General features: G+C 40.2%; 1 protein-coding gene and 2 long non-coding RNA genes across 3 annotated transcripts; 1 reads left to right on the top strand and 2 right to left on the bottom strand.

The window, feature by feature from the left end:
* Positions 1–10709: 10709 nt before the first annotated feature.
* On the bottom strand, positions 10710–50415 carry CCDC80 (coiled-coil domain containing 80). Its single transcript, XM_007181929.2, has 8 exons — positions 49593–50415; positions 47281–49181; positions 39211–39367; positions 29167–29303; positions 27438–27586; positions 21693–21796; positions 12309–12389; positions 10710–11219 (listed from the first exon to the last, which is right to left on the bottom strand). The coding sequence occupies exons 2-8, from the start codon at positions 49168–49170 to the stop codon at positions 10873–10875; spliced, it is 2865 nt and encodes a 954-aa protein (XP_007181991.2). The 5' UTR covers positions 49171–49181; positions 49593–50415; the 3' UTR covers positions 10710–10872.
* Positions 50416–50461: 46 nt separating this feature from the next.
* Positions 50462–76343, top strand: LOC130708081 (uncharacterized). Its single transcript, XR_009008086.1, has 3 exons — positions 50462–53694; positions 69035–69077; positions 71407–76343. It is a non-coding gene; the product is annotated as an uncharacterized LOC130708081 (long non-coding RNA).
* LOC130708080 (uncharacterized) lies at positions 54295–58668 on the bottom strand. The gene is made up of 4 exons (XR_009008085.1): positions 58244–58668; positions 56914–57002; positions 56462–56561; positions 54295–56138 (listed from the first exon to the last, which is right to left on the bottom strand). It is a non-coding gene; the product is annotated as an uncharacterized LOC130708080 (long non-coding RNA).
* Positions 76344–101648: the final 25305 nt, after the last annotated feature.

Here is a 101648-nt window from a genome sequence, read left to right as displayed (position 1 = left end):
CCGCAGTGGGTCCTGGAACAAATCCCCTGCAGATACCAAGGGACAACTGTATTTTGTGGGCGCTACTGTTTTAATAGGAGAGTAACTGAAAGGTGAGAGGTCTAGAAACCATATCCTATCATCTTAGGTGCTCTTGGATCAAGTGCATAATCTGGGGAGAACGAGTGTCATGCAGAAAAAGAAGTAGACTTCTTTCCTGTTCTAAAGAACAAGTTATAGGGTGATGGTTATTCTTTCCTTATAAGGAAGACTCTCCTAACAAATGATACTTTCCAGTAATGGAGAAGGCCTTCCTGAAGAGTAGTAGAGAGTAGTAGTAAATTCTTGATCACTGAAGTGTTAAGGAGAGATTGTATCAGCAGTATGTTTTAGAAGAGATTCCATCATTGGTATAGAAGTTGGACTAAGTGATTTCTAAAGTCCCTATTTTTAGATTCTCTTCTAAGCAGTTTTGACCTACAACTAATGTGCTGAATAGCCTTTGGTTGGACCACAAGTATGGCCTGCAGTGACCTGATTCCAGCTCTGCCACTGGTCCTAGGGTCAAACTTCTATCCAGCAATGTGCCTAATCCTGAGGGGAAGCAGGATGTGGCTGTTGGTTATAGAGGGAAAGATGGCTTAGACCCAGATCCCAAATGCTTGGCCAGCTGTGTCCTGCTGCCATAGGTTTTCAAGGTCCATATGCAGAGGAGACTCAGGGCAGAGTTACTTTGTTTATAACTCTAAGGCTTTTTGCATCTGAATCCCCATGTGGAAGCCCTGTTGCTGGTGACCTGGGTTAGACTATGTGGGGCTGCAGGGAAACCTTTTGCTCTTATACAGGCCCAACCTTGACCAGACACAGCCCAGGTCCTCCTTGGCAACTTCTCCTTTTACTTAAGTCCTGATTTTTCCTGCGAACTCTTACCATTCTAGTATGGTGAAGGGGCAGAGAATGTCAAACCCAAAGGAAAGAGAGTGGTTTTCCTTCTCTAAAGCCTAGAGCAGACTTTCTAAAATTGAGTAATATGTATCCCTCCTTTAAAGGAAAAAAAACGTCTCACAGATCAGTGTTGACCTTTTTTTCATTTTACTGTAATTTAAATGCATATGAACATAAAGTATAAACTTCTTATAGTTTTTATATGAAAACCAAAACAAATTTACAATTAAAGTATAAAGCTATAAAAGCAGTAAATTTTCAATTCAAATAGGAGTTTAGTGAGAAGGTGATGTTTTGCTCACATGGAATCACAATAAACTCCCTAACAGATCTGCAGAACTTCTGTCCTCACTTGCTATTTTACTTGCTTCAAGCACCATCCTGTCTCTGCCAAGATAACTGAAACCTGCTGACAATGCTGGTAATGCATTTAATCCTGCTGGGATTTATCAACCCATGTCCCTAACAATCCCATACGGATGTGGTGTGGGTCAAGCTGCCAACTCCCATTGGCCGCGTTGCCCTGGAAAGATTTTAAAAACGTCAGCTTTATGTGTTCCCTGACGCTTTGAAAGAACTCACAAATAAAATTGCCTAGGCTTGGCACTGTTTTGAGGAGTACTTTTTTCCCTACAACATTCTTTGTTTCTTCCTCATATTCTTCTTGATTCACTCTTGATCATTTATATTCAATATTTTGCTAAAAAATTAACCATCCAGATTTTCAAATTTATTTGCACAGGAATTTGTGAATCATGCTCATAATTCTTTTACTTACTTCCTCTTTTACTATAGTTCTGTTTTCTTTCTCATTTTTGATTTTGTGTATGAATGGTGTCTCTTGGTTTTATAGAAAATAGGTTAATGAGCAGTTTCTAATTTTTACTTTATTAAAATTTATTATGTTCTGTTTTTCTAAAGTTTGTTTTGTTATTTTTCCATCTTCTTCAAATGTATTTGTTTTCTTTCTTGCTTGTTAATGAACAAGTTTATAACTAGTAGAAAAATTCCTTGGAGTAAGTAGACTCCAGGCCAATCCTCAAAGACTTTAAAATATAGCATTATCATTGTTATTTTCTCTAATTCTGTTTCGAGTCAAGAGTAGTGTCATTGAGGATTTTATTCATACTTTTGTTAGTTTCTAGTTTTTATACACTTGGTTGGAAAATGAGATCTGTGCTCTTCCTGTTGTTATTTGCATATTTTTATTGAATTTATTATTGTAGTTCGGCTCATCCTTTGTGTAAAAACTTTTTTGAGAAAGTTGATGTTGGTCTGATATTTTGAACCAGTTTGAAAGTTTCTTGTCATATTTTAGATTTATTCAACTTGCATTTCTAGTCTGTTTCACTGCTAGTAGTTACTTCTACATTTTTAAAAGCAAACTTAGAACCTTATTTATAAATGTTTCAACCTCAAAAATTAAAATATGGTCATTGACTCCTTTCATTGAAAGATGAGGAACTTAGGTTATTACATTTCCTCCCAACTCCTAGTTTTTCTTCATAAGCTCTGAGAATTTTATCTAGGTCTGCTACGCTGTATTTCATCTCTTCTAAGACTCATGTTTTCACGTTACCATCTCTGAAATTGGGGTGTGTTAAGCAATGGCATGTTAATATAGCTGCTGCCTCCTGGCAGTAATGAAATTGTCTTTGCTTGCACATGCAGGCATTTGGCACGTGTATACAACTTCTTGATGTTTCAGTCAACAAACCACTTAAAGACCATTTGAGGAGAGGATAAGAGTTCTGGTTGTTGTCTGAAAATCTTTCATTGGTACCTCCTGGTAAGATCAAGAACATGCCAGCATCAAATTTTACAGAATGAGTGTCAATAGCTTGGAAGAAGACCCTGGAGACAGCAGAGAAACTCTCTTAAAATGCTTCATCATCATCACATCTCCCAGTGGTGCAGGGAACTATCTGCCCGGAAAACCTCAGACATCTACGACTCTGCGTCAAAAAGTGATTCAAGAGATTCTGGCTCAAAATGGGAAGATATTCTAGAAATAGCTTAATTTATTTAACTTATAGTTTCCCTTTTTATGTAATCAGAAAATGCTACATGATAAATGCAAAGTCTTTAAAAGCTCTTTAAAAAGAGATATAAAATGAAAATTCTAAATGACAAGAAAGTAATATGTTTAATTGACAGTGTGTTTCTTAGCAGGACATGAAATAGTGGTGTCTCTTAGATTTGATGTTGTCATGGATATGATGAAATTCGGAAGTTCTTTTTAAAATGTTTTATTATGCACCTTTTCCTTCAAGAATTAATAGTTTGCCTTTTAGTTTGTAATCCCAATTATCACAGCTAATTAAACTTTATTCGTTCATGACATAATTTGTTTATTCATAACTTTAAATGCCAGTTCATCTCTCAGCTGGGAGCTGTCTTAAAATAGAATTTTCTCTTCCGAAAGTGTTTTCGACTGATACACTTCCTGAGGTTTTGTTAATTTTTTTTGGTATCTAATAACTACTGACTGCAGGTTTTTTCGAGTCATATTATTGTTCAGAGGTTTTGCATTTTTATTACTTTCTATAGCTATTTAATGTAATATAAATAATGGCTTGTCTGAAAAATAATTCTTAAGTCACCTTTTCTTTTCCATTTAGAAATCTCCTTTTTTATCATTTAGTGTTGCCAAAAAGTTGTTTCCCTGCTATATTACATATGTACGTATGTAGGTGTGTATGTATGTCTAGGTGTGTGTATATGCGTATATGAATATATATATATATTTTTTCCCCCTTTTTGTAGGTGAGCTGATTTCTAAGCCTGGGTGCACGGATGCCTCTGTATAGATCTTTTCTTTAAGATTTCTGTGTACTCATCTTTAAACAAAATTTTAATCAGTCCCAGTATTTCCCACAAAGTGGTGTAGGTGAAATCTTCCTTACCCAATTGCTCTTTACCTGGACCCTGAATGGCATCTTTGAAGTTGTGTTAAAGCTAGAAGCTGTTTTAAGAAGGTGGAAGGGAAGCAGGACCATAGGAAATTGCAACGAGGGAACTTTCAGGGTGTGTACTTTTCCTCTATCTCAGTTGCAATGCCTGCTTTGAGGGCCAGTTCCATAGAGATAGGGGTAGTACTGTCTCCTGTTGTGAGGAGAGGGTATCACTTGACTTTTAGTTTGTTCCTCTGTTTGAGACTGAGCCCCCTGCTTTGATAAGAAGTCAGGCTAAGTGAAGTGCCTTGAAAGCAGCACACACTTTCTCTACAACTGTGAAATTTGCTACTAGAATTTTTGTATTGTATACTTATATATAATTATATAATATTTGTATATATTCTTACATTTAACATGTTACAGACATTTACCATATTGTATAAAATATTTTAACATTTCATATTTTGTTAAGTTTTTATATGTAAAATTTATACACACTGCCCTGCTGCAAAGATTTCCCACGTTCATATATTTGAAAGAACTCACCAGACTCCACAGAGGACACTCACATAAGACTTTTATTTAAGGCGAAGGACATGGTGCCGCAAGAAAAGGAGAGTGTAGACACTGGGGTTCCAAGAGAGCCAAAGCCTAAGCTCCCCAGGGTCCTTATTACACAGAGACCGCACTGTCTCCACTGTCTCCACTGTCTCCAGCTGGAACTACCAAGATCTGTGGGAGGAATCTTGACTTTGGGAGAACTCAAAGTAGAATTTCCCAGGATTTTCATGGCCTTTCTAGCCAACTCATCAGTCAGGTTTACGTAATCTATTAGGCCAGTTGGAAACCATCATTAAAGAAATTAACCCTGGGGATCCCTGGGGTAGTTTCAGACTTTAAACAGCACATCATAAATCCCACTGCCCTTAGTTTGGCCAAGAGTCAAAAAAGATACCACCATGTCCCCAGAGATAGAGCTTTTCCAGTCTAGCTGTAAACCAACTCCATCCTGCATATATATACCCTTATCTCCAAACCTCCTTCCTCCAATTAGGAAGTTAGGGGGAAAGAAGAGCAGGGCATAGCCATGTCACTTAACTTTGGCCTCTCAGCTACAGCTGATCCTTGCCTGAGCAATAGACTACAAGTGTATTTCTTATCTTTCCTAGTGCTCAATTTCCCCAAGTTGGGGATAGTAAGTAGGCACACATTACTCAAAGTTCATGCTTTGAGATTAAAGCTATTCCCTAGTTTCAATCTTGCTGAAGTTTTCTTCTATAAATTCATGCTTATTGTTCATTTTAGTTTATTTCAGGGAGGGGGTAGTGTTTATGAATGAATTAATAATAGTGCCACCATCCTTCCATGGACAGCCAGACAACTTCTTAAATCTGGGAGAGGTAAGAAGTTCCCAGGAGAAGAAGTGCCTACACTGTGAGTATCCAAAAGCCATTGACTATGGTGACAGTGGAGTCAATATGAGGTACTTGCTCAAATCATGTCGAGGCTGACAGGAAGAGCAATGTAATAATTCTAGTCTCCAAAAGATTGAAGAACTATCATCACTTATATCTCCCTGGTCCCTTCTTTATGCCTCTCCCCCAATCATTTATTATATATACTGGCTTATAATTGACTGTGTACATGGCTGCTCTCTACTAATCTGTACTGGAAAATGTCAGTTTTGTATTACTGGTTTCTGGCAAAGTACATAGAAAATAATATAAATACAATAAATGTTGGAATCATCATATAACTTGAGCATAACCTGAAAATGAGTATCTTGGATTAAGACCTGGAATGACTAGATGGTTCTCTTCACACCTCAAGGCTTTCAGCCATTCTTGATCAAGTCTTGCCAGATTTGGGTATATTCCTGCCTCTGCCTACCCTGGTCTAATTTGGCTCTCTAAAGAGTATTCACAAAAAGAAGCAAGCCAAAGATAGAAAAGAGGACAAAAGGAGACAAACAGAATGATGGTGAAATCCACAGGAGGAATTTACTCTTTCTCTAACATTTTTGGGAAGGAAAGTGAGGCTTGCTTCCAGGGATTAGCAATCTTTCAGAAATGGTTTGCCAAGCTGTTCCCTATGGCCCTTCTTCAAGGATCTCCTTTTGCGCTGCAGATGTCCTTAGAAAGGGTGGTACCTTTAGCATGTCAGTTACACCTAATCAGTTGTAGTCATCGGTGAGCCGGAATGGTTCATGAGAGAAGGGCCAGGGAAAGGAGAAAAGGGCCAGGAGAGAGGAAAGGGATGCTTATGGGGGAGGAGGAAAGCCAAAGAAAATGTCGCTCAGGGTCAGTTTTAGCTGTTTAAAATCACCCCACCCCTTCACCCAGCCTCCTTGGCACATGTATCAACCCATGGAGTGGAGGATGGAGGACCGTTCTTTTGCTTTCTAGAAGGAAGTACTGATATTTAAGGTCTCTGAAGTCTGCCCAGGGACTGCCCAGTTTCCAAGCTTCAGGTGATGCATTTGGTCCCCAAATTAGGAAATTTGTGTTGAAGCACAAGCATATGCTACAACACAAATTTCCTAATTTGGGGACCACATTAAGGGACTCCTTAAATGTTCAGGAAGCTCACAGTCCTTGCCAGCCTGAATTCCTTGGAAGCTCCAGCCTGGCTGTTAGGGTGATGATGAGGGTTTCTGTGTGTTAGAGGTGATGACCCCTTTGGATCGCAGCCGCAGCAGCAGTACTGTGCTGGGAAGAATTCAGTGAAGTTGCTTAGTACCTTTCCCAATTCCCGTAACATTGTGGAACTGGATTCTGAACTGTGAAGTCCAGGTTCTCTGAGAATTAACATTGATTGGATCATAGGAAATCTCTGAGCTTCTCTGAGCTTAGCATTCTACTCCGTAAAGACCAAGAAAGATTCATAAACGTCACAGAGTTAGAAGAAACTTAAATGTCTAGTCCCACTCTCTCATTTAGAGATAAGAAGCTGAGTCCCAGAGGTAAAGTGACTCATCTCAGGTCAGGGCAAGGACCAGTAGTTTTCCCAAGTCCAGTGGCCCTTTTAAAACACCCATCGAATTCTGTTACAACTCGCCCTTTGCCCTTCATCACCTTTTGTGTAAGTGCCTGGCAATTAGCTTTTCTGAGGGTAATGTAAATGCTTAACATTAATCTTTTGATTGTTAAGGCATCCATGTCAAAGAATCCATCTCGAATAAACATGTTGCCAGCTACACAACTACCTAAAGATCCAGCAACCCCCATGAAGTTCCCCTATTGGAAAGCCCTGGGTGACCTACATAACTGACCCCTTGAGTGACCCTACTTTTCCCTTCATGTGCCTAAATTGCCACTCTTAGGTTTAAATTCACCAATAAAAAGTAAACCCGTGAAACCCTAGGCACCTCACCCTCAACCCCAATACAGGCAGAACCCCAGGTCTCTGCTCTCTACCTGCAGCCTCACTGTGTGTATCCAACAGGACCTGTGAATAATAAATCTTGTTTTTTACAAAGTTTGCTGATGGTTGATGAAATAAAATTCATATTTTATGGCAAGATGAGAAAAACTTAAACATAAAATTTTTCTTTGCCTGTTTCGGCCTCCTCCCTCCCCTTTAGTGTGTATTATGCATTTGCACTAACCAGACCTCCTTAGGAGATAACCTTCCTCCTTAACCTCGTAAGGGACCACTATGACCCATGACCCATGACCCACTACTCATTTTGTACGTGTTGATCTGTAAACTATCAAATGATGCATAACCATTTGTCTCCAAAAAAAAGTATGTAACCGAGCTTTGACCTCTAATTGGTAGAACAAAGCTCAGAGCTTTCTGAAAGACTGTCTCCCAGGTTATAATCCTCAGGTTGGCTTGAATAAAAATTTCCATTTCTTTCTTAGATCTGCTATTGATTAATTTTTCATCAACAGGGTTGTTGCTGAAGTGCACTTTGCGATCATAATAAGAACCACAAAGGCCAGTCCAGCCACAACATTGGTTCCTATGGGGAAATGTCTGTAACACAGGCCCAGGTGAGTGCCCCCAGGGCATTCCTGGCTGATAGCATCACTATCGACAGATTGAGACCATCAGGAAGCACCACTCCGACCTTGATTCTTGAGTTCTTAATAACTAATAACGTGTACAAAATGAAGAGGAAAGTCTGGCATTGGGGGCTTTGCACCAGCTCTGAGAGGACTGAAGAGAAGTAGTTAGTTAGCATTTTAACTGAGCTTCACTTGAAGTAAAGAGTACTCACCAGAGACCCGCTCTGTCCACACACACCAAACCATCAAGCACAGAGCAACCATGGAGCAGAAAGGATTCCTCAGCAGGGAAAGGGGAATTCGTGGTGGCACAGAAATGGACAGAGGTCCTTTTCAAGAGGCTTCTCCTTTTCTGGAATCTCTCTACAGTGCTGAGCACTGAGATCATCAGTCAGGGTCAGCTGAGGCCATCATTCACCCTGGTCCTGAGCTATTTTTATCCTCAAGGCTCTAGGAGTTGAGAAGGTGTGAGCTTCGCTATTAACTGTAATCCAGAGAATGAGACCAGTGGGCTCCACCGACTCTGCTGCGTCTGGGCCACCAGCCTCTGTAGCAGGCAGGAGAAGGATCTCTCTGCTGAATTAATATTCACCTTAGAGCCCTGGGATTTCTCTAGTGGAAACCAATTCTTGGAAATTCATGGAAGGGAATTATGACAACCAGCAACTTTGGTGAGGCTGTGTCCTTTACAGACTTTTTCCAGATTTTCCTAACTCAACTGGGTGCTTTTCTTTCTAAATACCATAAACTTTCTCAGAAACTATATTTTATTTATTTCTTACCTTTTGTTGTTGCTGTTTTTGGAAGAAAATGCTTTTATAGGAAAAAAACAATACTCAGATTTCAAACAACCTGATCTATACCCCTGGAAGACAGAGATTCAGGTTGCCTAATTCTCCAGTCCTCTCATTTGCTGAGCTTTACTCTGTATTTTTCCAGATTATAGAATTTGAGGACATTTACCAAAAACATCTTCCTCTGAATGTGTCCTTTTGCTGAGCTATGGCTTATACTACAGTCCCCCAAATGATTATACACGACTTCTCCATCGACTCATTAGAGGAAGGAGTCTTCAAATGCATTTGCTAATGATCATCTCAGTGTCACTGAAACCAGAAGAATTCTTGAAAAAGTAATCTCAGGTTATGAAAAAGCGTTGTCTTTCTTTGGGTGTAGGAACTAGAACCTTATTCATATTATTCTATAAGTAAATTTTCTATTATCCCTATCTAGTTTCCTTGGGAGATGAAACTCCCTCATTATTATATTTCCTGAAATTGAGACAATTTGGGCCCCTTAGAAATTGTCCCTATGTAATTTCAGAAACAATCATAAAGAAAACCGTTATTATTGGCAATTTTAAGCTGTGCTTCACCTTGGCAAAAATGTAAGAGCAATGCACATCAACCTGGTTCTTGCACCTTCACCCTTCAGGCAGCTGGTACAGACTGTTCTAGAAGGAGAGAGGAGGAAAGCTCTCCACCATGGGAGAGGCATAGTATGGGAGCATAGTTTATATAATAAGAAAACTGTGTTCTGAAGTCACTTGTACTTTCTGGACCTCAGTTACCTGTAAAACAGGTAAGAATGAATGGTCTTCATGGAGAATAAGGGACAAAACAAGTGATTCCTCAGGTGCATTGAGGTACAAATTCCACTTTTACTATAATTATGACAAAGTTCAGATGATGTAAAGATAAACTTGTACAAATAGGCACAGATAAGTAAATGCTAGTAGTATTCACATGTGGCTTGAATGCAGTTATTAATATCTAGGCTCACTAGAGTTAATAACCAATTTCAAGACTATTTGGAGAATTAGTTGTTAATAACAGTGACAAAAAATAAGCATCCCCATTACTGATAGAGGCGGGCACTGTCCGGATGCGAAACGCTAGGAAATCTGATCACCTTAGGGCAAGCTCATACATATTAGTTAATATTACTTGGTCTTTGCTGAAAAAAAAGAAAAGTAGGAAAGAAGGAAGGAAGGGAAAGAGGGAGGGAGGAAGGGAGAATATTTAGTTTATATGCCATATGTAAAAAATAAATGTTCTATTTCAAAGACAAGGATTATATTCTGCAATCCAGTAAAAAATAAATGCTCTATTTCAAAGACAAGGATTATATTCTGCAATCCAGTAACAATTTTATCCACTGTTAATTTAGTAACATTTTCCTTTGAAAACAAAAAGAACCCCTAAAAATAATCTCCTTTGTAATTTTATTTTACAAGGTGCCAGTATGATAATGGGTCCATTAGGGAGTCAAATGTGAAGAGTCAAGGTTTCCCATGCTGGGAATTCCATGGTACCTGATAGAACTCTGAAAGTAGCACCTCTAGCTGCAAAGCCAGATTCTGGTGGTGATTTAGAAGTTCCTTTTCCCTGAAAAGACACTAAGAGTTAACAGAAACAGGGCAGGAAGTGGCTATGGTAACAAAGCTGAGTTTGGTACTTGCCCTGGCTTTGGTAGCCAATATCACCGGACTCCTATAGTATCAAACTTCAGGAAAGAAATTCAGAGTATAGAGCAGAGCTGTCTTAATCATTTTTAGACTAACATTTCAAAAAGGGTTAAGAAGCTATCTGCTCTGTCTGTCCCATCTGCTCAGATGTTCATCTGAAAATACCTGTGCTGTGATCTTTAATTTTCTTTAACGATCATGGTTTTCACTTACCAATTAATACTAAAAATACTAAAAAGAGAGGTATAAATACTTACGCTATAGAATACTGTATTCCCAATCACGTCCACCATATTAAGAAAAGGAAAATATCCATTTTCAATAACATTATTCAGCACCAGATCCTCTCCAGTTAGACAAACAATTCTTTTAAACATCTTTATGATTTAAGGCTTCAGTAACAACTCATGAGGAGGCAAAAGTTTGCTATTTATTTAATCTTGGAAGAACACTGAAAGAAAAAGGCAGGGAATGTAGGCAGTGTGGAAGAACTCTCCTTTACATAGCTGGCCACATGTGGCTTCAACAGCTGCAGGGGAAACTGGCTGGGGCTAAGGTTACATATTTCTGTTCAGTAAGGGTATCCATGGTGGTAACTCTCATGATGACGGTAGTCATCCTGGTAACCATCCTGGTATCCTTGATGGTAACTATGGTAACCATAGCCTGCATACTCATCTTCTGGGCAGCGCATCCCCAGTGACTGCTGAATAGCCATTTCCTGTCTCCGGAGTTGCATCGAATCAATTAAATCGTACACAATCACCATGGACCACATTGGGGAAGGATACCAGGATTTCACATTTCCATCTTTTCCAACTAGAAGCATGGAGAAGTACTCTGGGCTCACTTGAAAATAGTTACGTATGTCTTTCACCAAATGGGCTGGTACGTCTTCTCGCTCCACAACAGAGCTCCCTAGAATAGGATTAGAAAAGTTGTTAGCGGATTGAAGAGGCAGCACTCAGGAAAGCATCAAAGTGAGAAGAAACCACTGTGAGAATAGAGAGAGGACCCAGGAGTCTCTTCTCTTCAGCTCAAAAATCCAATTTAAAAAGTTTGCTTGTTTTTTCTACTAGCAAAGAAATGTCCCTGCTGTTCTACAACATTATTAGTGTATCAAACTTCGGGGCACATAATGTCTCCTTATAGGAGTGTTACAAAGTATAAAGCCAGTCCCTTCATTGAATCCTGGCAAGATCAACTGCTTTAAAATTTGTCACTAACAAAGATTATATTGTTTATATTTCTAAGTTTATTTCCAATTAGCTTAGTTTCTTCTTTGCAGGTACAGTTTTCCTTTTGATGCTGTTGTCTTTATAAGAAAACTCTTATTTCATTGTCAAAGGTGAAAAATACCAATTATCTAAGAGCTGGGAATATATTTAAACTATTATCATTGGTGAAAAGAAGAAAGGGAAGGGAGAAGGGCACTGACACTTTCTAGGTATCTGCTCTGTCCAGCACTGTGCCAGGGATTTATACACATTATCTCAGGTAAAGTGCTTGATCTTGGATGGAAGGACTGGGTTTACTTTCTGAAACTTTTAGTCACCGTCATTTTCTTTCAGCTTCTCTGAGCCTTTTAGTATATGTCCTCATCTGTTGCAAGGGAATCAGTGAGATACAACCTTTGTGCCTCGTAAAACTATTTCGAGAATTAAATGAGATAACATAGATGAAAATGCTTTGTAAGCCAATAAAGCCCCATGCAGACAGAAAAGAATGACTTATTTCAGTTAAGAAAATGGATATTTTTGCTGTTACTTATGATTTTTTTAGTAAAAACAATATTAGTCCTGTGCTCCCCTTCCCCTTCTTCTACATGCATCCTGTGTACACACACACACACACACACACACACACACACACACGGGCAAACATGAGGAGGGAAGATTTTGTGACCTTTCTTCATCTGAGGAGTACACCCACTGCTTACATATAAATTAACATAATTTAACTGAACTTATCAGTACTTTATACTGTTTTAAAGTAACAACACTTTACCATTAATCGGGAACAGTTCTAAAACTCCCCCTACTTCCTCTCCAACACCTAAAAGCTTCAGAACAGTTATGTGGCGCAGACCTAAGAGAAAACAAAGCGGTAGAATCTGTTAAATCTTCTTTCACTTCCAAAGACTGGATGTCTGAGAATTAAAAATCTCTAAGTTTAAAAAGAATATAAAACATAACCTGATTAGGTAAAATAATTCATTTTTTTTAAAGTTTTTTCATTAAAAAAAGTATTTAAATACTTATAAAATCTTGAAAAAAGACTACTTGCAGATTTTAGGATTAACAACAGGGTCAGATGTGGTCTGGTTTGGTTTTGTTTTTGCAGATTGAAATAGAAGAATTTGCTTTTAAACTGTGATTCTCACTCTACTAAATGACAAACCAAAAATGAAGCCATCGGAACTTTAAAATATCTAAGATGACCTAAGCTGATTAGTGTTCTGGAAGAAAGTCATGCCTAAAGTTATAACAGCTTGCATGGATAATTTAATTTTCTCTCAAAGAAAAGACTACAGACCCTAGCTGTTGTGATCGTTTAAGAAATCATTCTGAGGATTAACCAAGATGGCGGAGTAGAAGGACGTGCTCTCACTCCCTCTTGCGAGAGCACCAGAATCACAACTGGCTGCTGGACAATCATTGACAGGAAGACCCTGGACTTCACCAAGGAGGATACCCCACGTCCAAGGACAGAGGAGAAGCCACAGTGAGATGGTAGGAGGGGCGCAATCAGAGTAAAATCAAATCCCATAACTGCTGGGTGGGTGACTCACAGACTGGAGAACACTTATACCACAGAAGTCCACCCACTGGAGTGAAGGTTTTGAGCCCCACGTCAGGCTTCCCAACCTGGGGGTCCGGCAACGGGAGGAGGAATTCCTAGAGAATCAGACTTTGAAGTCTAGTGGGAATTGATTGCAGGACTGTGACAGGACTGGGGGAAACAGAGACCCCACTCTTGGAGGGCACACACAAAGTAATGTGTGCATCGGGACCCAGGGGAAGGAGCAGTGACCCTGGGGGAGACTGAACCAGACGTACCTGCTGGTGTTGGGGGGTGTCCTGCAGAGGCAAGTGGTGGCTCTGTTTCACCGTGTGGATAAGGACACTGGCAGCAGAGGTCCTGGGAAGTTCTCCTTGGCGTGAGCCCTCCCAGAGTCTGCCATTAACCCCACCAAAGAGCACGGGTAGGCTCCAGTGTCAGGTTGCCTCAGGCAAAACAACGCAACAGGGAGGGAACCCAGCCCCACCCATCAACAGTCCAGTGGATTAAGGTTTTACTGAGCTCTGACCGCCACAGCAACAGTCAGCTCTACCCACCACCAGAGCCTCCCATCAAGCCTCTTAGATAGCCTCAACCACCAGAGGGCAGACAACAGAAGCAAGAAAAACTACAATCCTGCAGCCTGTGGACCAAAAACCACAGTTACAGAAAGACAGAGAAGATGAAAAGGCAGAGGGCTGTGTACCAGATGAAGGAACAAGAAAAAACCCCAGAAAAACAACTAAATGAAGTGGAGATAGGCAACCTTCCAGAAAAAGAATTCAGAATAATGATAATGAAGATGATCCAGGACCTCGGAATAAGAATGGAGGCAAAGATTGAGAAGATGCAAGAAATGATTAACAAAGACCTAGAAGAATTAAAGAACAAACAAACAGAGATGACCAATACAATAACTGAAATGAAAACTACACTAGAAGGAATCAATAGCAGAATAACTGAGGCAGAAGAACGGATAAGTGACCTGGAAGACAGAATGGTGGAATTCACTGCTGCGGAAGAGACTAAAGAAAAAAGAATGAAAAGAAATGAAGACAGCCTAAGAGACCTCTGGGACAACATTAAACGCAACAACATTCGCATTATAGGGGTCCCAGAAGGAGAAGAGAGAGAGAAAGGACCAGAGAAAATATTTGAAGAGATTATAGTCGAAAACTTCCCTAACATGGGAAAGGAAATAGCCACCCAAGTCCAGGAAGCACAGAGAGTCCCATACAGAATAAACCCAAGGAGAAACACGCCGAGACGCATAGTAATCAAAGTGGCAAAAATTAAAGACAAAGAAAAATTACTGAAAGCAGCAAGGGAAAAACGACAAATAACATACAAGGGAACTCCCATAAGGTTAACAGCTGATTTCTCAGCAGAAACTCTGCAAGCCAGAAGGGAGTGGCATGATATACTTAAAGTGAGGAAAGGGAAGAACCTACAACCAAGATTACTCTACCCAGCAAGGATCTCATTTAGATTTGATGGAGAAATCAAAACCTTTACAGACAAGCAAAAGCTAAGAGAATTCAGCACCACCAAACCAGCGCTACAACAAATGCTAAAGGAACTTCTCTAAGTGGGAAACACAAGAGAAGAAGAGGACCTACAAAAACAAACCCAAAACAATTAAGAAAATGGTCATAGGAACATACATATCGATAATTACCTTAAACGTGAATGGATTAAATGCCCCAACCAAAAGACATAGACTGGCTGAATGGATACAAAAACAAGACCCATATATATGCTGTCTACAAGAGACCCACTTCAGACCTAGGGACACATACAGACTGAAAGTGAGGGGATGGAAAAAGATATTCCATGCAAATGGAAATCAAAAGAAAGCTGGAGTAGCTATACTCATATCAGATAAAATAGACTTTAAAATAAAGAATGTTACAAGAGACAAGGAAGGACACTACATAATGATCCAGGGATCAATCCAAGAAGAAGATATAACAATTATAAATATATATGCACCCAACATAGGAGCACCTCAATACATAAGGCAACTGCTAACAGCTATAAAAGAGGAAATCGACAGTAACACAATAATAGTGGGGGACTTTAACACCTCACTTACACCAATGGACAGATCATCCAAAATGAAAATAAATAAGGAAACAGAAGCTTTAAATGACACAATAGACCAGATAGATTTAATTGATATATATAGGACATTCCATCCAAAAACGGCAGATTACACGTTCTTCTCAAGTGCGCACGGAACATTCTCCAGGATAGATCACATCTTGGGTCACAAATCAAGCCTCAGTAAATTTAAGAAAATTGAAATCATATCAAGCATCTTTTCTGACCACAACGCTATGAGATTAGAAATGAATTACAGGGAAAAAAACGTAAAAAAGACAAACACATGGAGGCTAAACAATACATTACTAAATAACCAAGAGATCACTGAAGAAATCAAACAGGAAATAAAAAAATACCTAGAGACAAATGACAATGAAAACACGACGACCCAAAACCTATGGGATGCAGCAAAAGCGGTTCTAAGAGGGAAGTTTATAGCTATACAAGCCTACCTAAAGAAACAAGAAAAATCTCAAGTAAACAATCTAACCTTACACCTAAAGAAACTAGAGAAAGAAGAACAAACAAAACCCAAAGTTAGCAGAAGGAAAGAAATCATAAAGATCAGAGCAGAAATAAATGAAATAGAAACAAAGAAAACAATAGCAAAGATCAATAAAACTAAAAGTTGGTTCTTTGAGAAGATAAACAAAATTGATAAGCCATTAGCCAGACTCATCAAGAAAAAGAGGGAGAGGACTCAAATCAATAAAATCAGAAATGAAAAAGGAGAAGTTACAACAGACACCGCAGAAATACAAAACATCCTAAGAGACTACTACAAGCAACTTTATGCCAATAAAATGGACAACCTGGAAGAAATGGACAAATTCTTAGAAAGGTATAACCTTCCAAGACTGAATCAGGAAGAAACAGAAAATATGAACAGACCAATCACAAGTAATGAAATTGAAACTGTGATTAAAAATCTTCCAACAAACAAAAGTCCAGGACCAGATGGCTTCACAGGTGAATTCTATCAAACATTTAGAGAAGAGCTAACAACCATCCTTCTCAAACTCTTCCAAAAAATTGCAGAGGAAGGAACTCTCCCAAACTCATTCTATGAGGCCACCATCACCCTGATACCAAAACCAGACAAAGACACTACAAAAAAAGAAAATTACAGACCAATATCACTGATGAATATAGATGCAAAAATCCTCAACAAAATACTAGCAAACAGAATCCAACAACACATTAAAAGGATCATACACCACGATCAAGTGGGATTTATCCCAGGGATGCAAGGATTCTTCAATATATGCAAATCAATCAATGTGATACACCATATTAACAAATTGAAGAATAAAAACCATATGATCATCTCAATAGATGCAGAAAAAGCTTTTGACAAAATTCAACACCCATTTCTGATAAAAACTCTCCAGAAAGTGGGCATAGAGGGAACCTACCTCAACATAATAAAGGCCATATATGACAAACCCACAGCAAACATCATTCTCAATGGTGAAAAACTGAAAGCATTTCCTCTAAGATCAGGAACGAGACAAGGATGTCCACTCTCACCACTATTATTCAACATAGTTCTGGAAGTCCTAGCCACGGCAATCAGAGAAGAAAAAGAAATTAAAGGAATACAAATTGGAAAAGAAGAAGTAAAACTGTCACTGTTTGCGGATGACATGATACTATACATAGAGAATCCTAAAACTGCCACCAGAAAACTGCTAGAGCTAATTAATGAATATGGTAAAGTTGCAGGTTACAAAATGAATGCACAGAAATCTCTTGCATTCCTATACACTAATGATGAAAAATCTGAAAGGGAAATTATGGAAACACTCCCATTTACCATTGCAACAAAAAGAATAAAATACCTAGGAATAAACCTACCTAGGGAGACAAAAGACCTGTATGCAGAAAACTATAAGACACTGATGAAAGAAATTAAAGATGATACCAACAGATGGAGAGATATACCATGTTCTTGGATTGGAAGAATCAACATGGTGAAAATGAGTATACTACCCAAAGCAATCTACAGATTCAATGCAATCCCTATCAAATTACCAATGGCATTTTTTACGGAGCTAGAACAAATCATCTTAAAATTTGTATGGAGACACAAAAGACCCCGAATAGCCAAAGCAGTCTTGAGGCAAAAAAATGGAGCTGGAGGAATCAGACTCCCTGACTTCAGACTATACTACAAAGCGACAGTAATCAAGACAATATGGTACTGGCACAAAAACAGAAACATAGATCAATGGAACAAGATAGAAAGCCCAGAGATTAACCCACGCACCTATGGTCAACTAATCTATGACAAAGGAGGCAAAGATATACAATGGAGAAAAGACAGTCTCTTCAATAAGTGGTGCTGGGAAAACTGGACAGCCACATGTAAAAGAATGAAATTAGAATACTCCCTAACACCATACACAAAAATAAACTCAAAATGGATTAGAGACCTAAATATAAGACTGGACACTATAAAACTCTTAGAGGAAAACATAGGAAGAACACTCTTTGACATAAATCACAGCAAGATCTTTTTCGATCCACCTCCTAGAGTAATGGAAATAAAAACAAAAATAAACAAGTGGGACCTAATGAAACTTCAAAGCTTTTGCACAGCAAAGGAAACCATAAACAAGACGAAAAGACAACCCTCAGAATGGGAGAAAATATTTGCAAATGAATCAACGGACAAAGGATTAATCTCCAAAATATATAAACAGCTCATTCAGCTCAATATCAAAGAAACAAACACCCCAATCCAAAAATGGGCAGAAGACCTAAATAGACATTTCTCCAAAGAAGACATACAGACGGCCACGAAGCACATGAAAAGATGCTCAACATCACTAATTATTAGAGAAATGCAAATCAAAACTACAATGAGGTATCACCTCACTCCTGTTAGAATGGGCATCATCAGAAAATCTACAAACAACAAATGCTGGAGAGGGTGTGGAGAAAAGGGAACCCTCTTGCACTGTTGGTGGGAATGTAAATTGATACAGCCACTATGGAGAACAATATGGAGGTTCCTTAAAAAACTAAAAATAGAATTACCATATGACCCAGCAATCCCACTACTGGGCATATACCCAGAGAAAACCGTAATTCAAAAAGACACATGCACCCGAATGTTCATTGCAGCACTATTTACAATAGCCAGGTCATGGAAGCAACCTAAATGCCCATCAACAGACGAATGGATAAAGAAGTTGTGGTACATATATACAATGGAATATTACTCAGCCATAAAAAGGAACGAAATTGAGTCATTTGTTGAGACGTGGATGGATCTAGAGACTGTCATACAGAGTGAAGTAAGTCAGAAAGAGAATAACAAATATCGTATATTAATGCATGTATGTGGAACCTAGAAAAATGGTACAGATGAGCCGGTTTGCAGGGCAGAAGTTGAGACACAGATGTAGAGAATGGACATATGGACACCAAGGGGGGAAAACTGCAGTGAGGTGGGGATGGTGGTGTGCTGAATTGGGCGATTGGGATTGACATGTATACACTGATGTGTATAAAACTGATGCCTAATAAGAACCTGCAGTATAAAAAAACAAACAAAACAACTAATACTAAACTTTCATTGGGTTATTTGTATGGAAATATGTTAATATAAATGTTTCAGACATTACATGAAATTTCTAAAAATCTTATATTTGTATTTGTATGGAAATATGTATGGAAATATGTTAATATAAATGTTTCAGACATTACATGAAATTTCTAAAAATCTTATATTTGTATTTGTATGGAAATATGTATGGAAATATGTTAATATAAATGTTTCAGACATTACAGGAAACTTCTAAAAATCTTATATGTTCTGGTATAATGTTATAAGTAATAATCCTAGTTATTACTTTAAAATGTATATCTCAGAAATAACTAATTTTCTTGTCTACTGCATTATTATGAACTTTCATCAAATCTTTAACAGTGGTCATTTTTAAGTCTTTTGTCATTTACAGACAGTTCTGGGTGTACTCTGATGATTTTGCAAATATGTTCCTATAAAAGGGTTTCATCTTCAAGAAATTCATGGAAAAGACTCTGACAAGTACAGGTTTCTGGTAACTGACTGTACTGCTGAACTGAATGAATAAGCATTTTCAGAATTCTAATGAAAAACTGATGAACTCATAAAAGTGCTAACAAAAGATCAAGATGAAAAAAAAATTAATTACATGGGACTGAGTGAACTGATGAGGATGAGTATAATTTTTGTGACTTTCTGTCTGAATTAAAAAAAAAAAATCCCACAAGGACTCAGAGGCAAAGAATATACAAATCAATTTTCACTGCAAAGTAAAGGAGCTGTTACAGTGGAGGATTACTGGACTGAATGTCAATATTATGACATAGTATGAGTGTGTTTCATGTTTGGTAATTGCAATCATTGTTGCTTTTGTTGTGGTCATCCATGTACAATGCTTGGTGTCAGTCTATTTATCTCTTGTAAAAATAAAATACAGTGTGTGTGAAAAAAAAAAAAAAAAAAAAAAGAAATCATTCTGGCTTCCTCAAAGAAAAGTTTGTCAGTTTAGAGGGCAGGTTCTTAGCACTTCTTTAGAAGACTCAAAGGGGTAGCACAGCAGGCACAGCTTGCTTCCCAGCCTCAGCTAAAGTTTCAGGAAAGGAAAGAAGGTCATGCCTTGGTAGCTTGTTGGAATTCTTTTGAAGATGAAGCGCATATGAAAAGATTCAGGAGAAAGAACACAGGAGGACAAGGAGGCTCTAGATTCATCCTATTCAGATTTCGCGGTTTTAGACAAAATCCGGGCCTAGTCATGGTACTAACTGGGAACTAAATATGAATGTGGACGGTGTTGACTGTCCAGGGGAGAAAACTGAAAGCCACCATGGAGGGCTCTTTTAAGGAAGAGCTGAAATCCAAGCAAAATGCTATTACAAAAAAAATTTTGTGGCCTTTACTCTTCCCCCAGAGAAGTGAAGCATTTCTGTTCTACATGTTGTTGAGTCATGTTTTCAAAAGGGAAGATCATGAATTTAATTATCCCTTAAAAACATGACTTGTTCACATTTCCTGTCTACTGCAAAAGTGTTTGACTTGGGCTCTGTGCAGAGATTCAAAATGAAACATCACCTAAGAGCTGCTGCAAAGACATCTGTAGAAAATTAGCAAACCATGATTTTATTTATATTCTTATTGTGGAGGGTCATTAACTGCTCTAAAAACTTCTGTCTTACCCAGCACTGTTGGTGGCTATACATAATTTAAATTTTGCCTAAGACTGCTGGCACAATCAAATCTCCTTTACATATACTGATATAAGTTCTTAAAACATTAACCTTGTTAATAGGAGTATAAATAAAAATTCACAAATTTTCTCATTGTTTTTACTGTTATGAGCTTGTTTTCTGCCTTCTTTTGAGTTATTATTTTACACCTTAAAATTGAAATGTATTTATAATGTTCAGGTACTGGGTCACAGCAAGGGCCCAGGCTCTGGTAATGTTTTACAAGACTTATACCACCACACCACCTTTTATAAATCAAACACAGGTTTATAACTAATACATGATTCTTCTTCCTAATAGAAGTATCGAAATAATACAGATTCATCTATGTTCCCATTATGAATTTTTAAATCTGTGACCCCCTAGCTACTCTTCCCCCCTCTAATGACTCTCTCAAAATTCTTCCTCTGCAGAGGTGTATCTTACATGAGATTTCAGTTGTGATTTCCACTTTTGAAATTGCCATTATCTCTTTGGTTCAAAACAGAACTTAGTAATAAGTTCTGTGTATTATGCATTTCCTTTCCTTTCTATATGTCCATATTCAAAATCATACTAGCTCTTTCTGACCACTAGGATAATAATGCTTGGTAAAGAAAGCATACATTAGTTTTCAAAACACTGAGCAATTTACTACAAATAATGATAGTAATAATAAACTGCATTTCTCTTTGACCTGCTTGTCTTAAAGCATAAGGTTCTGTTTAACAGATCTTGCTGTCTTCCTGGTGCCCAGTTATAGATCAAAATCCTTTCTCAGGGAACGGCAATATAGTACAGTGTGCTTCAATTCATTCATTAATTCCCAAAGCCATTCCTGTTTTACAAAAGATATTTAATCTATGGAGAAGTACTCAATGTTGGTACCTAATTATTACCTAAGTAAATGATAATACCTGAGTTTTATGATCTTGAGACAAGTTTTTAAAAAGCAAACAAGAAGACAACATAATACAGATCACTTAAAGTAAAGCAGCAGGTATTTTCAAACACTTTAATTAAGAACCTGAGAGGGCAGAATACTGAGAAAAAAGAAAAAAGAAAAACAGACCCCAGTTGACTAAGATTCCGGTCTGAAAGCAACTTTATCCTCAGTATAACTCAGTAAGTGTCTAGGAATCTACAGTCTGGACTGGGGAATATTTGGATGACCTAATGTTCCATTTTAGAACTGACCAGGAAGAGAGTGGTATGGGAAAGCAGTGATGCTTTAAGACAAGCAGGTCAGTGATGCTTCCCACTCACCAAAATTGCATGCCTGACCACTGAGGGCAGAGAGCTGCTGTGAATAGGCCCAGTCTTCATCATTAGGCGCTGAGATCACTAGCAGCCGCCTCCTCCATCGGAACCTGGAAAAGAAGCAGAAGGCCACAATGGCTGCTTCAAACAATAGAGGCCAGTGTGAAAACACAGAGGAACTTCGGCTGTCATTTTTTTCCTGTGCCCAGAATAAAAAACAATGACCCTTAGAAATATTTCATAGCTCCTCAAAGCCTAATATTAAACTGTATTACCACATTTCTTGCACTTTTTCGTTTGTAACTTCACAGTCTGCCTACTGTGACATTTGCGTGATGTGTCAGGCATGAGTCTGGTCATCAGGCATGAGTCTGGTCCCCATGCCTGATGAGGTCACTTAGGGAGAGACGGAGCTCTCAGATACAATGAAAACCAGCTGATATTGTATGTTAAATTGTAGCAACAGAAATAAGGGAATCAGAAAATAACTGAAGAAAACTCAAGTTCTGGTAGAGTTCCCTAGGGTTTTTGGGTGGGGCAGGGAGCAGTGAATATATGGACAGGAAATAGTATAGAAAAAAAGGAACTGAATTTTAAGTAGATGACAGTGACAGGAAGAAGGAAAATAGGAAAGTGTCTTAAAGGGTCAAGGAGGGTTCCTGGAAAAACAAAGCCCTATGTACCTTCCTCAGTAGCCAGTGGCTCTTCCAGGGGCAAATGCTAGTTCTAAAATGTACCCTATCATCATAGTAAGAACCACCACTTACAGAGTACCCCTATGAAGTAGAATGGGGCTAAACCTAGAGCCATAGGATCTTAGATTATATGATAAACTTGTTTCTGCTCTTACAGCGCCAACACGGCAGGGCAGTGGAAAGAGCTTTTGTCTTACAGCCAGGAAGCTTGGTCCACATTTTGTCACTGCCACTTTTTGGGTTCCCTGAGCATGTCACTCTGTTCACCTAAGTCATAGTTTTTCCTTAGCTCTAGAATCCACCTCAGAGAGGTGTTATAAGAATTAAACTCTAAAACCCATCAATGTAAGTTAGGCATTTGATGGCATGGATATAGATCATGTCTTAATCTGCAGGCTTCTAGATTTAGAACTTTGTCCTACAGATGGATAAGGTCCATTTCCCTATTAACAGATCTTGGACATTGTCTATCATGATGTCATACAACAACCGATTTAATCTTTATGCGTGTGTATCATTTTATAGCTCACTTTCACCTACACAATACGTGATCCTCACTAGAGTTCAGTGAGGGCATGACTTGTTTTCCCCATTTTACAGATAACAAAATGAGGCTTAGAGAAGTGAGGTAACTTGCCTGACTAGTAAATCTAAGAGGTGGTACCAAAATACAGATTTCTCTGACTCCTGGTGCAGTGCTTTCCCTAGTCTACCCCCTCAGAGGTGCTGATGCTTGGCTGGCGTGTCAGGGTCCCTAAGAGGATAGGAAGGAGAGAGGTTGTGCATCCAAGGGGCCGCTGCATGCATCTGTCTCAAATTCCACCTTCACTGGAGAAGGGTTTTTTGCTTTCTACCCTCAGCGCTGGTGACTGCGGGGTGTCAATGCACTCATGGAGCCGGAAGCCAGTTGATTTTATTCATGGCTTCTCTCCCTGTGCCCCTTCAAGCCTCACAGTGAACAGGAGAGTTTTCAGTCCCAAAGAAAATGGCCTCTTAGGGGAATAGTGGTTTGGATGAATGAGAGAAAATGATAGTCTGATGAAATACAACCTCTGAATGGGCGCCTGTAGCAAGGCTCGCCAAGAATTGCTTGCTGTGACATTACATTAGCTTCCTCTGCTTGTTTTTCTTCAAAGGGAAAGAAAAACTAAAATCTCCACTGAGGATAGGAAGATGAATGTATTTGCATAAAGGAGGGGAGAGGAGAGTCTGAGACTGTCTGAGGTTTCCTGGGAAACGGAACAGTGACGGCTCTCGGATCACGGAAAGGGTCTCCTGTATCTTCCCTGCTTCCTTAGGAGGCATGCCAGACCAGCACCGGCACCCCAGCCAGCACCCAAAGCAGGCCAGCCTTCCTGGCCTCACACAGAGCTTCAGGGTATCCTGGAGGGAGCTATTTTGGGTGAGGTCTATTTTAGCTTGTTTACCTGTGTGTACCACTGAATGCTGTCAGACTGGAGAAGGATGGGATCTGAGACTCCCTGTCCCAGACAGAATCAAGAGAAGGTCATTTCCCCTAAGTGATCATTCTTTATCCCACAGACCTTTACATTAAGATACAAGGCCCCAGCTCCCAGCACTGAAGGACAAATGTTAATGGAACTAACTTCTGTGGGAAGTAACAAGAGATGTGAATGTGGCCCAGATCCTTATTTTGGATAAATTGTTTTTCTGTCACTTTACTTTGTCAGTAAATAGAAAGTCTACAAGCTATACATGTGTTTGCTTCTTTTAACTGGCATTGCCAAATTAGTGTGCATTTGCCCACTCTTTAGGGCTTCTGTCTCAGAGAAAGGTAATTATAGCCTGAACCATATGAGTGTCACTAAAAACTAGATTGGCTTCAGAGTCTGGTCAGCTGAAACCAGGCTGTATAGACCCACCAACAACTCAGCAAATATGAAGGAAAATTCCCATTTGGATATTCCTTTATTTATAGAGCGGTTAGGTAGAAAAAAAGTTATTTTTTCAGTTCTCTTTGCCTGGGTTTCAATTCTGAAGGTGTTTATTAAATCTCCTTTTAGCTCTCCTTTGATGACAAAGTTCTCTAACTAGGACCTGAATAAATGGCCCTAATACTACTAATAACCACCATTTATTGATTACTTGTTTTGTGCTAGGTTCTAGCTCATTACCTTTAGTATCAAATTTACCTTTCACAACAATCTTAAGAATAGATAAATTTATTATGCTCATTTTGCAAATGAAAAAACTAAAGCCCAAAGAGATTAAGCAATTGGCCCAAGGTCACACAGCTAATAAGTGGAGAAACCAGGAATCAACTTCAGGGCTGTCTTACTCATGCCTTTAAGTAATACACTATTCTACTTTAATTTTTAAGATCAGTGATAATTGTCAGCACGATGATTCCATGACCACAGGTCATAGATAGCCATAGGACATCTAACTTATAATCCTATGCCATTCTGAATATCCATAAAAGATGTATGTTCCTGAAATAGTAGTGAGTATAAGAGCTCACAAGGCTCTAACATTAGAAGGAAAATACATTTACATTATGTAGGGCCCTATCCAGTTCAAAAGACTTTAGATGCAAAATATGTGTAATGTCTTAAGAATCAAAAAAATACAAATTCAAATCAGTGATCAACTTGAATGAGCATTGCAAGCTTTGTGAGTGAACAAAAGTGAGATAATGTCAGTTTTGCCTTTCAGGTTTTGAAACCCATGACACTGTGATTATAAAGAGACCCTCTGCCTGGAAATGGTGAGAATAATCCCTCAGAATGTCTGTAGTTGCAGGTCTCATGGCTGGACTAAATCCTTGGTTATAAATAATGTCAATGAATTGGATGGTTACTGCTCTGGAGATCAGGCTGTGTGAGTTTAATGGGTTGGTTCAGTGGGTGTGCCTCTTTCAGTCCTAGAAGATTTAGAATTAAGAAGAGGAAGTTTGCAAAGAATCAAAATCATAGTAACAATATACATTTCTGATTTTCTTTATATAATTTATGTTCTTGTGAAACTGAAGAGAATTTGGCTTAAAATGACAGCCTTGAAACTCCAAACTAGAATGTGTAATTGAGTTTGGTTTAGATGTATAGTTTTAGGTTGAAATCTTACTAAGCATATACAGTTATTGGAACATCTGAGAAAACTTTAGATTCACTGTATTTACAAGATTAACTTATTAAACTTATGGCTCATTTAAGTACTCAGAAAGGTTTTGTTTATTTCAAGGAATTGAAAGAAATCTATTAAATGTAAAATGGCTGTTTGGCATAATGACATTGTTTAATTACTGAGTTCATAAGTGAGATTAAACATTATTCAAAGCCCCTTAAGAGTGATAGTCAAAATTTGCCAGGTTATAAATAAAATGATAAGATTTAAAAACCTAACTTAAAAGTTTAAGAGAAAACTAAGGTCTTGAATTTATAACTTGGATATATTTAACACTATTGGTTAAAATCAAAAGTAAACTTCTAAAGAATCTTTTCTGCCTAAAAAAGGAGAGAAAGGTAAAAGAAATAAAAAGAAGGGAAGGAAAGGGAAGGGGAGGGGAAGAAAATACCTCAAGGACAACAGCAAGCTCTTATCCTCAATCTCCTAAATCACTGCCATCTAGAAGGATGACCTTGAACTAAAAGTTGATATTTCAGAGCCCCCAGGATTGGACAAGAAGCCATCGGCCCAGTAGAGTCTTAGAGCCCTTTCTCAGCCAGGAGAGTGGCCTGAAGACTGAATGAGCCTTATGTCCTTAGGGAGGCATGCACCTTTCATCTCCACTCCAGGTATTTGCACTGTACTGAAAATTTGGATGAAGGCAGAATCTTGGGTTCCTTTCAGCTCTGAAATCCTGTGGTTTTAGGAGTATTTTTCTTCACTTCAAACTCTGGGCCTCTGGGTTCACACTAAAAATAATTCACATTATATTTTCAAAACGAGTGTTAGATAAGAGCGTGGACTTTGGGAACCAGATTATCCTGGGGCCACTAAGTTCTAGAACTGACACTAGCTCAGTGATGAAAGTTATTTAATCTCCATTAGCCTAAGTTGTCTTGTCTGCAGCAAGACAGTAGTTACAGTATTTAGATCATGGGATTGTTGTGAAGATTAAACTCAGGATGGAAGAAGAAGTGCTTGGCACAAAAGGTGATTACAGCAACCCTGGAGTGGAAGTAGGGCTACTTGCTGTCGTTATTCTCATGGGTGAGAGATTTTTGAGATAGGGTTAATTGGAAGCATAGGGGCAACATACCTAGAAAATTGTAAACTGAAAACTTGGATGAATGGCAAGTCCTATGCTCTTTACACATCATGTTGTTATCTCTTAAAAGACCCAAGCTTCCTGAATCTAGAGGAATTCAGATTATCCATTTCCTAATCACAGAATTCTTGATGCTTAGGTGAAATTTCTGCATCCTTGCACCTCTTAAGGTCCCAAGGATTTGTAGAATTTTCATCCAACATGAGGGAAGGGATGGAGAAGGGAAGAAGTAGAGTGATTTTTTTTACACTCTTTTTTGTGTATGTACTAGAGTTTCCCTATAATGGTTTTCAATAAACCATACTCCCCAAGGAATCAGGGAGCTGGGTCAAGAGGCTTTCTCCTTTTGAGGTCTTAGTGGAGCTTTTGTTCTCTGCAGGGTTGGAAGGAAGCAGAAAATCAAGCAGTGTTCCAAATCCTGTTTGGAACTAGAAAGGGCCCAATAAATATGTAAAATAAAAGTACAGTACACAAAGCCCTCCAAATTGACTGACTGAATAAACTAACACTCACAGAAGTTCAGAATTCTGTATCTGTGCCAAAAAAAAAAAAAAAAAAAAAGACAGAAAAAAAAAGAAAAGACCTATCCAAAGCCACCAAATTAACACTCAAGCTTGGAGCTGACCCCAGCCAGCCTTGCAACCAGAGCAACTTCCAAAAGGACAAGACTAAGCCTGGTGGCTAGAGTGCCGTGAAGAGGACAGACATCTCACAGGGAAGGTCACTCTGCACACACATGTCTGCTCTGTGTTTCTCTGGGGTTTTCATTAGCTCACTCAGAACACTCTGCCGTCTGCCTCCTCGGGGTCTCCAAAGGTGATGTACCTGGATAGGAAGTTCTCCAGTGACTGTTTCTTGTCTTCCTTGCAAACAATGCCCTCCTTCTTCTGCTTTTCCATGTCTTTGATTCGGGACTGGAAGGTATCAATCACATCGAACACAGACTTCATTGCTATAGGCACCTCATAATATTGCTGTTGAAGGAAAAATAAAAAGCATATAATGTATAAAGGTGTTTCTTCCCTACGTCCAGAGGACAGAGAGCTTGAGAGAATTCAGGGTGGCTCCAGGGAAATCAGAGCCTGGAGGGCTCTTTGATTTATAAATTCTCTCCTGCAGTAGTACCTCTGCTGATTTTTTGAGGTTTTGAATCCACAAAACAAAAGCCTTTACCTTCCATGAAGGTCTTAACATCACTCTTTTTATTGGGAAGGGTCCATGCCTTCCTCATCACACATATTCTAGGCTCACTTCCCTACCTCTGGGACTAAGCTGGTTCCTCTTCACTATACAACTGGAGAGAAGGTCAGAAACACTGTACTAAACACAAGAAAACAAACGGAATAACATGTTAGAGTATCTGACCTGAGCAATAAGGGTAATTTTCCACCAGAAGGAGGCCTGCTCTGTGGTCATCAGAAATTTACATAAACTCTTTGTGATTCCCAGAGACTATTTTATTGAGCGAGCATTACTTAAAATTAGGTCATGTTTGCTCAGAAAAAAAGTTGGAATCTAACTTTTTTGGGGATAATGAAATTCAGTTTCCTGCATCAAAGCTGTCTGGACTTAGAACAGCAACCTGAGGTGGATTTGAGGGCTGGCTGATCAGCATAAGTGCCCTCAATGGGAATTTAGTAAATCATGGAATGTGAAAGCTGGCCAAGACCTTGGGGATCATCTAGTCCAACCTCTCACATTAGAGGTGGCACAACACAAATGCAGAATGAATTATTGAAGGGATCTCTCTCCAGATCCAGAAAAATACTGTAGGTTGAATCAGCTATTCTAATAGCCCAGGCAGCTTTTTTTTTTAAAGGATTTTCATGCAAGCATGGGCTCTGGAGTCAACCTGCGTGGGTATGAAGTCCAACACTAACTGGGTGAACTCGGGCAAGTTACTGAACTACTCTGGGTCTCTATTTGTCCTCTGTGAAACAATGATAATACTTGCTATTTATCTTAGAGGTTTGAGACAAGGATTGTAAACATCTGAGGTGAGTGCTTGACATAATGAAAGCACTCAATAAAGTTAGTTATTGTTAATATTATTATGACTACATGGCACAGTTTTTCAGGGTTCAGAATCTTTGTCCTTATCATAGGAAGAAAGTAGGTGTAAAACCCTACTGTCTTGCCCATGTTGGATCAGGAGGTAAACTTCCAGGTCCTTTCAAAGTAGGTCTATGTTAAATCTGGGTTTTCTGAAAACAGAAGCTAAATACTCTTTACTTTTTATCACCAGGGCCTGGCTGGTGATAAACATTATAGCTATTCAACAATTGTCTGGTGAATGCATGACTTTGATGTTACAGAAGAATTTAGTCTGAGTCAAGTAGCTGGGCCATAGGTGGTCATCCAATCCAATATTTTCCATAGACCACATTTCTAGACACAAATTCTACAGGACAATGGGAACTATTTGGACCATTTCAAAACCTTCCCATTTATGAAATAACTTGTGCTTAGTCATATGTCTAATAGACTCATTGACAAAAAATTGAGTTGCTATCTTAAGGAATGTCACTGCATCATCCAAAACAGGAACCCGTACCTTGACTCTCATGTCCACATCAGTGAGCACCATGAAGAAGTCATTGTAGGTCATTCCATACTCCTTCCTCAGCTCGCTGATAAGATGCTGGTCTAGCAAGTCCTCATCATCCACAACACGCATAGGTTTCTCATTATCTTAAGGCAAATGAAATGTGAATAAATATGGATGTGACAAAACAGAAATCAGTGGGAAACCAAAGGGTGGAGGCCCTGAGCCTTCATCCGAAGTTAATTAGAACAGTTTTCATTAGTTGCACACATTTGACTAACATTTTGTTTGAACAAGCGTTTCCAAAGTGAACAAATAAATATAGAAACAAGTGAATAAACTCATTTTGAAAATCACTCTTCCAAAGATGATCAAACCGCCATCTCTGCCCACCCTGGTCATAGTGAATCAGAAGGAGCAACGTGAGAGTGAAGCTGCTGAGTCATCCCTGGAAGAAGATTGCCAACTCACTCTGGGGATGAGTCATCACCCTAACTCACCAGGGAAACAGACCCAGATTCCTTGGTTAAGTTTTATTTCATTTTAAATTTTATTTTAGTTTTAGTTATTTGTTTAAGTCTAAAATCAGTGTCTGTTCCTCCCACTTAGAGAATCACTTTGGGACTCAGTGAACTATGTCATTGCAATAGAGAAAAATAAAAAGCCTATGTTCAAATCTGGTCATTTGGCTCCAAAAAAAGTCAAGCTATTCATAATGTAAATTTTGTAAGTGAATACAATTTTAAGTAAAATGTTTCTGAATTTATGGAAGTTTTTAATGTTAGGTATTTTTTCAAATATCAAGCCCTGAAAACAAATTATTATAATTCAGAATGGTTCCTAAAGGTGCTACTGGGTTAATGGGAAGTATGAACATGGCAAATTACTGTGTCTGGAAAGCATTTTGGAAAGGATAGGACAGCTTTATTTACTTCTTCTCTCCCATACAGGTCACAGTGTTTCCCTCAACCCTATTAAAATTTTTATCTGCAAAATAATCCCCTGTATTTTAAAAAAATGTGCAAAAGTTAAAGTTAGCAAATATGTGATAACAGATCTATTACAGAAGGGAATCTATCAGTTATTATCAATACTGCTACCCAATGAATAGTACTACAGTAGAAAAAAACACAATTTTGCAGATACAGAGGTTATACAGCTGAGTACCACAGACTATTACTCTTTTATTGATATAAAGGGGACAATTACAATTTAAATATTATTTTGGTTTATTTGATTAGGATTGTTGAAAGTATATAAACAAAAAGCTTCATTTTCCCAAGCAGATCATAATGAGAGGGGAGAGAATGCTATCATTAATAAAATATAAATTAATTTAAAAGAATTGTTAGGTTCATGGTGTTGGTTTTTGTTTAGTATAGCTCACTGAATAAAAACAGCAACTTGCAGAATAAAATGCATAGTATGATGTTATTCTTAAAAGGAAATAAAGCAAAAGAAAACAATACATCCATATGGGAATATGCATAGTAAAAAGTCCAGAAGGACATACAGCTGATAAAAATGGTTGCCTCTGGGGAGTGGGAAAAGGTGAGGTAGAAAATTTCACTGTTTACTCCATGTTAAGTCTATATTATTTAAATTTTAACAAGGAGCATATTTTACTTTGTGATTAATAACAACAACAATAATAATAATGATGAAGGAAATCATTAAAAAACTGATTTGTAAATGTCCTCAACAACTAATGTTCTGATTCTAAGACTTTACAAACCAGATTTTATCTTGAACCTAGGAATTGCTATTTTTAATCCATACATACATTCATTTTTGCTTTTGTTCATTGAACAAAATATTTGCTGCCAGTGTCCTAAGCTGATTCTGTGCTGGATGCTGAATTCAGAGATAAGTAACTTGGACAGAGTTCAAGTTCCTAAGTAGAATCAAAATTAGAACATTTACATCTACCTAACAGATAAAGTCACAAAAACCATTGAATGGCTGAGATGAAAGGAAATTGGAGACTGTAGTGGATTTCAAAAATGGTCCCAATTCTCCACCCTTCCCTATACTTACACTTTGCCCAGTAGCTGTAGCTCCCTGTTATGGTGGATGGGTTGAACTGTCCTACCTCTTGATTCTGAGCTCATCTATATAACTTGCTTCGGTCAGGGTTAGCCAGTGTTCACATAAGTGACACAAATGGAGGCTAGAAATGGGCCTGCACATTTGGGATTCCTGCTGCTTCTGCCATTACCATGAGACTACGTCCATACTAGCCTTGTAGAGGATAAGTCAAGCCAAGTTACTCTGGTCTCACCCCAGTCAGGGCTATCCCAGATCAACTGACAGCCAGTTGACCCCTAACATGTGTGCAAGCCCAGCCAAGATCAGCAGAACCACCTAACCAATAGGCAGCTGACTGCAAACACATGGGCAAGCCTAGCCAAGCCAAGCCTAAATCAGCTGAACCTTTCAGGCTTGTGACTCAATGAATGTTTAATGTCGTATGCCACTGAGGTGTGTGGGTCTTTATTACATAGCCTTATTGTGGCAATAGATAACTGCTACAGACATTATCTGGCCCAACACAGTCACATTACTGAAGATGAAACCAAGGACTGCAGTGGACACTCTGCAGTGCTGGCCAGATCCTACCTTCAGGACTAAAGCTGCTGTGAATGTTAGCAGCTGAATCCCTCTCTGAAAACTGCTCTCCTTAGAAAAGTGCTGCCTTTCCCCAAATCACACCCTTACAAAGAGACAGCCCACATTCAGTGGTTGCTTGCTGTGGGGGAGGGAGAAGATATAACAGCTGCCCCCTTGCCTCAAAGTGAACAACGCTGAAGGGCCAATTGCATTCAAATTCTCTCTCTGTCACTTTGTATCCCTCACCCCTCATAGGCATTATTCCTGAGAATACTCCACATTAACCTCTTGCATGCAAATCTCAGAGTCTGTTTCCCAGAGAACCAACCTATCACAGACACCATGAAGGGAGCAATCTGCTCAAGTTCACATTGTTAGTTAATAACAGACTGCAGGTTAGGACTCAGGTAACATGACCTCACTCCCATCCAGTGCTCTCTCTACTTTCACAAAATGCATCCACTCAAGGATAGAGATGACCCAAGACCAAGATTTAAACCAAATTTTATTCTACTAAGATATGGAGGAAAAAAAAAAAAACCAACTTCATGGTCTGGATTCTCCCTTCAACTAGAATATTTTCTGAAATGATTTGATCAAACTAAAAAAGATAAATAAAACGTTTTGCACTCCCAGCCTACAGAAAGGTCTACATCCCTAAGCAGTGTTTGTGCTGAGAGAATCAGCCAAAGAAAAACAATGAAAGGCCTGACGAACACTGGATCCAACTAGGATGGGGACAACTCTAGAGCAAGACAGTCTACCTCTGGCTGAATTCTGAGGAGGATAAGCATGAGGCCAGTTCCCGTCTCCAGCTGCCTAGTCCTGACACAGGTCTCTGTTACGCTCTGCATTCTGTCTAAATCAGGGCTGGGTGAACAAGAGGTTCTCTTCAGTCTGGAAAAGCAACATAGATTTGGCAGCTTCTTATTAAATTTATCCAAGTTCTGCCAGAGATCTCTAGTCCTCCTCAAGGGTGGCAGGGCTTAAAGCAAACATTCTTTAGAACACATCCTATAAATTGCCCATATGGTCCTGATCCACCTAAAATGATGCACAGATCCAAGCCCATTTGGTAGGATTTGGTCATTCCACACAACCTGCCCCTGGACCTAAGATTTTTGAGGAGGGACAGGAGAGAGGATGAACTCTGCTGTGTGCTGATGAGGACTGGCCCTAGAAGAGAAGCACCTGCCTAGTTTCCCACCCTTTAAGAACTCCAACTCCAAAAGTCAGTGGTCTTCATGTAGTAGTAAGTTTCTTCATGTATTTGTTCTTCCATGTCTGACTATAGACATCAATGACACTGCAGAAAAATTCAGCTCCAATTACAACTTATTAAACACCAACTGTGTGCCAGGCATTGTGTCTGAAGCCTCCCTCCGTGACTGCTGCGTCTCTGTGACATCCATGGTTTCTCCTCTTCCTCCTTCTCATCCCTAAGGAAGGCCCTTAGGCCCTGAAGGCCATTCCTCCAATGTCCTGGGACCACTTCAGCTCTCCCATTGCTTCAGAAGTTCCCAATTTCCTCTTGCAGTTTTTCAAAGTATGAGTCACTGTCTGCCTTCATCATGAACCTGGAGTGCATGTTAAAATTACAGTCCTTGAATCCAGATCTATCTGGTTCATGCTCCCCGGGGGCACTATTCCTCTGCCTTAATCAATTGTCTCAATTGTCTAGAAAGACCAATTTGCCAATTTGTCTTGTCTATGAAGAATGTGTCCTGCCAGGTGCTTTTCTGTCCTACAGACTGACTACTAAACCTTAAAAGTTATTTAAAATTTATTTGAAAAATATATTTAGAAATTTTTAGTGACTTCACATGGTTTACCAAATAAAGTTTGAATTCTTTGTCCTGGTATTTGAAATCCTCTAAAATCGGGTGCCAATCTAAATTTCTAGCCCTCTCTTCCCTTCTATCCTACACCCAACCTTCTGCTCTAGACCAAACTTAGCTGCACATCAGAATCACTTGAGCAACATTTTAAAAACAGATTTCTGGACCCCATCCCCAAACTGGGTCAGCATCTTGGAGTGGGGAGAGGACCAGGGAGTCTGAATTTTCATTCTGTTTTATAAAGAATGCCTATAAATTGAGATTAAAAAGACCAACAACACAATAGAAAAATAAGCAAAGGACACTAAAAACAAAGCATAAATGTTCCTGAAACATATGAAAATATCTTCGATCATACTCATAAAAAGAGAAATGCAACCTAACACTATATCACACTAAGATACCATTTTTCACACACCGTATTCCCTAAAAACATTCACAAGTTTGATCGCACAGTCTATTGAAGAGGTTTGGGGAGATAGACATTCTTACACATTTCTGGTGGGACTGCAATATGATACAACTTGTATGGAAAAAATTTGGTGATATCTACCAAAACTAGATACACTTTCTGTTTGGCCCAACAATCTTACTTCTCAGAATCTATTGTAAAGATATACCCACATACATAGAGTGACATGGGTACAGGTTAATTCTGAAATTGTTTATAAAAACAATATACTGAAAGCAATCCAAATGTCCATCAAGGGGAATGGTTAAAGAAACTGTGGTAGAATCTCACAATGGCTTAATAATAAAGAATGAGGAAGATCTCTATATACTCATAAGAAAAGATCTCCAGGAAATATGTTTAAATGAAAGAAGCAAAATGCAAAGTAGTCCATATAGTATACTATAGTTTGTGTAAAAAAGAAGGGGAAAACAAAAAGAAACTACTGTGTAGCACAGGGAACTATATTCAATATCTTGTAATAACATATAATGGAAAAGAATCTGAAAAAGAATATATATATATATATATATTCACTTTGTTGTATACCTGGAACTAACACAACTTTGTAAATCAGCTATACTTCAATTTTTAAAAAAAAAGGGTGTTTCCTAGCCAAGGTAATAAAACAGTTTCCTGTTAGAAAAAAAAAAAAAAAGAGAGAGAGAGAAGAGGAATATAGGTATTTATATTTATTTGTGTTTGCACAAACAAGCATTAAATAAATAAACAAGGAATCATAAATATTCCTATGGGGGCAGAGAGTAATAAGGTAAAGTGTCAGGAACGGGTGTAAGACTTGTCTGTGTATGCCTTTTTATGTAGCTTTGACTTTGGAATCCAAAAAATGTATCATTTGTTTAAAAAAAAGGAATAAAAACAAAAAGTACCTATGACAGAGTCATCATCTATCAAAAAAATCTACTCAGTTTCAAGGCCCCTCCTTTAAATCCACCCCCTTTTCAAAATTCTGTGATATATACAGTATTGTGATGGCTGCAATTGGAAGAGCTTATTCCTCCACCACATTCTTCAAGCACTTGTTTTATACACTTGACTTATCAAGGTGTTTTTCACCCCTTGCTTGCAGGGGTTGATCTTGACACTGATACACTTGATGTTGAATGGGATGACTGGACAAGTTAGGGGGCAGCCTCTCCAGCCTCTAGGGCACGGAGTGATTGATAATCAAAGACTGAATAAACAGAGAGGGAGACCACAGGCAGTGTCTGGAAATCTGATCACTCACCCAGCCTTGTCTCCCGGCACAGGGTGGCAGGGTCTAGAGAAGGCAGCTGCCGGGCATAGTCACCACTGAAGAAAGGAGGAATTGGGGCAAAGGGTCAATTTTTCAGGTGCTCCTGTGGGAAAGCAGCATTTCTGCATTGTTATGGATCCTGATGGTTGTGAGGCTGTCCATAAAGAGCAATTCTCTTCAACAGGATCAAAGATAGAGTATTTTAGGCTGAAATGTATTCTATCAGTCTCACTTAGGAAAGCTGTGTTAGAGATTCACCTAGGAATTCTCGACTCACATGAATAAGGAATCAACACTGTCTCTCCTTGTTGCCACATTACACTTCCATCAACTCTTCCACCTCCCTTTTTTTCTTCTTTCAAAAGAAACTATCAAAAAACTGCCTTTGCCCCATAAAAATGCCCTGTGTTCTAACTCTTAAAATTTGGTGATCAATACCAGTGTCAAAATATTTTTCATCTCTACATTTTGCTAAGCACATAAATATATATATATACATGCCTGCTGTGTTTTCCTCCCACTTCTCTTTTCATTCTGCAATAAAATGCCTTTAGCCAGCAACTCCTTCCCACCTGACAAACTTTGTCTATAATTCATTCTTTTAACATAGACACCAATATTCCTATCTTAGATTGATATTTTAAATATCTCTAACAATTAAGAATGCCTTTATGTGTTAGTTCATTCTATTTTTCGTCTTTTGTTTGGGGTTTTTTTTTTAAATTTTTATTTTCTTTTTGTATTAGGTCATTCTAAACCCTCACGTATAATATACTCTGGGCTGGCAAAACCAGTTGGGCTTATTCTGCATTGGAATTTGCTCGAGAACAAATAATGACTGAAACCTTAAAGTAAGTTTCCTGGTGTTTGTAGGTCCATCATCTATAACTCAAATACATTTAGCAAGACAGGCTAGCTGATGAGTACAGCCCACACTGTAGTTGGATGTGGGCCTCTGCTTTTAAGGACCAGTAAAAGACTGGAAGAGTAGAGAGTGCTTGATTTATTTTGAGGAAAGTAAGGCCATCTGATAGATTTCCAGTTGAAAATCGGTCAAGGCTGGAGATTGGTTCACTGAGACCATGGCGTATGCCAACTCCTGTTTTCCCATGGCTGACTCCCAGTCTTGGCTGAAAGTACCACAGCCTTTCCCATAAGGGTAACCTGGGACATGACACAAGGAGAGAAAGGCCTTCCAGGAATTAGATGAGGAACAAAATAAAAGGCCCCCAAATCATGTCCAAGCTGCCATTCAGTAAGTGGCAAACACCCAAATCATAATACCTGGTTTCCAATAAGGCAGAAAAGAAAATCTCAGTCCTCTACAGTTCATATTCAACCCAGATGTCTAAAAGACAGCAGGATTAATGTTAAAATTTTGCCAAGGCAGCACCAGATGCTTGTAACAGTTAGGACTATGTAGAGGTTGAGGTGGAAGATATAATGATTTTTCCAAACTTCTCTGAAATAAGGAATGACAATTCTTTGTGTGAGTTGGTGGGTAACATATTTGACACTGGGAACACCTGGTGGAGGAAGGCTTTCATCACCAGCCAGCATGTTTCTGTACTGGATTGAATACCTACTTCCTCTCTAGACATCTGGATTATAACCAAGCTCACTGACTCATGCTACTATTTGAAAATCCAGGAAGCCAATGGTTGACTCCCAGTTAACCACTGAATATGTGGCTTTGTAGTATTAGTCTCTTGGGCTTCAGTTTTTCTTTTTTTAATACACCATTAAAAAAAAATTTTTTTAATATATATTTATTTATTTTGGCTGTGCCGGGCCTTAGTTGTGGCACACGGGATCTTTGTTGTGGCATGTGGGAGCATTAGTTGCGGCATACAGAATCTTTAGTTGCGGCATGCATGCGAGATCTAGTTCCCTGACCAGGGATCGAACCCAGGCCCCCTGCATTGGGAGCGAGGAGTCTTAGCCACAGGACCATTAGGGAAGTCCCTCTTGGGCTTCAGTTTTGTCACCAAGAGTAGTAATGCAGCCTGACCCTGAGAAGCAGTTGTGAGGGTTCCCTGTCAACCCTGTGTAATTAGCAGAAAGCAATTTACAAGTATTTTTCAATTATACGTACTCTAGTCCCTGTGACAGCTCATTGATCTCCAGATGCCTGCCAGATCAAACGGTGGTGATGACCACAATAGTAGTACTTATTATGTGACAGGTAATTACATATAATTTCTTATTAAATCCTCACCATCACCTGTGAAATGTATATAACTATGTTCTAAGCTGAGACTTAAGAAGTAACTTGCCCAAAGTCACACAACAAATACATTGTGACCGTGGATTTGAACCTCTGTATTTAACTCTAGAACTTCTTTTGTGTCTTTTGTTTGTATGATTATTGCTATTGTTGGTAAGGACACACTCTCTCTCTCTCACTCTTTTTGTTCTCCCTCCCAGACATACATACAGCACAGAGATAAATGTCCACAAACCTATCACTGACCCACAATGATTTATGAGAGGACATTGGAAAGGATGCTATTTATTTTCCTTTAGAACTATCTCAGGGAAAAGTGAGCTAATAAAAATAGAGAATGCATAACTGAAACTTCAAACCCAAATAAATTTGGGAGACCTGCTGGCCAACACTGTACCTATACTAAACAATACTGTATTGTGCACTTAAAAATTAGTTAAGAGGATAGATCTCATGCTGAGTGTTTTTACCACAATAAAAAATATGATTTAGAAAGCTAGACTATATTAAAATCAAGTTGACATTATCATGACATAATTACGACTAATATGTGTTCAATGATACCAAGATCACATGACAGAAAAATATGTGAGGTAACATGTTACATGTAATGAAGTTAAATGTTAACTAATGGAGGGACTTCCCTCGTGGTCCAGTGGTTAAGACTCCTCACTTCCACTGCAGGGGGCGCGGGTTTGATCCCCGGTCAGGGAACTAAGATCCCACATGCCGCGGTGAGGCCAGAAAAAAAAAAAGTTAACTAATGGAAAAAGTATGTTTTATATGCTTTCAGATGAAATATATTTTATGAAAAATATGCAGGATACGCAAATGGTACAAGAAGAAGGATTTTCATTATAGTTGAAACAACAATAAACAAAAGTAGAGAAATCATGTAAGAAAAAACATTTTTTAAAAAAAAATAAAGCTCTAGAGATGTAACAGTTATAAAAGAAACTGGGTGGGTTAGAGGTGGGGCTTCTGACCATGAGGCATAACTACTCACAGTAAGTCTTGCCATGTTCCCATGAGAACGCAGTGAGTTAGAACTCAGCTGCCCAACGCTGAGCTGTACGCCTCACACGCATCATTAATATGAAAAATTGTGAAGACTCCACATTCAGCCAAATCCCTCTGCTTTCCAAAAGGACGTGGGCGCCATTCAGTCTGTATTTCCAGTGATTTTTCATTTAGCTTCACAGCTTCTCTCAGCCCCGGCTCATTCCCCCCAAGCCTGGCCAGAGTCAAGGACCCCCAGGGGTCTGCAGGAGCCCCATCTGTGAGGGAGTCGCCTGCAGCATAAAGGCTGCAGGAATATCAGATGGCGCTGCTCACAGGCAAGAAGACTCAGGATCCAGAAGAAAGGGTCAGGATACTTCTCTGGCTGCCCCCGACACACTGTATTACTTCTCCCATTTTCCTCCATCTTACTGACTTTCGAACCATAGAGTGCTTGCATATTTTTCATTTTAAAGTGCCCAAAACTTAAACCAGAACCATTCAGAATGGCTACATATCAGTAATTAGGCAGACTGACCTTTGTTACCACAAGAAAAGAGCCCTCTTGAAACCTGAATTTTCCTTTTGATTCCCCACCGACCTCTCCCATAAGGTGTGCCCCACCTTAGCTGAGAGAAGAGCAAGAATATAATAAAGTGTTTCAGAGAACCTAGCTGGAAGTGGTCGATTTTCATGGTGCTGTTGTTGACAGGGCCAAAGATGGTGATCACGGACACTTTCCTGGTGGCCATCTTGCAGAAACTTTCCAGATACTCATCTCGCTGCTGCACATACATATTGTTCTCGGCCTTGGGAGCGGTGATCAGCTGGAGGAGGGTGAAAGCAAGAAAATATTAACTCACGGTGATAGTTTCACACAGAGGCAAAAGCCAAAGGGATGATTTGAAATAGAGGGTTGGTAGTGACTGACAGCTAAACTAAGAAACTAGATTGTTTTGTTGAATAGATAGTATAATTAAGGCCAAAAGAGACCATTTGGAAAGGCCTTTTTTTAATGACTCCAGACAGCTTAGAGTTTTCTATTCATTTCCACTATTGTTTGCCTTCATTATCAGTCTCCATGTGTCTTGGTTTTCTCATTTGTGAACTCTGCACAGGAATGCTTCTTTCGCAAGGCTGATGTAAGCATTACATGATACTTGGCATGCAACAACTGTTCAATAAATGCTATCTCTCTTGTTTTATTTTTTACTTATTTATTTTTTAAATGACTGTATTCTCTCTCTCTCTCTTTTTTTTTTTTTTTTTTTGCTGCACCACGCACGGCATATGGGATCTTAGTTCGCCAACCAGGGATTAAACCTGTGTCCACTGCAGTGGAAGCACAGAGTCCTAACCACTGGACCACCAGGGAATTCCCATTTCTTCCTTTATTTTGATCTTCATTATCTTAATTGGCCGCTCAGACATTCATGAATTCAGTGGTTACCACTATTATTTCATGTCTCACAGGGTTGAGTTTCATAGACAGGCCTTGGGCACTATGGAACATTCGACGGCTTAGAATTTTTATCAGGAAAGCTTGCAGAGAATTTTTAGGACAGCCTTTTGGCCCAGTATTGTCACAGAATATAGTCATTGTCACACTGGGTCTGCATAGAGCTCGTGGTGGATGTCTGATGTTGGAGTCCTCGAACAGGATGGGTTTTACTCTTTCAGTTCAGCCTTCTCTCCAATTCAAAACTGGTATTTTTCACCTAGCCCCTGTGTCTCTCACACTCACTTTGAACCTCTGACTTTTTCTGGGGAAAGAGAAGATAGAGCAATAGAAAGAGATGCTTTAGTCACCAGCTATCTGGGAAAACATATATTTCATTATTTTGGTTAAAATGAGGATACTCTTATTTTTTAGGGCTCCTCTAGAACCCTCTCCCTAAGAATGCCTCAGTGTTGTAATCGAGCCCGAAATAAAAGCCTTTTGACTCTGGTGATGATTTTTGCTGCCTTTTCCCAAGCTTTCTCCAATTTTACCAGGTTCTTCCTGAGCAGAAACCAGAACTGTGTACCACAATCCATGAGTGTGTGGGCATGTGCTGTTCACCCTGGAAGTGGAAGGACGTGAAGTTTTATGCCGATGATGACCAGGTCTTTGTTGACCTCTCTAACCCCAGCAGCTCACTAGGCTGATGTCTGCAGTAAACACTGTCTACTCACCCATTAGCTCAGAGGCCAGGACTGAACTGGCAGCAAAAGCGTGGAGTCCTAACCACTGGACCACCATCTATACGGTTTCTTTCTTTCTTTCTTTTTTTTTTTTTTTTGTCTGTGTTGGGTCTTTATTGTGGTGCGTGGGCTTCTCATTGTGGTGGCTTCTCCTGTTGTGGAGCATGGGCTCTAGGACCGTGGCCTCAGCAGTTGTGGCACACAAGCTCAGCAGCCATGGCTCACGGGCTCCAGAGCGCAGGCTCAGTAGTTGTGGTGCACGGGCTTAGTTGCTCAGCGGCACGTGGGATCCTCCCAGACCAGGGCTTGAACCCATGTCCCCTGCATTGGCAGGCGGATTCTTAAACACCGCGCCACCAGGGAAGTCCCTATACGGTTTCTTTCATTTGACCAATTCAAATTTGTCAACCACTTTTCTACTTACCCATCTAACCTTATAAAATATTTCTGAAGTCTGTGGCTATTAGCTCGGCATATTGCAGAGGGAAAGTCACCATGTTGTTAACCTCTTTATCGAATACTTTATCAAAATGGTAATAAATCTGGTCCCAGCTCATCCTGCTGTTTATTTTGCTCTGTCAGAGACGTGTTTATTGCTGCCTGCAGGCTTTCCCTTCTAAGAATTCTCTGTGCTTGAGAAAACACTATCCCTCATGGAAATCAAAATGAGTTCAATAGCTTTTGAGTGGAACATTAACAAAGTTTTTCCGGAATGAAGTTTTGTTTCGTTTTTCTCAGATTGTTATTTATCTTAAATAGACATGATTTCATTATTTTTGATTTTGTGTTTATATACCTCTTCAGATGGACAGGGCGAGTAGGAAATGCTTGTTTTACAAAAATAATTTCCCAAGAGGAAAATAATAAAATTTCCCTTATTTATTCATTGATTCCTACTTAGCCTTAAAAAAGATTTAAGGTGGCTATAAAAAGATATAGTGATGGTATTTTCACTTTGTTAGTTTTTTAATTAGCTACATGACATTTGAAAATAATTCTTTAGGTTTTCATGGTAGCCCATATCCAGGAGTTTTGTTTTTAGTTGGTGTGTTTTAGGTTTTTCTTTCTGGCTTTTTTTTGTTCACAGATACACTATTTTAAAATAAATAAAATGAATGTTTAAGTGAGAACACAAAAGAGTAAAAAAACAAAGGTAAGATTTACTGGTAATGATTCTGCACTCCCTGTTCTAAAAGAAGGATAGGCCCATATTTAGAATATATGCCAGATGACTGATAATTACCTGCCTCTGTAACTTCAAATCCATACATAGACTCCATTCCATTCATGGACCCTTACAGTACATGGACAGACCATGATATGACAGGATTTTAAGAGTCCTCAAAGCCCCCTTTGGTCTTTTTCTCCCCCTTGTGCATAATTGAGAATTTCAGAGAATATGTAATCAAATAGAACCTCATTCTCCCCTGCCTGGCAGCTTCTCCCATGTATCTCTGAATACAGTAGCCTTAGGCCCTGGATACCCAGTGGGAACTGTACTTAAATAAATAAAGGGCTCTGATGTTTAATTTCACCTCAGGTCCTTTGCCCAAGGAAGCCTTAACCCACCCGTGAGGTGACATTCATTTAGCATGACTCATTTCCTAGCTTCCAGCCCTCCACAACCTGGCCTCGGGCTTTCTCTAGCTAACTTTCCTCCTATTCCTCCCTTACGTGACCTCTTCACGCTGTAGCCAGACCGGCCTAAATTGTGAAATGAGAGGAATCTGTGCAGAGTGGCACAGAGGAAGGGTGATTGTAGTCAAAATTGGAAGGCCTGAATTTTAGCCCTAGTTCAACCCCTGGCTACTCTGTAACCTCAACAAGGCCACTTAACATTCTGAACCTTAGTTTTCTCACCTTTACTATGGAACAACTTCCCTACGAACTCATAAAGTAGTGAGAATCAAGCATATATATTAGTATATATATTATATTAGTATATATATTATATATAATATATACACAGGCTGCGTGCACCAGAGCATCATAGATGTATGTTGCCTCTGAATAACTCACTCACATTCCTTCCTCTGCCTTCACCCATGTCACCCTTCTCACCCAGAAAGTCCTCCCCACCCTTCCACCTTATCAGAATCTGAGTCATTCTTCAAATGCAGCATCCTCCTTAAAGTGTCTTCTAGCCCACAATGCTTTCTCCTTTTAATTACTGTTCTTATTGTCTGCACGGCTCATCTGAAATTTATGTCTTTCCTTTTACCACTTTGTTTTATGTTTATGTCATATCTCCCCAACCAGAGGATCCGTTCTTCAAGGCACTTGAAGCCACAGCCCCACCACTGCCCTGCAGACAGTAGAAGCACAATTCTGGCCCACGTTCCTCAGGCTACACAGATCATTCCAGCCAGAGGAGTGGTTCCCTGGTTATGAAAGTCTAGATGCAGCCCATGAACCGTTGGTAAAGACACTCTCCCTTACGTTCAATCTGCTCCTCGAGTTTGCAGCACAGAAAGTAAAAGAGGCTGATCATCTAAACGTATTTCAGCAACTCTTTCCCTGTGTGTTGACATCTACGTCCCATTCATTTTCTAGCGTGGCAGTACTTCGAACAGTGTTTAAGATGGTATCCAGTCCCCGCTTCCTAAAAAGATCATTCTAGCACTTCTCAGTAAACATTATTGTCTAGCACTTGGCCTCTTTCCAGTTTGGTGGTGATAAATCAGGGCATGTAAAGTGAATTTAGAATTGTGTTGTTCTTTTTTATGTTTCTGTTCCAACTGGTGTGTTGGCACAAGCAGCCTCAGAGTATAATGAAGTCAGGTTGCATAAGTAAAGGGCACAAACAGGAATGTGAAGATGTCAGGGGGAAGATATTTTAAGTCTCAACTTATTCCAAATACTGTGTTAAGCTCAAAATACTAGGACAGGATTCTGAGAAATAGCATCCCAGCTGGTAGTCTGCCTTAGCAAACCGGAGCTTTATATCCTTTTCTAAAATTAAACCAAGTAAGTAGATTGTTGTTCCAATATCCAAATTTCTGAGGTAAGGTTAAAAGTATTAACGTACTTGAATTACGGGAGATTCAGTCTCCAAAGAATGCTTAAACTTGAACTTGAATCTATGTACTGTGGCGTGATGAGCCCTCTTGCTCATTGACCAGTAGGTAGATCTCAGGGCACAACATGATGGCTTTTCAGCTACACTCCAGAGCCCAGTGTTTTAGTGATAAACAACGCATCTATATTCTCACTGTTGTCATCCCCAAACCAACACCAACCAGTCTGAGGGGTTAGGTTAACTGGAATTCAATCTATTGTTCTCCGCTGACTGTGTGGAAAGCCGGTGAGTTGAGGTGCAAAGAACTAGCTGGGTATTAAAGACAGAAACTCTACATTGGTGCTCAACACAAAATGTTGACAATTGGTGTACCTCACCCTGTATATGAGTAATTCAAGGTTGAAAATGAATTTTAAAACATCCGTATTACTAACGAACAGGTTCATTTCTCAGGTTCCCCTTCTCTTTATGGCATATGCCCATGATAAGCTCACACCCATGGGAAGGCAGAACGGGGAAGTGGTTTGACCCTCAGTTTTAAAAATCAAACAGACCCCAGTTCTAATTCTGCCTTCGTCACGTATTAGCTATACGCCTCGGGAAACTTCTCAACTTGTCTAAGTTTCTGTTGCCTCCTCTGTAAATGGAGTTGATTAGTCCTTCCTCATGGGACTGTTGTGAAAATTAATCCACAGTCTCAGCAAAGCACCTTGCAGGATGTGTCCCTTTCAGTTGACAGGCTGAGAGGCAGAGGGTTTGGAGGCTTGACCTCTGGCCTAAGAATAGGACACCTGGCTCTACCTGCAGCTCCTTTGGAAGACCATTAGGATGCTGTTCACCTGACCATAACCTATACCATCTCTGCCAGTGTCTCTCTAAGTAGTTAAGTAGCCGTTATGTGATGTTTTCACATCTAAAGAATGCTACAAATAAATGCAAAGCAGTAGGTTAACTGTAGTTGGGCACCAAGTTACTGAGAATCTGGAAAGGTGAGCTACAAGGCCAGCACAATTTCTTGGAATGCAAACCTCATTTCAGTTTGAGCACACTGGGTTAGGCTGAGGCCAGTTGGAGGGCTATGTTGTCAGCTGTACTTTAACAGCTTGGAGGCTGCTGAGCCTTAATGAATATTAATTGAATCACTGAAACTTCCTGAATAACGTCAGCCATGCTTGACGGGAAAAATGAATGGAAAAAAGATAAATGACACCAGCAAAACCTTTCACCCAGAGACCCTGGTCTCCTCTCTGTCTGGTGAAAAAGACACTTTTCTCTCCATCTTTTGACTTTACGTTGTGTTTATTTCATCAAGTCTTGTCTAATCCATTCTTATTTTAGACATCCTTACTCTTCAGGGAACACAGTTCCGACATGATCATCAGCTGAGCACACGTGGGACTGAAATGTGAGACTGAAATGCCTCCTGTTGGTATTTTCTTTCTAATAACAATCCCGGTTCTCTGTCCAACCCCAAAGAGCAACCCTGCCATGAGCAATCCCAGCTGGTTTCTGTTTTGCCTCACATGACATCAGCAGAACCTGTCGTTTGAGTTTCATTTGCTAGAAATTTATGATCAGGGATACTGTTAAAAGCAGAAAAGACCCAGCTGGGCTTTCAAATCCCTGACTAAGGGAGTGGAGAGAAAGCGAGAGAAATGAAAGGCATGACTAATATCAGGGATATAGTATGAAAACCCCTTTCTTCTGACTCACAAGCTAGGGGCAGTGGAAGTATTTGCCAGATGGGTGCACAATTACAATCCTGACATTTTACCCATGATTATTTCCCCCCTGGTTAAAACCTGACCATGAGGAACACTATGTCTGCCCTGCTGGCCAAATGGCCAGGGTTGGGTGATATGCTTTAGTAGGCTGGACAAAGTCCCAGGTACTCAGGAAGAGAGCAATAGAGCACACTACTAATGCTTTCCCATACCCCAAAGAGAACACTTTGCCCCCGGAGTTTCTGTACTAGGTAGAATTCTACTCTGAAATCAGTGATTCTTCTGGTTCTGACTGGAAACCTGTGTACTCTGGGAATAACCAAGCAGCTGTTAAACTACTCTAACAGTCAGCCTGTCCTCTGCTAACCTAAGTTTATACAGTTACTTTAAGGCTCTGGTGAAAAACGAGGTAACAACATACAAAAAATATATAAAAAGACACACACATCACACACACACACATCACACACACACACATGAACCTGTAGAATCAACCAAAACTTAGGCTTTGTTCTAATACATAGATACACACACTATGGATGAAATAGCTAAGAGAATCTGGGGATATGTCCCACCCATGATAAATATCACAAGGGACTCTGCTCTGAATAACATTTCAAATGCACATTTAACTTTTTGAAACCACTAAAGATACATGGACACCAGAGTCACTTTGCTCAGACCATTAATCCAAATTTAGTTGGAAAAACTAAAAGACCCTCTAAAAGATGCCATCTCTTTCGGTGGCAGGAATGCAGGGCATGGAGTCACCTTGTGTCTTCAGCAGGATAGATGCTGTCCTCAATGGCATGGGACAGCTCCCTTCCACCCAGCTAGCTGAGAGAATTATTCCTGACTCAGGTTACCCAACATCAACTTGCTGATCTTTTTCTCTGAATTAACTGCATTATGCCATTTTCCTCCTAGACAGCCTGGAGTAAAATGTAGCATTAAGAAGCTAGGGGCAAAATCTTGGAAGGGCACTAAAATAGGGGCAAGGAGACATTGAGAGAAGAGGAGCCGTTCTCTACACTGATGAGAATTGTCTGTACGTTTAAGATGGTGCTTATTCCTGTCCAAAGCCCTCTTGGGTCTGACTAGGTTCTGGTATCATTCTTTGGACGGTGGCAAAGCAGTGGGGGAGGCAGCCTTTAGGGGAGAAGATTTTAGCCAGCTGGTTTTAAAAGTATATTCGTGAGGGCAGACCAACAAGGACCCTTCCCCACTCCCGTCATACCCACTCCCCACCCAGGCTGCCCTACTTTCCCCTTTGAGTCTTCCAATTGCTGATATATACCTAATTAGGGGGGAAAGGAGGACACCTGCCATTTACCCATACACATGCTTCTAGTTTTTAAGCTCATGCAGAGAGAAACGCTTTTCCTAAATTGTGACCACAGCCAGTGCATTCCACTTTAGGTAGTCTTTTATTCTTCGCACTTGGCAAAAGGGAGCGGTACCCTCCTGTGTATCTTTCCACTGTCCTGTGGAAGAGAGCAGTAAAGTGGGGATGGGTCTGATGGGTTTGGAAGAAGCTGAGTACAGGTGCTTCCCTGGGCTCATGGCTAAGATCCCCCAGTCACTGATTCTGTACTTAGGGCTGTGGGTCTGTGTGGATAGAGGTTCATAGAATATCTTAACCAAAAGGAACCACTGGCCTGGCTGGCTTTCCTTGACAAACCTCATGATCTTCCTGACATAGCACCTGTTCAGCCACAGGCTACCATCCAACAATGTGATTTTAGAAAACTAACACACCAAGCCCTAACACTGCCTCGGCCCCCAGAACAATGCCAAGGAGAAGATTACTTACAAGGAGCCTTCGTTTGCCTTCCAAGGGCCCCAGCAGGTCGGTCACCGACTTCCTGGGACTCTGAGTGAAGTGTTTTGCGGGTTTCAGGTGCCCGTCCTGCTCCGTTCTCCCCGCCTTCTTCTTCTTGTTCTTCTCTTTCTCCTGCCTGCTCTTTTTCTCAGCCTTGTCCTTCTTCACTTGCTTTTCACTCTTGAGTAACTTGTCTGCTTTCTCACTCTTCACCCTCTTTTTCTTCTCCTTCTCGGGTTTCTCAAGCTTTTCGTGCTTTTTAGACTCCTTCGCTTTTTTGGGGGCAACATTCCCCACCTGCAGCTCCTCCTCCAGCTGAGAGGCGGTCGGCCGGCTGAGGTCATACTTACCCTCGTACTCATTGCTAAGGATTTTGTCCCGGGCTTTCTTTTGGGGAGGTTTCCCCTTCGCTGGCTTGTGAGGACCCGGCCCCACATTTGGGTCCCGGGGGCCGTGCTCCCACCTGTCCGTGCGGTTGTCTTGGAAACGGCCGGCGCCAGCCCTGGTGCGGGGCTCGGAGACGGTGGTGGGAGGGGCAGCCGTGAAGCGCTCGAAGCTGGTGGCCTTGCCGGGCCTCCGGGCGGTCTGCGGCCTCTCCCTGGGCGGCTCCTTCCTGGGTGGAGGGTAGATGTTCTTGGAGGCCACGGACCCCCTGGCAGTGGCCACCTCGGCTGTTGCGGAGGCCCTGTGAGGCTCCGAGGAAGGGTGCACCCGGGGGGTCCAGGGCCTCTGGGTGATCGGAAAGCCCATGGGGGTTGTAGGTCTTGCAGTTACCGTCACCACCCGAGAGGTGGCCCGAGTCACTGCTGTGACTGCAGCAGGAGGCAGGGTGGTGGCCCGTGGGGTTGTGGGCGGTGGAGGAGGGGCCCCCGCAGCCGTGGCCGGTTTTCTCATCACCTTCAGCCGACTCTCTCTGGTGGGCAGCACTTGTGCTCTCCTCTGCTCCCCTTTCCTCTTCTCACTGCTCAGGCCTGGCCTTCCTGCCTCTCCACCATCGTTCCCCTCCTCCACCACCTGGCCCTCTACCCCGGAGGCCTTACATTTTTGCACAAAACCCTTCTGCCTGATCTTCTCTATCCTGCGGATGGGGCCCTGGTCGATGATCTCATACATGGCCTCCAGCCTGACCGGATAAGGGTAGCGCTCCTCCACCTGCAGCGTCTTCTTCAACAGCACCATGCCAAACTTGCCCTTCTCCAGCTTCAAGAAGCTCATGAGCTTTGGGATGAGGCTGGGGTCCAGGCGCTGCTCCAGGACCCGGCCCTCAGCGGTGATCCTCCGCACCTTGCCTCCTTCCTCGCCTGCCTGGTGGAAAAGCACGATCTGCTGGATGTGCCTTTCCGCCAGCTCACAATACACGTCGTCCTTCAGCAAGCTCATCATGAGCCGGTAGTAGCCTTCCGAGGCGTGGGGGGCCGAGATGACCCACACCCTATTCTTCCCTGCAAAGCTGGCAAGGATGTTGGGAGAGCTGGAGCCAGACGGGAAGCGCAACATTCTTGACCGAGCTGAAGACCCCTCGTCTCGGACCATCTCACGGGGAGGGCTCCGGGCTGCCGGTCTCCGCTCAGTTCTCACTGGGGCGCCGTGGATACCCAGGGAGGCTGACGGTGCCGTGGCATGAGCCACTCTCAACACCGGTACGCTCCTCCTTCTTTGGAGAGGCTGGCGGTTTGCTTCTTCCGGAGTGGTTCTCTCAATTCCCTGAGACCTCCCCGTGTGCCTCAGTAACCGAGCTGGCCTTCTGTTGACGGGGGAAACCGGAGGCGCTTTCTGCCCTCCGTGGCTCCCTCTATTCATGGCATGCGCGTGGGGTTCTGATCCGCACACCAGCCACAGTGCCAGTAGCATGGTAAAACTGGGTCCCATTCTCCATGTCATTGTGCAATCCACTTTGGGGAGGCAGCAGGGTCAAAAGACGGAAAGTGGAGGGCAGAGTAAAAAAAGAAAGAAAGAAAATCATTTAATTGCAAACAGAGCTGGGCATTATCTCTTTCCCTATCTTGGCCAAGGGGAGGGGAAGGGGTGGTTAGAGAAGAAGAAGGAGGGAGGTCAGGGAACGGAAAGTCGGATGAGATCCTGTTGCATTTAAGTCCCTGTAATTTGTCAGTGCTTAGCAGAGACAGTTATATTAAGCAGGAAACCCATTCAGCATGCTTGCACTGTTTCAACTGACTGTCTGATGCTCCAGAGAAAATGCACACTGAGCATATTAATTATGACAACATTCCCATTTCATTTCTTCAAATAAGCGACAAAGAAACAAACAAACACAGCAAAGACAGGCAGGATTACACACTTACATGGTGGCTCATGGAGATGGAATGCAGAGGCTTTAAAAAGCAATCTGAAGTGTGCTCCCAGGACAGTTCCTAGATGAAATACTTTTCCTCCCAACTCTCTTTCTCCTTTGCGAGGCTGTCCGATACAAAGGGGTGTACTGCAGCTCCAGCTCCCAAAGCCACACGCAGACCACCGCCTGTCTGGACCTGAGGGCTGAGCTTTCTTCTTTTCTTTCTGGCTGTGCCTTTTTACCTTCTTGACAAGTAGAATGAGGTGAAAGGAGCTGTCCTTTTAAGTCTTTGCATCTCCATTTGTCTGCAGCTTCTTTCTGCTCAGGCTTGTGTGTCTGTGTGTGCCAATGCCCCCGGCCGACAGTACTGGACGCCCCTTAAAGTGGAGCCCCAGCTATTTCTGAATCTCGCTCTTTCTCTTTTTCGAGTTCCAGGATCCTTCTTATCACCCTTTCCCCCACAGTCTGGCTTAGTCCCTTTGTTTCCGAGCGTAAAAGCACTGGGATTAATATAGTTTCCAGGCTGAGGGAAAACACAGGAATGTGATGTTGAAAAAGGACTTTTTTCTTTTCCTTACGCTTCTCTCCTCCCTTTATTTCTTCCCACCTTTTTCTCTCCTCTTTTTCTTCTCCTTTTTCTTCTTCCTCTTGCCTGGATTCAGTCCCAGCAATGCCAGGACAACCTCAGTTTTGATCCAAACCAAACTCAAACAACAGCAGCCACTGGAAATCAAGGAAACTTCACTAAGAATTTAACAGATCAGCAAAACACCGCCTCCTTCCCATTTCAGCATGGTGAGCCTGAGCCTGGACTGGGGGACAGAGAGGGGCTGTACTTTGGGGTCGGGTGGCGGGGCGGTGGGGGGGGGAGTTTTGAAACACTGCACATCATCATAAATCACTTTAAAACAGGATGGCTGAGGACTTAACCCCTTCCCCACTGAGTCATCAGGGCACTATCCCTTCCTGTCTGTACACAGACTGCACTTCGGAAAGCGAAAATTCTCAGATTTCTACATCTGACTGCTTGGTTTTCCTAGAGACAGATATTCATTTGCGTCAGGATGATTGTCTGTACATACACAGACAGTATGTATATTTATAGTTCCATGCGTGTATTTTTATCTCTTTCTCCCTGCTTCATGCATTTCGTTTGAGGTTGGAAAAGCCCATGGAAAACATGGCTGGGTTGTTTTTATTTTATGCTAACTGGGGATCATATTACTATGTTCTTGTTCCTAGTTTCTCCTTGGCATGAAAGGAAGCTGGTAAAAGGTTAGAAATGCAGGCAATGGCTGCTGTTCCCCTGAGATTGTGGGTAGCCATTACACAGGGAAAGGCCATTATGACCTCCAATTCTGGACTCTGGCTAGAGATGGTAGGCTAAGAGCTTCCTCAGAGGGCACGAGTGTATGTGCATGAGTGTGTGTGTGTGTGTGTATGTGTGTTGCACTGTCTTGCTCTCTGGAGGCTTCAGGTGTCCAGAGGGCTTTAGGCAATCCTTTGAAATAGCCATATCGGGTTTCCAAAGGAGATACTGAGGCAGCTCTGTGCATCCACCGCCTGGATCTGCCATGAGGATTCAGCTTTCAGTGGGGAGGGAAGATGCCTTGGGTTATACAGATACTTCTTCCAGCCTCTCCAAGTGCATTCAGTCAGCATCAACTGCCACGGACAGTGGTGAGCCAGGGTTTTCAGGAGGTTCCTTGAAAGCTAGGCCATGTTAATGGCTACCCTCTCTGAATAAAACCTGGTCCCTGGTCGCTCCCTTTGATCAGCCCCATCTCCGACTGATCATTGACTTTTCCTTCACATAAGCTCCCAGCACTGAATTGAAGATCTGTAGAGGGCTGAGTGTCAGGCTCTCAGTCCACAGCGTGAAGACCAAGGGGTGCCAAGAAGGAAGGCCCTCCTGTGGAGCCTTCTCAGATACTTGTGAGTCCAGAACAAAGGTGGGCTTCAGGCAGAGACCTTCTGTCTGTCTCCTGGAGGCAGAGATTTCCCCTTTCATGGGATTCACCTGTTAAGTTGATCAAATGCCTTGTGCTGAGTTGGACAGTCCTAGATGTGATTTCCTTTCTCATACCATAATGTGTTCCACACAATCCCTTACTAGGTCTCCCCGCTTCTTTCTTTTCTCCTCCTTTTGTCTGCTTCCTGCTGATAACAACTCCTATTCATTGAGCATTTTCACATGAGGCTCTGGTCTTGGCACTTTCATATATTCTTTTATCTAACCCTTACAGCCTCCCTAACAGATAGGTGGGATCATCCGCATTTTACGGATGGGCAACCTGAGACTGAGTGAGTTTAAGTAACTGCCTACTGTCACACAAATGCTAAAAAGAGGTGGCCCTGAAATTTGAACCCAGGTATAGAACTGTCTACAAAGCATTATGTTATCCTGCCTCTCCCTTTCACTTTCTTCCCATGCCCTCTCTTTTTTCTCTTCCTTCAATTTCTTTTTGTGTTCCCCATATTCATAGAAGAGTCTCATTTATTTGCTCAGTCAGAGCACTTACACTTTTAGAGTCCTACTTTCTGGAATAATTGTGTAGCAGTACTTTTTGCCTTTCTTAATAGATCCTTAAATTCTTTTATCCTTTTTCTTGGTTGTCCCATGGCTTCCACCAACCTCCCAACGAAGTGCACAACAGTTGTCACCTATGCACTGGTAAAGTTGAAATAAAGTCACTTTAGCGACCTGAATTTGACCCTGAGGGGAAGCCAGCCCAACCCTGAGCTGGGTCTTCTGGGGTACTTAGGCTTTCTTCCCTTCTGTGAGCTTCAGCCACTAGATGGCGCGCTAAACACATACGCGGGAGAGGACCTAATACCTCCATCTCAGTGTCTCCCCAAAGCTCCCACACGCCCCGCAGACACACTGGCAGCGTGCGACTTCTCGTGCCTGCTCAGGATTTTTCAACCTCAACACCCAAAGCCTTCCCTGGGACCTCAGAAAAGCCTCCCAGGGAAGTCCAGGGAGCACATGTCTGATAAGGGCCCAGGAAGCAAGTTAGCATGCACCCCTTTCTGAAAAAGCCCATAATGATGTAGGATTTGCAATGACTCTCAATTTCTAGTCCATGATTTAAGAGCCCTGTTTTTAAACGTCTCCCACCTAGATCTTTCCCTTTTTTCTGTAACCTAAGAAAGAAACATTAACTAATTGCAGAGAAGAGAGAGAAAGAAAGGAGAGAGATTTTAGAGGGGGGGGGGGATTGATGATGAGTGAGAGAAAGGTAAAAAGAATAAAATTCAAAACTAGATTTTAGAAATGCTAATTCAGGGATTCACTGACAAGACACTGCCTTGACATTGGTCACATAGTAATTTGGAGGGAGGGAAGGAAAGAATGTGCAAAACAGATTTGCTTTAGAGACACTGGGATGGGGGTGATTATTTGATGAAAATGAGAGTAAATGTAAGGAGACATCCAGAAGCTGGTGTGCTAACTGATCAGAACCACGCTGACCTAAGGCTGCAGCGACCTGAGACCAAGACTCAGGAAAATATCCTGTCCCAGGCACCCTGGAGGAACTATGGGTTCTGTCATAGTTGGTCCCCTACACAGAGTAACCCTCGGTGGATCTTACCAACTCGATTCAAAACATTGTTCTATTGCCCGAAAAAATCATTTGCTTAAGAGGAAACCAGAAAAAAATTAAAGAGGAAAAAAGTGCAAACTCTTCAGTGTGGTCTTGAAGGGAAACCACCTCTCCCACTCTGTGATAACCTGTACCCCCAGCAGGAAGAATAGCAGAGCCATTTTTTCACATCTTTGTGGCAGAGACACAAACAGTGTTCACATCGGGGATAATGCTACGTGGTTTTCCTTTCCATCTGCAGACTGTAACCAGTGTTCAGTCTTCAGCCACATTTATGTCATTCAGAATGAAAATGAACTCTTCTCTTTCTCAGCATTCACAGTGTAGGACAAACTGAAGAAATGAACAGCAAAGTCAAGGGGAAAGCCCACAGTGACCATGAACTCAGGATTCTGCTGCTGCGGCTACCCAGAGAAATGCTGAGAAAGGGTAATCCCCAAAAAGAAACACTCTGAAATTTTCTCTGAAATGTCAACAAGCTCACAGGTTTAATCTGAAGTTGAGGTATGTGTATACGTTTTTAAAAAAATAAATAAAAATAAAAGTTACCTGATACATAGTGGCCAAAACTATTGGGAAGAACAGTTTTAATATTCTTTTTTTATTCGTTTAGTTTTGATTACTTCAGAGGTTTTTTTTGGGTGGGAGGGACCTTGAAGGCATTTTTTTCCAGATGGAAAGCTGTTTAATTAAGAAAATGTTGAAGTCCTAATTAGAGCAAATTGAAGTTTTTTTGCCATAGCAGAGATTAAGGAACTATGTGAATGACTTAACGGCTCATTTTAAATCTTTAACATTTAAATTTTAAGTCTTTAACCCCTCAATTTGCTGCTTGAAGCGTTAGTTGTGAATTGGGAGGGGCTGACCTGTACTGGGTTCAAAGTCAGCTATTAGCCATTTAATGCATACAAAAGTTTATATCAATCAGGTTTCAAGGGGAAAATTCTGAATATGTTGCTCTCCATGCCCTTAGGTATAACCAAGTAGAGAGCAATGACCCAATTTCTTTCTCCCAAATGTTTGCAAGAATGCAGACTTCATACCAGGAGTGGTAGAGAATGAGGCAGTCTCTTCCCCTCAGAAGCTCACAGCCCACTGGAGAAGATAACAAATATTAGTCAATTATACTCTCTGCAGCAGTACTGACAACTTTCTCTTCATGTAAAAATTCAGTGCATGACTATGGCTCCACTCCTGTTGGAGATTTTGCCTCTTTGATTCCTGGAGCAGGCTTTACCGTGAAAGAGGCTTCCCATGGCAGCTCCTGAGTGGCACCTGGAAAACTTGCTTGGTATATTCCATTGGCTCTAAAGTCCACTAGGGTCCACAAGAGTCCAAGATACTCTGCCTGGCAGGATGTGCTAGATTGCCTGACAGGCCTTTCATCCTCATTTTCCCAGTTCCCATCTTGGCTCTGTATCCTGCATTTGTCCTGCTAGGATTGCCCTGTCTTTGACTTGTTTCTCTGTATTGACCCCGCACTTCAGGTTTTGATCACATCACTCAGGACATCATCTTATTTACATGAGGAGGGGTTAGCCATAAGGATGGTAATTCATTCATTCAACAAATATTTATTCAATGCCAGGCATAGTTCTAGTCACTAGGGATATAACAATGAACACTCCCTGATCTCATGGAGCTTCTGTGCCAGTAATAGGAAACAGACTATAAGAATATGAACAAATAAATAGACCTAGACCTAGACATGTGCTTGGAAGAGATTTTTAAAAGGGAAGGGAGTATAAGGTGATGAAAGGAAGGAGGCCATATTAGACAAGGGTCAAGGATAGTGATTCTAAGTGAAGCTAGGGAAGAAAGTCACTCAAGTGTCGGGGGAGGGAAAGAACAGTCTAAGTAAGAGGGAACAGCAAGCACATACGCATTGAAGCAGGGACTATGTCACAAATGTGTCTCAGAGGAGCGATGTTGAAAGACTTTAAGTGAGGATGTGTCAGAACCTGATACATGGTGAGGGCTTTTTTTCTCCATTTTAAAAATTTATTTATTTATTTATTTATTTATTAGAAGTATAATTGATTAACAACTGGCATGTTAGTTTCAGGTGTACAGCACAGCGATTCAGATTCTTTTTCAGATTCTTTTCCCTTATAGGTTATTACAAAATATTGAGTAGAGTTTCCAAAAACCTGATACATGGTTTGAAATGGGTGCTACATGGAGAACGGAGTATGGGGGCAAGAATGGCAGCAGGAAGACCAGTGAGGAAGCTATTGTACTAGTGTAAGCGAAAGGTCGGGGGGTAGATTGAATTGGGGTGCCAGGGGCCGTGAAGGTGCAGAAAAGTCAGCCTCTTTGGTATATGTTTTGGAGATAGAGCCAACAAGGGTAGTTTGGGGCAGAAACAATCAAAAAAAATTTTTTTTAATTCCCATTTAACACTCTGGTACAAAGGTTGAGTAGGCTGTTGGTACATGAGTCTAAATTTCAAAGAGTACTGAACAGGGATTATACATTTGGAAGGTTATTTAAAGTATGAGGCTGGGAGAAATCACTTGAGGAGCAAGTATAGATGGAGATGAAGAGCTCTGTGGCCTGGCATACAATATTCAGAAGATGAGAAGAGGATAAGGGACAGGGAAGAGGGGCAGCTCGTGGTGGGAGAAAGGCAGGAGCTCATGGTGGTTTATTCTCACTCACAACTTGAACCATATGTTACCTCTGGCCCTTTCTCCACAAGTCCTTCCTACATGTGTCCGCCTTCAGTTCATTCTGTAATGTGCAGGCCCTGTAACTATCTCCTCCACGGGGTTTTTCCAGAAACTCCAATATAAGTCACTTTCCTTTCTCTGAGAAGGTATTCTGTACAGCATCACTCTTCTGATCTTTTTTGTACTTCATATATGGGTTCTTTCCTTCCAAGCAGATCTTTAAGCTCCTGAGAACATGGAATAGCCTTACATTTATTTTGCATCCTTCACAGCGCCCTGCATATAGTTAAGGCACAAAAATTTACAGTTAAAAGGAGCAATGGCAAAACCCCAGAACACAACCCAAATACAACATATCACTTTAAAGAAGGAAAGAAAAGAAAAAAAAAACTACAGTTAATGAACCAGAGGGTCTCTTTATCTCTATTTATTAAATAATAATAGTAGAAACAAAAGACATAGCACTATAAACCATCAAAATTAAACCTTATACTTGCATTGAATTATGGAATTGTGACATTGAGGCAAAACATTTTATGTAAAGTAATATAAATCTTCATTTTATTCATTCATTTATTCAAAAACTATTTATAGAGCACCTTTTATGTGTTGGATATTTTTCCAGTGTTGGGAATACAGCAACAGACAAAAATCGCTCCTTTCATGGAATTCACGTTCTGTTAGTGAGAGATAAGCACTCTAAAGAAAAACAATGAAGGGAAAAGTAATAGTGAATGAAGAAATGTACCATTTAAGATGGGGTGATCAGACATGATCGGGGCTAGCCTCATCAAAGTGGTTATATGCTGCATGTCAAGGAATCTTTGGCATATCTTCAACTTTGTCAACTCTTCAATCTTTGATTTTGGAGTTGAGTATTAGTCATAGTCTGAAGGAGCTAAGTCTATTGAATGAGGTAGATGATCAAACTGTATAATTCTGGTTGGGGTCAAAATAATAAATGACTATAAAGTAATAAGTTTCCTGCATGGTTCATTAACTGGTTTTGGAGGAAAAAGCTCTGAGTGTCTGACATAGATTAAGTACTTACGTGTTTCAATGAATGAATAATTGGACCATCACTATCTACAGTCTCCTAAGATGACTGCTTTGAAGTCAACGATATTAATTTGAACTCTGCTGTTTAAAAAAAAAAAGAGTAACATTCATTTGTAATCACATCTCAAAAATCTCTGTTAAAAAATGATATTGTTCTAACTTAAATGCTTTTAACCAAAGTCTGTTGCAAAAACTCCAGAATGAAGGTCAAATACAATGTGGTCTTCAAAGCAAGTTAAAAAGTTCAAAGTCGAATTTGTTCTGAATATGTTAACAGGTAACATTCCAAAGTTTCAAATAATATTTTTATTTACAAGTTAAGTATGGGAAATAAAATCATGTGGTCCCTTTACAAATAATTTGTGATGGTGGATTTTGGCAGAAACCTTGGCATTAACTATTGGGAAAACTCAGTCAGTACAAATAAATGTTAGTAACTGCATCAAAATGAGAGGAAGAGCTTAGACTGAAAAAAAATTCCTGATTAGAGAACAGTTTCCATGTTTGGAGATTTCGTTCATTCATTGGATAGGATTTGTTTTGCCTCTGAGAAAGCAGCACAAAATTTGCAGCCAAACAAACCTTAGACTGGAATCCCAGTTTCACTGTTTACTAGTTGTGTGACGTGGGCAAAGTGTCAACCTCCCTGAACTTCAGTTTCTTCATGTATAAAAATGTGAATGGTTATTTTTTATATAAATAATAGGATTCAATTTTTTTTCTAAAGATGATTTTATTACAGTGTTTCATGGTTCAAATAACAGCAAATTTGCGGCTAACTGCTGTAAATGACAGGAAATTTGTCAGCTCACACAAATAAAACATCCTGAAGTGTGGCAAGCTTTTGGGTTGATTTGCTTCAAAAGTTCTCAGTCTTGTTTGTTTTTTTATTGTGGTAAAATATACACAACTCTTACCATTTCAATGATTTTTAAGTGTAGAGTTCAGTGGCATTAAGTACACTCACATTGTTGTGCAACCATCACCACTGTCCATCTCCATAACTTTTTCATCTTCCCAAATTGAAATTCTGTGCCTATTAAACAATAAGTGCTTGTTCCCCCCTTTCCTCAGTCCCAGGTAACCACTATTCTACTTTCTGTCTCTATGACTGAGAATGGCTATTTTTAATGTATGAAATGTGCCTAATACTCAGCTTAATGGTGGGGGAAATGGTATCCACACAAGAGCAGTCATAAATTCAGACTTCTAGCCTAAGGCAAAAGGCAAATGAAACAACACGGGAAGGAGCTAAAGGATCAGACAGAGGTGCTAAGCATCAAACACAAAGAGGAATGACTAAGCATTGGAAAGAGACTCACCTATTATGTATTTTGTGCCAATCTGTCATGAAATCAGAAGCCAGAGCAGTGTTTACTCTTTGTGTCTCCTGTTGGCTCTCACTTCTAAGGCTGTAATAGTCTTCCAACTGGTCTTCTGGCCACCAGACTCATCCTTTTCAATCCATCCTCCAAATGATTGTCACTATAATTTTCTTCAAACATCAACGTTTCATTCCTGCTGCAAATTCCTCAACAGTGAGCAGAGAACTTCAGAGAGAAAGCTCAAGGCTCCCCTGGCCTAGAAGTGACATGGGAAAGTAGGCACTGATGCTAGCAGTAATGATGGAAAACTGGTGGTGGTGTGAAGTTGGATCAAGTTGAAAGGAGGAATGAGGCTTTATGCCTGCAATGTAATACCCGAGTGGAGCTTGGCACCCTGAGATTTCCTCCTGCAAAGAAGGTTTTGAACTTTAACCAACAGATGAATATGGTGTAGAAGATGCCTTGAGGAGCAAGAGAAATGCATGGCCTCAAGGCCATGGTCTTCAGGAAAAAACCACTTGCTACTTTGAGTGTGAGTGGTACAGAATTTACTGGAACTATGAAACCCCTTAGAGACACATCACACAGGGTAAATTGAATAGAGAACACCACCATATATGAAGGGAAAGCAGAGCCCCAGAGCCTCTGTTTCCAATTAAAGAGCAGCTCAACTGCATGATTTGGAAATTGAAGAGCACTGATTCCATTAATTATGGGTCTTAACGACTTGGCTATAAGAAAGTTTGCCTGAGTGTAAACCTGGAATAAGATGGAAATAATTTATTTTCACCACGGTAGACCTCAATTAACCTAGTTATATTTAAAACTTCGAAAAAGGCAAGAAGAAGACTGTGATTTTAATTTTATTTTTATAAACAAAATAATTTATGTTATTTTTAAAAGATTGTGACTATTTTTTTAATTTATTTTTTTGACTTTTATTTTTAATTTAATGTCTCAAAATAGATGGACATTATAACATGACATATGTACACTATTCATGGTGAGCTAGTCTGTCTAAATTATCAAGATTTCTGTATAAGTGATTATAAATAGAAATATAGCGTCAAACAATATTTTAAACCCAGACGTTATTTTTAAGAGGTGTTTTTTGAAAAACAAATATTTTATTATGTGTAAATGAGTAATATTCACCCAGTTTATTGAAGTGACACAAGTACTTAGCGAGAGATTTGAAACTATCTGTTTCACAGATATTCAGAGCATGACAATCTGACTGATGCTTAAAAGAACCAATTTCTTTCCTGTGTTTTCAACTGCAGTAGAGCCAGTTAAATGTTCATCCAACTTTTCAAACTCAATTTATCTCAGTGGAAAAAATAACCCAGTTGATTTTTTGTTCCTCCCTTTCCTCACTGTGTTTTTCCAGCATCCTGATAGCTGTACTTTCATATGCCCAAATACTAGATAACATTTCGGCTTGCTAGAAGGAAAATGTTATAAATATCAGAGCTGTTCAAAGATGAAGAGAGATGTATGCAGAAGCAGTAAACTCCCTGTTGGAGGTATTAAAATAGGGGTTCCTTAGCAGATAATTTAAGTATTAGGTGAGTGGCTAACTCAGGTGAAAGTTTAGCCTTAAAGACTGTAGGAGGCTACAGTTACTATGATTACTATGTATGAACTGATGAATTTCCCTGGCTTCTTTCTGAGAGAAATTTACTTGAAATGTTTGTTATCAAAGTTTGCCTCTAAAGGCACAAGGTAGAGAAGCAAGTGTCATCATAACACAGAAATACTTACTAGTGGGCTGTTCACTTACAAAGTTAGTTCCCAAACATTTTTCTCCATATAACAACTTTGCCCATCAATTAGCACCTTTATCTAATGAGAAGTGATAAAGAACTGCTGAAATTACATGCAGAGATATTAACAAATAGATCTGGCAGAAGAGAAAATCAACAAGAATGGGAAAAAAATGGTACCTCAAGGGAAAATTATTTGGATATCAACAGATTAAAATAAGTCTTTTAGAATATCAATAAAGCCATTGAAAAGCTATTGAATAAGCTTAAAAATGTGATCCTCATGGGGACCGTGCTGTAAAAGTCCAACTGTGAAGTGATGGGTACTAGGTCACGTTATGCAGTTTTGTTGGGAAAATCTTACTCTCCCCCAAATCAACAGGTGAGTCACTCTTTCATCATCCTAAGAATTCAGTGCATGGAGTCCCCTGGTGGCCTAGTGGTTAGGATTCTGGGCTTTCACTGCCATGGCCGGGTTCCAACCCTGGTTGGGGAACTGAGATCCTGCAAGCTGCATAGCGCAGCCAAAAAGAAAAGAAATTTAGTGCACATTTGCAATTACAACTCAATTTGTTAAATCTGAAATAAACTTCATATTTTCCTTTCAGATTTCAAGATAAGGTTGCAAACAAACTTTAAATTATTTGCTATGACATTTAGTACCTGTTGAGATGGATTAATTCTAATGACCTTTTTTCAGGGTTAAATTTTTGCTGAGTAACATGGACCTCTTGCACTTTCACAAAGAGCTCCTCCAAATAATATGAAAACAAACGTAAAATGAGATACATTGTACGAATAATTTTTAAGAAATTATTTAAACTTTCCTACCGTACACAAATCTACAGCAGAAATAGCCGATATATGTCAACCTCAAAGGGAAAAATCTAAGCCTGTTAAAAAAAAAAAATCTAATCTGAAGCTTTTTTGGAAATCTAAGATAATTCCATTAATTAATTATACCAAAAACAGTTTGTGCAAGGCAGGAAGCATCCCCTGGGATGTCTGTCCTCGAATGCAAGGACTATGGCTCATATTTTTAGGTGATTCAGCATACCTACAGTCAGGTATTTCTCCTGGACTAGGTCTGTCCCCCCTCTGCCTGTGATCTCTGCTCCATGAACCCTGCCTTGGCCTCTTGACCTACCTCTAGGGTTTCAGGGTCCAGCACATCAGTCTGAGTACCTACTAGAGTCAATTTCTACTCCCACAACCCTCACAGGTATGTTGACCTAAATAAAGAGGTAAACTGAGGCAAACTCATGAGTTTACTCGGGAAGAGCAGAGGAATTGCAATTTGGGACAAGCAAATTACAGCAAGCTACAGGTGAGTCAGCTGAGGGTTTGTAACACGTTGCATTTGTAGGCAGGGGATGTAGAGGGGAGAGTTCAGTTAGAGTCAGTTAAAATCAAAAACAAATGAAGACCAGCCTTGAAAACTTCCTGAGCAGACAAAGTCAGTCTAGTCACACAAACAAAGCTTGATCCAGCCCACTTTGTGAGACTGACACGACCTGGGTCATCTCTCGTTCGTGCCTTTGGCAAAACTTCTCACGGTTGATGTGAGACAACCTCTTATCAACCCCCATCATCTGAGAGAATTCTCACACTATCAGTTTTCTGTAAATCAGGCGTTTATAGGAAATTATTCTCTTAGTCCATAAGTTTTGTCTTCCTGAGGGCATGTGTGTGAGATTCTCTTTATATCCTCCAGTTTCAAGTTAAATTCTTCCACAGGTATTACCTAGGGTTCTTAAAGTAAATCTATCTCTACCCCAAGGCTCCATCTTAACAGTAAATTATCAGGAAAGACTGCTTTGGACAGGCACAACTTCTAGTTTACCAGAAGCCAATTTGGTTCTTCCCTAGTTACAGAGTAACGCCCCAGGAGAGAGTTGGGAGGTCAGGAAATCCTGGTACTGAGGTGAACATTTAGATCTTCTCATAATTGAGCTAGGAAGACTTTGGAGGGAGAGTCAGAAAAGACAGAGCCTCAAACGCAGACAAGAGCCCAAAGATCAGCCCAAACAGCCTTTCAAGACCTTTCTGGCACCTTCCTTGCCCTTTACAGAACTTATGACCTCACATGTTGGCCATAAACACACTGGCTTTTGGGCCAAGGCAGCAAGGTGAAGCTTTTGCAGAAGGACCCTGAGGTAGTCTTCTTCTCTGTGGGAGTTTTTCGCTTATTTGCTCATCACTGGGAGAAAGAGTTTAACCTCTGGCTGCCTTCCTTTATTACATAATCCATTCGTCACTGAGGGCCCAACCTAGTTGCTGGTTGCTTATTTGGATGAAGAGAATTTTAAATCCTGGACTTTGAATTCTTTAAAACTTATCTGGGTGGCTTAGTGTCATTTTCCTCTATGTTGGTAAATTCATGCCAAATGTGTTTATTTAATGTGATGACTTTTACATGAAGTAATAAGACAAAGTCTTCAGCTACCTATCTTGCTCCTACTTAATTAGATCTCCTTGCATTGGGAATGGGAAACCCAGTCCCCTGTTTCCTCCTGGCTCGAAATAAACCCAGAGCAAGCCCTGAAAGCTCCTCTGTGGGACATACCAAGGCAGTGTCTCACACTCTCTGGAGTTCATCATGGAAATGTGACAGAGATGAGAAATATGTAGACCCTTCTCTGTGTCTGTCTTCCAGACACCCTGTGAGGGCTGGCAAAAATGTTCTTATTCTCCAAATATTCACTGGCATGAATTTGTGTAATAAAATTATGTTTGGGGTTTGTAGTTGGTTTTTTTTTTTTAAATGAACATCTGTTATTCTCTTTCAGTCTAAAGGTTCTGAACCCAGCTGGGCAGGGCAGCTTGGCTTCTTCCATTACCTCTGCAGAGTCACAAACGGAGCCTGCCATCTGTCAGCTGCTTGTTGATTGGCTGACAGGCCACCACTCATCTCCCACAGCTGTTTTGGCTCTGAGAGGCTCCAGGGTGGGGAGGGAGAGAGTCAGGGTCAGCTTGTTCTGTGCATGTAGCCCATGGGAGTTCCAGGAGTGGGGATATTTAATTAAGCTGCTCTGATCAGCCATTACTGGGCTTTGTGTGTATGTGAAGCCGGCAGAGGGTCTGGCTATGCCTTTTAGAATGGTGGGTCGTAGCAGCTTAGTGCTTAGAGCAATTGTTTTTACTTCCTGGTGTCTCTCTTCCCTATGTCTATGATATACATTATAGATAATGTGACCTGTGCTAAGGCAAATGAGAGATGTAGTTGCAATGAGTGCTTTATTTTCACCAAGGAAATATGCTCTTTGGATCTACATTATGAGTTCCATGTTATTCATAAAAGGAAGTTTATTTTCTTTATGCCTCAGCACCAGCAAATACACAAATGCTTCAAGTTCCACAGACCACTCCAACTCTGATAGCTTCAGGACCCTGGCTTTCAAGAGGACCAAAGCATAAGACCCTAAAGCTCTTTCCCCGAACCCTTGAGCCAAATCATACCAGTAGTCATAACCATCCATTTGACACACTGTTGTAGGATGATTACTCTTCCTGACTCGCAGCTCCAGTCTTGTTACTGTCTTGTGCAAACTCCTTTAATGACTTGCAGCTGCCAGCAATACAGGTCACACTCTTTAGCTCGATGTTCAAAGTCCTCTATGATCTGATCTTAAACTGCTTGTCCAAATGCTTGTTGCCAACTACTGCCATTAGTGCCTTCTTCAATCTAGCCAAAATACACCACATATGTTTTCTTTGTTGCCCCTTGATGATCACCCCCTTCTGTACTTTTGCTTATTCTGTTGGCTGATCGCAAGTCCAGATGTCCCCTAACTGTCAAGTCCAAATGCACCTGCTGCATAGAGTCTTTCCAGCGGAGCCCACCTCTGCCACCTCCAGATATCCAATGACTCTCCCCACCCTCTCTCAAAGCACGTTTTAGTATTGGGAAGGCCAAAAAGTTCGTTCAGGTTTGTCCATAAGATGTTACAGAAAAATCCGAACGAACTTTTTTTGGCCACCGCATACTTTATGTCTGGACTTGTGGTTCACAGTGCCCAGTTGCCTACTTCCCCCGGCAGAAGCAGGGAGAACCTGCATGTCGTTACTCTTTCTGCCTTCCCTAGGGCCTTGCAATTAGTGCAGAGTTGATAAATTTTTGTTACAAAGATAGCAATAGACATTTGTGGAGAGCTTTGAAGTTTCCGGAGTGGATTCACTTAATTCATTAACTCACTTAATTCTCATAAGTGAAAGTAGAAAGCACACGTGTTCCCTTTATTAAAAATGAGGAGAGAGGAAAGGGAATTAATTTTTAGTCAGAATTAACTTTTACTTATTTATCAAACTATTATTTGTGTCTTTCTTAATGTCTGCCTCTTCTGCCACATTTTTAAGCTCCTTGAGAGCAGAGCCGTGTCTGTTTTGTCAGTGTTGTATTTCCAGTGCCTAGCACAGTGCCGGACATAGTGTAAAAACTCACTGAACATGGCTAAATGAATGAGGCAATATTATGAGACAAGCAGTGGGCTGAATGTTCTATATGAACAATTCTACTCTCACAGCGGGCGTCATCTCTATCACACAGGCAAGGAAATTAAGTCTCCAGGGTACACAGTGCTTATGTGTGTAACTAGAATTGAAACCCAGATCTCATGATTATAGGTGTTATGTGTTTATCATCACACCATCAGTGCCTTTGGTTGTCTTTCTGTTGTTGCTGTTGTTGTTGTTTTCACCCTTAATTGCTTTATAATTCTATTTTTCTAAAAAAAAGAAATTTCAAGAGTTACCTTAACTCTTAAATATTTAACTCTGTTAATTATAAACAGTTGCAAAACACTGGATAGTGTGTTAGTCACTATTGCCAAGTTCAACAGTATCATTGAGGGTAGATGGGAGTTCACTCTTGGAAGGGAGGAAATAATTTTTTACAGATTTTTCTGCCTCTGTAGTTTCCTGCTTTTGATCTAAGAATGAAACATAATTAAATCCCCATCGCAATTTATTTTGTCCTAAGTGATCCAGAGGAATATTCATAGTTACATTTATTTTAATATTTTATTTATTTATTTATTTATTTATTTATTTATTTATTTGGCTGTGTTGGGTCTTCGTTTCTGTGCAAGGGCTTTCTCTAGTTGCGGCGAGCGGGGGCCACTCTTCATCGCAGTGCGCGGGCCTCTCACTATCGCGGCCTCTCTTGTTGCGGAGCACAGGCTCCAGATGCGCAGGCTCAGTAGTTGTGGCTCACGGGCTCAGTTGCTCCGCAGCATGTGGGATCTTCCCAGACCAGGGCTCGAACCCGTGTCCCCTGCATTGGCAGGCAGATTCTCAACCACTGCGCCACCAGGGAAGCCCCATAGTTACATTTTGATCACTGTCACTGAAGAGAGGAAATGAATGTATATTGAGCAATCTCCTCATGCCAGGACTTTATTTAGGTTAATACCTGATGAGTAAGTATTATTATCTCCTCTATTTTACAAGGGAAGACAGTATTGCTTTTATTTCTAAGCACAGTTTATTTTCGTATCTATTAAAATTCAAATAAAAAATTGAATTTATCATGCAATTGTCCAAATACCCTGCTTTCTCTTTATGTGAAATTTAGGCAAAGATTTTCTTCTGATTAAACAACATTTTTCATACCTAAAATCAAAAGGGGAAACTTTAAATTTGTATTTTTTTCAGTCTTCTTTCATAGTGTTTTAATACTGTGGTTAAGTCGTTGGGCTCGAAATTTTGTGTTTGGTTAACACAAGCCTGCAAAAATGGAATTAAGTAACGTCTGATGATGATGATGACAATGATTTAATGTGTTTGTTTTCTTTTTGTCATAAGATCTGCATATTTCTTTAGCTTCTCCTTCTCAACCCAAGTTTGGGAAGTCAAGTCTGAAACTACTTGCTTTGAAAGGTTTCAACATGATTTCTAAGAGAAAGTTCAGTTTATTCATATTTTACAAATCTATGTTAATCTACATTTACTACCCATCATCTAATTTGCATCTTTAATATTTAATATTTAATAAATCTTTAATATTTAATGTGTCTTTAGTCACAGTGTGTTCTGCTTTTTTTGTGCAGACCTCAATTACTAAACTACTGGTAAGCAGTTAGTTTTCACAAAGTGTATTTGATCAAAACAAAAGACCTTAAGGTCAAAGCTTTGTTCTCTAACACCATTCCCCTGAGCCTGCTTGGTTTCCACAGCATGTTCTTATTATTATGATATGGATTTAAAGAAAGCTTTTAAAAACATGGCAGATTAGCAACATCTAATCATTCCTGGATGCAGCCATTACTCTCAAAATGCATCCAAAACTGACATCACAGAGGATCTTTTATAGAAATTTCTGTTCCTGTGGCTATTCTTGCAGTGCAAAATACTTACGTGAACCCAAAGTTTTCAAAGTGACTATTGAAACCATATCATCTCATGTCTTCTTACAATGTCTTCATGGTCTCACCTCAAATTCATTGCCCTTTTATAGCAAGAGAACCTTGAAAGAAACATCTGCAAAGGGAGTTTGGGACATGGAAATGCCAACTGTAAAAAACGAAAAACGTACCTTCTAAATCAGAGTTTTCTAAATAATTGCATCCGTTTAAATAGAAACAGAAGTTCCTTTTCTGAAGAGGGAAATAGTCTTTTCTTTGATGGGCCCCTATATCCACACACATACTCCAGGGCTCCAGGTCAGTTCTGCAGAGTCCCCAGGTCCAGAGAGATCAGCATCCTTCAAGAACCACAAGGCAAGAGAAGGGGTCCTTGCAGATGCCTCTAGAGCTCTGTCCATCACCCCTGCCACCTCTGCCTGCATGTGATGGGCACCATTTTCTTTCCTTACCATAGTCCTTAGTCTTGACCTCTCAGGATTTATAACTATCGTACACCTTGATGTTAACTGTCATTTCTTGGCCATCAAGTTTAACATCATTTCTCTTCAGTTGTCTGGTTCTGGTCTTTGTAGAGCTCTGGCCTACTTCATCCTTACTGCCTATTTTGTAAACTTCTCTAGTCCCCTTTTTCCACTGGAATTTCCCACCATAATAGCTATTTAATGCCTCTTCCCGCTCAAAGCAGATATAACCCCAGCTGACTGACACAGAAGTTCATCCTTCAGATTCTGACAAGACATACCCAGTGAGTGCACATTATAATGAATGGAGATAATGATTTTTGAAGGCAATAGTTGCCTAACTAATGTCATAAGACAGCCTATATTGCCTATAAGCTCTGTCGTTCTCTCTTATTCTCTGTGCGCCTCCAGCCCTTTTTTGTTTTACTCTTCTTTTGATATGGGAGTATGAATCAGAATAAGTGAAAGAGAAGAGATAAAACAAAACCACAAGGCCAATACCAAGGGAAAAATTCTGATACCTTCAACTGATGAGGAATAAGCCAGAAAATCCATGAGGACCAGTTGAAAGGTATAATCAAATTTTATACAAACATTAATTTATGTAAATTAATTTTAACCACTAACTATTTCAAAATCAAAATGTGGGTTTTAGGAAGCATCTTGCAAAGACCATGCACAGAGCCTTGTCACTTTCTTTGATCAGTTGGCCACATCAAAAATGTTGTGTACAAACTACAGATGAGAGAAACACTTGAATACAGCCTAGGATTGGGATTTCCTAGAAATCTTCATGCTCTCTCCGTCTCTTCCTGGTACAAAGATCTTTCTGTGGGGATTGAAACAGGAAATACACATTTATTCATACATATGTGGCCTCCATTATCAGGATTTCTTCTAGAAGTTTTGAGAATTGTTGAGAAGGAGGCCCATGATATTAAGATAATGCTAAAAATACTAAGAGGATAAATTAAGGAGTTAACCACAATAAAGAAGTGGACTTAATATGTGTCAAATTAAAGATGGCTGACATTATAAATAGCTCAAAAAATCATTACAGAACAACCTGAAATACCAAGATGATTTTTCCAAAATTTTGAACTTGACCAGATGAAGTATTATTTTTTTAAAAAATGAGATCAAAACATCCATATAAAGAGATAATTGGTCAATTATCGAGTAACTGGGATCTCACAATGTCTTAATATCTAGAAATTTGGAAATACTGGATAGTTGGTGGTTATAGGCTCTAGAATTTCATTCCTTTAAAAAAAGTAATAATTCACACTTTGAGTAACTGCTTAAAATTCATGCCATCTGAGTACATGTTGTGAATCTGAATATATTTGAGATTAACCAGTTTCTATGGTCATTAATAGCAAACTGGGGGAGTGGAATCATTAATAAACAAAATGGTTGGAAGAATCATTGGTTTTTGGATTGGAGCAAAGATATGAACTGCATTGAGAACAACCCACTCTCATGGAAGTCTAGACTTCGGAAATTTGGTTTCTGGACCCGAAACTCAAAATTCTTTGGGAAATGGAACGAAAGGAATTAGATTCCATAGTACAAAAGGATTCCATTAACATAATTGAGATAGGCTTTTCTGTTTTTATAAAATAAGAAATAATTAAAAGGAGGAATGGGACATATGACAGAGACTGTTAGCTATCTTTTAACATTCATTCTTCCCTACTTTAGTGTTAAGAAACCCATATTTTTGCTTGGAATATAGCAAATATATATATATATATATATATATATATATATATATATACTCAATCTCCCTTTCAGTTAGAGCTAACCATGTGATTAATTTTGGCCCATATAGTATAAATGGAAGTATTGTTTGACATTGTAGGAGTTCTTAAAGATCAAAAAGCCCTTCTCTGCCCTTTCTCTACCTTGCTGATGTGATGGTTGGAGCTCCAGCAGCCATATTGAAACATAAGAACAAGGACCACCCCTTAAGCATCTTGAGCAAAAGCTTGGAGAAAGACTGGTTCTCTGATGACTTCGAAGTTGCCATCATTCTGGGCTTAATATCTGAAATTATTTTACTTGAGAGAGAATGACACTTTCATCTTTTTTAAGATACTTTTTCTGTGTGTGTGTCAGGGGGAGGGGAAGAATTGGTCCATGTTATTCTTAGATAAACCTAATCCTAACTGATATATTTTATTCTCTCCTCCCCAGGATTCTGCTTGGATGTGGTGTTGGATGTCGAGGAAAGTAGGAGGTAAATGAGACATAGAAGATTCGACATTCATGGCAGCTGCAAACTGTAAACTGCAAAAGTCAATTCCATTTACTCTTCTTTGCTTCTTTGCTGCTAGAGTTTGGGTATATATATATATATATATATATATATATATATATATATATATACACACACACATATATATATATTAAACCACAAACTATGCAAACGTTTTTAATTCTTGCAAGTAAATATTTTAAGCAAATGGGTCAAAACTACACTGAATCTTTTTGGGAGGTTTTGAAAATAGTTCAGAAATTTCTATTTTCAGATTTTGTAGGTATACAGAGAAAGAATAATGCCTGATTACATTAATCATTTTCAGTAAAAAATCACTTATTAATAAAAGCATTTTCATAAAGCTTTTTTCAGAATGAGTTTCTTTTGAAAAACAATTATTTTCCCACTCATTGTTAAAATATTTTACCTTGAAAGAAGATACTGAATTTACTTTTACAAAAAATATCTGCAATGTAGCATACTGTCAGATCTGCTCAAGTCATCGTGGTTTTTACATCATATCACGGTTGACGAAAAGTTTACACTAAAAATAAGAAAAGCGTCATTTTGGACATGTTTTACTGTTTCCTTGTGTTGTACTGTTAGTATTATCTTTAAGATGAAGAATGTTTATTTTTTGGTTTTGAGGTTTTTTTGGCAGAAATATTTTTTAAGCCATTTTTCCATTTTGTGAGCTTTGTCTAGGTTAAAACAAACACTATATGCTGTAAATACACTTAGCCAGGAATACAAAAATCACAATACATTACAATTCTCTGAAAGCAAGCAAATCAGTGAAGATGCCTCTGTCAGTTCCCCCATGGTGTGAGATTCTACTCTTCCCCTGGAATATCTCTGTATGTCTATGACATGTGACTATCTATCTAACTGTCACGCTAGGTGAGGGAAGCCCATGTCAATCTGTACACTAAATCATAGGAAAGAACTACTTCCCTCGTATGTATGTGTGTATATATATATATACACACACACAAACAGAAGTTCTAATATTTTCTTCCCACACTTCAGTGGACAGTTTTGCATACCCTGTGGTATATCCACCCCATTTTGGTTGCTACTGGGGAGCTCGAAATCAACCCCACCTTACAGCATCCATTCATTCAACCACTAATGGAAATACCATAATGTGAGGGTGCCCTAATCATTTCCAAAGTATCTTGTGCAACTAATACAACCCAGTTCAACCCAGAGAATTGATGAACAAGTCCATCCTTCTACCTGCCAGTAATGAGAGCCAACCTGAGACCTTGGACTCCCTACTCCCTGTTTTGTTCCAGTATAAGAGTATGTTGGGCTGGAAAGTCGATTCCAGGCCAGCACCCTTCCATTTAGCTGCATTACCTCTGGGTGGTGAGGCACTGACAACTAAGGAGAAGTGAGGCCAGCACTCGGTTGCAAGGCCTGTTCTCTATTCCAGCATCTTTCCATCAGTGCTTCTTCTCTCTTTTTTAGGCACAGCCCACTCTAGCCATAAGTGAGACCTAGAGCACAGAGTTAGGTTTGGCTCAAGTCTGCCAACGCAGGGACCCATCTTCCTCTCCTACCCTCTAGCCCAGGGTCTGGGCGTCAAAACAGAGAGTCTTATTCCATCTTTTCTTCCCCAGATAATGAGACAGTCACCTTTTAAAGGTAGCCACCTACAGTGACTCTAGAGAACATTTCCTATCTCAACCTCTTTCTAAGAAATGTTGGCCTCAGTGAGTTCAAGTGCTCTTCTAGCTCCTTTCTTGTTGAAGCAGAGAGAACAAAACCAAATTCTATCCCCAGCTGTGCCTGCCTTACAATATATTTTTTTAAATATTTATTTATTTACTTATTTTGTCTGCTCCATGTCTTAGTTGCGGCATGCAGGATCTTTTTTTTAGTTGCGGTATGCATGCGGGATCTAGTTCCCTCACCAGGGATTAAACCCAGGGCCCCTGTGTGGAGTCTTACCCACTGGACCACCAGGGAAGTCCCTGCATTACAATATGGAATGCACACTGTGTTCAAGGCACTGTGACATTTACAGTCAACATTTTATTTAACGCTCACACAGACTAAGGGGTAGTCATGATTATTAACTCCATTTTACAGACAGAGAAATTGAGGCTTAGAGAGGTTACAAAACTGGTACAGTTCAGAAAATGGAGGTTCTATGATACAAACTCAGGCAAGATTAAATTCAACATCCAGAAAATAACCATTATACTATATTAAATTCCATGCTTATATTTGTGGACAACAATAGCTCTCTACCAGAATTATGCTCAGTGGTAATACTGATAGAATATTTTTTCTCAATTAGGTCACAGTGTGTTTGGAGAGGCAGAAAGTTTGTTACAATAGAAATTGGCAAAGGTTGCCTGGAGAATACAGGAAAGAGAGCACCTAACTCTGCTTAGAAGGGCATCAGAGGGAGCTTCATCCAGGAGGAAAGTCTTGAGCTAATCCTTGGAGGAAGAGTAGATGTTGGCCAAGGAAAAAAGACTAGTGGGCATGCCTGGTGAAGGAACCATTTATGCAAATGTGAGGGGGCTTGAGAGAATCTGGCGCACTGGAGGACAGCAGACAGCTTTTCATAGTCGGAGCACAAGAAATGGAATTTTGAATTTTGAATGGAGGAGCAATAAGAGACAAGATGGGAAGAAAAGGCAGAGCGAAGAATACAGAGCCCTTGGCATGCCACGGTAAAGGTGTTGGACTTGTTCTGAGTGCGGCAAAAAGCCATTGAAGGAGTGAGTGTATCATGATAACATTTGCCTCTTAGATAACTCTAAAAATGGATCAGAGTATTGTATAAGGTGTAGAGCCCTGGGTGGAAAGGTTGCATAAATTCATGATGCCATTTTATCCTAAAACTCAGGAGACACCTGAGCCAATGGGACAAACACACAGAACAACGTAGTCCTTTTCACATTTTCGAGCTGATGACCTAGAACCAAACCTGGATTTCTTTTTTCTTTTTTAAAAACATCTTATTGAGACACCTCAGTTTCTTAAGGTTACTCACTCACACACTTACCAACTCATTCTTCATTCAACAGACATTAGTTTGGCATGAGTTTCCAAGAACTGAGCTCAAAGCTAGAGCAAACTCTCCCCATCAACTTGATCCCAGGACAAACCCATATCCTTTAAGCTAAGCCAGAAGAGGCAGACTCTTCCCCCTAAGCAGGAGAGAATGTAGAGCCAGCTCTATGCACCTCTCTCTCCACCCTCCCTCTGCACTTACCTTTGTGCATCCATTTTGTTATCAGAATCACAGTGGGAACACCAGTCACACTGGTCCATGTAGAGTCCCTGCCTTCTAAATAATCATGTGTGGTGACAAAGTGCTGAGCAACCCACATGCCAAAGCCCTGCAGAGCTTTCTGCAGAGGGCCCTGCAGACTATTGTGGGCGAAATGCTAAGTTGGAATCAGAACTGCATTGGCTAAAGCATGTCAGCATTTTTACCTTATTAGACAAATCAGAGGTTAATGAAAATCCCCATGTCGTTTGTAGAGACATTTCAAATAAAACCCACACGGTGTCCACAAAGGAAACTGTGATCTTCCCAGCTCTCCAATCCAGAAAAGGTGAAAATTCTACCTTCTTGCTTGCATAGATTATTTGGAATCTTTAGTGTTAGACTAGGAGCCAACATACCCAAAGTAGAGATTTTCTATTTTTCTGTCATGCTCTTCTTTCCAAATTCTACATTGTCACTGCTTTCACTAGTCCCAGCAACAAATTACTTGAGGACCTATGCATGCAAAGCACTGTTCAGGGCACAGGAGATACAAACATGCATAATAGAGCATCACTGTCCTTGAAGACTTCAGTCTAACTGAAGCAGATATAAGGAAAAATGAATAACACAATAAGGTAAAATATGCTATGTATTAAGTACAGCGTCCAGACAATGGTTTCACAGGAAAGAGGAGAGTTATCAGAGATTAAAAGCAATAGGGAAAAAAGGATAACAGAGAAATAAAATATGAAATGAAAGATACATATCCATTATGGTAGATATTGATTATTACATTTAAAAATTTACATTAATAAGATTGTTTTTAGACGCTATTATCTTTTAAGATATACTAAAAAACAACAAAAGCAAATAAACTCCTGATACTGTAACCGAAGTTTCTGAAAGGAGAATAACTACTGCCATTTCCATGAACTTCATGAAGTTTTCTAGCATGAATAGAAGATCAATGGTAAAAAGTTGAGTCTATCTTTCTTATCTATATTGTGGATATTATTATAACTGAATAAGCTAAAATTAACTTTAAAAAACAAAACATTGTGTTGTAAAATTTGATTAAGTGCTATATACTAAATAAGGGTGAGAGGAAGGGTTTATACTTTCTGGTATAAACCTGAAAGGTATTCCAGTTAAAAAAAAAAAAAAGTAAATATTTTGACTAAAAAATAATTTCAAAACTAACCTAAACATTTTATGATATTATTTTTCAATGACATTTTCCTATTTGTGTGTGCACACATATTTACAACATATTATTATCAATCATATAGTCAATAACAATGTTTGGTTATTGGTTTTCTTTTCCTTAACTGACATTGTTCATCACCTAAGTAATAATAATAATAGAATCTAGTACATTAAAATGAAAAAATTACTTCCAAGAGGAGAGGACATAGACAGCCTGCCATTGTTCACACGGAAGGTATAGTTTGACTCCACATTTGGGTTTTGCAAAGGAGGAGTGTGGGGATTATAAAAGTTCAGGGGATCCACAGAGTGAGAGATTCAATCTTCAGAACGCATATTTTAAAGAAAGACTGGTAGGGGTCCAGGGTAGAGATAATTCCTCTAAACTTGCTTGAGGTTCTAGACTTCAGCAAGAAAGCTTAGGTTCCTTTCTATCTATGGAGCCCATATACAAAGATACGATGGGGCAAAGATAAGAATATGCATTTGGCTGGATCATGCCCCCAGCTGTATTTCTTAGGGATCTGCATCTGGCAGAATGAGTTGCCGAAAGAAAAAATGTATTTCCAAAAATGTGCTATAGATATGGAGATCTTTATAATCCATCAGCCTAAAGGCAGAATTGGTCCTCAGATCTGAAATAGGACATTTAGTTGGAGAGTAATGTGTTCTATTTGCATGGGTTGGAGAGATTCAGAGCCAATAGTGAGTCAGGCCAGCACAGTGACCATAGTTTGGCACTTCTCAAATTTGGTCCCACAATGTCATTTCTCTTATTTTCCCCATGTAACTGTAAATTTCTTGAGGATTATTTCTTCCTCTATTTTTACAACCAAGGGAGTAAACTTCCTGAAGTATTACTTTATATTATGTATAGAATACAATGCTATTGTATATTTAGGTAAAGCATGTATGTCTTAGAAAATCCTAAGAACAAAACAGAAATAACCAGAAATGTACTTATGAATCAATAACATAAAAGCATATATATTTTTTTTGTCAAAATGTATCCCTCTGAATTATTTGTGAAGTACATAGTAATATTTTAAATAATTTCATTAACAGGAGAAAGCAGGTGTCAATGAATGTCCCGTCTCATTACTCTTGCTGAAACTACATCTTCTTATTTGGTATTATTTAACTTCATAAACATTTTTCTCTTGATTATATTATTTCTAATTTCTGGTCTTTTGAAAAAAAATGTTAAGGGATTTCCAACAGAGGAAAACATAAAATTGAAAGAATCTTAATGGTGTTGCAAAATGAATGCTTAGGATAAAATATTTCATAATTTATCATTTAGGATAAAATATAATTTTAAATTCTGATAGTACCATTAAAACTATACCCAATACCCAACAATGTGTTCCATCATATTTCTCATCAAAACTGGCTCTTTGGATATAAACCATAGCCTTCCAATATTGAAATATCATACTGGACAGGTGCACCTATGTACATCCCAATTCACCTGTTGAGGTCTCGTTTATGAGAGCAGAGTCTTCACTCTCTTAATCTCTCAAATTCTCTAAACCACCTTGGGAATTCAGTCTAAAAAAGAGATCTAGAACCTTTTTTTCATTGTCAACTAGTTGTACAAAATATCTGAATGTCCTGTACTTAGTTGCAAATATATGTTGTCCATTGTACTCTTCAAATTAATATCTCTATTAACAAATTGATACGGGTAACTAGATCGGTATGGGATGGATATGTTTCTGAAAGTACTGCCTAGAGAATGGCCTCACTTTTGGCCAACTGTCTTGTAAAGTGCCATATTGATTTTGTTGTAAAGAACATTTGAAATTCTGAAAAGAAATCAATAGGAGGCCCAAATAATTTAGATACTATCGCTTAAATCAGTATATTGCTTTCCATTAGCTATTTGATGTGACATTTTGAAGTATATATTTTGTGATTTATGTTATTATTTATATAAGTTGGTTATAAACACTAAAAAATGATCTTTTACATACCTTATTTAAAAAGTATAATTACTTTAAAATATTGGCTTTCATTGTGACTTTGTTAAATAATCAAAATAAAGACTTCTTTGGAAAAAAAATAATAAAAGCAATAGGGAAGTTTTAGATTATCAGAGAGAGGAGCAACTCAGGAGGGGGGCATGGAGGACTAATATGAACTCTAGGATTGGAAAGTAGTATCTAACATTCATGTAACATTGCCAGGCTCTGTTCCAAGCACTTTATACACAAAACTTTATTTTATTCCTTCCAATATAAATTATCCCTTATATTAAATAGGAGGCAAATACAGCACAGAGAGATTAAGTGACTCGCCCAAAGTCACACAGCCAAGAAGTGGCAAAGTCACGTTGTGATCTCAGTCAGTCAGCGTTCAGAATGTGGACTTAACCACTCTTCCACTACACCCCATAGAATGTGTGAACAGCAGCCAAGTTTCATCCAGGGACAGCAGGTTGAGAGTAGAGGTGGGCAAGTATGTCCATGGGCAGAGAGTAAAAGCTAAAGGGAGTGGGCTGGGTATACAGCAGTGCCCCCAAAACCCTAATATTCTCAGTGTGGCTGACAGACTAAAAGCCATTCACTTCTAGATTTTCAAAGGCAGTTTATTTTATATTTACAAACATCTAATGTCAAAAGTCAAAACTCAAGTAGTAAAATCTTAAATTCAGGCTGCAGTAGTATTGGAGTTGAATGGAAAACTAGGGGAAGTGGTATATTGCATAACTACAAAAATGATAACCAATATGGCCTTCAAACTGTGAAAATGAACAAATTTAGAATTTCTCTAGAATTTGTATTTCTAGAATCAATGTGCATGTCAACTCCAACTTTAAAAACATTCATGAATGTTCTTTATGTTTGGTCTCTTAATATAACCCTCTCCCTCCCCATGCTTCTCATTCCTTCTTCCTTCGGCCATAGGTCAGAGCCAGCGGGCGGTGACGGTGATCATCCTGGGTAGGTCATTCCGTGCTCTGTAGGGTTCTATTTGGGGTGGGAATACCGAGCCAGCGCACTTCCTCCCCACTCTGGTCCCATCAGCGTGCTTCTGGTTAAAGGAGAAGAGAGAAGAGGGATGTGGCAAAATGGGGAAGTTGGTTTTGTTTCAGGTTGCAAGAAAACTCTGCAGAGTGAGCCTCAGTGAAACTGACACTTTCTATTCTGGGCCAAATTCACAGAGCTCTTTTTCACACCAAAACTTGTCAGCAAAATAATGGTCTCATTTGAAGGTGCCTGAGAGCAGTTGTTAGATGAGGACTCCAGCAGGCAAGTTTCCTGAAAAGAAACAAAAGAAAAACAAACTGGTCAACACCTGAGGTTTGTAAGTTCTCCTCCCTCCCCTAAAGATTCTCCTGGGGGAGATGCCCGTAACTCCATCCTTTTCACTCTTCCCCCAGCTCTAATTCAAAGGACATCAAACAAAATCTTCATACATGTTTTGAGATTTTGTTTTCTTCTTATATTTTTGTTCCCCTTCCCCACTCTGAGATGTTTAGTATTTTGAAAACTGTTCAGTCACATGACATTTCTTTGTATCTCTTTGACAGCTTATTTATTTCTGAGTCCACTTTAGCAAGTTTGGGTTTCCCAGACTTAAGTCTCACTTCTCCAGGATAGAGTGTAGAAGGGGTTCATGCCAGGAGTGAGAGAAAATATCTTTTTCTTTTATAATTTGGACTGGGCCTCCCTACACAGCCCCACAGAGCCATGGAGTGCAGTACAGGCATGGCCAAGGGCAGGATGGGGGAGGAGTTACGATCTTCCAAACTGCCTAGAAGATACCCTTTTCAGTAGTCCCGCCACCCACAGGAGCAAAGCTGGAGTATGGAGAGTTCCCCCCCCGACCTTTGTCTCTGAATAGGTGGTATTTATTTAAAGTACAGTTGACCCTTGAACAATGGCGGGGGTGGAGGGGATTAGGGGCGCCGACCCTCCACACGATCAAGAATCCACATATAACTTATAGTCTTACAGTCCGTGTTCCACATCCGTGTTTCCACATCCGTGAATTCAACCAATCTAGAGGACTATAGTATTTACTATTGAAAAAAATCCACATATAGGTGGACCTGAGTAGTTCAAACCCGTGTTGTTCAAGAGTCCACTGTATTGTTGGGGAGGGGGAAATTTCCTCCCACCCCTTTTGAGTTCTTTTGGCTGGCCTAATAATTCACTTGACACAAGACAGATTAACAGGAGAAAAAACTGATTGAATTAGTGCACAGAGGTCTCATAGAAATGGAACCCCCGAAGTGACCAAACAGGCTGTTTATATACCATTTTTAGACAAAGAAACAATTATTTGTGAAGATTTAACATAAAAATGGGCTTATGCTTGGGGTAGCAGACTAATGGAGAAGTAACAAAGCTTGCTTATGCATATTTCTTAGCCTTGAATTCCCTAACTCTGGTGATAAGGATGCTTTCTATCTTCCTGGGATGGGGAGGATACCGTCATAGGGGAGATTTATTTCCTGCTTTCAGAGGGAAAAAGGGGTCAGAATGGGGTTTTTAAATATCACTTTTTCCCCCACTGGCTCTTTCTCAAATAACTAAAATTCAAAATAATCAATATGCCATTGAGCCATATTTTGGAGCAGCCTGCCCTGGGCCCCAACAGTGCTCACGTGGAAGTCTCCATTTATAATTGTTTAGAGCTCTCTGGAAATGAGAAAAAATATATAAAGTTGTTTAGAATTCTCTGGGGAAGAAAACAAGTAGGCGCTTATTGCTTAAAATAAATCTTGTTGATGGAAGAATGAAAGTAATAACCACCAGCATGCTGAACAGAATTAGAAGCAGTGTGATTGCTGGGAGAAGCAATGGGTCAAAGGGATCCCTGGAGATGGAGGGGAAGGGGGAGAATGGACGGGGAGTAGGGGAACCAGGCACGTGGCATGACTTGCTGCTCGGAAAGTCCGGGGAGCCTGGTGATGGGTGCATCTCAGTCCGGCCTCAGAGAGTGAGGCCTCTCTGTTTCCTGGCTGGCCACAGGGCCAGACAAGACAGTTCAGCTGGGACGAGGGGAAGAAGCAGAATGGAGGTACCGGCCAAAAGGTTTTCTGATAGTCAAGGATGGTGACAAGCTGGTCTGGGACGCTCAGACAGAAATATCTAGAACAGTAATTTGGTAAATCCGAAGCTAGACAGTGCAGATCCATATCCAGTTTATAACTTTAGGTGTCCTCATGATTTTCTAGGAAAAAACGTTATCACACAGTTTAATTCTCTTAGTTATTTTCCAGTCTTTCTTCAACGCTCCTTGTTAAATTAAAAAAAAAATCTCTTCACCTTTAGCTATCTTGTAACTGAGTCTTCATTGTGAGATAATTTTGTCTTTTTCTTCCATTTCTTTCCTGAATTTGATCACTACTCATTTCATTTCTTTCTGACTGGCTTTTTTTTTTTTTTTTTTTTTTTGTCTACTTTTGCTTTGAATTTTTAAATTTTTGATTCATCCCAAATACTGGTAAGCAAGGCTTGAAGGCGATGAGGGGAAGTCTGGTTGGTATCTGTGGAAGCCAGGGCCATGCAAAGAAAGCAATATTTGCAAAGACACTCAGGCAGGTACAAACCTGGCTTATTTGAGGAAAATCACTGAAGCCAGCATGGCTGGAGCAGGGGAGCAATAGGATTGTCCTTACTACGTGTCAGGCTATTTTACGGGCTTTTAAAATATTAAATGTTTTGTCCTCATAACACCACTATGAGCAAGATAGGATTATTAGCTTCATTTTACAGATGAGGAAATGAGACACAGATTGGTTAAGTTATTCACCCAAAGACACACAGAAAATAGAGCCAGGGTTTGAATCTGCATAATCTATGGAAAGAAGGAGGAGGAAGAGGAAGGGGAGGACATCAAAGGTAAGGGGGTGTCCCACCGTTGTAGGGTCTTGCAGAGCACTTCTGGAACTCTGGTTTTCACTCTGAGCAAGATGGGACACCATGGGAAAATTTCAATCAATGGAGTGATATGATTTGATTTACGTTGTAAAAGGATCTGTCTGGTTGCTGGGCTTAAAACAGACTGTAGGGACTTCCCTGGTGGCGCAGTGGTTGGGAATCTGCCGCCAATGTGGGGGACACGGGTTCGATCTCTGGTCCAGGAGGATCCCACATGCCGCAGAGCAGCTAAGCCCATGTGACACAACTACGGACGGAGCCTGCGCTCTAGCGCCCATGAGCCACAACTACCGAGCCCGCGCGCCAGAACTACTGAAGTCCACGTGCCTGGAGCCCATGCTCCGCAGCAAGATAAGCCACTGCAATGAGAAGCCCGCGCACCACAACGAAGAGTAGCCCCCGCTCTCCGCAACTGGAGAAAGCCCGCATGCAGCAACGAAGACCCAATGCAGCCAAAAATAAATAAAATATAAATAAATTTATTTTTTAAAAGTCACTATTGCCAAATAAAACAAATGGTATTAAAAAAAATAAAACAGACTGAAGCAGTGATGCCTGCTAAGAAGCTATTAAAGTAAATATAGGTGAGGTTGTCAGATCACCTGCTAGTCATGAACTCTTTTTATGTAAAATAAGCCATTAAAAAAAAAAGAAACGGCAACTGATTCATTCAGTGCCTTTCTGTAACACTGTGACTGCTAATCAAAGGACATGTCTACTGACCCCTCTGCCCTGTACACACATCTCTCCTCTTGTAGGAGGGGACACTGTGGCCTGTACCTTCCTTCTCTCTCAAGACCTGTTTCTCGACATTTGAAAATGGATATGCCACGAATGAATCAGCTTCGTCATCGCTGGAGTGAGGGGGTGACCTAGCAAAGAAGAGGCTTGGCAAAGACTGTCCCACGGGGGATTTCACTTCACTCCAGTACCTCATGCTGCACGAACGATTGGAGAGAAGCCCCATGTGCTTTCTGTTCCTCCCGTTCCAGCCCTTGGCCTCCCACATGCAATCGTAGAGAGGGCGTGGCTGGGACAATCCTGACTGGTGTTTGAGATCATCCCAGTTCTGCTTTTTCCGCCCTCGGAGACCTGAGATCCTGAGATATAAATTCCCCCGCTGCAAATGCTACCTTCACATTTATAACTATGTTTTGCAAGCCCAAGTGAGGCAGTTGTACAAAGCTTGTGGGGAGAGAAGTGTGCAAGCCTTTTAATCTCCCCCCAAATAGAACCACACAAACTGAGGCAGATGAGTCCACTAGCCACCAGGGGACATCCAGTACTGGTCTGAGGAAATCTTGGCGGGGTTCCTGAGGGGCGCACTGAGCCTTGGCCTTCGCTTCAACACCCAAGGGCTGAGGTTCTGCTCGGGAGGAAGGTCCTTGTCCATTCGCTATGCCTTTCTTTCCGATATGGTCCCAACAGCTACACATAGATTCACCTTAGGAAGTCTGCTTCTATTAGGATATGTTGACAACTTTATCTTCTCAGCGGCTGATCTGAGAGTTTCCTAAGGCAGAAATGGCTTTGATGGGCTTGTGAGGAGGCTAAAAGCCATGGTCTAGGTTTTAAGTAGAGAAAGAAAATTTTAAAAAGACTGGGACCAAGCCTTGTAGGACAAACATGAGGCGTGACGGGAGACTCGTTGGGAAGGGGAGAGAGCCTTAGAGAAGTTCGTGTTACCTGAGGTAGAGGAACTGAGTAAATGCGGTGCATTGGGAGGTGTGCCCCTTTCCCACGAATCCCCCAGATCTTTGTGAAAACTACAAACAAAATTCTGGCTATTCTTAGTGTGATTGAATTTCTTGTGAAAGCTGGTGAACGGCCTTGAGCATCAAGGTTGGCCTGGGGCAGAAACAGTCAGCCTGCACAACCCAGGGACAGAGTCGAGGTCTAGGCTAAGCCATTTGACATGGGCGGTGACGTATCAGGCACAGAGTAGGGTGGGCCCTTGCAGGACACGTGGGCAGCCAGATCTGGACTCTTTCTGCCCCCCATTCAGCCCTCCTCTCTGGCTACCTGGAGGTCTCTCTCCTAGTCCTAATATTTCTATTTCAAGCCAGTAAGCTCAGTTCCCAACCATCTGAGAGTTTTTTCTGAGAGGTAGTACAGTGAGGTGGTCATGCGTGAACGTAGTAGAGCAGGACAGTCTGGACTGAGGTCCTGGTTTGGCTAGTTTTAGCAGTGAGTTCTTGGTGGAATCTAACCGTGCCTCAGGTTCCCCAGCTATAAAATGCTATAATGGGGTTATTGATCTCACAGGGATGTTTTGAGTATTAAAAAGGCTGATACCGGGCTTCCCTGGTGGCACAGTGGTTGAGAGTCTGCCTGCCAATGCAGGGGACACGGGTTCGAGCCCTGGTCTGGGAAGATCCCACATGCCGCGGAGCAACTGGGCCCATGAGCCACAATTACTGAGCCTGCGCATCTGGAGCCTGTGCTCTGCAACAAGAGAGGCCGCGATAGTCAGAGGCCCGCGCACCGCGATGAAGAGTGGCCCCCACTCGCCGCAACTGGAGAAAGCCCTCGCACAGAAACGAAGACCCAACACAGCCAAAAATAAAAAAAAAAGGCTGATACCTGTAAAGTAGTTAAAAATTTGGCCTCATTCATGGTAAGCTGTTTATTATTACTTAATGCTGGGAGGAATAGGGAGTTTAGTCACAATACCACAACTTTTATTTTTTTGATCACTGAATTAAATTTTTAAAAACTTTCAACCTATAGTCATAATCCTATGTTATTTACAAAAATTTAGTTTTGAGGTATAATTGACATAAAATAAACTGCACATATTTAAAGTATACAATTTGATAAATTTTGAGTACATATATATATATATATATACACATATTATATATATGAGGTTATATACACCCATGAAACCATCATCAAAATCAAGAAAGTGGACATATACATCACCCCAGAAATCTTCCTTGTGGTCCTTAGTTGTCCCTCCTTCCAATCCTCCACACTCCCATCCACTCCCTGTTACCGACAAACAACTGATTTGCTTCCTGTCACCACGGATTAGTATGCATTTTCTAGAATTTTATATAAATAGAATCATGTGTGCTCTTTTTGTGTGTCTTCTTTCACTCAGAAGGATTATTTTAATATCCTTTCATGTTGTTGCATGTATCAATAGTTCATTCCTTTTTATTGCTAAGTGGTATTCTGTTGTATAGATACACCATAATTTATCTATTCACCTGTGGATAGATAATTGGGTTGTTTCGAGGCTTGGGCTACTACAAAAATAGCTGCTATGAGTATGTGTATACATCTCTTTGTGTCGACATGGTTTTTGTTTCTCTTATGTAAATACCTAAGAGAAGAAATGGCTAGATCATAAATACATTTTTAACATTTTAAGAAACTGTGAAACTGTTTGCCAAAGTAGTTTTGTCATTTTTACATTCTCACCAGCAGTTTCTCCACATCCTCATCAATGCTATATACGGTCACTCTTTTTCTTTTTTTTTTTTTTTAACTTTTTATTTTATATTGGAGTATAGCCAATTAACAATGTTGTGATAGTTTCAGGCACACAGCAAAGCGACTCAGCCACACATATACACGTATCCATTCTCCCCCAGACTCCCCTCAATGGTCACTCTGTTTCATTTTAGTCATTCTAATAGGTGGTGTTAGCTCCTTGTGACTTTATTTGCATTTCCCTAATGACTAACAGTGCTGAGTATCTTGTCATATACTTACTTGTCATCTGTCTTATTCGATGAAGGGAAGTGTCTGTTCAAGTACTTTGCCCATTTTAAAAAATTGGATAGTTGGCTTTCAGATTATTGATTTTTGAGAATTATTTATATGTTCTGCATACAAGTCCTTTTTCAGATATATGTTTTGCAAATATTTCATCCAGTCTGTGGCTTGACTTTTCATTCTCTTAACAGTGCTTTTTAAAGAGTAGAAATTTAAAAATTTTCATTAACTCCAATTTATTTTTATTTTCTTTTATGGATAGTGGTTTTGGTGTTGGACAGAAGAAAATTTTGTCTAACCCAAGCACCAAAGATTTTATTCTATGTTTTATAGCTTTGATTTTACATTTAGGTCTATAATCCATCTTGAGTTAAGTCTTCACATGGTGTGAGATAGATCAAACCTCTTTTGCTTTGTTTTGCATAAAGGTATCCAATTATTACAGCATGGTTTGTTTTTATTTTCTAGTTTGTTAATATGGTTAATTACATTGATTGATTTTTGAATATTAAGCCAGCACTACACACTCATGGGCTAAACACAACTTCCTCATATTATATTATCCCTTTTACATATTTTTGGATTCAAATAGCTAAAATTTTGTTTAGAATTTTTGCATCTATATTCATGAGGGATGTTGTTCTTTAGTTTTCTCTTTTTATAGTCTTTGTCTGGTTTTGGTATCAGTGTAATGCTGGTCTCATAGAATGAGTTGAGAACTATTTCCTCTTCTTCTATTTTTTTGGAAGAGTTTGAGAAGGATTGGTTTTAATTTTTCTTTTAATATTTGGTAGAACTCACCAGTGAACTCATCTGGTCCAGAGTTTTTCTTTGTTAAGAGATTTTTTAATTACTAACTCAATCACTTGTTATAGATCTGTTCATATTTTCTGTTTCTTCTTGAGTTAATTTTAGTACTGTTTGACCCATTGGTTATTTAAGAATATGTTGTTTAATTTCCACATGTTTATGAATTCCCCAAATTTCCTACTATTATTGATTTCATATTTTATTCCATTGTGGTCAGAGAATATATTTCACATGATTTCAGCCATTTAAAACATATTGATCTAGGTACACCCTCCAAGGCAGGTCTAAGTGAAGGTTGCTGAGGTAACCCTCTGGCCTTTGTCAAGTTTCACTCTTGGCTGTTTGGAGTTTCTTTAGAAGCTAAGTTGTCTTCTGCAGGCAGAATGCAGACAATGAGGGCTGGGCTTGGCTTTCCTATCTGGGTTTCTTCCTGGCTCAGATCACAAATCATTTCAATGGGATAAAGTTAGGAATGCCCTTATTTCTCTGGTTGGTGGAGCTGAAGGGCATTCCAATCCCAGGCACACTGGTGCAGTAGGTGGAAATGAATGTAATGTTAAATTTATCAGGTTACTTTGTAAGAGCTGTTTTACAAAATTCAAATGAACATCAGGATAGATGTGGCTGGATTTCTGATGGTGGGTTTTTTCCATTACAGGTTTAATTTCCTTATCTGGCATCCAGCTGACACCCCCCTCACTGACTGTGTTGAAATTAGGACAATAAAACATTCCCTTCCTTCAGAAGTCTCAGTGAAACTCCTCTTCATAACACAGCTGCCTTTCCTGGCCTCTGCCAACCCATTAGGATATTTCAGAATGTTTTTTACTTCTTCTCCGAAGCCCTTACTTCTTCTCCGAATGTTTTTTACTTCTTCTCCTCTCAAATATGATTCAGAGCCCACTTTGGGGTTATTTATCTGAGGAAATATCTAAGCCAGTAAAGTTGAGATCAAATTGAGTTCTGCAAGTAGAAGGGAAGTGAACTAGGTAAATAGAACACATGATACCTAGAATAGCCTGCAGTTTCCTCTTTGGCATCCTGCTGCATGATCATGGTCAGATCAAAGAAACCCTTAGAGGTTTTGTTTTCACCACTTAGAAACAGGAAAATTAAACTCAGCTAGTAAGGATCTTGTGATATTTGCCACAAAGAAAAAGATGCCATTTTTCTTTTGTTGTGTTCCTTTAGCAGCTGCCACCAAGCAAGGGGTTTGCCTTAGTTGTGAATATGTTTGACCCATGGTATTTCCCTGACTCAATGAACCAAGAATATAAAGTAAATGTTTCCTTAAAAGTTTAACTTCAAAAAAAAAAAAAAGTTTAACTTCATATTAAATACCAAGTTAAGGGAATTGATATCTAGTTACAAGCTATGCATAAGAAAGAGTTGTTAAAGAAGAACAGGATTTCAAAGAAACACAAATCTCTACATTGACATATGGACTGTTGTATATTATTAAATTCAACCTCTGCAATTAGCATTTAATTCAATCTAACTCTAGTTCAAACTCTGAGACATAAAAATAAAACTCACCCCACTTCCTTTCTAGATTCAGAAATTCGTATCCCAGATTCAGAAACAGACATATAAATAGGAATAAATAAATATACACATAAACCTTGTGACTATAACCTACTTAGGACAAAATAATTATAGAATGTAAGCAATTTTAGATGCCATTTAGACCCCTTAACTGCTTCTGAGTAAAAAGAAGCTGTTCTTAACAAAAATGATGAAAAGAAAATAAAAACTCATTTTACCTGTGACCAAGAATGTGAAGGCTTTATAATTGTAAGCCCCCAAACTATCTCCTGTCCTTGAGGAGGACATAGTGCAGGTATCCCAATGGCTGAAAGCTTTAGGTAAAAAATGCCCTGAAGTTAAGGACTGAAAACCACGAGGAGGCAGACAGCATCTGGAGGCAGTCACTCTACAATGAGTAGACCCATACACCACCCTGTCTCACCCTTCTACATCCAAAGTCATCAGTATGGTTGCTGGTGTTTGTAACAGGATAACCTACCAGCGGGAGAGAAAGGGAGAAGGGAGAAAGCCAGTGTCAAATAGCTCCTGCCCTCCTGTCTCTGCCCCGTCACCAATTGTGGTTGGAGGAAGCCGAGCTCTAGCCATCATGAGAGCAGTGGGGCATCATCTCTTACCATTTCACTCACTACACAATCTTAAGAAGTCCCTTAACCTAGTTGGGTCTCAGCCTTTTCATTCACAAAACAAGATGATTGCCCAGGTGGCCCTAACATCTGTCCAAGCTCTCAGACTTGGAGATCCTAGAACTGGAAGCAATCACCATGAACGTATGATGTAAAATATTAAGTAATGAATATAAAACAGAGACTATTAAAGTAGTCAGTAGGAAAAACAGAGTCACATACTGAAACACAAATAAAACGAATGACAAAGATTTACTTTTTAACCTGGATGAGCTCAGCTAGCTAGCATCTCTTTCCATTACAGCTGATTATCTTCACTTTGCAACACTAATCCTCCTCCTGAATTGGTCAACTTAATTATTAGTGATCTCAGAGACAGAAAACTTTCCTGGGGAGATTATTGTTCTATTTTTATGGATCCATGGCTGTTTTTATACTTAACTTTAGTCAGACACCAAAGAACATCTGGTATTTTATAGAATGTCGCCTTTGAATAGAAATTTGGCAATCATGTGCTGAGTTCTGGAAAATGACATACTGTCTAACCAGAGTCCATGTGTGGGTTGCTGTAACAGATCTGAAAGGAAAGTGACCTGATCCAACCCACCCAGAAACCCCGACTGAGGGCTACACTCTATGATAACTTTTCTTACAAATGGACATATGCCGCATTCCCAGCATCATTTCGGACATAATCAGCCCACAGATACCGGCTGGTGTGTGAAGTAGCCTGCCAGATCAGGGAGGCAAGAGTAAGGATAAAGGGAGAGAGAACTGGATTCCAGAGCCACAGAGTATTAGCGCTGGTTGGGACATTGTGGCTTAGTTCTTGTCATTCATATAAAGCATGGCCACCTAGATCAATGGAAAGAAATGACTGATGCTGCTTTACCTGCTTTTACATTTTCCCTTTTTTCTGGAGAAAGTGAAACCACGTACCTCAGATTGGGACTTGAACCCACGGGCCAGGACTCGAACCCAGCCAAAACCCAGATTGGGACTTGCACCCATGGTCTTTTAATTAGAATCACTCACCTGGTGTCTGGACTTACTGAGGCTCAGTTTCTTTGTGTCTCAGCGCAGAAAAAATTCAGTGGGAGACAAAGTAATAGGTAAGAAGTGGATTTATTTAGAGAGATACATATTCCATAGACAGAATTAGGTCACTCCCAAAAGGTTCCTCCCAAGAGCGGCCCCAGGGCATGAGATCATTTTGGAAAGTGAGAGCAGCCAAGGGAGAAACACGCTCCACAGACAGTGTGGGCCATCTCAGAAGGTGAGAGGCCCCGAAATATGGGGTGGTTAGTTTTTATGGGCTGGGTAATTTCATAGGCTAATGAGTGGGAGGATTATTGCAACTATTTTGGGGAAGGGGCAGAGATTTCCAGGAACTGGGCCACTGCCCACTTTTTTTTTTTCTTATAAATTTATTTATTTTATTTATTTATTTTTGGCTGCGTTGGGTCTTCGTTGCTGCACGCGGGCTTTCTCTAGCTGCAGCCAGTGGGGGCTACTCTTCATTGCGGTGCATGGGTTTCTCATTGTGGTGGCTTCTCTTTGTTGAGGAGCACCGGCTCTAGGTGCGCTGGCTTCAGTAGTTGTGGCATGTGGGCTCAATAGTTGTGACACACAGGCTTAGTTGCTCCATGGCATGTGGGATCTTCCAGAACCAGGGCTCGAACCCATGTCCCCTGCATTGGCAGGTGGATTCTTAACCACTGCACCACCAGAGAAGCCCCACCACCCACTTTTTAAAAAAATATTATTATTATTATTATTTTTAATTGGTCGAGAATGTTGCCTAGGAATCGGAATTTTTTTTTCTTTTTTTTTAATTAAACCTTTCTTACAACACTTCTTAATTTTATTTATTTATTTATTTTTGCTGTGTTGGGTCTTCGTTTCTGTGTGAGGGCTTTCTCTAGTTGTGGCAAGCAGGGGCCTCTCCTCATCGCGGTGCGCGGGCCTCTGACTATCGCGGCCTCTCTTGTTGCAGAGCACAGGCTCCAGACGTGCAGGCTCAGTAATTGTGGCTTACGGGCCCGGTTGCTCCGTGGCATGTGGGATCTTCCCAGACCAGGGCTCGAACCCGTGTCCCCTGCATTGGCAGGCAGATTCTCAACCGCTGTGCCACCAGGGAAGCCCCACCATCCACTTTTTGACCTTTGACGGTTGGCATCGGAACTGTCCTGGCGCTGGTGGGTGTGTCATTTACATGCTAATGTATTACAATAAGTGTATAATAAGGCTCAAGGTTTACTGGAGGTTGAATCCTCCACCATCTTGGACCTAGTTGGCTCTAGCCAGTTTATGTCTACCCTCAAGGGCTATGTCATTCTTTTAGAGGTTGTGCCCTGCTCCCTTCCCTCCTGTTTCAAAAGTGTTTGGAGTATCTTTAGCCTCTGGATCTAGACTGCTTGAATTTAACTCCTTATCCTGCCCTTGCTCACTGTGAAAACTTGGGCAAGTTACTGATCCTCTCTGTGTCTTAGTTGCCTCATTTTAAAAATGGGAATAAAAAGAGCACCCACTTTATAGAGCTGCTGTGAGAATTTAAGGACTTAATATATGTTTAAAAAAAAAGCACTTAGACTAGTGTCTGGCACAGAATAAACACTATGTAAATATCAGTTACTAGTGTGCTAACCTTCAAAAAAGAAAATTCATTGGTAAGGTGTAAAATTTCTTGAATAGGTTTTTTGAAAGATTGTCAGACTTAGAATTTATTTCCTTGGAGAATTCTTAATCCTTTTCGCACCTGGACCACATCTGATTCTTTCTGCCACCTGCTTCTTTATGGATGGGAAAAAAGCAGATGCTTCTCAGTCTCGAAACAAATGGTTTCTCTCACTATGGTGCCTCTCCTTTTCTGTGCTTGGGTCTGCTCAGGAGAGAAAGCAACTTATAGGTCTGAAATTAACATTTTCTTTCTCTTATGGAGCTTCACTGTCTCAAACAATGAAACTATCCTTTTTCCCATTGAAGATGGGCTTTGTCCTGCCAACCAGACAGAGTTGTGTCTGCCTGGGGATTGACAGCAACTGTGTTGGTGCTGAGCCACAAACCAAACAGAACTCCTAGGGCTTTGGAGTTTAAACAATAGCTGAATTACAAGGGCACTGTCCCAGAAGACACCATGCTTATTTTTGCAGACCTGAGCAATAAAATGGCTGTGTCTTTGAAATCAATTGCCCAAATCTTTGTTTTACTGGGATGTGCCTTTCCCTTGACAGTAGAGAATTCCCAACATGGGGAGAAAGCAGGTTCCCTATCATAGACCCTAGTATAACTTGGAAAACTATAACCACAGTCCTCCAAATCCCCTGTGTGATATCAGTGGGGACTGATTCCACCATGCTAAGAAAAACAAATTGGACCAGGGAGGGTGATGTTTTGACTTGCAATTCAGCCAAACAAGAAGATTATTGCAAACTCAGATGGGTGGAGAGTTTCCCAGAAATGCTGAGTAATGGCCAGGGGACATGCTATGATCTGAGATAAATAACTTGCCAAAGGTAAAGTCCCACAGGAGTAGTTGATTTCAAGTGAAATACCCATATAACACTCCTAGATCCAGCCCTAGGGTTCAAATGGCACTGGGAGACCCATTGGCCCTCAAAGCATTCTAAACACTCATCAAAATCTCCTTCTCTTAGGATGTTTATCTCCAGAGGGGAAGAAAAGACTGATAAAACCATTTCTTATTAGGATGTTCAGGCCTGAATGTGAACCTCCGTCAATACTCCAGAGTCATGCACTCTTTGAAAGAGAACTGAAAAAAAGAGTAATTAGTCACCTCCCACAGAAAATCCCAAAGCAGAATTTCAGGCCATGTGTAATTAATCATATTTTCATCACCTATGTTACCACCTTCTCTTCACTCACAAGGCTAACCCTACAGCACTTCCCTGAACAAACAGTCCAATTCTACAAACATTTAAGTGTGGCAATGTGCAAAGATCTGTGACTCTAAACCAGCAGAATGCAGCACAGAAATTAAGAGCACTGGGGCAAGAGTTAGAGCTTGGGTAAAATCCTGGCTTCACCCATTACTGGCTCTATGAGCTGTTTCTCAACCTCTACTTGAGTTTCAACTTACAAAATGCAACTGACAATTTTTTTTTTAATTAATTAATTTATTTATTTATTTTGGGCTGCGTTGGGTCTTCGTTGCTGCACGCGGGCTTTCTCTAGTTGCGGCAAGCGGGGGCTACTCTGTTGTGGTGCGCGGGCTTCTCATTGCGGTGGCTTCTCCTGTTGCAGAGCACAGGCTCTAGGTGTGCGGGCTTCAGTAGTTGTGGCTCGCGGGCTCTAGAGCGCAGGCTCAGCAGTTGTGGTGCATGGGTTTAGTTGCTGCACGACATGTGGGATCCTCCCGGACCAGGGATTGAACCCGTGTCCCCTGCATTGACAGGCGGATTCTCAACCACTGCACCACCAGGGAAGCCCACAACTGACAAATTTAATCCTTACATGGCTGCATTGGGTATTTCATAAGATAAAGGTTTTTGCACAGTGCATGGCATGGAATGAGGGCTCAGTACATGCTACCTGCATGTGGTATTAAGTGGAACCCAAGTGCAATAAGTGTAAGAGTCTTAAAGCTCAGCTGATGATGACCTCATGAACCACTGAAGGCCTAGCTCCTGGCACAGGGTAGATAATAAATATTTGTTGAATGGTAAAGTTATGAGTTTTTCCCTGCTTCATCTACACTTGACTACTGCCTCTTCCACAACAAGACAACTTCTAGAGATAGAGGAATGAGTATTATATAGGTGAGATTGGATGTGGTAATAGGGCTGGTCAAGACTAATGCTTAAAGCAAGAGCCCAGTTGGAAAATAGGAGCCAGGTGTAGCCAGATGTCTGGGAAGGTCACAACTAGGAACCAAGATGGGCTTGAGACTGAGGTGAGGGCCAAGTCCAGGGTACATGAATTCTGTGTACTGCTTTCTCTGAGGACTTGATATGCCAGTAATTCTAGCAAGCTGAACCCACCAAAGCTGAAACATAAAGGCTTCTCTCAAGTTTTGCCAGCAACTGTCTTGTGACTCATCCCAGGTAGGATATAGAAGATCATGTTCAATAAGCAGACACTTATGCTTATAAATTTATTGCCTTCTACCTTATTTTCCCCTGATTTCCTTCTCCCTCTACCTCCAAGTTCTTCCTTCACAGATACAATGGGAACAGAGAGGGCTGGCTGGGATGCTCTATTTCCTTACATATTTGGACTTGAAGGTACAACCTGCATTATGAGCATCAGTAAAATCCGGAGTGTTTTCTCCTTGTTTCTGTGAAAACCTATTGCAAATTAAACACATTAGGTTTGTGTTTCAGGTAAATAAAACAAATGGTCTGCACCCAGGTAGGTGTAGACAGGTGGTGCGGGGCTGGCTAACTTATCACCTGTTAGTCCTGGGTCTAAAATTTCCTTTACTCTAGTCAACCTTTTTGATGCACTCTGTCCTGACTGACCTCTTCTTACCAGGGATTTTCCATCAAAGGGGGCATTACTACCTTGGGTTTCAAAGCCTTCAGCTTTGAGGAGGAGGAGGAAGTATCATGTGGAAGTATGTTTTTCAGTACTGTAGATCGTGGTTGAAGATTAAAAGGCCAACCTGAAATAGGTGTATTTTTCTTAAGAACTAAAATTGCTTGTTGGTGTTGGCAAGTGGCCTAGAACAAAAGGATGAAAGAATTTGTTGCTGGAATCCTTCAAACCCACAAAAAGTCAGCATTTGCTTTGCACACACATGCCTCTGGGGCTCTGTGGGCTCCTGCCCACAGTAGGCAGGCAGTTTGCTCTTTGGCAGCAGCAACTCAACATGCTTCAAAGGATTTCTTCGGTGCTGATTCCTTATTCAGTGTGAGTTCTCTGACCTATGGAGGTCTCACTATGACATCGGCATTAAGAACAGACAACAACACAGATGGCAGAGGAAAAAGACCCTGGCTTTTTTTCATACCCCATTGTTCAGCTTTTTTTGTTACTGCATTAGTGGTTTTTCTGCTTCTGTTTTGTGGCTCTCTAATTCTGTAGCTATTCTTTCTTCAGCTCTTTTAGTAAGCATTACTTAACACCTTCTCTTTCCTTCCAGTTCCTGACAACCACTAAATGTCCATTCTTGTTACCACTATTAGAAAGAGTATTTATGTCTATGCTAAAATTACATGACCTGGGAACACTACCTCAAACAAAACCAGCCTCTCAAAGATATTGGTTGGTAAGCTAATCCAAAACAAGGTTTCCTGGTGAAATGAACAACTGGCCTTCTCTTTGGGATTCTCTCTCTTAAACGCCATGGTCCTTCTCTTGGAATAGAGAAGTGGTTGTCAACCAGGGGAGCAATTTTGCCCCCCAGGCCATATTTGACGATGTCTAGAGACACTTTTAGTCATCAGCTGGGAGAGGGCCATCCTACTGGCATCCAGTGGGTAGAGGCCAGAGATACTTCTACAATACACAAAATTATCTGACCTAAAATGTCAATGGTAACGTTGGAAATCCTGGGGTAGAGGAAGTGGGGGTGTTTACCCAGGGAAAGAAAAAATTTAAAAGAGTCCTAGATCCTACATGCAAATGTTTTTCTCTTCTTCATAGTAGCCTTGTTTATTTCATAGATGTGATGGCCTCTCAAAATTCTTAAATGATGCTGAATATATATCTTTAAAAATATTATCTTTTCCTAAAATTGTGTATTTCACCAGTATTTGGTTCACCTGTTTTTTCTTTTGTTTTGTTTTATCTTGTCCACACTGCACAGCATGCAGGATCTTGGTTCCCAGACCAGGGATTGAACCCATGCCCCCTGCAGTGGAAGCATGGCGTCCTAACCACTGGACTGCCAGGAAATTCCCTGATTCACCTGTTTTTGATGTCCCCCATGCTGCTTTTTTTTCAAAAGCTGAGTGATTCTAGGTTGTCTGTTTATATCTATAAACAAGGGTCTACATCAGCAGTCTCAACTCTAGCTACACATAAGATGAGTAGACCCCAGTCTCTAGGGGTGGAGCCTGGGCATCTGCAGTTTTCTTAGATTTCCTAAGTGATTTAGAGACACAATAAGGGTCTAAATGGCCCAGTATCAGGAGTTGGAATGGTTTTCCCTGGTAGAAATGAAGCTCTCTGCCCCTACTATACTTCCTTAGGTGAATATAGATTTTGACTTCAGAATACTTGAGAAGAGTTGCCAAGGAAGAGGAGGTTGAGATTGGGATAAAAGCTGCTGTCATGGAGTAGTCTTCAAGGCAGAAAAAGAAACCCACATCAGTGTTGTGGGTGGGTGCGGCTAACACACCCACATGGGCTCACGGGATGGGTACTGAGGCTCAGGATGGTAAGGGAAGCATAAGAACAATAGAAATGTTGGACCAAGAGCCTGATATAGAGAAGATCCAACTTTGTCAATTCACTTTCTCTTCTCAAGGGCCAACCTCTGCTCACTGCACCCACTTTTTAATGGAACCAGCAGTTGAGCTCTGCCTACCTAGCCTGGATTTCCTTGGTTGGATGGGAAGGGTTGGACTTCTCTCTGAAGAAGTGTATTTACAGCCTACATCTGCATTTGGAAATCAGCACACACTGTTAGTTGTCCTTGAGGCACATCACCACAGTCTTCCACAGTATTCTCAACAGCAAGCTGGGAAGTCAGCAGGGTCTCAAACGTGGAGAGGGAAATGTGGGTTCTCTACTCTGCATAATGAGTCAGGCAGCCCACGTGTGAAATGGTTATATCAAGGTCCTCTTGATGCCTTCATTTCTTTCTCACATTAACCCAGATCTGTGAGATTTCTGCATGACCACCACTTGTACCTCTAGGTTATAAGGCTCCTCACCTTCTCTGCTTCATCTTCTTCTCTACGGGCAATCGTAGACAAGTGACCATAGTCTTGATTTCTATTGGTGTTAGGTGAGGCTAGCTAACTTTAGAGACCCAACTCAGGCTAGATCAGGAAGGCTCACACTAGGAAGTTGTCACCATGTTCTGTGTTTTTCTTGCATTAACGTTAAGAGAAGCCTTCTCCATTCTCTTAGAAGTGTCAAGGTGCAGCAGGAGAAGAAAGCAGATCAGTGGTACCTAACTCAGGACTGGTCCATGGGAAGGTAGAGCTTGCACACGAGGCAGCAGTAAAGTCAAGGTGAATAGTCTTCTTTAGCCATACTGATACTCCTGTGAGAGACCCTAGGAATCCAAAACAGCAGTGAAGAAACCCACTTCAATGAGAATGGGGGACAAAAAATTACCAGTTTATCCCAGATATATGTATGAATTTTGCTTTTATTACATTGTGTGGATACCTGACTCCCCTAAAAACCATCTTACCCATGGACTAGACTTCATTCACTACATATTAATTGAGCAGCTACTATGTCCCAGGACATTTCTGAGCACTGAGGATACAACAATGAACAAATCAGAACAATTCCCTGGTCTCATGGAACTTGTATTCTAGAGCTGCATTGTCCAATAAAGTAGCAAGTGACACAAGGGTCATTTAAATTTAAATTAATTATAATCAAGTCAAATTTAAATTTTAGTTTTTCAGTCATACTAACCATATTTTAAGTGTCCAACAGCTACATGTGGCTTGCGCCTACCACACTGTACAGAACATAGAACGTTGCCATCATTGCAGAAAGTTCTATTGGACATCACGATCTAGAGAAGCTTACAACCTAGAGAAATCTCTATCTTTAGTCTCCCACTTTGGTTAAAATGCTGAATGAGCCCATTACATAAACAGTTCTTTTAGAAGCTCAGCACCACAGCCATTATCAGACCTTTGAGTAGTTCTTTGTAGGAATGGGTCACCGAAAAAGTAGGTTTTTATGGATATAATTGTTAATCAATTAGGTAGGCACTAATTAAGTGTTTTCAAATACAAACTCATTCAATCCACACAAAAGCCCAATGAGGTAGGTGCTATTATTTTTTTTTATTTAAAAGATGGGGAAATTAAGACAAGGAGAAATTAAGTAATTTGCCCAAGATTTGAGCTAATATTAGTCAAAGTTTTTTAAATGGTTTTACAAACAACCCTCTAATCTGAATGACATAACACAGTGAAAACTTTATTCCTTTCTGAAGTTACAGACCAACTGTATATTTGGTGAAGACCATTGTGCAGAGATTCAGAGCCCCAGTCTCCTTCTATGTGGTGGCTTGGCCAACTTTTAGGTTCTCTGAACCCTGTTGTGGATTCTGCATCTAAGCAGAAGACAAAGTAAGAGCTTAAAGCAGGGTTTCCTAACCTCAGCTTTATTGATATTTTGGGCTGGATCATTCTTTGTTTGCTAGCTTGTGCGTTGTAAGATGCTTAGTAGTATCCCTGGCCTCTACCACTAGATGCCAGTAGCAGTCTCCAGTTGTGACAGCCAAAATGTCTCCATATTTACCCAAAGTTCCTGGGGTGGAGTGGGGATGCAAAATCTCCCACCAGTTGAGAACACTGGCTTAAAGGATCACTCCAGAGGTTTCAGAGAATATGGAAGTGGTCATATTCCTTTCACCTAAATTCTGTTGGCCAGAACTTAGCACATGGCCGTACCTATCTGGGAGAGATGGCTGGAAAATGTTCGCAGGAAGAAGAGGAGGTCTTGGAAGACCAGGTGAGCAATGTGGAATCTGCCTGAAGAATACAGACCCCAGAAAACACACAAAAAACTTCAGAGAAACTTGCAGATATTGGCAAAGCATTCTAGACAGTATTGGAGATAAAACCACACCATTATCACACATTTTTTTCATGGCAAACTTCATCACCCTATATAGGTCTCCCAGAATAAAAAGCTAATGCAATAAAGTAGTAGATGTCATATTCCCTAGGTGAATATATTCATTAGGTAACACCAAAAAGCAATCAACATTTTGCAATGACCCATGAAAAAGTTGAGCACATGCAGGGTGGGAATGAGTCTGGGATGATGGGAATGTTCCATGAAGCTGTCTAGCCCTAATTATATTCCAGAGAGATGAGCATCTGCAATATGTATGGCCGGGAGACAGAAGGAAGACAGAAATGCATTTTTAGAAGATGGAGAAGTGGAGAATCTTTGGATAAATGTCGCAAGTATTGGAGCTTCAGAAACAGTGAAGGTGGTGGGAGAAAGCTGTCATTCATTTACTACTGACCGTTTCAAATAATATCTTGGCTTAGTGTAAAGACATGTTGCAAAATTGATTAACAAATGACAGTATCTGGAATCCCACCCGAAGCACTAGTATTTTTGTATTGTGAAGCAGGTTAGTTCACACCTACTCTATAGAGAAAAAATGCATACCTTTTGTAAGGATCATCTAAATTGCAGTTGGCTCCTGTTGGTGCATGGAAAACCTTTAAATATCCCTTAATTTTCTCTGCTTTATGACAGCCAAATGAAGTCAAAATGCTTCTTGAGTTTTTTATTACATGGTTTGAGGGAAATTATTTCTCAGCTGCCTAGTTTGTACATTTTTCTCCTTACTATGTAATCAAATTGAAAAGAACTAGAAACTCTCAAGTGTCTACCAACTGGCAACAAACCAGACTCAGAAGCCAAGGCTAGCTCCCCAGCCACATTTAGCTCCAACCTACCCAACCCCTGCCCTAAGGAAAAGATGGCCACATTACATCTCTGTGGTAATAAAAATCAATCAAATCCAGCCTAAGTCACTGGGTTGAAGAAAAATAATGTATCTAATAAATTCATATAAAGGCCTATATCTTATTAAAGTTATTGATAGCCTTGTCTTACTAAAATTAATAATTATATTTATTCATTTTATCAAATGTTTCTATTTCTTTGTGAAAAAACTATTTGAAGAGTATACCAAATTAAAATTGAAGAGTATACCAAATTAAAAAGAGAGAGAGAAAAAGGATGGGGAAAGAGAAGGAAAAGGGAAAGTACGATATTTTGAGCAGTAGATAAGTCACAGTGAGAGGAGGACTCATTTGCAGTCTTACACAACAGACCTCTTTAGTTGCATTTTCTAGAGAGTGGAAATCAGGTCAGACAGAGTTATAAAATAACACCAGATGATAACCAGAGGCAATGACTAGGTATTTTTAATAAGAAGCAAATTAGGAACCATAGCTAATAAATACACACTCATATACATACATTAACTCACCAAATGTTTATCATGAAATGCTATAGACAAAACACTGGCAAGTGAGGGATGGAAAAGGTGAGAAAAACATAATACCTCTCCTCAACAAACTTGAAATGTAGTGGGGATGTCAGATAAGTATACAAGTGAAGGAAATACAAAAGAGAAGAGAAGAGGAGGGGAGGGGAAGGGAGGGAAGAGAAAACAGGTGGAGAAAAAGATACTGAAGGACTGAAATTTCCTGACTGAGTGAAGAAATGTGGTATAGCTGAGATCTGAAGAAGCAGTGTTTTAAGGCAAAATTAAGAATGTCTCCACTCTCTGGGCAAGATCATACTTTGGATTATGATGAAATGGAAATTCAGGGTACTAAGATAGGAAAACCATAAGGTTTTACGTGCTTTTATGACCCATCAAATGCAGTGCCAAGCCATCCCCGGTGATTACTCACAAGGCTTTCTGCCCTCTACCTGAAAGCAGGCTTCTTCATTTCTACAAAGGCTCTGGGCCCCTGGCCTTGCCTGGCTTCCTTGGCCACCTGAGGCAGAGGCAAAAGAGGGCGGGCCTTGCGTAGCATGATGCTATCCAATAACTACTCTCCTGTCTAATTTGGAATACCATGAGCAGGTTTCTCTTTCCTCTTTCAGAGATACAAAAGCAAGCAAGCAGAGTTTATAAGCCAAAAAGACCTTTTAATAGGGAATTTGCCAATATTACACGTTCTGTCCTTGGTGCAATATGTAGCCCGACTCTCAGACACCTACAGTGTAATGGTTAAAAGAATGGATTTGGGAGTTAGATAGTCTGTGTATAAATTTCAGTTCTACCACCTATCACTGTGTGATCTTGGACAAGTTTATTAACTTATCGTCAGATTCCTCACCTATAAAGGTGAGGTAATTGTAGTACCTACTTCACATGGTCATTATGAGAATTAAAAGAAGTAAATAAATAAATTAGGAGTTTGGGATTAAAATATACATACTACTATATATAAATCAGATAACCAATAAGGACCTACTGTATAGCGCAGGGAACTATACTCAATATCTTGTAATAACCTGTAATGGAAGAGAAATTTAAAAAAAAGAATATATGTATATATGTACGTAAGTATATATCTATATCTATATCTATATCTATATCTATATATCTGAATTACTTTGCTGTACACCTGAATCCAACACATTGTAAATCAACTATATTTCAATAAAATTTAAAAAAATTTTTTTAAATTAAAATTAAGAAGTAAATAGATGCAAATAATCTATAATGATACCAGGTCCACAATAAGAATTCAATAAATGCTGCTCATTAATAACATTGCTTTAGAAAAATAGCTAAAAATAATAACATGTTAATTCCTAATGCTTCCCATGAGAAGAAAAAATTATGGGTGTCAGGGCATCTCATGTCCCATGGAGGACTCTTCCTGAGTCAATAATGGCCCATAGGCAAACACTGAGTCAATAGTAGCCCATAGACCCAGGAATACAGTCCTGTTTTCTCTAGAAGGCTGGCATCATAACCCCAGATTCTTTCTTTCCAACAAAATATCTTATACATCACCATCAGAGGAAGACAGTGGCCCTAAGCTTGGATGCTACTATTTCTTTGGCTACTCCCAACATGTTATCCCTGATTTTCATTATCCAAAAGAGTGACAATTTATCCCAGATTTGTGTCATAGAAAGTTGATGAGCATTCTTCCCTTTGCATCTTTATGCAGGTTATTGATAAAATATCAGACAGGATTTGGTCACAGACAGACGTGGATTTCTCTACAAGTGTTATTCAGTCCTTCATGCTCTGCAGAGATGCTATTACTTCCCTTCTATCAAAGCTCCCTCCCTCTCTCTCTCTCTCTTTCTCCTCCCTCTTCTATATAATTTGAACCCATTAGTTCATGACATGTTATCTTATTAGTCTGTCCAAGTATTTTTTTTAATCCCCATACCCCAACCTCCCCACAAAAGCAATTGCTCTCACATGTTTAATGGATTTGTGTGTGTGTGTGTTGGTAAGTGTACTTTTGAAACGTGTATGATTTTTTTCATGTTCATGTATTATTTGAATACATGATTGATATTGTGTTATCTATCCCATCCTATTTCTTTTTTTTTTTCACTCAGTACCATCTTTTTTAGTTCTATACAGTTTGTTATACCTACATCCAGTCTGCTGTTTCTAACAACTGTATGATGCTCCGTGGTATTCATCCACCACATTTTGATTATCTCCTTTCCTCCAATGGACACCTTGGTTGCCTCCAATTCCCTACCACCACCAAAACAGCTGCAATAAATCCTTATGGACCTGTGTAAGACTCTCTGAGATGTATATCCAAAATCCAAATCGCTGGCTTCTCAAAAAACATATAATAAATCTAAGAGCTGTCACTTTGCTTTCCAGCATGATTGCACCAGCTGGAGTAGTCTTAGTTATCACACTCTATGGTACACATCACAGTCATAAGCCCCGTCCCTCTATGTCATCAAATCATGTTCATGAAATCACATTACCACTTAGTACTAAATGTTCTATTGGTTTGTACCCATTCTTTATGCACTGGGGTACAGAGTAAGTCAGGGCCATAAATTTACTTATTGATTCTCTTCCCTGATGTTTTCTTGTTAGAATAACTGAACAATTTGTTATGGTTTTTCCAACGTCCTACCAGTTAATCACCAAACTTTTACAGCTTTATCTATACTTTTTTTTTCTCATTCTCATTCATATTTCAGGTTAAACCCTTTTGAACAGGTTAGGAATTCTCCAGTCAAACACAGTTTTCCTATTCTCATGGGTTAGACTTCATCCCTTGCCAAGGCTCAGATGTTCTGGCATGAAAAGACATGGTCTAAAACACTTTAAAACCATTTCTGTGGCCAATGGTTCACTTCCCCAATGCCTTTTTCTCTTCCAAATGCTTCAATCTGCAGCCTGGACTTCAAAGTCACCAGCAATACATTCCAGATTTCTTTGGCTGTTGTATTATTCATTCCCATAAGATCAGCAAAACAGCCAAATAGTTGGTGAGTTTGAGGAGAGAGTCAATTGCGGCTACTTTTTCAGAAGATTCGATCACCCCTTCCTGAGTCACTTTCTCTATACATTAACTTCTTGATATTGACTTCAATTCCACTTGATCGCTTGGGATAAGTTTTCCTCCTGACTTCTCCCTTGGATTACTTTCTTCATCCTGTAGAAATGTATGATGTTTCCCAATTACAACTGTCCACGTAACTCAGGATTTTAAAAACATAGTTTGTTTCATAACTTTACATGAATCTTATGATTCCAAATCGTCATTTGTGATGATGGCAGAAAACTAATTCAGTCACTTTCAGATACTTACTCTTATCCAGTCAAATTCAAAATTATTATCTCACGACCAGTCCAGTTTACACAACTGCTTCTTTCTCTTCTTCTCCAAGCCAGTTTGGGGTTAACTGCCCTGGAGAGAAGAAAGGGGAGTGCCTCACTTTCTCATATCTGTCCTGCACTATCTCTCTGCAGTTTCTCAAGTCTCACATAGTCTGTCTGGTCCCGGACTCAGCACCTGACATTGACTAGCAGGTGAAAATTGGCTGGCTGTGACAGCCATTTTCTTTCCAAGAAGATTTTTGGCTTCACTTGATCCCAGACAGCTATTTCTGTCTCTTCCCCCAGGTAGAAGTCAGAGAGCATCTTCAGGTGTCTCTCTGTCCCATTGGTTGCCCAGGCAGCCTTTTAGAGTTGATAAACAAATAAACGCCACCAACTAACATCAAAGGCTTTCTGAAGCCACTAGGAAATTACAAAGTCCCCCAACTGCCAACCTTGGAGGGAAAGTGGGAGTGGCAAGTTGGGGAACCTTTGCTCCCTTTGAGCCTAGATACCCTGCTTCCACGTGGCGTGCAGTTCTAGGGCTGTGCTCAGCAAAATTCATCCAAGGTGTGTTATTCCCTATCTACTGCTCGTTGCAGAGAGACCTGTCCAGTAATCACCCCCGCCCCCACCCGAAACACACACACACACACACACACATAATCACCACCTCCACCACCACCACCACCACCACCACCACCAACTCCCCTCTCTGTTTTACATTTTAAAGCACGTTTTCTTCGGCCTTCTCCTGAAGCTTGGCAGCGTCTCCTTCCAGGGCAGGAGATGGAGGAGGAGCAGGTTCTGATTCCAAACGAAAGCAATAAAACCTCATCTCTCTTAAAAGTTTGAAGAAATGTCCAGATTTTTAATAATTTAATCCAAATAATTTGAATTAATTCTTTTTACTGAACTTGTCATTTTCCTATTTGATATAGATTTTAAATATCTTTGTTTATATTAACATGCACTCCTATGCACTGAAGGAGGCATTTATGGGGTTTTAAAAATTCATTTGTTATGAAGTCCAGTACTTCCCCT

The sequence above is a fragment of the Balaenoptera acutorostrata genome, chromosome 4, assembly GCF_949987535.1.
Source record: "Balaenoptera acutorostrata chromosome 4, mBalAcu1.1, whole genome shotgun sequence".
NCBI lineage: Eukaryota > Metazoa > Chordata > Mammalia > Artiodactyla > Balaenopteridae > Balaenoptera > Balaenoptera acutorostrata.
The sequence above is the reverse complement of the archived record's forward strand: the minus strand, read 5'-3'. Positions and strand labels throughout refer to the sequence as shown.

Bases quoted from the DNA above. Each gene is read 5' to 3' on its own strand.
- CCDC80 (XM_007181929.2), bottom strand. From the start codon at position 49,170: ATGACATGGAGAATGGGACCCAGTTTTACCATGCTACTGGCACTGTGG. The intron at 27,587-29,166 runs GTACGGGTTCCT...TTCCTTCAACAG, and splicing joins ATGTGGACATGAGAGTCAAG to CAATATTATGAGGTGCCTAT. The intron at 12,390-21,692 runs GTGAGTGGGAAG...GTTTTCTCTTAG, and splicing joins TGGTCAGGCATGCAATTTTG to GTCTGCGCCACATAACTGTT.